Consider the following 144179-nt stretch of genomic DNA (forward strand, 5'->3'; position numbering starts at 1 on the left):
CACAATTATGAATGGTGTTCAAATGTGTGGGAAATTGCATTGAGCCATATAATGTAACCATAAATGGCTCTGGAGAACCTAACTGCTACTAGTATAACAGAACAGAACTTTGAAAAATCCAACAGAAAAGAGTTTCAATTTGGCCTCCATTTTTTAATTGCACAAACAAAGTTTTACTTTGACTTTCTTTAAACAAATCTTTTTGTAGGTAGACATAGCAAACATGAATGTTCGCTTTTTCAGTGTTACGCACGTATTCATGTACAAATCATCTCAGGTTCTGTATTTGTTTTTGTTTGTAAAGCAAATGAAAAAGTAATAAAAGGAGCAGGAGTAGAATGATTCTCCCAATAAATTATACGATAGAAGCAAAGAAAAACTGAGTTACCAGAACCTTTTTTTTAATGTACAGTAGAATACTTGGGAGTTCTGTTCAAGTTCTTAAAATGAATTCCAAGGCTGAATAATATTTTAATCTGAGTGTTTGACTTTCACATATGGTATGGTTAGTGGTGCCTGTAAAAACAAAAACAAGCAAAAATTCCCACTGACTCTTTGTTGTGGTCAATATGCAGTATGTATCCTTCCCTTGTATTTTTCTGTTCTGTGGGAAAAAAAGTGTTTTTTCCCCTCAGAAACCCACCCCTTCCTTGCATCGCTCTAACATCTGGACATTACACAAAGACTCTTTGTTTCTGGAAAGCTGTGGATGCACGGACTTCATTCACTCAGATTCTGTTCTGATCACTTTTCTCTCCCTCATCCTGGCATTCATCTGACCAGCTTCCAAAAGGCTTGCGCTGTGTTCACAGAAGCCGGTAGAAGAATGGGGTAGAAGGGAGAAAGCAAACTTCTAGCAGGTTCATTTATTTTCATTCTCTGGAGAGGAACTTCATGAGCTCCAAAACGTTCATACAGTCAGACGTAAAAGGAGAAGAAGAACCTGCAGGTGGTGTCAAAGGAATGGATGAGTGGCCAGTCACTGCTGGTTGAATTGATCAATAAAATCCAGATATTCCCCATCTAAGGAAAGAGATGGAGAATGGTGATATACAGTATTTGTCAGGGAAGGTACAGATATTTCAAAACAAATGTGGTTCTGTTTTTGCAAGATCAAGATTCTGTGTTTGTAAAGTTTCCATAACTCATGAGCTCATTTTCTGGAGATTCTTCATTAGAGTAGATGTCATCTAATGTCTGGCCTAATCGAATGTCATCTAATGTCAAAATTGAACCTTATAGCCAATCCATTGACTAACAAACTATTTGAGGTCTACCTTGCTGGATTAAACCTTTTGTTCTGAAGTTATCTGAAGCACTGACTTGCAGAGAAGCTGAAATAGCACTATGTAAGACTGTTGTGATCACGTGTCGTTCCCCCATAATCCCCCCTCCAAATGCATGCAACTCAGTTTCCATACTGTGTGAATCAGTCCTGATATAATTCAAGGTGGGCATTTCTCATTAGAATTGAAACTGGAGGTTGGGCACCTAATCTTAATCATTCCTAATCACATTCAGAAAGAGTGCAGCTTTGCATTGAGAGGAGACCCAGATTGCTAATAACACAATGAGCAAATAAAGAGTCCCCCAACTCAAGCTTGACTCCTGGTGATTTTATCAACATGACCATCTACATTTTTTTAGCATTAGCACAGAGGTAGTTTGCCATTGTCTCGTTCTGGGAAGATTTTTTCCATTCCAGTCTTGCTTACAGATTTAGGATTTGACTATTCCAGCAGCTTTGGGGGTTGATACGTCATAATGTTGCTCCCTCTCACACTGGAATTTATGGTTAATATAATTGATGTTCCTGATCTTTACATATGTTTATATGTTTTGCTTTTATTGTTGTGATTTGATTTACTTTATTTTAATCTGATTTACGATTGCAATGGCATATAAATCTAGTCAGATAAATCAAATCAAATCAAATCAAGTAGTGTCTTCAAGCAGCATAGAGATGCCCACTCATTTACCATTCCTCAAAGTTTCCTATTCTCCACCAAACATCCTTTTCTATCCATTAGAGGCCTGGCTGTTCCCCCAGGCGTTTAGGCTGGATGGTTAAGGGAACTCTGCTGCTTAATGTTATATTTTTACGAGTTGGCGTATGACACTGGATGTTTTTGTTAAATTCTTTTTTGTTTTTCACCACCCAGAGTCACTTTTGTGAGATGGACAGCCATAAAAATTGTATAAGGAAATAAATCCAGATATCAGGAAGTAATAACAAAAGCCAGCATGAACTGGACGAGTTCAAAGCACGTGGAACGGTAAGTGAAAAACAAATCCCAGAGGAAAGGGCAGAAAGCATTTGTGTAAGGCAGTGTCTGTAACTCTGTGTGCAATATGTCCTTTGGGCATAGGCATCGCATCTTTGATTCAGTGTAAGTAAGTTTAGGGGAAAAAAAGAGAGAGAGCGAGGCAAGGAAATGAACACAACATTTACCTGGGAGCATTCATTCATTTATTTCATGCATTTACTCTTGATTTGCAAGGGACATCAAATTTAGCATGTAAATGTGTACAATAACTGACCTCTCACAGCCCTCTTGGATGTAAAGTGAACATCTGAAATGCTTGTCTGATATCCTGTGGCTTTCTCCAGAATCTGTTTCATGAAATCTTGCACAGACCTTGTAGCAGAAAATCTTTTTTGAGGTTCACTTATCGGGCTATGTTATGGTTTATTTAACAGTGGTTTATTGAATAAACCCCAATGACCAGGTTTGCACAACTCACCAAGCTACAGCCAAACTAACTATATTTTGACTAAAATCACTTAAGATTAAGTGATTACAGTTACTGTATAAAATGCGTTCAGGATTCTTGATGTTGTACAAAAGATAAAATTTCCCTGGAATCAATCTGACTCTGGGGAATTTATGGGCATTGGCAAATTCTTTTCTTGCAATAATATGGAAGTGCGCTGCCAGATTGCTTCCTTCCAGATTTTTTAACCCAGTCTGGTTTAAAGCTCTGGTAGTCTCTCTTGGATTTCCATCCAAGTACTGATCCAGACCAAACCTGCTGCTCTTCCAAGCCCAGAGAAGGCTGTCCAGATGCTGTTCCCCACTGAGACCTACATCACCTAGGGTCTTAGAAAACCCATAGAAATGTCAAGGTTAGATGACACTTATGTATAAGTACCCACATCTTTGCTGCAAATTTCAGTGGGAACAAAATTCTGCCATACTGTAAAAGTAACTAGAAGTAGAAATTGATCTTGAGCTCACAGCATGATTGCAAATCCCCCCCTCTCTTCTCAACTGCTGTCAATCCTGATGCCTCCTTTCTCGGTTATCCCATTTATACAATTTTCCCCTTTCCCCTTTCCAAACCACCAATCGTCTCTTGTTCTTTCATATCAGTGCAACCACTGGGCCATTTGCCCCTCATGGCCTCCACACAGGGAGCAGATTTCTAGCTGACCCCCTCTCTGTTGCTTCACAGAGGCAACCAAATGGTTCCAAGGGCCATTTCCCCTCTGCCAGCTGGAGGAGAGATTTGGTATCCTCGTGCGGGGAAAAATGCACCTGGTTGACCAGGATGCAACCAACCATTAGGCATCAGCTAACTAGTGGCCCCTCAAGAGAAGGAGAGGGAGTGATCCAGAGGCTGACAGAAAAAGACATAGCAAGAGACAGCCACCATACTGTGCTACAGCTGGTCCAGCTTGGCAAGAAGTGAAATATCATTTTTGCTTTGCATTAATGCCCAGAGTTCTGTGCTGCTATTTTCTCCCACAGGGATGGAAGGGGGGTTGAATCACTGCTTTTTGCTCTGTGTGCTTTTCTTCCTGCCACATCACCTCATTCTCTGAGATCAGCTGGCATCTAAAAGTGACACTGAGAATTATGTCCCTGCCATATAAAAGGGGGAACGTACCAAAATCTGGGTGATTCTTTTATTTCCATTAATGTGTTTAATGAATAAAATGCATTTGATTTTAAATATTTTTAAAATCTAATTTAATTTTCATCTTGGACTTTTCTAATCTTGGCTCTTAGCACACCCCTTAAGGCTAATGCAGTTCTGTTCAGAGCTCCAAAATTAAGGCATCTTGCTTGTGAGTGGGAACTGAAAGTACATTAATTTAAGTCACCAGTCATGATTCTTCCTTCGTGTGGAGTTGCTCTACATCTTTCTGGTATGAGTTCCTTGCATGTGTTTCCTTAATCTGGTTTTGTTCTGTTTTTTGAATTCTTCTAAGCAGTAATGACATCTCATGAAATGATTCCTCTGTGTGGAATCAGATCGATGGCATTATCATTCAAGTGTATATTCTTAAAACAGCTGTGGCCAAAAGCGTTCTTATGTCTGGAAACACAGGGCCAGTCCACACCACACCCATTAGCAACATCCATGAGCCCTAAAATGCCCATTTATTTCCTATTTGCTCCTCATTAATTTTTGACATTCAAATTACGAATAGATCACAGAATTCATATCAGGCTACAAATTAGAACTGAGTACAAAATAAAAAGGCTGGAAGATCCAAGTCATTTGGACACCAATGTTTTATTTAACTAGCAAATTAGTCTGGAAGGGGAAAGAAAAGCAAAAAAAAAAAGATAAAATAAAAGACTTCACACTTTTTTTTTCCTCATTGCCAAACTTGTCCCCCCCCCCGCCCCCCAGGAGCACTTTCCAAAGGCATTAGCCAAAGTTTTATTCCTGCTCCAGTTGAACATATCCTAGAAATTAGACTCCCCCCCAAACAGCAGTGGAAATCAACCTCATTTGGGTACCTCAATAAGAAAGTTCAACCATGCTTAGGGTATAATACAGTCAAGAGTTACATCCATTTATGATCCAGGGCATTAAGTGATTTCTGCATCTCATTCGTATACAAAGCAGAATTTCGCAAAGGCAACATGACTCATTGACATCTTTTTCATACATGCAAAGCAGATGCTCTGCTGGAGGGGCACATTATTATGGCAAAACATTTGGGTTTCCCTCCTTTTATACATTGACGCGCCATTCCTTACAGCCAAAACAGATATTACACAGCAGCCTTACCCAATAACTTCCCAATGTTTTTAAATCAAAGATCAGATATAAAAAGCTGCCAGCTCAATCTGAAGAGAGATGGGAACGTGGCTTCTAAAAACCTTTCTTACATGATAGTTTTTGCCACTTCCAATCTCTTTCTTGCTTCCGGTTTGTCCATATTTTGCCGTTGACTGGGGAAGCAATTCGGAAGTGGCCATCTTAACCACATGCCTAGGTACGCCTTCTCCATATAAACAGATAAGCAAATCCCTCTGAATGACGTTTATGTTTTAAAAAGCAAGAGACCTAGTTCTGCCATTTATCAACCGGGTTAGCCCTTAGGTTCCATCACCTGCGGCAGCAAACAGAGAGTAATTCAAAGTAAATTGAATTGCATCACAACAAAGATGGGATCTTAAAACACCCAAAGGCATTAGAACATGTGTATCTCTCTTACTGCACGTCTAGGTCCTTGGGATTGTTGCGTGATGTCTGTTACAAGATGCAATGGTTTCCATCTTCCACATACAGCTCACATGCAGGAGAAGTTCAAAAGCATTGAAAGAGACAAGAATTCACATGCTTGAGTAAGGTAAATTTGGGGGCGTATTCCTTTGGCTCTCCTTTATGGCAGTGAACCCCAATTGTCCAAAGGCTCACCCTTTCCTTTGAAATGAGATTGCTGCGCAAGCCTCAATAGAAACTCAATCCCATCCGAGCAATCTGTTAGTTAGGTGGAAGGACCAGTCACTGATCAGGAAAACAATCATGTTTTAATGTTGAATCATTTTCAATGAGGAACGAAAACGGTGCCTCTGTACTTTATTTCAGGAGGAAACTGAAATTTTCTCCTGTCTCATTATTGTCTGTGTCAATGGCAAAGTGCATAAACGTTTGAAGATAAGGCCTTAAGCGAAAAAGAATGAAAATAAATAAAATACAGCTTTTTAATAAAAAGCTAAGTTTTACAAAGTGACAGTGTGCTGTGATGGAGTTAAAATATCTAGTGCTATGAAACCATCCACTGGGTTCTTCCATTTCTTAAGAAAAATTGGTCTTGACACTGCCTTTTGCTTTCTTCCTTTTAAAGAGCCTACAGGGCAGTAACTGAATGTCTTCCTTTTAACATACACAGATTGGCTACTAAAACAGATTTTTTTTCCCCTTGTTAAACCACAGAGCAGTATCTATTGAAAGCAAAAGGCATCAAATCCTCATTTCATTCTCTTCATTTTAATGTCTTTGAGTTGGGATCAACAGAATGCTGAGGGTATCTATTGACCTTGTTGCTTGACAAAATTTTCTTTCTTGTTTGGCAAAAAAATCCAGCTGGGAGTCAATAAAATCCATTACAGATAGTGTCACGGTTGCTTTATGACTACGACGCAGGCCCCAGCTCTTCCAATATTTAGAGATGCCATCTGCAGAGAGGAAATAAATAATAAGTTTAAGTTCCAAATTAAAGATGAAATGCTAATAGTTCGTGGTACTGAGGAGTTAAAATGGACAACTAATAATTCATGAACTTGGTAAACTTGAGAAAATATTAGCAAAATTCGTACACAGTATTCAAAGAGAAATCCCTGATATTCCCGGAATGCCGGGATTGCCGTGTGGATACTGAATCATAACAAGCTACTTTAAACCCACCAGTCCTCCCTCCTTCCCTTCCCTTCCCTTCCCTTCCCTTCCCTTCCCTTCCCTTCCCTTCCCTTCCCTTCCCTTCCCCTTGCCCTCCCCTTCCCCTTCCCTCCTTCCTTCCCCTTCCCTCCTCCCTCCCTCCCTCCCTCCCTCCCTCCCTCCCTCCCTCCCTCCCTCCCTCCCTTCCTTCCTTCCTTCCTTCCTTCCTTCCTTCCTTCCTTCCTTCCTTCCTTCCTTCCCTTCTTATTTTGGTCTGTGTGATCTCCATCTCATCTGTTCTTGATGTCTACAAAGTAGCATTGTTATAGTGTACCTCTGTGCACACATAATTAAGATGCAAAACAGAAATAATATAACATCAATATAGTGACAAAGCATTTAAAATGAGTACTCCTTGCAATCTATTGTGGTTCTATATTTATTAAAATTAATTTTTATTCTAATTATATAGGCCTAAGGAACAAAAGCCCTGCTCAGTAATCTTATAGAGAAGACAGTATTTGATTTCAGATCGTATGGTGATATCTATCCATGTACAATCCTACAGGATAAGTATTTGTATGCTGAAGAAATCTGCATTGTATCTGAAGATAGCTACGGTACACATACAGCATGAAGATGGAACTTTGAAACAGAGTGTTGGTCTAGGACTAAGCTATAGAATACATAATGGAAATATAGCTTGATCAACTGTTTTCCTACAAAACTGGACAAAAATTGGAATTTTAAATAAGAGAGATAAGGAAAGACACTCTTGTATCTGCTGTGTGTTTAGTTAAAACTAAAAAACAAAACACAAGTATTTCAACAAAAGATCAGATAATAATTGTAGGGTTAAATGGCCGTAAAAACCCTAACCCATCATTTCACAGAATGTTTTCGTGATCACCTAGGAAACAATATTGACTCTTCTTCAGTAAGGCCTTTCAGGAGTTGTAGAGTAAATTGCTGCTATAACTGCAGTGCTGTGGAGGTCTCAGCCACCAACCAGTCCCTCCCAGCATGCCATCAGCTGCATACAAAGCACACAGTCATGGATACCTGTGTCCACTCGTTTGTCTGTGGATCATATGACTCCATCGTGTTTAGGTATGTCTGGCCATCATATCCACCTACTGCATATAATTTATCACCAAGGATGCAGACCCCAACAGCATCACGAGGCATGCTCAATGGGGCCACCATTGTCCACGTATCAGTTTTGGGGTCATACCTGCACAGCAAAAGACAAGGCATAACTGATGAGAACCTATTTAGGAATCAAGGTGACTTTTTTAACATCATACACATTGCTGTTCAATGGGTCCGACAGATTTCGTGGGACCTATTTCTAAATTCAGCCTGTATAGCAGTCAAAGGTAAACATCATGACCTAGTTTATTCACTAAAATATTGTCAGCGTCTCCAGGGAATTCTTCTCATTCATTCAGATGCTTAATAATATGGCTATATTCTCATTAGGCCAAACTGAACTCTGAGAGATACTGTATGCTTTAAGTATGCAAATATCTTGCAGTGTGAAGTACAAACATACATTTCAAGCATTAATGTCATGGATGTGTAAGGCATAAATGTTAAGATATGTACGTGTGCATTGATTGATTGATTGATTGATTGATTGATTGGTTTCTTGGCCAGTACTGAACAATATGATCAGAATATCAGACAACAGTTACATTTTCAGTTTCCCATTAGTTAAAATATCTTTTTTTTTTTAGGATTTGAGTTGGATTTAATTTTCTTATGTGAAGCCAAGTAAAACATTTCTTATTTTTTTAACTATACTGTATCGGGACAGAATATTGAACAGTGTTATCAGTAACACTGTTATGAAACTGTCAATATATTTCAATTAGAAATGAATACTGATATGCTGATATTTTCTTACACCCTACAGCAATTATTTCACTCTGGATGAGGGCAAAGGATTTAAGCAATGGAAAGCTGAAAACGGTTTTCTCCTTACATTCAGCTCAGCGCTTGCAAATTGATTTCTTTTTGTATGCAGGAACTTTACGGTATCTCCTGTTTCACCTTGGGGCACATCAAGTTATTATGAAGATTAAGCATGCAGCCATTTTTTAGCAAAAGAAATAAAGCTATAAAATGAAGGCAGCTTTTCAGCCTGCATACTCATTTCTTTCTAAGTCTGTCTGGGGTAGTTTTAAGTATTCTATTACTCCCCTGCTACTCCTTTATAAAACAAAAACAAAGGAAAAGAAAACACAATATCTATTCATTATGGCTGTGTTTTGTTTCCTGTGCTATGATGGGCATTCATCCAGACTCTTGTGAGTGAAAAAGACAATTCTGCATCAAATACTGTAGTGAGGTTTATTGCCCTAAGGCCTGTAAAAATAAAATACACACTTGCTAGGTCTGATTGTAAAACGTCCATCATCCACAGACCCACAATTGTCTTGAAACCTGGATCTTTCCCTAGGTTTTAAGATAATTGTAAATGTTTTCAAAGGACCTGGGTAGAGTCATGGAAAAGCTAAGCAAGGAACTTCAAGGACTTATAGACTGGATTGGAAAGTAAAAAAAAAATCCCAGATGAAGTCAATGGCAAGCCACTTTGTCACCCCCGCCCAAGCACATACCCATGTAGTCACCAAGAATTCAGTTGAAGGGAGTCTGGAACATTACAGCATCTTTCCATTGAGAATACAGACAACAAAAGCAGAAGAAAGAACAGAGCGGAGGAAAGAGAAGGAGAGAAAGGACACAGCTTTTACCTTCTAATCTTTTACTCCAAAAAGAAATTCAGAATATATTTATACATCTCCATAAAATACAGCAACGAAACCAAGGGATACTTCTGATACTAAGACCATTTCAAGTCAGTGGCTTTGTTTGCCTCCAGGCCCATCAAAGGTAAACTCATAGAGGATGGATACCTTTCAACATAATCCAAGAGTCTGGAGCAGTGGTTTGATGCAGGAGCATCGTGGCCTCCGACGGCATAAAGAAAACCATCGCAGGTCGCCACTCCAACTCCTCCTCTTCTCTTGCACATTGGAGCACACATGTTCCACTTATTGGTGTGAGGATCATAATACTCCATAGAACTCAGACAAGAACTTCCATCTCGGCCACCAACTGAATACAATCTAAAATAAACAGGGTAGAAGTATTATTAAGCATGAAAGAAAACCCTTAGTCTATGCTGATTTGTATCCTAATTTGTATTCTGGCAAGGTCAACGTGCTCTGAAACAGACAGACCTGAAGATGCTTTGGACACTGAAGTGGCACTTAATCTACTGGTGGTTCACTCCATAGAAAGTATCTAGTGCCAGTTGTAAAAGAAATCATACTGTATAATTGTACCAATGATTTTGGAAAGGAGCTAAATAATCAACTGCCAAGGAATTCAAGAGTGTCATTGAACTGAAAAATCTTTATCCAGCAACTTTATAACTCCTGCTATACATAATGAGTGTTACAACTCCCCAAAGGCTCATATACTGTAAGTTACTTGCACTCCATCGCCCCATCGCACAGTATGACAACTTCCACGAAATCTCCATTTTTTCACTAGTTTCTAGGATTTCAATTCTTTCCTAAATAACAATTTGGAAACATTTCTATTTTGTGGTTCTGCTAAGTCACAAGAAGACCCCCATAACAGTTGGTCTCACTGACAAATACCAAAGCCAGTTGCCAAAAAGTAGGAAAAAATCACAGAGTTTTTAGTAGTGGGGGAGCTGAATGCCCCTGCTCACGATGTCTCCTTTTTCATTTCTCAGCATTCACAACAGACTTTTTAGCAGATACGGTATCATTCTGTTCCTAAGGGGTGATACATTGCTCTCTCTACTTACAGACACTTCTTTCTATTCATGATCTCTGCAATCCTATACCAGCTTTATGAAACAGACCTAAATTATTCTCTGAAAACTGAAGATGAGGTGAGGAAACTGAGAAGGAAAATGGTGTGCCTAAAATGAGCTTATGGCTTGAGTACTACATTGTAAAGGACAGAGAGAAAGAGGGGGAAAAAAGAATGGCCCCATCCTCACAAACTCACTACTTGCTTTCCCAGCACATTCCCACCCAGTCAGTTCTTGTGGCTATTTTAGTTATAAGGAGTTTGTGAATGTTTCCAAACTTGCAAACATCTCTTCATAGTTTATGTACAGTATCCTTGGATTCCTGCTTTTCAGTCAAATCCTAAAGGAAGATATCTTGAGCCATGGTCTCTAATGGGGCTTTCTGAAATCAAGATCTGGGAGGGCTGGCAAGATCAGATTAGCATCCAGGAAGGCTGGTGAGATATGTAAGGGAGAGAATTGTAACCACACCATCTGTTAACTTGCAAAAATACAATAAGTTCAGAAACAACAAACACACAGTTAAGGTTTCAGATCTGTAAGCCACTTAATCCTCCTTGACAAAATTGATTTCTCTAAGGGAAAAAAAAAAAATCTTGATTTAGTCTCTGGTGGATTCTTGACTCGTGTTTTGATAACACCAGGGCCTGAAAATACTTTAAAAAGGTGAAGCAACTTGTCCTGGATTTACACTGATAGGAGCAGAATTCTCAACACTATTACATAAGCCTTTGGAATGGACCTTTTAGTCTTCCTAAGCATTACTATGACAAACTCTCCACTCCTTACAGATGGCCATTAAATCTGGCCAATCTTGATGTTCTTCCAACAATGGTTAGTGAAGGGAGGCAAAAGACCGGCCTGCCCAAGATCTGATCAGCCCTGTGCAGAAGGTGGAATTGAACCAGCACTGCAGATCGTCTGGAGCTGTCCATGGTACCCCTCGCGGCACTAGGAATCGCGCTTGGCGCTGGGAATTAGCCTCCTCCCTCCTTATTACTCTGGCTGCTGTATGGAAACAAATCTGCATTCATAGCAGAAAAAATAGTTGGAAATCTCAAAAAAAGGTCACACAATATTATTCAGTCATGACAAATTAAGGACTCTTTGGGGAATAAATAAACTGTAATAGAATATTTCCATGCTATAGGGCAATTAACTTCATATTTAATTTTTTGATATTTAATTTAATTACTAGTTTTATATTGTTGTTTACAGTAGGAAATATTATGGTAAATAAATCAATCTGATATACACCAAACACAGGAAAAAAAAATCTAAATAATGTCTGTGGTACTTCCTATTTTACAAGATACGTGTGTTTAAGAAATTGGAATATTTCAACTTACGATGTATTTATATAAGGTTATTTATTATCTATTATAACTTCTTAATCTCTTAGAATTCTAAAATAATTGATATATTTCAACTACCTAGGAACATCATGTTCACCACTGTAGAGTTAGACTTAATGCAAGAATAGCCACACCACAACTACTATATGCCCAAAAGAGAGATAATGAAAAATGCATCTGTTTTAGATAATATAGCTGCTGAAGCATATCTTTCCATACACAGCTAACAAATTATATTACACTTGGTGGCCACAAATTATGCAAACCTGCATTCCAATGTACTGATAGAAGTAGACATATAAGCTGATTTATGTGGGATTTAACTGGGAGATACATGAACTATCGCCCTGAACCTTAAGATAAGGAAACAATAATATAATAGAGCTATACTTAGCTATTAGTTGTGATTCAGTTCTTTATAGGCATATGTCTAACTTGTCAGGTTGATGATAATCAGTAAGGGATGGAAATCATTACTGGAAATGTTGAATAGATTTGCTTTCACAACAATGGGCTCCTACAGATGTTCATTCAGAAATAAATATTCGTGTATCCAAAAAGTTTTATTTCATAATCAGAGGGAGAGAGGAATATCAGTGCAATGCATAAAATGATCATGAATGCAGAGAACCAAAAGATCAAATTCTTTTCCTTCTGTTGTGGAAAAATGTTCACTTCAAATGAGGGACCAAAGTGATTGGAGATAAATGCAACATAGTACCTTTTATTGGCACACACAAACTACAGTGATCACTGGGCTCCTCGCCAAAAAACTGCAAAAAAGCCCCAACAAAGCAGGGTTACCAGGTATATGCATTTGGTTTGGATATTGTAAATCATTGTATGACCTCTACACCAGAATGGCTTTGATAAAACATTGGGGGCGAGCATACGAGGTGCCCTGCACACCTTCATACTAACAGGATTCTCTCCTGCTAGATGCTATCACTCAGTTCTATAAACAATCGTGTTTATTGTGTCCATATATGTCCTCCTTTCACATCATCCTGTTCACCTGCTGAGGAAGGACAAAGGCCTGGTTTCTGTTTCCTGTCTCTATTCCAAGGTCACAGCTCTAACCCATGGGTGATTTTACTACAGTCCTGCCTTGATGAAGGCATAAGCCATCTCTGAGCAGGAATAAAATCCTGACTACAATAAATGAAGTATAAACAAATGAAACCTCCACATTTTAGAGGTTCCTTCAGCAAAATGATGGTCTTATTGCACAATGGATTGTTGTAATGACTGTAGAATGAACACACCAAAACACACTTGTTTTGATAGGTGTATTTTCGTCTGTCTTATTTCACAAGACATCATTAACTAGCTCAGGACACTCAGTTGCCCAAGGCTATGGATTTCAATAATATCCTCACCCTATTGATCATTAGAAAAAATACGTATCCACTATGTTCATTCTGAAAGTATTAATATTAATCTTCAGAAACTCTGAACATACAGCTTTCTGGAACCTGCAGCAGCCCTTGAAATGATTTTCATCTGATGTTACTTTTTTTTTTCTTTCCACCAATAGTGGAACAGATCTATAATGTCATGGGACAGATCCATTACATAATTCAGGATTTACACTCAGTTTTCAAAGAATCTGAGTTGAACAAACAATAGCTTTTACCTAGTTTAATATTTACCTGGTTTAATAGTTTTTAAACGTAAATACATTTTTTTATAACTCTTCCAGAACAGGAAGTGATTTGTGGTGCTCTGTATGTATTCTGTCTTCAATTAATTATTTCTAGAAAAGAATGAACCTACCCTGGAATGGCCAAACTGGCACATTTTGGGAGAAAAATGGAGCATTCCTTTACTCAGGAACACCTCATTTTACACACAATTAACCCTAGTGACACCATGACAAGATGAAAGGACACAATAGATCTATACATGTTTACTTACAATTTAATTCCATTGAACACAATGTATTGTTTTCCCAGGAAGCCACTATGACTACAACTTAGCTAATAAAAGTTTTTACACTGTTGAAGAAAAGGAATTTTAAAATATTATTCTATATTAAAACATTAAATATTACAAATATTTCCCATTCTGCAAAACAAACAACCCCCCCAAAAGCGGTATTTAAAAGAAACAAAAAAACAGACTTCCAATGATTCTATTTTCTGTTGTGTAAGAAGCTCTATGTATAATGATTAGCAAGTTTTAATTCTATCCAGTATGTTTTATTTAGAACTTTTCTTCTTTCTTTCTTTCTTTCTTTCTTTCTTTCTTTCTTTCTTTCTTTCTTTCTTTCTTTCTTTCTTTCTTTCCTTCCTTCCTTCCTTCCTTCCTTCCTTCCTTCCTTCCTTCCTTCCTAAACTTGTTACACACACTGGTGTGTGTGTGTGTGTGTGTGTGTGTGTGTTGAATAAATACTGATCACCAAGAAAGCTTTTCAGGAGCTACACTCCAGGAATGAGCAATTATGAGAAAAGGTGTTGAGAGATCAGGCTCACATATTGAATTATGAATGAAGTCCTGATGATTCAGTTAGAAATAAATGTCAACTCAAGTTTTAGCATATCATGTATTCAAACCTCACATATGAAGAAAAAGGCAAAAGTCTTCAGGAAACTAAATCCATCCCAAAACAACGAATGGGTGCCATGTGTATTTATAAATATACCCAACAGCTGATTTTCCTAAACCAAGTACAGTTAGAAAGCCGACGGTGATTTCTGCTTATGATTTTTGACCACATGGTAACCAAATGACAAAAAAGTCAGATGGGAGGAATTCACTTAAATCAATAAATAATGCCCCTGTTGTCAGGTGCAAAGTCTCCAGAAGGGATAATCCTTTGCACAGCATTAATATTTGATGTTTGGGAGAAAGAAAGCAGGCTTTGATTTTATACCTACAGCTACTGGGGCTGGAACAAACAGAGTGTTTCCATCACATCAACTTCCCCTTTTGGATTTTGACAGAAAAGACGCCTGGCCATGCACACACGTGCAGAGGTGGCCAGGGAAAACCCATGAAGCCGCCCCGTGGAGCAACATCCAGAGGATCAATGCTTCAGTGCTTCATTCAGGCTGATACACTTTGCAATGCACCTCTTCCACGTGAGTTGCCTATGAAACCACCTCAAGCCTCATCTGCTTCAGGTTCCAAGGTGGGGAAACTGATTCGGGAAGTCCTGAGTCTAAAAGCAAAAACAGGCATTTCAACGGTACAGGACTGGACCCTTTGCTTCACCTGCCTGCATAACACAGCCTATCATCTTTCACCCCTCCACTCAAAAACAAGACAGCAGTAGGGTCATGGTTGTCCCTATGGCCCAGCACTTAACTGGTGCTTCCTTCCCAATTCTCCCCTGCCCTATTGCTCCATCCAGCCTACCCAAATAGTCACAGAAATGCTCCTAGTCCCCTTCTGTTCTGATGGAGAAAGTCTGAAAAAGACCCTCTCTCATCCAAGCGGCAAAATAACCAAACTGCTGAGTTCAGAGCAGACAGAACACTCAAAATTATGCTGCTCAGGACAGCCAAGCTTTTTATCATGCTCAGAACCAAAGAGCGTGCTCAGCTTCAAAACTCTTGGAACACACACATTTTGTTTCCATGTTCCAAACTTATATCTATTTTTTGCCTGAAATAGAGCTAGAAGTATTCCAATCCTCTCCAGTCAAGGCCAGCTACCTTGGAGCAACAAGCATTGCTTTTGATACCTAACAAGCAGTTGACCCTGTTAGGCATCAGAAGCATAAAAGAATAAATATTCTACTTATTAGATCTCATGATTATATTGCCAAGTGAGTGAGAACAATTAAGGTTTGCTTGGAGGGTGATGCAGACACCCATATGTGCACACACAGAGGCAGAACCACCTTTAGAAAAAAATTAAAAAGTGCTCTCACAACTCTTTCCTTGAAATTGGGGATTTTGTCTGAGATTGGCCTCAGGCATCAAGGCTGCTTTGTGCTTGCCGTTGCCCAAACCTTCTTGCTTGCTTTTAATTTCATGACAGACTTAGTAAAAGCTGGAGATTCCTGCAATGAAATATGTAACATTACTAACAGAGAAAGAGAGAGAATAGAATAGAATAGAATAGAATAGAATAGAATAGAATAGAATAGAATAGAATAGAATAGAATAGAATAGAATAGAATAGAATAGAATAGAAAAGAAAAGAAAAGAAAAGAAAAGAAAAGAAAAGAAAAGAAAAGAATAGAATAGAATAGAATAGAATAGAATAGAAAAGAAAAGAAAAGAAAAGAAAAGAAAAGAAAAGAAAAGAATAGAATAGAATAGAATAGAATAGAATAGAATAGAATAGAATAGAATAGAATAGAATAGAATAGAATAGAATAGAATAGAATAGAATAGAAAAGAATAGAAAAGAATAGAATAGATCTCAGGGAATTAGAGAAACTATATCTTGCCTTTCTGATAAGTAGATGCATGGCTATTCAATCATGGGGAAATAGGAATATATAACATGTGAAAAGTAAAAGTAAAGTTTCTTTTGAATTGAACTAGACTGCTTAAGATTTTCATGGATGCCACCAAGCTGGGCAAAAGACCTTACATATACAAAAATACAAAAAAATGAGTTTATTGCTGAGGTTATTCATGTGAGTTTCTGACAATAAATATATGCATGTATGCACACATAAACAAGAATGTTAAAGTAGTATAAAAATTAACAGCTTGATTCTAGCATATATCACAATAAATCCATCTTCAGTGTGCTAAAGGCTCATTTTTATAGCTTACATTTTCTGTATAAATGAGGGTCAAACCTAGGTTACATTAAATATGTAGCATGCAGCTGAACCTTGAAGGAGATACTGTAGTTATAAGGGAAAATAACGTACAGACCAATGATAAGTAACCCTGAGAAAAATACAGATAGAAATGGCATGATTTTGTGGTTGGAAAAATTGGGAAGATTTTGAGTAGGAAAGAAGAGAATGAAAATATTGGTGAAAAAAAAGCTCCACATATTTGAATAGTTTGGAAGGGAGCAACGGACCATTCTGCAAAGAATAAATCCCAGTGGACCACCCCATACCATCTTCATACCTCAAGGTTGCAAGAGAGCCTCAGAATGGAACTGATCTTTCTTGGCAGACCTTCTTGGTCTTTGTGCTATCATTTAGCTTAGCCTGAAGAAAAATGAGTAGATTCAGTACCTTCCTCTAAACCATTTGCCTAGGTGTGTGGCCTTTGCTTGAATAAATCAGATTTCGCTGTAATTTTAACTTGATGATGCTCTCAGGTTGAGAACATGGATGACGAATTGGACGACTCATAAGGGATTCAGCAGCTTGCTGGTTGGTCAGCTAATTCAGGTTCCTGGGCTCTATACTTTCCCAAGACCTGAAATGGACGTATAACATTACAGCCATTATTGAAAAGGCACAGCAAAGGATGTTTTTCCTGCGGCAACTTAGGAAGTTTAAATTATCCCAGGAGCTCTTGGTGCAGTTTTACAGGGGAATCATTGAGTCTGTTATCTGCTCCTCTATAACTGTCTGGTTTGGTTCTGCAACCAAACAGGACAGACTCCGACTCCAACGGATAGTTAAGTCTGCAGAAAGGATCATTGCAATCCATCTGCCTTCTGTAGAAGAACTATATACTGTGAGGGTCAAAAGGAGGGCAGAGAGGATATCTGCAGACTCTTCTCATCCTGGGTACAATCTGTTCCAACTTCTTCCTTCAGGACGGCGCCATAGAGCTCCTTATGTTAAAACATCCAGACATCAGAATAGTTTTTTCCCTCATGCCATTGCTTTGCTGAATACCATGTGATCTTTTTTTTGCTCTTATCCAAACGCACCGTTGATTTTGCTGTTATCACCGAAGATAAATTCCTTGTGTATGTTTTATACTTGGCCATTAAAGTATTGGTACTGGTATTGGTAATGGGACAGACATTCTGAGATTGTGGTCCTGGTCACTGGTAAGTCCTCCATGTGGAATGAGTTTTAAATTGCAGCCACTAAATTCGTTCCATCTCTGTTTTTATGTCTGTCTGTCTGTCTGTCTGTCTGTCTGTCTATATCTATCTATCTATCTATCTATCTATCTATCTATCTATCTATCTATCTATCTATCTATCTATCTATCTATCTTCTTTAGTAGGACTTTGCACACTTCAAAAGTGATCCTGAAGAATTACCCTAGATTTTGCAATTCATTAAAACAGCCTGATGAAAGAATGTGGCTGTGGGTGAACTGGATCATTAAAGCAACACATCTTTAATGTGCAGCCACATTTTTTTTCAGACTCACATAGATGCCTCAAGAAATTAATAGCACAGAAGGGCTGTAGTTGTATTTGTGCAAAGTCCAAATTTTCCCAAAGGCGCACAGCCAGACCAAGGCTTTAATTTCAGTTAGGAGCACCATGGATGGAGAAGATGATTTTTGGAAAGAAGCAGCTGGAGTGAAGCTTTAAATAAAATAAAAATATATATTTTTTTAAAAAACACCCAAATTAAAAAAAAAAAGCAGACCCAGTTATTTACTGAATGAAACATGTAATCTGATCATAAATCAATCTGCTATGAGTAAGAAATTCCTTATGTATTTCTATGTCTGCCAGATCACTGATATATCCTTAAGAAAATAATCTAATATATAAGATTTTCAGCCTGTGTTTTTATTCAGAAATGAGTATAATTTACTGTTACCTACACAGAAACACTTCTACATGATTGTATAACTAGTGACTTACACATGTTGGGCCCCTGTTGAGAAGTTGCAATCAGTGTTCAAACACTGAAGGAAGTTCTCTATCACTCACTCACATACACACACCCTCATACACCCCCCCCCCTCATATATACACACATCATCCACAAAGCTATTTCTCCACATTCTGTGCCATCTGCCAAGGGCTAATGAGTTTCTGTATAATCATGGCCCTTTGCTATGTAGTTATCTTTGGAAACATCATAAAGAGACTTCTTTTTCAAAGTGACAAAAGGTTGGTTCCACAATCCTAAAATATCTGTAATAGAATATTAGTCTGCTATGCTGGAATAATGTTCCCAGAACTGCCATATAACAGCTTAGTTTGTGATATTAAATTCCATGCAACAGTTGGTGTGCACAGTAGTCTTAGTATTTAAATAGTGTTAAAGCCTGCTTCCAATGAACAACTTGTACCCATGTGAGCCAAATTGATGTTCCCAAGACCCAACTGAAAACTGGAAGATATGAGGATCTGCCTTGTGATTTCCCAAGACAATGTACAATGTGGAACTACAAGGCTGTACAACTCCCTGTATGCAGATAATATTAATTCTACCCAAGAAAAGAAAGAAAACTGACTATATCCGACATTGTTCTCTTTTAAGGCCACATAATTATCAATACAACTAGCAACAGATGTTATATTATAGTGCCATACTTCTCTGTGATCAGTTAGACAGAAACTTCAAATCTATGTTAATAAGATAGGCCAAAGGACAGTAATGCTAAGTTCAGGTGTGATGTTAAATTGGCTTAGCCCTTCACGCTAAACCATAAACCATGCTTTACAAGTTGCATTGGTTGGGTTCACACAACGTGATAAGCAAACACTGAACAAAGCACATATTAGCTCAATGAATGTCCAGAAACTTTCAAATGTTATTTAGTGGATGGGTGTAAACAGACTAGTTGGGAAAAGTATCATAAAAGAAAATATGCCTTATTGTACCCCAAAAAGCAAACTATGGGGGTGAAAACTTATGCCCACTAACGTAGAAACAATCTCCAGTTAACCTAAGTTCAACTTCAGAGGAAGCTTGCTTGGGATACTGCTGCTAAACTTGGTGTTTTTTTGGTTTTGTTTTACATTTCACAAAATTACCTGAGAATTTTGCTTGTGGCCTTTAATTTGTTTTGCAATGGCTACTATAGTGCTTCACAATTTTCATCCCTTCGGTTTATTACGAGTATTAAAAGTTTGCATTTTCTATTTGTCTGCATTACATTCTACTTCATTTTAGGGATAGAATATATAGGTATATTATAGCATATACAAGCCCTAATAGTAGGGCTTGACTATCATACGTCTGGATCAAATCTTCAGATTTATGCAGATATCCATAACTGACTGAGATTTTAAAACAGTAACAACAGCAGAAATGAAAGAGAAGGATTTCCATGAGAAAGGGGTCTACAACTTGTAAGGACAAAAGTATTATGAAGAAAAGCAGAAACTTGTCATGGAGGATCACCTGCCTTTCTAACTGATGTTTAAACTGCTTAAGGGGGAGTAAAAGCTACATTGCAAAGGGTGGAGTGTTACTGCAGACAGCCATTCCGGCATGCTTATGCCCAAATCTTTTTGTCTCTTCGAGCTGCTATTCTCAGTTCCCCCTACTCACTTGCCATTTAAAGCTGCCACCCCAACGGTGCTTCTGGCAATAGACATATTGGCCACAAAGGTCCACTGTTGACTTTGGGGGTCCCACCTCTCGACTGTATTCAAATAGCTCCAGCCATCATGACCTCCTACTGCATAAATGGGCCCTTCAAGAACAGTAACTCCTAAAAAGAAGAGGCAGAGAAAGAATGTAAGAACAGACCAGCAATGGAAGGAAAGGTTTCGAAAGGCTAATGAGAAGCTCAGAATATGCCACGTGGCAGCAAGGAATTCTGGGACAGTGGAGGGGGCCAGGTCACACTGGCACGGAGAGGGACAGCTAATCCCACAGACCGCTGTGAAGCTGTGAAGAACCCTATCTCTTCAGGCTAGGAGCAGGGGATCTTCCTCTTTGGAGGGTGTTTGTTTATGGATTTATTTAGTTGCCTTCTGGTTGCTCCAGGGGGCATGGCAGTGATGTAGTATGGCAGGGGACAGGTTAAATAGTTTGAACGGAGCCAGGATTAGTTTCATGTTTATTTACACTTTGTTGCTCCCACCCACCCACCCACCCACCCTTTTTTTTTTTATGGGTTGGTTTGCAGAGACTTAGTATGTGCAACATGTCCAATTTGCTTTTTTTTTTTTTTTCAGTGATCCTGAAAAATCAGTTTGAGCTAAATTTTGGCAGATGCTGGAGATGCTGCTGAGGCCACAAAACAGGGTTGGGGCAACCACATACTCCTGCATTGCCCACCCAGATTCATGAAAAATGTCTAAATTTTTGAGATATTCCTGGCTGCTCAAAATACTTTGTTTACTAGTTGTTTTTATTATTGGTTTGGTTTGGTAGGGACACTAAAGAATCCTATATGGGTGAAGCAGATCTCCTTATACTGCAAGTTCCCAAGACTGAGGTACTTGGCCCAGACTTTTTTGAGCTTGGCTAACATATATTGCCCCTCCACGTTCTCCAATCAGCCTATAATAGCCTTATCCAAGGGCAGAACAGCCTCATGATATCTTCCCTTAGCTAAAATGGTTGCTTTAGTGATCACTGTCCTTCCAGAAGCCATGGGATTTCGAGATGAAAAAATGCCACGGTCTGCAGGATTTAAAGATGCTACATGGTGAGTCTTCCCAGTCTTTCCCTCTGTGTTAAGGACCTGAAATATATGGGGACAAAGAAGAAGGCTGCACAATGGCCCAGAGTTTTAAGGAAAGGAGAAGTCAAACATTAAATCTCCCCCTTCTAACGTTTTGCTCTCAAGCCAGCACTGGGGCAGGGGGTGGAAGGGAGGGGAGAGGCAAATGCTTCTGTGCAGTCACCACCAGGGCATGAAGCTTGAGGGTTTTCTTCCATTGTGCATTTCCAACATCTGGGTATGAACATGGAAAACACATTCAACTCTCCTGGCTAATAACATTCGGAAGGTTTATCCTCCTTTCTCAGGCCACCAAAATCAAGCGCAATGGAGTAGTTGTAAAGCAGGATGGCTTCCCCCATGCCATTCCTCCGCCACAGTGGACCACCTGTCAGCTAAATGACAGCTTTTCACGCTCCAGTATTACTCACATGGGAACCATTAGACTTGCAGACAAAATGAATCCTGAAACTATATAGCTTATTTTCAGACTTCAGATCTCTTAATCATCTTAAGGAATTCTAGGCTTTCTACTGTTAATGGCACACATCGTTTTAAGTGCCTCTTATATCTTTCTTGTTGAGATAACTGAAGATGGATCCTTCTCCGGCAGAACAGAATAATAAGAGAGATAACTATTCCAAACATAACTAAAGCTAAAATATTGCTTTTCCTCCGATGAATATTTCACTTTCTTCCTTTTAAGCTCTGTTTAATTCAAGCGACATCTCTCTCTCTCTCTCTCTCTCTCTCACACACACACACACACACACACACACCCCTATCCATCCATCCATCCATTCACCCACCTACCTAACTACTCTTTGGCCATGAGTCCCAAACCAGCTTAAGCAGGGCCTTTAAATCTGGTTGATGTTCTGACAATGGAGCAGCCATTCTCTTATCTCTGAATAAGTTCTCTAGGTAATGTACCATTTAGGCAGCTTCTAGGATGAGATGGTACCAGAATTAACTGAACTTTCTTCTTGTGTTCAGGAAGAAAAGTTGCGTTTACCAAAGTAATTCTGGCAAGCTATGTATGCACACACTTGTATATGTCCAATACTAGTCTCAATAAACAGAAATTGGGAATTCATTTGATGCCTTTTACAGTCTGGATGTGCAGGGAATATAATATGAGATACCACAAAGGCCTTCTTTTGAGAGAAAATAATAAACAGGAGAATCACGTCTATTCCTTTAGTTGAGGAGTCTCATTATAGGAGAATCTCTGAAATCATACATCCCATCAGTTCTTTTGAATCCATTTTTTAAAGGGTTGTGTTTATATTACTAGCAGATACAAAGGAATGGTTGTTTTTAGCATTCTGTTTAACATAAAAGAAATGAATCTCAGGTAAAGATGAAAATGTGTTTTGATTGTCAATAGAAATGCATTACAACTATGTCTTGTTTTGATCTCTCTCGTTTTCTGTCTCTTACACAAACACACACACACACACACATATATATATATATATATATATAAAACATTCCCCTCTCACCCCTCTGGATGGTCTGTGTCTTCCTCAATCTCGGGTCCTCTACAAGAGGCCGGGCAGTTTGAGGGTTCTGTGCAGGATCTGACCTGTTCCTAGCCCTGCACTGGTCTGCACAGAGAGCTCTGGTGTTGTCCCTGGGATCTGCTGGAGCCCCTCTCCCAGCTTAGGAATCACAGCCCCAAGTTCTCCTACCACCACTGGGACCACTTTGGCCTTGACTTTCCACATCCTCTCTATTTCCTCCTTCAGGCTCTGCTACTTCTCCAACTTCTCATGCTCCTTCTTCCTGATGTTGCTGTCACTTGGCACTGCTACATCTATCACTACCGCTGTCTTCCGGTCCTTGTCTACTACCACGATGTCTGGTTGATTGATTGATATATACACACATTTTCTTACTGAACAGGAAAAGTTCATTAATGTTAGCTGAATGTTTCCAAGATTTGGGGAGAGCAGTTTTTTTAAATAAATATGGGACCTTAGGGCACTGAAAATAAATGGAAAAAGTATGAACTTTATTTGGAAAGTAATAAAACTGTGGAGGTTGTGTGTAAATATCATAAGCCTTTGCCTCTTTCAAATATACTAAACAACATCCTTGGGCCTGATCAATTGGACATTTAGCTTTATGGCTCTGTTTTTATATAAGATATAAAATCTACAAATAGAAGGGATACTTAGGGTGTGAGTCTATAATCTTTAACAAAGTATTCCAGGAATCCTAACATAGGACGGTCTCCCTCCCAAACACCTGCTTTTGGATGGAGAGATCCTGGTCTTTCATGCCACATTTTGGTCTTTCAAGCCACAATTTGGGCAGTTCTTGTCTCTTTGATACTAAAGCTATCACATTATTAGACATAAAAGAGAGGGAAGGCACTGCATATCTATAACCAACATAACTCAAAACTACTTCTGAAAACACTGCAATGGCAATCTAAATGTTTAGTTGATTCAGAGACCAAAGACAAATAAAAAACAGACAGTTGGAGGTTACTTAATTAGTACTTTCCTTCTGCCCAGAGTCCCCTGTTGTGGGGAGATGGGCGGGGACAAGTCAAACAAACAAACAAACCACAAACAAACAAATAAATAAATAAATAGAAAGGCCTTTAACAGTTTCTGGAAGGTTAAGAGTGAAACCAGGAGGTAGGTTCCTCTACCAAAAAAGCCTTCATAGAAATGCATCTCTAGATGGTGTGACATAAACAAGTAGCTTTAAGTGCAAGAAGGCATTGCTTCAGATATCCTGGATTCAGGAGGCTTTAGAGATTATGACCAGAACTGTCAGTTGGGACCCAGGGACGATTTGGAACACAGGGTAACCATTTAAATAATGGAGCCCCATATCATCTGGGCAATAAGAATGTTGCATTCTGGACTAATTAAAATTTCCAATGATTCTTCAAAGGCAGCCCATTGCAGAAGGCAATTCAGACTTATTATCATTAAGTTATCTGCCACCCGAGCTACATCTGGATTCTCCAGCAATGGATGTAATTGGCACATCAACCTCCATTATGAAAAGACACTCCTGGCCACAGTTAAGATTGGGAATTCAAGTTGGCTGTTGAGTTTAGAAGATCAACCAAGCACTTGTGTGTTTAAGAGACACAAAGCAGTCCAGTTTCATTCACTAATAGCACTAGACTCGGCTTTATTCTGTTGAAACTTCCCATTTCCCCAAAAAACAATTATATTTACAAATAATGATTGAAAACCTGCATAGCTTTTCTGGAACTGCCTATTAGGGCAGATAGAGCCTGATCTAATTGACATTAATGACACCAAACTCCACACCCAAATTACCTCCTATAATTGCTGCATATTGATGTTGAACATCATGAGGATGGAAACTTAGAACACAACAAGCAAGCATCCAATCATCCAGAAAGGACAGTATGTGCATGAATTGAGAAGAAGGGCAGGGGGAAGAGAGAACCTGACATGAGAGTAGATTCCACAGTGGACTCAGCCAGATCCTTGCACTAAATCAGAGAGAGTGAGAGACCAAATTAATGCCAGGTCAGAAACAAACAACTTGAGACTAACTAGTCTGCTAACAAAACAAGGGTTTGATGAAAACCATGCTTCCTACCCCACAGCAAGAGGCTTCAGGCCCACTGCAAGAATTTAAACCTTGATTGCAACATAAATAGGGCTTCTATTTGATACACAGCAGTCCCTGGAATTCTTTCATAATGGCTTCTTTAAGCTTTTCGATGATAAGCTTACAAGACTTTGTGCCTTTGCATGCTGTGCTTCCAGGCTAGCATCATCTAAAGGAGCCTGGCAGGCAGATTAGATGAAAGTCAACTTTGCCAAAGTTCAGTCTCTGTTCTAGAGGTTCTTATCAAGGTTCTAATGGTTTCATTTCAAAGCAACTACAAATCAGACATTCCACACGGCTACAAATTTCTTCAACAGAATCTAAGATCTTCAATGCAGAAAAATATCCATCGATTCCATTATGGAGTTGACATTCGCTTCTTTATGATTAAATTTGCCATAAAAATAATTCCTTTTATTTTAGCCTTAAGTTTAACATAACTTAAACCTCAATGATTTATCAAAATAAAGTTCCAAGTCTTTAAAAAAAATCTGAACAAAAAATGCTTGCATATAGCAGGATATACAGTATATATGAACAGCCAAAATTCTGGTGGGAGCGAAGTTGGGGATTCTAAAGTTTGAAGGCAACTCTTAGCAGCACATCAAACAAAAATCTACTACCTTTATTCTTTCCCCACTCAAAAAAAAAAGGGGGGGGAGTGTGGTACTGAAAGTTGCATGTAACCAGCAGTACTTCTGCTCACATTGTTGGAATTAACATTTTAAAGCCTGCACTGTGGAAATGCATGTGTCAGTCAATGTCAGCAGAGTCGTAGGCATTAACAAGAAAACTTATTAGGCTGCTAATATTAGTTGTTACAAAAGTTGCAGAAACATGTATGAGAATGTTTATGCTATACAATATTAAAAAATAACATTTCCTTTTGGTTGTGATTTAAACAAAAATGATAGGAAAATAGATTAGGAGCCTGCCCTACTAATTCTGCTGGCAAAGCAGACTTTTTTTAAAAAAAAACAACCTAGGTTTAAATCCCTAACTCACAATTAAACATTTTACTTCAACTATTAATAAACAGATACAGCAAGCCACCCCTATCATCTATCTATCTATCAAATCAAAAGTAAAATCTACTGGGTTAAGTGGGGCTCACTCCCTTATAAGTGAAGTTGGATTGAAGCCTCACTTAAAATAGTTTGTTCTCAAACAATTTGCATTAGTCTGAGCAGTTTTGCTGCCTGATGATGGTGATGAGGATGACGTTGATGACGATGATGATTGCATCCTTGCAGATAATAAACTGCACAGTGGTTATAAGTCCACATCCTGACCTTCTTTAAGTCATTCTAATATCCTAATATAAATGGATTCTCCTGAACGATGTCCTCAAATATGCACTCATATTCTTTTCCTGTCCTAAATCCAGAATAATCTCGCAGCTGCCCCAGGGTTATACTGACTCAATAACAACACATGGAAACAGCAGCCCGCACTACACTCAAACACAACCCCAAATATTGCTGTATTTCCTCCAGGGCACACTTCAGTGCCCTTCTCTCTGCAATGATGGATGGTAGACACTATCAGACGCCCTTCAAACACAGAAGATACTCTGGTCCCCTTGATGAAAGTGAAAACCTTAGAATATGTCTTCCTGAGGTCTAGATTTTGCAAGGAATTCAAACCTTAATATACAGACTGCCTGGCCATTCAGACCAATGGAATTTAGAATTTTTCCTAAAAGATAAGCACTCTGAAATCACCCATACAATAGCTAAATTCTGCGTCCAGGCATAAGCCTTCGCTATGTTCAGACCCAACAACCAAACCAGGTGATGTAATTAATTTGATCCGATTCTAATTGTATTTTACAGTTGTATTGGGTTGTTCTAACTTTTATGATCTGGCCTTAGACTGGAATAATAAATATTTATTGATTTGCTTCTTCATTCATTCTACCATACTGTCTAAAGACTGCCTTAACAAAATAGTTTTTAATGATTGTCATGAGAAGTTGGAAAATATTTTCCTGTCTCCAGATATAGTAGCGTGGAAAGTTGGAGAGATACCTTATTCCAAAGTTCAATTTGCTCTATCATGTATATTCTTATGCCTTAGCTAGTACAAAATAATCAGTGTCTTGGAATGACTAAGATATGCATTTCAGTGACTTTTTTTTTTTTTGGTTAAAGTTCACAATCTATAATAGTGGAGTCACCATAATGAACAAGGATTACACTCACATTTCTGTTGGAGAATACAGCACTGCTGAACTTTAAAGAAATTGCTGACGAAAATAGAAAAGATTAGACTTTGTACCACTGCCCTGTAATTTAATCGACTGCAAACATTGACAGACCTCTTGTTAAACTGCTGCAGACAATGCATAAAAGAATATAAAGAAATTAAATAAGTATGCTGCTAACGATAATTACGCTTTGATTTAAAATGCAATGGAAATTCTTCTGCCACAATTCATAGGTTATCTATTGCTGTTTCATTGAAGTAGACTTACAATGGGGAGAAATTTAAGAGGGAGAGAAAGGATTTTGTGCCATGGTTATCCTGGAATAGTGAAATCAGGTGGAAAATGCACCTCAAAGATGTTAATTAGTGCCCTACTACATATGTTATCCTAGATCAGGCAAAAGGCACATCTGGTCCAGCATCTGTGTCCCAGGATGGCAATCCTAACAGAGATAACCTCTTCCCAGTAGATGTTTTAAGTACGCTCCATTGGATTCAGAAGAAGCAGGAGCCCAACTTGATTTACCTATGTGAAACATCCTATTTTTCTCTGGCCCTAGTTTCCCTACCACTTATCACTTTAAGACGTAATGCAACTTGTTGATCAAATTATCTTTATTAAAGCTTTTTGGATCAATGTTGGGATTTGGTCTAGTGGACCATATCCTCTTTGGTTATACATGGATGATGCGGACCTGTCCTCCTGAAACTGTAACTCCTTGCAGGAAACAAAGGTGTCAGAGGTCTTGTGCTCCTGTCCAATGTGCAGAAGTTAAGGACCAATTTCCTCCCACCTATCCATGGCAAGTAAGTATCCAATCAACCTATGCTGATAGATAGATAGATGATAGATAGATAGATAGATAGATAGATAGATAGATAGATAGATAGATAGATAGATAGATACCAGAAGATAGCAGTGGTGATAGATGTATCAGTGCCGAGTGACAACAACATCAGGAAGAAGGAGTATGAGAAGCTGGAAAAGTACCAGGGCCTGAAGGAGGAACTAGAGAGGATGTGGAAAGTCAAGGCCAAAGTAGTCCCAGTGGTGGTAGGAAAACTCAGGGCTGTGACTCCTAAGCTGGGAGAGGGGCTCCAACAGATCCCAGGAACAACATCCAAGCTCTCTGTGCGGAAGAGTGCAGGGCCAGGAACAGCTCAGATCCTGCGCAGGACCCTCAGACTCCCAGGACTGAGGAAGACACCTAGCACCCGCAGGGGTGAGAGGGGAATTTTAATTATTTTTGTTCCTGCAGGCCCTGGGGCTTGCAGTGCTGGCTGAAAACCAGCAGAGAGGCTGGCAAAGCCCAATGTCCAGGACTTGGACCGAGGTTCTGCCCTGCACCTATTAGCAGTAACCGGGAAAGCCGCGGCTGTTTTCCTCACTTTCTGAAACAGGTGACTGAATGTCTTCTTTGCCACTCCTTTGCTCCATCCCTGCTGACTGCATTTACTGCTGCTGGGTGAAAAATATCGCATCACTGCAAGATTAAGAGCAGGTGATAGCCCTACTCTCCATGAATTTCTTAGTTCATTTTTTTAAAATATCTGAACTGCTAACCATCACCACACCTGTTGTTAGTGAATTCCATCGCTTAACTGCATGCTGGTTTAAGAAGTACTTCAATTTATCAGTCCTGAATTTTCTCATATTTAATTTCAATTTATGATTTCTAACTTTGTAAGGGCTGACTTTTTAGGTCCATCTTTTCCCCTATCTTGCTACTATTCACTCTAAACAAAGAAGCCCAAATGCTGAATATATACATTCAATACAATTCAAAATAAAATTCAATCTTTCCAGAAGGAAACTTGGCAAATCCAGGCAGTGTGCAAATTTACTTATTTACTTAGGTTGCCTTAAAGTTTTGTTTTTAAAACTTTCTCTAAAGCATTTTGCAAAACCCATCAGTTTCAACCCTTGCCTAAATGTCACTTAAATTCATATTTAAATGACTGCTGAGTAAACAGTGAAAAAGTATGTAACCTTAATGACTGCTGATAATATCAATGTGTCATATGTCCAATTAATATTATATCTTTCAAAATTACATTTATTAAAAAGTACTGCACGTTGAATTGCCTGTGTATAGTCCTCCTGACCTGCCACTATGATCTAGCATTGTGCAAAATCTTTCAGATTTGAACCAGATCAAATTCACAATGCCCCACTTCAAGTTCAAAGTAGTTGTTTTGAGTGCAAAACAGCTGCCACACATTCCAAATGGACTGTCTTGATTATGTCTGAAATGTTTTCAGCTTGAAACATCTCTCCTTGGCATCTAAAACACTGTGTTTCAAGCACAAAGTGATTCTGAAATTATTGAAACAGCATGTTCCAAGCTCAAGGTAGAGCATTTCAGATTTAAAACATTTTCTCTATCTCTCCAACCATGCAATCTCTCTGCTTAGAAGATCTCTAGCATCTATGCCCAGTAAATCAAAATGTAACCATCTGTTATTATTACCTTGAAGTTCTTCTTATTAGTGGAACATCAAGTTATCTACATTTCTCTCAGCCCATCAGCTCTTATATCTACTACATGACAAGGGTAAAGTGACATCCATAGAGAAGCAACGATTGCTATGTTCTATTGAAATAAAAATCTATTCTCATATAAGATTGTAATTTAGAAATGTTAGGAGGAATAATCCCTCTACTATCATCTTTTCAGTTCTTATGTTAGCTACTTCTAAGGAGAAGATACAAATGCAGCTATAATACAAAAGGTGTGAAAAACTGTGGCAGGAAGGCAATTGTTTAAGGGCTTTTAAACAGCACTTTCAGTTATAAAGGCAGCTGCAAAATTCATTTTTGGGGCAAGGAGTTATGAAGAAATACTGATCAACTTTTAATTAAAAACAAAGACATTTTCTTCTTCAATTTCTTTCTTCATTAGCTTATTTCATTATCAAGTAGGGTTATTTTGTTGTTGTTGATGATGTTTCTGGTTTGTGCCTTTGAGTCAGTCTTGACTCCTGGCAACTGCCTGGACATGTCCCTGCACTTTTCATGGCAAGATTTCAGAAATGGCTTGCCATTGCCTCCTTCCTAGGGCTGAGAGATAGTGGCTGGCTCAAGGTCACCCAGCTGGCTTTGTGCCTAAGGCAGGACTAGAGTTCATGGTGTAAAAGTATGTGGAAATAACCTTGGGAGACAGGAGGAGCAGCTGCAGCCTAGACAATGGTCCGATAAACAAAATTTGAGTCTGCAGGAGGAGGGGTGGTAAGAGTGACTCAGAAGGGACCCTCCCTATTTTGGGGGAGAGTAAAAGTGAGTGATGGAAGGGGTACTTTCAGACTTGCAAGATGTGGTTAATGTAACCTTACAATAAAGAAAACTACTATTTCTGGGTGTGCTTCTTGTCTGGACTATCTCTCAAGGCTAACACAGGGTCTCCCAGTTTCTAGTTTGGTGCCTTAACCACTACACCCAACTGGCTCTGTAACTTTGTTCACTTTTTATAATTTACATTTTGCAGTTACTGTTTCGCAAGATTAGAGCTGCAATAAAGAAATGCCAATAATAGACTCCCATTACAAAGCTGATTGTCCTAAGGCAGTGTTGTCCAAACCTGGCCACTTTAAGATGAGTGGACTTCAACTCCCAGAATTCCCCAGTCAGCATGGCTGGCTGGGGAATTCTGGGAGTTGAAGTCCACTCATCTTAAAGTGGCCAAGTTTGGACAACACTGTCCTAAGGTTTCCATGTATTGAAATGGCTGGTGCTTTAATAAGACCAGTGGCTCCACACACCACAGAAAGACATTTTTACTCTCCAAGATTAGCCTAAAAGTTAAAATAGCTACCCTCCAAAATATTCTTTCAAACACGGAAGGCCCACCTGAAGAATATTTATCTATAAGGTCACCAGTCTACCTTAAACAGTACTAGTCTTCAGAAAATAAAGCCAAAGCTGGTTTCAAGCATTTTCTGTTCTAAAAAGCTGTGGGGCTATTTGAAAGACTGAAATGATGATGTCTGTATACGAGTGCATTCAGTCACTAAGTTACAGCTACACATATGTTTCTTGGAAAAGAATTCCTATCTATTTGTCACTGGCTGAGAACAAAAGAAACATATTCTGAAGTTTACTTACAAATCGTGTGATATGTTATCATATTCTAAAGTCAAAATGAAGTACAGAGTTTCAATATCCCATTTTCCCCTGTTTATATATTCCTATTGCTATGAATAAAGTAAGGCTAAATAGATTTGAAATACAGGGGCTGATGCTGGTGTCAACGTCTTTTGGTCGATGGAGGCAGTTTAAGAATAGAGAATTATTTTCATTTTTGGCACCAGCTTGCCTCTAGCTGACTGGTGCACGTTTGCATAAAATGGCATGCTTGGAGGTGTGGTCAATAGATTTTCTATCCCATTTGATACAGATGCTGTTCAGAAAGGGAACTCTTACCTAAGCCATGTCTGTGAGTAGACATTGGAGGCAAGACCGTCCATGCCTTTGTCTTTGGGTTGTAACATTCAACAGTGTTTAATGTCTTTAAGCCATCCCGGCCCCCAATAACAAACAGCTTGTCATCAATAACAGCCACACCAAACTGTAGCCTCCTTCCATTCATTACTCCAGCCTGAATCCATATATTGGTCCTAAGATCATACTTCTCGATGGTTGTAGCACCTGCTGAGAAACATCAATAATTACTCACTTGATTTATAGGGGGAAAAAAATGCAATTAAGAAAAAGTTCCCCTTTTTAGAGGCAACCCCCCCATCCCATTATTTATGAGAAAACACGTTTAAAATTAATTTTTTCTTTTCGTTGGAGTAAAAACAAAAGCCCAATAATCTTGGCAAATTTACAGATCCTTGAATCCAGTTATTAAGACAGAGCACATCTGTGTAAATTTCACAGTTCCTATGCAGCACTTTCAGATTTTACATCCTTATTATTTGGACAGCTGATAATACAGTAATCCCAGGGGAAGAAATTAATTATTTTAAATTTCAGGTGAGAGAATTCACACCTAATAAAAGCCTTCTGTTACCACATATTGTGTTTTTTGGCCTGAATTTCTCCCACTGCTGGTTGGGTCCACATATTTTGAGGCTTAGATTTAAAGATTCCTCTTCATGCATCTTCTATCAGGTTGCACGTTTCTGTTTTCAGCAGCATTTCTGCAGCTATGCTTCAGCATCCACCTTTCCTCACATGCGTCATACCGTCGTGTGGGAAGGTCTTTTAGGCCATGAAGTCCAAGTTCTCTTCAGATTAAAGCATCCAGGACAGATGCTGGAACAAGCCACCACAGAAGGGTCTACCACCTATCTGAGTCATTGATTTCCCCCCTAGGGCTGCTCTTATTCTTAGGATAGAAGTTTATAAGAAGTGGCCTGAGCAAATCTACAACTTTAATCAACAGAATACAAAACAATGCATTTCTGTGTTTGTGGAAAGCCATTCTCAATGGGCAGAATTCAAAGTCAGAGGAAAGCACATTCGTTATCGTTTGCTAATTAAATGTTTTTAATCTATTTCTCTAAAATGGGATAAAAAGTTATGCTGCTTCTGTACAACAGTGTTTCAAAATAAAAGTTCTGTAGTAGAAATTAAATAGCTACTCTCTTAACTGAAAAACAAAACAAAAAACCACTAAACTTTGTTAAAACTAAAGTGTTTAATAATAATAAAAATGGTGGTGCAATTTGAATTCTATTTGAATCTCATTGTAACAGAACAATAATAATGTAGATGCCCGACCGGAGATATTAAATTCTCCTCTAACTTGCTGTTCAGCTACAAGAAATATGAACTAATTTCTGCATTCAATTATATTAAAAACTTTTTTCCCCATAGTTGTTAATTCAGAACTAGAACTGATACAAATGAATGAACTCTCTAATTCTTTGTATAGTTTTTATTCATAGTGTATTGCCAAGCATATTGCTTGAAAATATCATGGACTCTGCCAACTTACAGAAGTAGCTCTTTGGATTTACCAGTTTCAAAGCCCCTGTTCACTGTACCCCAAACCAAAAGTGATATCTTGTAGTTGTAACTTTGCTAATGCATTCTAAAAGTTTTAGAACTAATTTTGCATTATGGGCTGAACATTTGGCAGACATCTTTTAGAAACTGATTTATAACTATTTAGGGGTCATAGGTCTTGTTCCTTCCAACTCACTGTACTAGAAGAGAGAAAAGGAATTTTTTAAAGAGTAAACAATGCGGTCTCTGAAATGACAGTAGATCCTTTGGTACTCAAAGGCTATCTTTGTGCATTTCTGTACTTGCTTCTTAACTTACATTTAACAAGAGGTTTTTCTTTTATTGGACATTTGATTTCAACCAACAATCTGGCCTGTTCAACATTGTTTAGCTCTGTGTCTCACACATCTTCCTGGAAACTATTTTTAATATCAATCTACAACCATTACTCTAATTGAAAATTGTAGAAATTAGAGTTGCCATTCAAATTTTACATAAATATAAGTTCAAAGGGAACTGGAAATTTCTCTTTTATAAGCATTGAATAAAATCAAGGATTCCTAAAATAATTTTTTTGCAAAAGTAGATAGGATTAGAAAATATGTCTCTATAGAACTCTTTAATTAACTATGCACTTCTACGGTACAGATAAACAAACAGTTTATGTCATTTTACATTTTGTCCACTGAGCTTGTTCTTAATTTTTTGCACAGATTTCACCAAATTATAAATTGTTTTCCTAAGGTAGGACTCTACAGCTTATAGACTCCAAAATAAAGGCTATTTGACTGTCTGATATTTGACCGTAAAATAAACCACATGTCATGTTCATTTTCAATAAAAAAGTTAAATGAGGAACAATGGCTACAAGTTTGAACATCTCTGGGGGGAAAAAGGCAGAATAAATATTCTTATTCTTTCTGCTGCCTAGGTATTTTCTATCTCCTAATGAAATTCTCCTTGATATCTGTGTCAATAACCCTGTTCAATCACATTTGTTCCACTTCAATAGATTTATTTTTATTTCAACACATACGGTTGCAGGCCAAGGTCATCAGTTTATACCTACTTGAAGCAACATCACTAAATCTTGAGCAAAATGGTCAAGGACTATGTCAGCAGCAGCTTTAACAGGAGCAGAATCAGCCAAAAGAACTTCAGAGAAAAATTGCTTAGTGGGCATATCGCAGTAACAAGATAACCACAAAGATGTTTCAACATTAACACCTTTTTATAATTTTGGGCTCAGACTTAGTCATATTAAGTTAATCGTGTCTGGTTGAAGTCCCACTGATTTCAGTATATCTACCTGAAGTACAGTAAATCTGGCTCTATCTCATAGGTTCTTCTGTCTCTAAAGCAAAATATGGCAGGACTAATTTACTACTAAGCTAGTAAACTCAATTTCTAATAATGTATCTATTTCTGGTAAATACAAACTATGTACCTCTTGCATGTCAATATCATATGGCGTGGTATATAAAACTACAATAAATAAGCTGATCGGCATTTAAAAATTATAAATCCGTTATAATAATGCTTAATACATGATATATTTCTTTTAGTAATCTGTCAAAGTATTTTGTTATGAATATTGGTTTAAAATAAATCAGCTCTTTAACTACAGGAGGCATCCTAAACAATTCAGGTTCATTAGAGCTATGAGATTTGGGTCAATAGCATCCAGTTCTGCAGTTATTAATAACTATTCCCAAATAGAAACTAAGCTGGAAAATGCTGCTGGAGTTATGCCTTGAAATTCTGCAGCAAAATATCTCCTAGGAAACATATAGATATCAGTCATTTTGTTCCAAAAGTTTAAGAACGGGCTTGACATCACTATTAAATAAATTTATCTTGAGAAAAATAGAAAGCTTATTCAAGGCGTTATTTACAAAATGGAATAAAGTGCTACCTTCCAAATAATAAATTGGAATAGCTGAAAGTCTTAAATTAAAATGCCTTGGATACTATTCCTAAGTTAAAGGTTTTTCCCAGCTAACAAGCTCTCAGTAGTTGTCATGCTGAAGAGATTTTTACAGGCTATTATAGGCTATTCAGCATCCCCCCCTCTTCTTTTTCCTGTCTCTGAGATGATTCAGTTTCCAAGGCTCTTGCTGAGGCCCCCTTTGCTCAGTCTTTTTCATGAAACCCTGAATATTGATGACTATTAAGCCCAACTTAGATTGGGAAGGAGTATTTCTCAATGGGTTCCAAATGAAAAAGACACGAGCAAAGTTACTGAGGTGAAGACGTTCAACTGTGCTCGCTTGCTAATTCAGTCAGGTACCTGAGTGGACAACTAAATCTTCAGAGCAATGTCTGAGGCTCGTTTTTCTTTAAAACAGATGTTTTTTGGGTCCAGGACCCTATGGAAGATTCCAATCAGGGAATTCTCTTCTCCATCCTCCCGCTCTGTACAACTTTGGATGGATCTGGAAGCTTCTCCCTTCCGCGAAGAGGCTGATTAGTGGAAGGCTTGTCAGCAGCTGCTGAGAATGGCTGTAGGGCACTTTCGTTATCACTTAGATGGTAGGTAGGCTTAAGACGTTATCACTGTAAAAGCCCTATCTTTATTAAAATGGTAAATACTGTATACCCTGGTGGCCATTGCTTTTATTGCTGTGTGTAATTTTAATTGCTATTTAGCTTTTATTACTGTTATTTTTCTGCATGGTGGTTGGACTATCCCCCAGTGGAGAGTGTGTTAACAAATAAACAGTTTGTTGCATTTAAAAAGAAATGTTTAAAAACTCCTATTTGCACCATGCTGTCCTTTATCCAGAACACATGGATTGGTCCAGATCTTTTTTTTTCCCAGCAAGTTCTATCAAAGTTCAAAGCTTTGCTTTTCTCCCCCCTTGGGACAGATTGCATTATCTCCAAAAGTTTCTGGTGAAGTTTTCCATATTCTAACATTTAGTTCTTTGTCAGGATAATATGTATCTTTTTATTAATTTTATTAGATGATGATGATGATGATGATGATGATGATGATGATGATGATGATGAGCTTATTCAGAGGGTTCTTTAGAATTGTTTTAATTCTTTCATGCCTCTGAAGCAGATCTAGCGCACCATGCTGAATCTCTTTGGGTCTCTGTTTTTCAAACAGTAAGCACACCAGGATGTCATTCCAAGGAGTTAAAAAAAGAATACCAAATTTAAGAAGCCAAGTATTTTCTTAAGTTATATCACATTTTGCTCTCAGATAATCACTTTTGATCCATGAGGTGCAGACTGTCTTTAAAAATGTCACTATTTTTATCCACTAGCCTGGATCCCCTTTCCAAGAGTCTGTATAGCCTCAAGGACAATCTCTCTGTCTCTGTGTACATAAACCAAAAGAACAGAAGTGCATTATTAATGTTTATGTAACTGTTAATTTTATAGCAGTGTGAAAGCAGATTGTTGATTTCTTTCTGGATAGAAGGAGTTACTGGCCTCATATATAAAAACTAGGATGTTGCAAATACATTAGCAACTATTATTTGGCAGTTTTCCCAGATCATCAGCAGACTCAAAGACCATACGGGTTCACAAAAGTATTTATTCCAAAACTATGTAAAAAAGTGTTTAATTATCATAAGACACATAGTGCAAATATGAAGGAACAGGTCAACCCCCCCGCCCCAAATGAAAATCACATATTGTACATGCTTAAAGAAGAACCTTAGGAAAAATCAGTAAATTAACCTAAGACATTATAGTTCAATAAAAATCAAATGCTGTTCATTTTTATGTGTTCACTGGATACTAGTTTGTCACAGACAGGCTTACAAGAATACATTTTAAAAATGCAATTTTAATTATTGTACAGAAAATCTAGTATATGTAAACTACAGTGCAATCATAAATTCAGGGCCCGCTGGCTAGAAGAGCTAGAGGTTTGTGGAGTGCTCTCTCTAACCTTCAAAAGAGAGAGGACAGCTATGCCTCTGAAAACTGTTTAACAATCTATATGATTGTGAAGCTTGTGTGTTATATACTTTTATTTAAAGCTTCCATGTGATCGCTCTTCCTACAGGAATCCCAGAACAGCTCCAGGTTGGATTACTGTCCAAGAAGAGTTCCTCAAGAAGGCTTGGCTCACTTAGTTCGGACTCAGCTCTGGGTTCTTCTGCCTGTCTTCTGAGCAGCAATGGTCACTGGCTTCAAAATGGCAGGTGGGACTGGATAATCAAAGTCCTGCCCCTTTCTACTTGCATTCAATGTTTGCACCACACATAAAAAAGGAGTAGGGCTTTGAATGCCCAGGCACACCCATCTTTGGATGCTAGTGACTGTCACTGCAGATGTCACTGGTAAACACTTTACAGTTCTGTGGCTCAACAAGTGACCTGTGGTATATTTATTCAGCTTTGTTTTAGGGCTCCATCTGCCAGGAACAATTTTCAACAAGCGACCGGTCTAGATGAGACAACTTGACTGAATTAATAAGCGGAAGAATTTGGTCAAAGGGAGCACTTTGTTCAAATAACAACCAGGGAGACCTGAGATAAAGCAACAGGAGATAAGTAGCATTTCTTTTCCCTTCCATCAACCTACCCCAAGTGCCTAAAACACTAAAGCACCGCAAGATATAGACTATTATGCTCAACACATTGCAGTAAACTGCAGGCTTTTTGTTTGTTATTACTTAATGTAGTCTTAAATCAGAACTGATCAGAGTAATTTACAATAAAACTATTTAAAAAGGAATTTTATTTTTGCAAAATGAACCAAAACAAAACTGATTAAACATGCACATTGAAATAAACTGCAGAACCCTCTAAAACCAAAAAGCACCATTAATCAGTAAAGGTTTAGCGCAATAGTGTAATTTTTCTCAGACAATTAAAGGGCAGTAATGTCAACGCCACTTAATCTCCCTTCCTGGGAAGAGATTTCCCAAAACCAGTGCAGAGAAAGCTCTGTCTGAAGTTACCTCCAACCTCATCAAACAGACTCACCTAGAAGGAATCAATGATTAGGGAAGTAAAAATCAGCACTTGGGCTCAGAATCAAGTCAGGATGTAGGCACAGAATGACCACCTCATTTTACAGAACCCATAATTTATTGACCTGTTTGTTCTAAAACTATTTTGGCAAGTTATTGCAATTTAAATGTGAGGCATATAAGGCATGGGCCATGTTAGCCATGAACAACTTCCTTTGGGGGGAAAAAAGCCAAACTTGAATAAACACACTCTTAGACACTCCTGAACAGAACAATGTTGGAACCCAGACTACCCTTACACCTTCATTGCAACCCCCTATGCAGCAAGGTCCAATTTGAGAAGGTGGCTTTCTGATCAACAGTTCTTATTCATTTTAGCTGCCCGTACTGTCCTTGACCACGTTCATACAATGAACCAGGTTTTAAAGCTTCTTAACATCAGGGAAGAAAGAGAGAAGAACTTGCTGTCATTAATAGAGTCATAAAACCCAACCCTCAGCTTCCAGATGACCTCTCCCAACAACTTAATGTGCCTGCAGAGCCCTAAAGACCAAGGATGAACGATTGTTTTGTGATCAGGCAGGACCATACGTTTTGCTCAATTGTTCTTGGCAGCTTGAAGAGGGCAGGGAAGAAAAGATTCCTATCATCACCTTCTGGGAATACCTAGCCCCAAAGGAATAGAGCTGCTGGAACACAACATTTCTTTTTCCCACACTGTGTGGGCATCCCTGATGGACACTATGAGGCTCCCATTAATGGCAGGACAGTCTCAGAGCAGAAAAGCAGAGAATGTGACAGCCATCAGAAAATGCAAATGAAAAAAGGAAGGGTACAAGGGAACGCTTTGTTACAAAGGTTCAAGCAAGGGACGAGAGCATGCTCATTTTAAAGGAGGAGGGGGGTTAAATTTTGCACCTGCTATTTTCTATTTAGTAACTATTGTTTGTCTCTTACACTGACCATTCCTGAATTCCAATAAAGATTTAGTTCCTAACCAAGTTTGTCCAGGTCTCTGGGGACCTTCAGCCAAGTTTGTATCAGCCTGCAGATACCATGAATAAACAGATGCTGACACAGGTCTTCCACCAAGATGACCAAAGCTGTTTTTGACCCAAAACCTAGCTCAAAGACAGACTGGAAATGATCCAGATAATCCATTTCAACTAAAAAAATAAAATAAAAATGAGACTGTGATGCTATTGTTTGTTCAGGACTTTACTTTCTCCTGCTCCCAAGAAACTAGGAATCTGGACAAAATTACAAAGATAGTGGGATCCAGCAAGAACTGGCTATGTTGCCTTGTTAATCTGTAACACATGGATTGGTCACATAATTTAATAACATTCTCAAACTACTAAGACAGTTAGGAAATGCAACATTGATTATAACATCTTTATCATTAGTGTTGCATTTCCACCAGAATAAATTAGCTACCTTACAGAAAATCAGTAACTTGGTTCCTGTAGCCTAGGCTTGGGATTGGAATTCATTCTAGAGAAAATCTAATAAAATGAACAAATTCAAGATGTTTACTGGGGAATTATATCCATAAAGAGGCAACTAAGCCTCTCCAAAAAGAGGTTGGGGACACATCTGCATATCTCCCAACACCCTTAATAGGTGCTCCTGGGGACACTATGTCTAGTCATACCAAAAAAGTTTTAAAAAATGGATATATAGCTATTACATGAAAGACACGTAATCCTTTCCCACTGTCTGGAAAACAACTATTAACTAGTACCTTTATTGTTGTCCATTCCTCCAACAGCATACAAAGTCCCAACGGTGGATTTCCTCGGCTTTGTTCTTGGACTTTGCATAAGAGTTCGTCTTTCTGGCAAAAGATGGTATTTCATGGCTTCCAGAATCAGCTTCTGACATTCCAAGTCGTCTTTAAAAAGTGCATGGTTTTCTAGGTCAGCTAAAATCTGTAAATTATATGAGTTGTGATTTAGTAGTGATATCCTACTTCTTATGGCCTGGTCCTCAGTTCTGCTTGCACAACCTTCAGCAGTGAAGAAGGCTTGGGCTTGCCAATGACACTGAGGAGGCCTTTTCAGTAAATAAAAAGACAGAAATAAATCCACAAGAGTGGCAATCCAGGTTGACAGGTAAGAAGATGACCATGGTATTACTTGGAGCAGTAATCACTGAAATAGCTACATGCCTTTATAAAGTGGGAATGAATTAGCATAGCAAGCAAGAAACTAAACTCTTAGCCATCCTACTTCTCAAATAAGTGGCACATGACTATGGAATTGTGAGAATAAGAGACAGATTGACACTTCTGTGCATGGGGGCACATTCTTTTCAAGAGAAATTCTTAGTATTTGAATGTTAATCCCCCCCCCTTTATTTTTTTCTCAAGAAATTCCACTCAGTTTCAGCATTTGAACTATTGATATTTCCCTCTTCCCAATGAAAATATATTTGGGGGACTTCCCTAAATCAGAAATGGTAGTCTAAATCCTTTTCCCTGAACTCTTTCCCTGAGGGGGAAAAAAATCTTTTTATATGAAGTTCTCATACTTCACCCACCAAAACATCTTGATTGTAAAATACTGCAGTGCAAACACAGGATTAGAGATCCATGATAATCTTCTGAAGCAGAAGATGCTACATTGACTGGGACATGTATAGAGGTAGCCTGCTTAATATGTTCAATAATTGTGTCTCCAAACAGTGGCTGACATTCCAGTGGCCATAATCAACACCTGGCCTGGACAATGAAACAAAGAGGAAACTTTGAAGACTTGCAGAGAACCCAGTCTGGGATAAGAGAATTAGCATAATAGTAAAGATCACAAGTAGTCTGCAGTCACCAATGCTAATGGTAATGGCCATTTATTAAACTTGAAAATGTGTGATGGAAAGGGACTTACTTAAAGAGCAGGAATCAAAATGCTAATTGGTAAGATTTCTCTGTGATAATTGTATTGTGAAACATCTGCTCACTTTATATCACAGCAGAAGTAACTGTACAAAGAAGAAGAAACTGTGACAGCTGCAAACAGAAGACCCTGGCCACCTTCTAGAAGATGATGGAGAAAGCAACACAAGGGAAATGTTTTGGCAGGATGAGTTCCAGAGATAATGACAGCAATCATAAAAGGGAAAGGTAGAAGACTAGCTGGGAATGACATTTTTGTAGTATACTCCACTACAGGAATGCCTTCGTCCATAAGAGAAAAAAATGGTGCATGTGATGAGAATGAATAATAATAAATCCAATGGAAATAACTTTATCCTTGTGTGAATAGGAAGCAGAAAGTGAAACCAAGGAGACTTGGCAGTCATACTACGACAAGCAATAGTACTGTAGACACTTGAGCAAAGAAGAAAGGCATGGATAAAGAGATAAGTTACATAATAACCAACCTAAGAAATTGCAAAGTGCAAGTATTATAAATACAAGTACTATTTTGTAGCACAAGCGTCTTACAACTGAGAGTCTCCTTTAAGAACAATATTTTAACTTTTTTTTTTTTTAATTCTATGGCTTCTTCAGGAAGCTTAAGATGGTAGACCCAGCGCTAAACCAGTGAATTTAAATTCAAAAGAAACCTAAGAAATGGTAAAACCAAGAGGAGAACAACTAGATCCCCATTTTCAAGCGTAGCCTGAGCACTCCATCTGATGTCGCAAAGTCCTCAGATGACCCAAACAATTAAGGATTGCACCAAGATCAGAAATTCCATCTCTCAAATTCACATCCAGCTTGGATTACAATGGCATGAATAATGTTACTTGATATATCCCAGAGATTTATCTCAAAGCTAATGTCTAATGTCAGCTTAAACAACAATAATAGCAACAAAAAAGCTTAAATATATTCTTGGATAACAGTCAAAATATATAACAAGTTTTACTGTCTAACTGGGATGAATTTAGAAATTATGGCTGTTGCTGATGCTGTAAAAATCTCCCACATAGTAAATTAACCCATAACATTGGTTCAATAAGCCTGCGAAGCAAACATTAGGCTCCTGTCCCTGTGCATTTCATCTTCCCCGAGCGTTACACAGAATAACTAAAATTTAATTAGCTGCTGCCCTTGTGCTACCATAAACTTTGCTTCCTTGCCATGCATGCACAGGGGAATTATATAGGGTTTGTTCAGAAATAAATAATACATCTTACGTATCTGTGACAATTTCTCCATCAAGGGAAAGGCAATATTTTCCTCTCCTCCTCTCCATAATATCTAATCAACAGATGCATGTCCTGATATTACAATTTTATATTTTTCGCCAGCACAACCCGCACCTGGAAGCCAATTCATACGTTATGGAAACTCCCCATAAAATTTAGGGACGTTGGAAAGTTGTTGTAAAAGTAACAGAGAAGAGAAGCAGGAAGATAAGGCTGTCTCTGTTACTTCAACCCTAGTTTCAGTTTGTAGTTTTGTGGTTTCAGCCTCAGCAACCATTGTTTTATTAGTCTTATTGTTAATAGAAGATGCAGGCAGGAAAAGCTGCATCTAATTTACTAACAGTAGAGATGGAGGGGAAAAAATCACTGAGCTGAGATCCAGATATGAATTTGGGAGGTGGGGGGGATCATAAGCTTGACTGAAAGTTAAGGTCAACTTTATACAAATTCAAATTCAGAATAAAAACCTGAGTCCAAGAAAAGTTTCTTATACCCCTTCTATTTTCCCTGTTGGTTATACTAATAGCCTAAAGTGTTCAGTCTTCTGTCTTTCTGGCACTTGAAGGATTAATACCAGCTTGTGCTCCTGGTGGGCCATAGGCTGCCTGGTATAATAAAAGGGTAATTTATTTGCAAATTCCCAACCTGATCATGGAATTAACTCTAAGAATAACCTCTGACCAGTCTCTCTGTTCAGTCCAGCTCACCTCAAGCTGTGGAAATACACAGGTAGGTTAGGCTGAAAGAGAGGGACTGGCCCAAAGTCACCTACTGGACTTCTGCAATTGAGGGTGAACTTGAACCTGGCTCTCCCCAGTCCTAGTCCAATGCCATACTGATGATGATGAAGATGAAGATGACGATGAGGAGGAGGAGGAGGATTCTGAATCAACCTAATGTAAGGAAGGGAGAATTAATTAATCTAAGCAAGAGAGACTCCAATAATCTTTGAACCAGAAGATTCAATATACAGGTCACTTCACCAAACTTGTAACATGCACACATCCACCCTCAGGTAGAAAATTAACCATCCTTCATTGCTATCAGAAACAACTACAATCCCCCCAAATCTGCCACCACTCAAAAACTCCCAAAACATTTCATTGCCTACAGTCCTGATGATGATACATAGCTTTGAGGACAAGCAATACATAGAAGGAAGAATGACATTTTCATTAGAAGGCCATGATAACCAAATGTCATCATTACAGGAACAATCAAAATAGTTACAGGAAAAATAGTTCTCCCTCAGTCCAATCTTAATTTTCAACCTGAATTCCAACAGTCAAAGGATTTAGGTTGTATTCTTTCAGATATGAGATAACTTACAATGAGTTCACTTGAAGGCATTTTGCTCACCAAGTAGAGAACAGATTGTCCCACTGAAATATACACAAGCTCAGCAAGATTACCTAGTTGTTCAAAATGTTGTCTGGATAGAGGCAGCACTGTTACACAAACAGCATTTCTTAAAAAAACACCAGTTTGCCTTTTCCTATTAACAGAGAAAAGTGGGCTCTGTTCAGCAAAATGATGTAATGGACAGTATTTACTTTAAGCTTCATGCATTAAAAATGCCATTAAAACCCTTCCGATCTACCCAAGAACTCAGCTATTAATAATTGGTCAGTGGCAAATCACTTAAAAATATATGCACAACGCAAGCAGGGAATCAAGATTAGCTATAGCTCCTTGATGTGAATAAATAATCATTTGGGTTTCTTGCTGGATAATGTGTGAAACATTCCATGAAACTTAACCTACCAAAGACTGGAATTATCTAGAACACAAGGTCAAGTAAACAGAAGTATTTATGGGGCAAGGAGTCCAAGATCAGTCCCACAGAACTAACCAAGAATCACAACTAACCAAGTAAATCACAAAGAAATATGCAGATATTGAGACATCTCTGAGATGCATCCTCATTCCTCTGTGGCTTTATCAGTCTACAATCACTGGACTCTTTCCCATCTAAACAGCAGGATGCAGGTTTTGAAAGTAGAAAAAGTGATGTTTATTGTGGATCACCCAAAATGTCACCCAAGCTCATATTTTAAGAACCTATGATCATTTTATATACATAGATTGTCCCAACTGCAAAACTTTCCTTTTTTGTATTCAACTTATTGCTGTTCCAAAATTTAATAAAGGAATTCCATTATTTTTAAAACTGAAGAAGGATCCTTTCCAGTAAGTTCCACTGGGTCCCATCAAATGCCGCGCTGGATATAAAGTAGTTTCTTCAATTTAAACATCTACATTTCTTTGGAATGAAATCTTGATTACCAGTTTATGCATTCCCATCCCCAGACTGATATAGATCTTTGGTTTCTGCTAAAAAAACAACTTAACAAGCTTTATGCTTCTGAAAGAGAATTTTATTACATGGCGCAAGCGATGATATTAGAGAGAGGGTGAGAAATCTAATTAAGTTATTCGTTTCTAGACTCAACCGAGTTAAGCAATCTAACGTTGCACCATGTATCCACTATATAAATGGGAATGTATATACAGATTCCAGATTCAATAATTGACATTTAAAAAACAAAATGAAACTAGCATCGTTTCAGCAGCAGCAGAAGAGTTTTCTACAAGGCAAGTGTTTATTGAATAAAGAAAGAGTCCATAATTACAGAATAATTGCTCCTTCACTGACCATCAAACCCTTCTACTATTAGAGACGAAAGGCATTTTCTTTGCTTCAGTCTGGATATTATACCTTTCAAAGGTTTTTCAGATTATGTGAAGGATGTATCTCCATATCCTAAATCACCATATCTGCAGACCCTGAAACCAGAAGGTTGCGATGAGAGCAGATCCTTAGCTTAGGCCATTGAATCCTTCAGAAGTGTAGTTATTGAAATAATTATATAATTATTATTTTACTCATTGTAACTATGCCATTTGGCCTAAATATATATTCTTCTCTGGACGCTTCAAAGAAATATCAAATTATATTTATCTCTTTACACCAAACAAATTATTAAACCCATGAGAAATAACAAAGATGCCAATTCACTTTATTACGTATTCCAAATTTTAATAATTCACTCTGTAATCATTTTGCTAAGTCTTTAACCAAATTCACCCCCTTGCAGGCATAAATGAAATAATCCTGTCTTATTTAACTTCCCTCCCAGACAGAGGCACTTCTGGGAATATCAGACCATTGAAAAATATTAGTTAGGATCTCTGTGTATTCTACTGTTCAGTAACAGATGATTCTCCTGATTAAATATCCTATACTATTTTATTCATTGTGATAGGGTTTAGAAAGCCAGGTTACTAATTCAATAGTGGTATGTGATTTAATCTTTTGGAACAAATAATCAAAAATAAAGTGATGACCATATATAGTTATATTTTACCCATATTTTCATTTTAATATGAATAGTTTTTCAGGATAATTTTAATTTTTCTTACTTCTCTCTATCAAGGACTAGCTTCTTGATTAAAGAACTGGGATTATTAATAGTAGGTCTAACAGCCCTTAGTGCTAGTAATGGATAGCTTTGCTTTAATTTAAGGACATTAATGATGATCTATCCCTAACTTGGTCCTTGAGGTCTTCTAGTGGTGCACCCATCACCACTGTAACTGAGTCCATCCACCTTGCTGCTGGTTGTCCTCTTCTTCTCTTTCTTTCCACCTTTCCCAGCACCAGAGCATTCTCTACTAGGTCTTCCTTTAATGTGTCCAAAGTAGGATAATTTGATTCTGGTCATTTGTGCCTCAAGGGGGAACTCTGGGTTGATTTGATGATCAAATTGTTTTCTTGGCTGTCCATGGTATTCTCAGGAGTTTCTCCAACACCAAAGTCCAAAAGCATCAATAATGTTCCTATCCTGCTTCTTCAAAGTCCAACTTTTGCTTCCACAGAGTGTCACAGGGAATACCATTGCTTGCACAATTCTGATCTTTATAGGTATAGACAGAACACTGCATTTGAATATCTTTTCCATGGCTGCTCTACCAAGTGCTAGTCTATGGTGTATTTCTTGATTGCTTGTTCCTTTACTGTTGATGGTTGATCCTACAAGGCAGAAGGTCTCTACCACTTTGATATCCTCATTGCCAATTCTAAGGCTGGTTGTTCTACCTGTTGTCATTAGTTTGGTCTTTAATATTAGTCCCATCTTTTCATTAAGCTTCTTGACTTTTATTACTAGAGCTTGCAAATCCTTTGTATTTTCGGCTATCATAGTGGCATCAGCATAGCACAGGTTATTGAAATTTCTTCCTCCAGTTTTAAAACCAGTTACTTCAAAACTAAGCTCTGAAACTGAGAGAATCAAGCTGGATTCCTATGAAAAGCACCATGAGTTAGGTAAAATTGAGACTTATCCCAATATAAGCTATGAGCAAAAGCTTGTGAGAAAGTCCTGATTAAATTTCCCACTGAGTAACACTGACAAAATGCCAGTCATGTAACTGGAAAAAAAAAGTCTATAGCTGGAATCCAAAGTCATGGTATAATTCAGGTACACATTTTAGTAATACCCTTTGTAATACCCTCAGACTATTGCTGGTCAGGAAGCAAAGTGAAGATTACTGTAGGAAAGTAAGCATCCTGTAGGTCAAAGGCTGAGAATCAATCTTCAGAATGAAAGATGGACAGGATGCTTGTAAAAGATCACCGTCTTAAACAAAAATTAAGATTATGACAGTAAAAAAATCAGGACATCATATTTCTTTGGTGTTATGAAGTACCAAAAGGAAAACATTTTGTGTTGTAAGTATCTTCAGACTGTGTATATAATCCCTTTGTGATGGATTTTATCTGCTCCTTGAGGGAGGAGACAGAAAAGTAGCAATCCAGAATCTTGGGGAGAATGTCATTAAACTCAGTGATATACCATGCAATCTCATGAGTCATGATAGAAAGGCCTATGCTGTCCAACGCGATCTTTTGCCTAGCTGTTTCCAGATATCACAGCCCAGAGCCTGGGATGGTGGAGAGAACAAAACTTCCCATTAATGGGAAAGACTGTTTACATGCTAAGAAGCCTGATGATCTGAACAGACATGTTCTAACATGATGATACCAGCCATAAACATGGCAGCAGAGTCACCATTATGCTTTGACATACTGAGTTGCTGCTTAAACAGTCCATTAACTTCAGCATGCAACACCTGTGCTGTTATTTATCTTTTGGCAAATGCTGGGAGAAGGAAGCTGTTTTCTCCTGCAAGAAGAATGGAGTAGGATGTAAGCCTGAGGTTGGTGATCTGGAGGACTAAACTGCTGATGAATAAAAAAGTTGGCAGCGTCTGTTTATCAGTGGAAGCCGAAGGTGCTCTATGAAACTTCTACTGTGAAGGGAATTGAAGAACATTCTTTTTCTGAACCCTGTAAAGATTTTTCAACTGCCTCAGCATTGTGGGCATCAATGATGCCTGATCCAAGCAAACTGGGCAATGTGAAACAGATCTTACAACTCACTGGGGAAGGCTGCTTAATCTTCATATTGAAGTTTTGTTTCGTTTTTCTTCTAAGACTTCCTATAGAATACCTCTGCAAGGAGAGGAAATTGCGGTAGGCAGACAGAAGGCTGATGATATGGATTCAGATTGTAATTTGGAACCTTCCAAATCATGAGTTGAGGACCTGGGTTCACTATTCGAGGGTCTTTCAATGTAAACATCTGAATGATTGTATAAGATAATAATGGGATCGGTTACTGTTAGCAACAAGAACTGAGTCAATGTAGAAAGGATCAGCTCTACCAGTGGATATGGGACCAGAATCATGAAGTTGGCAGGATCTGAGAGTTCCTGCACTTCTCACAGATGATCACCCTGCCTCTATTTAAAAAAGAAGACAGAAAACAAAAACTTCAGAGAAGGAGAATTCATAACTTCATACTTTCTTTCCTCATCCTTTTGTTTCATCTGTGCAACTCTATTTCAAATGGCAGTTAAGCTTGGAAGAATTATTAACATTTTATTGGATTTTATTTTATTTGGTTTTTTTTTTAGGATCAGGGTATGGCATTAACTAAGATGGAAGGGATCAGCAATTGGTGTTATTGATCATTCTCTTAAAACCATCCTACCTAATCAGTTTTATGCCTGCCTAGTTAAAATTTGTGGAGTCCTTGGGGTTCTCTGAGCTTGGTTCAAAGCTCAGAGACCCCCAAGGACTCCACAATTCAACCCTGAGCTACATATATTCTCTTCTACTAGTAGTTAAAATAACTTCCAAAGCTACACTCAAGCAAGTGAATATAGGATTGTAGCCTACAAGAGCTATCTTATGTGTCTCTCCTATGGCTCCACAGCTTTCATGAAATGCCTCTTCCAGAAGGCTTCTCCAATCAACCATGGCAGTGGGTGGGTCTTTGTATATGTACCAGGAAGTTCAGCAAACATGGAAAGGTCCTTCCAAAGACCTTCACTGAAAGTTCTTGGATTTGGTTTGCACAGCACTAATCTCTAACTTTAAGGAAGTCCATTAAATTCCTTCCAGAATTGTGCTGCCATGTTGTTATTTCTTATCTGAAAATCCTGCTCTGTTTAAAAAAAGCCAGCTAAATTTGCTTTTAAGAAGTTGGGATTGAATTGTCCCAAGTGGGCACAGACGTGGCATATTTACAGTGAAACTGCTGCTTTTTGGTCTTGGTTTTTTTCGAAGATAGCACATTATTTTTAAAAAGGCTTTTAGAATTTTTTAATTCACAATAAAGCCAGTCTCATGAGAGACTCTATTCTAGACAAGTTTAAAGATCCATACAAGCCAATCTTTGCACAATGATTAGACATGCATTAGAAATGCAAATTACCTTTACTATCCTAATTGATCCAGTCTTACCTTAACCAATATTCTGATTTAGTTTGCTAGCTGTAAAATAAATCCAGTGTAATTATTCTTAAACCCTGCCTGAATCTATTTTAATTAAAACCTGGCACTTTTCCACTGAAAGCTTTAAGCGGTTTTATCTGGATAAGGTTTTAAAATGTAACACTTTACATATGTAATCTCACATAAAAGTAAATCTGTTAAACAATAATTTATCTAGCTTAGCTTTAGGGTTTTCATTTTCACTGATCTGTTTTGCATTCTGTTTTCTTGCTTGTAAACAAAATATATCAAGAAGAGCCACTCCAAAGCCACATAGCAGGACTCATCAGAAAAGAGAGAAATTAATTCAACTTTGCTCATCATAAACTGTTCTGGGGCGAGCGATGAAATGATTAGGGCTGAGCTGTAGAGAGCACCCCAACGCACATCTACCATGTGTGGAAATAGTCAAATTCTCCAGAAGGCTGTGTGCAAGTCTCAGTTGAACTAACTCACCAAATCACACATTTAAACTGGATCCTGGCTGATATTCACACTCCTACCTTTTATAGTCCCATACTTTTAATCTCCAAACTGTATTATTTTCTGGAATTTCTTTGCTATGTTTAACTTTTCAAACATTATACTGTTGTAATGCTTATTTCTCATGCTTCATTTTATTGTGAGACCCATTTTGAACGTCTACATCAAAAAATGGCATTTTGTAATGATGGATATGATCTGGTTGGCATATAATAAATAGGATTGTCTTACAGTCAGCATTTCTAAGCAATCTGATTTAACTCATGTTTTCTGACTACTAGGTGGAGGAATAGTTATTCCTAGTTATAGTTATATAAACAGCCAAAGTTGCTGTTTCCTCAGATTTTGTTAAATAGTTTTCAGTTCAAGCTGTGTTAATGCATGTTTTAGGAAAAGTCACCTACAAAATTGCTTGCATTAGTGAAGTTACATAGGCTACCCAAAGTCACAAGTTGTGAAAGAGGCAGTTTTATAAATTTCTTAAATAAATAAAATAAATGAATAAAGGCAAAGAAAGATACATACAAAATGTATTCATTGGCGAAGCAGAATATGCATATACCTGTAATAATTACAATGTCTTGGTATTTTATTGAATATATGGATGTAGTGAATAGATGGACTCATGTAAAAGAGGGAAGGGACAAAAACAGATTGTTCCGTATGTCTATAAATAAATAAATATGTATATTTCACCCTTTCTTTAAATCAATAATTTCCAAATTCTTCATGTACGAATCCCAGAATTTGGGAAGTGCTTTGTGTTTAAAATGCATGACTATATCAAAGCTTTCTAAGAGTTAACAAAAATAAATTTCTTTTTTGCTGGATTAGCTTGAAAGGAACTAGATGAAAACTGGTCAAGACATTACTTTCATCTTAGAGGTTGGTCTGACTAGGAAAATTTTTCTCCTGTCTGAATTGTGATGCAAAAAAAGCTGTTCATGTCCCACCCCAGTAGGTCCACATTAAGGTTGGGAAAGTTAAATAGATATGGCCAGTGGAATTCAATGTCATTAGTGTATTACCATATCTTTCTTTGTTTTCAATCTTTTGTAGCAGGTAGAATTTAAATTATTCTTTCCTTTTCTCCCTACAAACGAAACAATTGTTAACAGTTGCGATTTATAGATAGCATCTGTGATAAGTAATCAAATTAAGCTGAAACTATTTTCACACCATTAACAGTTCCCGAAAGATTATGATTTAATGAGCCCATCTCTTAAAATGTTCAATATTATTTAGTGTAACAGCCCCCCTGTTATCTCTTACCATATTATACAATCCTTGATTTAACTTAACTATAAAATAAGTTCTATTTTAGGAGATAGACTAAGTAATCATATTGGCCAAGGTCACTAAATGAGCTCAATGTGTAACTTGGAATTGGAAATGGAATTTCTCATTCTAACTCAACACCATACTTACAGTGAAACCAGTATGGCTAGCGGTGGCAGAAAATCAGGAGTCTGATAGCACCTTGTCCAATTAACACATTTTATTCAGAGGCATAAGCTTTTGTAAGCCTTATTAAAAGAGATAACCTGTCATCAGCATCTGATGAAGGGAGCTTCAGCTCACAAAAGCTTATACCTTTGAATAAAATTTGTTAGCCAGAAAAGGTGTCACCCGATTCCTGATTTTTGGTGAGAAGCTATTTCCATTCCAAGCCTGATAAAATTCATAGTCAAACAGTTATACCGATAAATATGGTGTCTTAATCACAGATATCCTGGTGGAATAGGAACCCAACTCAACACAACTGTAAGTGGAACATGCTGGTATGAAGAATGTTGATCTCTTGCAGAAGAGGGATATTTGCTGATCAAAGAATACATAGCTGTTGGTTTGCTAGTTGGCATGTAAATATTAATTTAGTTCTAAGTGCATGAGTATTTGCCTGTCAAACATACCAGATTCACTTACTTCTCTATTCATCCATCTGGGAAAAGAAATAGAATTGAGTTGTATTTTCTGGTTTTATGTAAAGCAGGAATTAAGGCTTTAAAAAGCTCGTATCAGCAAAACAATGTGAGGTTTCTTGATTTGTTCAATAATTAAGATTATTTCAAACCTTTGTTACTGGTTTTGGTGAAAAAAAGCCAGGCACCTGCTAAACTGGAACTAAATTATGGTTTATTTATGTAAGAACAGAAGTGAAGGGAAAGAACTCAGTGTCAGTGCTGAAATAGAATTCAGAGCAAGTAAGTGGAAATGAAATGCTATCCTTGGTTGTTTTTCTTATAAGGCTACCAAATCTGGCCTACAGAAATATTGAAAACCACCAGAAGGCAGTGCTGATAAATAGGAGGGTTTTCTGTATGGCTTTGCTGCCCTTCAGTGTTCAACTGGATTTTTGCAGCACAGATCCGGCAGTCTTACTTGTTCTACGATGAAGTCCTCATTTATTCTATCTATATGACCAAGCCAACCCAACGTACCTATTCAATATGGTTAGTCACTGTCATATTCTATCCATATTCGTTCTGCATGCATTCATTCTTCATCCTAGCTCTCCTTGTTCTACCAGACATTAAGTATCATATTCCTACTGCATTCAACTCACTTTTATAGTTCTCTTGAACTATTCAACAATCATTTCCATAACGAAGTGGGGACAAGCTCATTCTTGCTTCTTTCAACAAATATTCATTTCTTACATCAGATCACAGACAGTACCATGCAAACTTTCTCCACCCATTTTACAATTCTTAGTTAGTGAATTCTTACCAATGTGTACACATACACTCACAGACAAACCATTTACATGTTTATAGTAATAAAAACAACAATTAAAGCATCCACATTAAAGCAAAATAATAATTAAAATGTCCATGGTAATAGCATAGTAATAAAGTAACAATATAATAAACACAACAAAATAACAATGATAATATTGATGGGGTATTCATTAACCACAACAATGGAAATGAATAGAAAACATGAATGAGGAGATCTTAGATCTGAATTTGAGTAGACTCCAGTACATTTATTACATTTACTTATTTAAGAACATCTATATTGCCCTTCAAACCAGATGCTGATCTTCAATCAGGAAGTAAAGAGAAGGAGCAGATTAGCTCAAAGCCCACTTTTAATTTTAATCCAAATAAACTTTTGAAATGAACTTCTATTCTGGATTTTTAGGATAATATTGGCAATATAAAAGGACACAGACTAGCAATGAAGATAATCGCGCAGAACGCATAGGGATATGTAAAAGAATGCCAAAGCTTTAATGTTGCTAACAAAAGAAAGCTCTTAGTAATTTAAAAACAAGATTGTTGACAACAGAAACTTCCTTACCAAAACACACTTCTTGGTGTTTTCATCAACCTGGAAGACCTGATTAAATTCAGGGTGATTAACCCCATTATTTAGGGACAAGGAAGCCCTGCCTTAAAGTCCTAACAATAATAATTGAAGTGCCAGCTCTTAAAAAACTAAACAAAACTTTAGCACTAAGCACCCTGGTAGATTAACGTATATTGTGATCATCCCATGAAATGAATTCTCAGCTGGGTTAAATGTACAGATATGGAACAGAGGAACCTACCATCTGCTTTGGGCTGTGGTGTCCTTGAATGCTCTTTATCTCCCCAATGAATAGAGAGAGAACTGGACTCTTCCTGAGAAACCACTCCCTTCCCAAAGTAACCACAGACTTTTCCATGGCAAACATTTTGAACTGAGCCAAAATTTAGTCTTACTTAAAGTCTTTGGAATATATCTGGCTTAAATTTGTTATCTGAGACTCGTGATTTTCCGGGGGAGTACTCTTAGCAAGATGAAGTCCAGATTCAATGATAGGTGAGCTTCAATTCTCTGATTCACAGATACTTGAGTGAATACACCTCTATCAATGTCTCTTTTGCAAAATGCCTCCCCACCCACATTTCTACGCTTTCGATCCCTAGTGTTTGATGCAGGGAATCCATCAACCAGGACTGAAGCTGGGAGGTTCCAAGGGAAAGTGACGATGTGCAAGTCTTTTTCCCTCTGATGTGCTTGTGGGTGATTGCTCCGTGAACTATAATGGTTCAGAAAAGAAAAGTAGCCTAGACTTTTTCAAGATTTTTTTTTCTGAATATGACAATCACAAACACATTACATTTTTAATTATTTTCCTTTTAATTTGGGAGTGAGCTTTTCGAATGCTTATTTTAGTTTCCTTATATGCATATTGATGATATGCTACTATGGTAATCAATGAGCTTATTTATTTCTTTGGTAAGTTTAGCATTATTTTTAGGCTATTTTTTATCTTATTGCTTGTAATTGAAATGATATTTTGAATTAAAAATCTATGAAGAAGGTGCATAGAAAGACAAAATTTAAAATTTAAAATTTTGTTCCTCTTCTGTATCATGCCAATCCAGTCTTTTGCGGGGGGGGGGGGTCCAGAAGTTTTTCATTGTTAGTCCTCCAAATCAAAACCAGTTCATGATGTTCTAGGTATTGTCCAGCCCCAAAACAGTATTAAAGCACCACAAAATGTTTCTTGTTCAGAGATGTAACTTCCAGAAAGTTGTAGGCCTGTCTCCAGAATAGCTGGATTGTGTGCTAGGAAAGGCCCAAAACACTCTGAAGTTCTCCAAAACATTTTTTTCCTTAAGTTCTACAGAACTTCTTCTTCCTGAATTTTGCACATACCTAATAAAATGCATATTTAATCACTGAGAAAGATATCCACTTTGAAATCCACGCACACACACACGTAATCAGAGCTAATTAAACATTTACCTGCGGTGGAAGAAGTGGTAGACGGATGTAGGCAAGCAACATACTCAAGTCATTACATCTCCTTTGCAAGTCATATTTCACCCACTTCATTAGGGCATGGAAAATGGTTTCTTCATCAGGAACATTCACATCATCACTGGCAAGAAGTTTATGCAGTTCCTCTGCTGGTAACAGTAGAAATTCTTGGTTTCTAATAACCTCCATTATGTTCTCCTATGAAGAAAAACAGTATTTTAGGCTGTGTTTTTCAGTGTAAAAAGCAATCTATCAGTCAAATGACCAAATCTAGAACAAATATCTATTATTCTAAATGGAAGCCTGGAAAATCCATCCATTCTCAACAGAGGTAAGAATGCCGTATGTCCTCTTCAGGTGTTTGCTTGATTGCATGAGAGTTTGAATCTAGGTAGAGGGCATAATACGCTCTCTCACCTGGGGTCTCTCATCTTTTTTTCTAGGAAAGCTAAAAAGGTGACGTTCCTGTGTCCAACCGCAGGCATTACAGTTCTCAGCCTCATCTGGAACTCAGTTTTATAATGGTTCCAGATCAGACAGGACAAGTTCACACTCACGTACACTCTTCTTGAGACATCCCAACTGAATGTACGGGGAATAAAGATGAGGCCCTCTTCTCCACCTACTTGGAAATCTATTTGCATCAGCTGACAACTAACTGTAAAGGGCAATTGTTGATTTCCAAAGTCATGCAACCCACACTTCTTCTAAGACCTTTTGCAAAGACAGACCATGAAAGGCAGCAGTGGCATTAGGACCACACACTCCAAATCAAAAATGTTTATATGTTTATGTGAAATGCAGGGATTTATTATGGTAGACAGAGAATGCTGGAATTAAACCTTCTTTAAAATTAGACTACAGCTGAGACAGGATTAGTCCAGCTATTGCAATGATGAAACATTTGACTTTTTCTTCAGCCAAGATTCTAAGGAAATTGATACAATAAAAATGCAGTTTTGTTTTTCTTTTCTTTTGGGGGGGGGGGGATTCTATTAAAAAAATACTATGAAATGTTGCTTTGTTTAAACTCAAAGTTTAAACTTTGAGAGTTTAAGACTGGATACCAGAGATTTTGGACTAAAACCTAGTTACCAATAGGTGAAATCTCCTTCAAGTTGAGATCTATCCTGGAACTTCAGACATATATCTATATTCTAAAACCCCATCTTCCCATTTGCTAAAGGGGAAAAAAAATCTTCTGAAGTATTTCTTGGCTACTTAAGGCTATTTCTCACCCTAGCCTGAATTAGAAATAGTTTAAGCATAATATAATAGTTCTCACTGCTATTATACTATTGCTGTACCACCAATAAAATAAATAAGTTTGGTTAAAACAAAATGGCAACTATGAATAAAGTATTATCAAGCCTGAACAGATTGCTAAGGACATTTAAACTGAAAATGTAAACACAGTCTGTGTCTGAAGGTTATTTATATCAGGAGGTTTGCTGAGGTTGAACAAAAATGAATTTTTTTTTGAAAACATGAATCTGTGAAAAGTATAATCTCTTTATCCCAAAGTTTCATAAGTCTTTGGATTCTGGTGGATGGAAATGTGAGAAATTGCTAAGTTCTAAACTCCTTAAGGGAACATTATAACCAAAGTCGCCAGATGCCTGTCACATTAAGTTGTTTTACCCTGATAGGACACTTGTAAACTGCTCATTGAATGCTGCAAATTTGCTAAAGGTTCTCCAATCCCCACAGATAAATTTCAGATTAAATTGCAATTGAAAAGCATTTTTCATGTGGCACATTTTATGGATTAAACTGACAGATTTGCCTATTTTATTGGTGTTTTGTCAATTGCACCCACTGAAGGAATCTACACCGTGCCCTGTTTTGTCAGAAGTATCAAACGTTCTCATACTCAACAAGCTTTGCCTTACAATTATTCCTCACTTGCCTGTTTTTTATCTGAGTAAAGGAAACATGGCTGGTTTTAATACAGCTCCCTTGCTTCGTAGACTTGGCAACAATCTCTAGATAACCACCTTAGGAATCCTCTTTTTTAACAAACTGAGACTTAAATATTTAATAGGTTTCAGGTGTGGCTTCCCACTTTGTAATGGCATTAAATCTGAGATGTGTTTGCGACTTATCTGATTGCTCTTCTGTTGCACTGCAGAGACAATCAGAAGCTTTGTTTCCTGTGCTGTCCAAATGCTTATGTTGGTTATGTCTGAACTAAGTTTGCAAAGCAAACTAGAAAATAATTCCATGGTATGAATCTGATTTGCTTTCCCTACTTGTGGAAAAAGCAACATCCTCTTTTACTTCACAAACAGAAAGGAAATGAAGATGTTGCAATGGAAAAAAACACTTTGTCTCCTACCTCCTGCATATCTGTCGTGGAGATGGAGAAATTGGTGCCCATGTCTTAGTACAACAAAAGAAAATGGACAAGATTTGCAGCGTGGAAGGGAAGCCCTTGAACAGCATATCATCTGACAGGAAAAAACAGTGGTGGAAGGAGTTGGGAGACCAAGAATGAAACTCAGGAAACAAGAGGGGAGAGACTAAGAATACTACTTTGGCTATTTCCACTTTTGTTTCAGCTCATGCCGCCTTCGGTTTGCACCTTCTGGACGGTTATAGAGAAAAGAGCTCTCTTTTGGACCGAAAAAAGTATTCTGTGCAGAACCGAACTTGGTGGAGCGACTTGTTTCAATCAGCTTCCATAGGGAACTGAGGTTCATTAAGCATTATAAAGAAAGCTTCTGATCTTCTGTCCAACAACACAGAATAAAAGAAGTGGGGGCAATGAAAACTTAAAGTTCAGCACAAATCATTGTCCCAGTAAGGGACCATGGTTTCCACCATGTCTGGAATGGTCTCTCCAACAGGTATCACCAACTTTGTATCTAAAAGTGTTAAGTAAGCCTACTGGTCTATTAGAAGCAGGACAGGAAGAGTATTGATGCTTTTTGAACTTTGGTTTTGGAGAAGACTCCTGAGAATACCACAGACAGCCAAGAAAACAAACGGATGGACCCTTGAACAAATCCACCCAGAGTTCTCACTCAAACCACAAATGGCCAGGCTCAAATCATCCTACTTTGGACACATTATGCCAAGACCTGACTCTCTGGAGAAGGCTCTAATGCTGGGGAAATTAGAAGGAAAAAGAAGATGACCAGCAGACTCAGATACAGTGCTGATGAATGCGCCATTGGAAGAGTCGAAGGACCAGGCTAAGGACAGATCATCATGGACAAAATCTGTCTATTTAGTTGGTGGCATACAATCAATGAATCACTACTCTATTACGGTATAGTCCTTCCCCTGTCTATCTGTAAGTTTTATTTTATTGATTTATTTTTATGCTGTCTATTCACATCCAAAAAGGACTACTTGCAAAAAAAACCAGTTCAATATATACTTTTTTTCTCTTTTCTTTTCTTTCTTGAGCAGCAGTCCAATCTGGGTATAGTATCTCTGTGCTATTCTATAAAGCTACATCAAAGTCAACAAGCGGAGAAAATTATTTTATGTAATTTTGTACCAGTCTTAAGGGGAGATTAGCTTCTATCCAGCTTGAAAATGCACATTAAACGACTGTATTATTTAAAATGCCAATTAAAGAGACTAAGGCTGCCTCAGCATTTAGGGGCTTGATAAGGTCATTTGATCAAAAAAAAAAAAAACCTGTTGTGCATAAATTACAGGGTGTGCCTTTTATTATGCAATTTTAACACTGAGTTATGTAAAGTAATTTTGATTACTCTCTGTCAGGATGCTGTTAAGCACATATACTGTAATACAAATAGACAGAATAATGCCTCTTTGAAGGGCAGTTAAATGAGATATCTGTGGTTTATTTGTTTGCTTGTTTTAAATAGCCAACCTGGTAGAAATGACCAAGACATAATTAAAGAAGATGATCTAGGGTCAAGATATCTGGACTAAAAAAGATCTGGGTAACCACTAGATGACAGATGGCTGTGCCTCTTTGCTGCCATGTCGTGGTCATCTGGAATGTTGCATGCAACTTTGGTAACATGAGTTGAGTGGACAAGCACTGACATTATCCATCTCGTTCTTGCCAGAAAGGTGGTCTATCAAAAACCACAGTCTGGAGTTTGAGAAAGTATACTAGCCATAATTTAGCAGGGCAAAATGAGCTTCCTCTTTATTAAGTTTTCTATCACTGAATGTTTGGCTCCGAAGAATTTGGATTTTGTAAACTATCAGCAAATGGCCAAGAGTTTCTCTGATCTAGCCAATGTAATATTGAAACAGGCTTAAATATATTCAAAAATACACTAATGTGGCATAGTCATGAAGGCATCGGGACAGTTGTTAACAAGAGAGCGTAATACGGGATGCAAATTTTATTTTAAAAAATAAAATAAAATAATTCTTTTCTTACAATTGCAAAAGATGGCACAATTTATTTCGTTAAACTTCAGGCTCATTTATATTTTTCTTGCTTAGACTAGCTTTACTTTGACCTTGCTGGCTTTACATCCACCACTTTAACTTGTGTGTTATAATTTCAAGTACTAGGGGGAAAGAGCATTTATTTCTCAGCTTCAGTATGGTCCTCAACTCAAGTTGTACAATAATTTCTCAGCACTAGAATTGGAACAATCAATGTATCTTCAAATTATCTCTTTACATAGTTCCTGTTATGGCCCCAGTATGGTTCCTCATGGAAACCTATTATTATTATTATTATTATTATTATTATTATTATTATTATTATTATTATAATTAAAGTTTAGAAACAGATATGAATACATATTTTCAACTGTTTGTTAAGGATCATTCCCCCCTCTCCCCTCCTCCCATGGACTTTGAAGCTGCATTATTATGGTTTATCTCAGGAAGCTTTGCTAATTACAGGCTTCCTTCAGTCCAAGTCAACATGAAGCCAGTGGGTCCTGGACATGGAAAGGCAATTAGACATTCCAACTCCCTAGAGATGGCGTTAGGTCAGCTGGGTCCCTAGATCAAATTACATTGCCTAACTTTAGAGAGCCTTATCATTAACTTGATTCAATGTGCCACTAATGCTGTTCTGTAAGGGAAATTTAAGAAAATCCTGTACACAGCCCAGTTTTACCCAAATGGAATTGGAGTCATCAAATCACAGCTCTCTTTCTTCTATACTGTCCTTTTTATAAGGGCATTTATCATGCCCCATTTAGTCAAGTTCCCTTGCCACCTGATATACTTTATCTCACTATTGACGGTGTCATCAGAATAATACAGCCTCTTTAAAAGTTTATTCCTAGTTATTTTACGAAGTTTGGAACTCAAGTGCCAGCCATTTGCATCAGGACATAATTTTCCCATCATTGTGGCTAATTGCAGACACCTGTGTCTTGATGCAGCTCAAACCTAATCAGTTTATTCTCAAATCTCAACTTGCAGACTAAACTATTCTTAACATTCCCATTTGAATAAAATTAGGGTTGATTCGTATAGGCCTATAAGCTGTTCTCCCAGTGTATAATAACAACACTGTTTAGGGGCTCATGCAACGCACTAGTAATTTTGACATTTTAGTTAGACATCAATTAGGAGGACTAAAGAAAGATTGGAGATCCTGTTCTCCAAGTCCTATAGCAAATTTGTATAGGAATGAAGTTAGAATTCAAGGATGGCACAGCTGTACCTGAACACCCTTCTGCCCACACAACAGTCCTGCCATGGGAAGGGAGAAAATAGTTCTTCCACTTCCCACATCAATTTGACACTGGAAACTGGGTGATCCTCTCTAAAAGTTGTGGGAAACGTGGGGAGATGAGGGAGCAGGGAAAGTACCTCCCTTGTTCTACCATTAGAACCTCCTTTGGTCGATCAGTTCCAGGAAAACTGTTCACAGCCCAGAGACAAGGAACTGAACCCATGGATATAAGAAAGTAATATTAAATATTTCCCCATCCAATATTTAATATGGTATGTTTCTGTTTTGCTCAAAAGGGAACAGAATATGACTTTTGTACTTTAGATTTAAAATCCTTATTTTCACTGAAGGTTGCTAAGCACATTAGTAGATATTATATGGTTCCATAATGGAGACATAAAAATAAAACCAGAGGGAGAAGAAATTATTTTTGTTATTATCTGTAAAAAGGAAAACATTGGATATTTTGTAACAAAGTATTATTCTGCTGCAGGGGATATGATTAAGGCCATACTGTCTAAATAAGGTTTGAAACATTTACTACCAACAGTTAGACCTTATTTTCAGAGTTAATCTTGGTCAAGAAACTGGAATCTTGACGTGTTCCAGAGTTTTATCTGGACAACATGGCTTGCTGATTCAATATTAGGCTATCATCTATCCATCCATCCACCCACATCGACACACTCACACCTCTTTCTCTCTTAGCTATTGGTACCCAAGATCCTAGCTGACAAACTTCTATAGGCTAACACTGCCTTCTTCATCCTGGATACACTCTAGACTTCAACACTGAGAACATACAGTATGTGGTCATTCTAGGAGTTGGCAACACAACCTTAAGGCCATCTGGGTGGATTAAGGCTGAGCTATTGTATTTAAAATTTATAGAAAGCTTTCTGCAAAGTGGGCATATGTGTTTAATATGTATTAAAACATGTGCAATTTAATTATTTTGCATTCTGCGATATTTAGGAATGGGGCATCAGAAAATTCTATATAGCTATCACTATATATTACATGATTTATAAAATACATATGCACAAGGATAAGACAATGTGCCAGTTCTGCTTTTCCAATGCACCACGCAGCACAGAGACATTTTCATACTTCATAATTCATTCCAACTAACCTTGGATTCTCAGGAAGTTTTCTATCTAGGCATCCATTAGGAGAATACCTGCTTAGGCATGATGCTCTGAACAAATGCATAATGTGTTCTTTGCGCAGCATGTATAGGCACACACACCATATCTGCATGCTGGGATGTGATTTACTGACACTTATGAGCTGTAGTTCAGTGCACAACCAGTGACATGCTTTATTACCCTCAGCATACTGAAATTTGAAAAGAGAATTAATGAAAAAGAAAACAAGTTTTTAACTTTATTGGTTCTTTTACTGTAAAAAAGATTTCAGGATCTCCACACCCGTGGTCTTTGCAATTTTAGTAGAGTGATTCCATTCATCTAGAATGTTTATGAAGATTCTCAGTCATCCAGGTGGAATTGTCTGGAGGTTGAGTCATGGCAACTGGACTTCTTTTCTTTTTGGTAGAGACGCTTCACTACTTGTCTGAAGACTGAAGAAGCTGCTTGGACAAGTAGCGAAACGTCTCTACCAAAAGGAAAAGAAGTCCAATTGCCATGACTCAACCTCCAGACAGTTCATCAAAATCTTCATTTGGATTTAATAATGCACAGTCATGTATATTATGCAAGGAATTATCCTGCATTTTTTATACCAGTTCTCACAAATGTGATGGAAGTGAATGTGCTTTAGAAATGCTTTTGAAGTAGATGAGAAAGTCAGATAAATGATCATGGGGGAGTAATGTGTCCAGTAACGCACACAATTATTGAGAGGACAGCATGGATGTCCTGTCTGTTTCACCATCCTGGAACTCAACCCACTGAGTGTTTCCTGAAATCAGATTACTGTCACACTAAAATGGAGATGTGTCCTTCAGTTACTGATGGACAATATCTTCTTTCTCTGCCCATAAAGACAATTGGTTCCTGGCTCTAATCATGCATTTGCCAATGCATCCAGGTCTCAGTAGGAATTTACTTCCAATTCTAAATAATTTGTGAATAGGAATGAGCAGGAAGTTATTCACATCAAAGAGCTAGATGTGGCAGGATTATTTTGACTCCAGGGACCTTATTTTACTCTTGGTTTAAAGTTTCATAGTATGTCATGGCTTGCTTTCAAAAGTCCTTATCAGCCACCAGCTCTACAATTCCCACCCAAGGTGCAGCTAGTTGTGACCTCAACCAGGAGCCTCTCCACCCTGCCCTCAAGCTCCCTGGTCTATGAAGAGGGGGCAGCAGAAGGGTAAGACAACATAGAGGAGTAACTTTGCTAGGAATAGCCAGATCTGGAAGAGTTAATCTAAGGAGAGAAGGCAAACCAGATCACCATCAGAAGCTGCTACTGTTTAAGGAGATGCTTGAGCTTGGTCGGGCTACTGGAAGAACATTATTTGTCAATGTCTTGTGATAGTTCCTGCCATGAATGTCTCTTACTGATGGATTTTTTTTTTCTCAAATTTATTTTGATTTGGGTTCAAATTGTCTTGATTTGTGTTCAGATTCCTCTTGCTAATGGCCTCAGTGTGAAGTTTCCTGGCAAGAAACTCTTTAGATGTGATACCTCAAACTAGTTTTATGGTCTAGAAATAAGTCTGACATGTCACTGAAAAAAAAAGTGAAGTGCAGCTGTTTGTGAGGTGTAGACACAGAAGTGGCATAGAAATGCTTCAGAATTCCAGGCCAGCCATTCCCACTGCTTTACAAGCCATCGCTGTTATTCTGGGGGGGGGGGGGGGGGTGCATTTATGTTCTTCTGCCACAGCCTCCAGTTCATGTTTCCAGGGTTTTACACTGAATCTCCTGCAATCAGAAGCAGAAATTAGCTGTGAGAAAAAGAATTCAAAATCAAACCTAGAGGATGGGTTCTTTAGTCCATAGAGAGTTGTGGGAACTTAGAAAGGAATGGACAGAAAGGCACTCATTGATTAAACAGGAAGGATGTGCATGAAACAGAAAATAAAGACAACCCTACTTGTGTTTGCTTCCGATGGTTTAAAGCCAAACTGGCTCAAATATTCTCTGTTCTTACAGAACAAAGCTCACAGCATTTCAAGGGTTCCAGGCACAAATAACACAAAGAGAACAAACTCTTTGCTTTCTTTTGTGGTCCCAGAACCTCAAAAACAGGTGGGATAGTAATCTAGATAGAGGACTGCTATGTCTTACCCAACCTACAGAAAAACTGACCAAAAGATGATTTTAAAGAATACAAATGATTCTTTGAAAACATTTTAAAATTTAATTTATTATTTAATTTTGTGTTCAATCCCCTTTATCTCCTTTGCAGAAGAAGGTGGCTTAACCCCAGATATCTAGGCTAGGTCACAGGCCAGGAATTTCAGTGTGTTGACCTTGGCATATCAAATGGAACAGCATTCTTTTCCCTAGAAAGCCAATACTGAGACTTTAGAAAGGTTTACTTTTTCCTTTTGTATCTGAATGGATTAAAATTATTATGTAGACATTTAGTGATTTATTTTTCACAATCTATACTATCAGTAGTCCATGCATTTGTTCTCTTCCCATAAGATAATAAAGGTATTTTTCCATAAAAGTGAATACGGGCCATTCTTGTGAAAGAATAAACATGTTCTGCTATAGAATGGAAGTGGCTGAATGGAATTTGTTTCCACAAAGTAGTTTTAATTGAATTTTATGTCATTTGATGCGGTTGCATCTGATTTCCATCTTAAATGTAAAATCACTCAGTTCAGGCAGAAGACTGACTGCTGCCCATGTGGTAATTTAGCCTTATTTTACAGCTTTTTTTTTTTTTTAGGAAATAAGGATGCAAACCCTTGGGGTTAAATTAGGCATTAGATACTAGACTAATTTACCATGGACTATTTACTTAACTACTTTTTGGATAGGATCTGAAGCATTTCACTATCAGGAGTTGTCTTCCTTACATGCCTTCTAATTGACTGGTTGCCCCCGTGTGGGTCCCTTAAATGTTTACCTTAGCTCTTCCCCCCACTGAGTCTTGATGAAGTGGTGCCCCTAATGTGCTACAGGAGGAGTGCTCTAATAGGGAACGCTTGCTATAGAACAGTTCCACCCGGTGACAAGCATACGAGTTGTACCCATTTGTTTCAAAGAAGTAACGCCAGATAGCAAAAATCATTGTATGAAGTACAGCTATTTATGGCAAAAACATGAGTGGAGAAAAAGGACCATCCAAGAATTATTTTAAAATTGGGGGAAAAAAATCTTTGTTAGTGCATTTAGCACAGGGGGAAATATCTTTCCGTTGCTCTGTAAAAATTTCACTACCGTATAGATGTTGACCTCGTTTCTTGTTTTCTTAATTGATACAAATTGGTGTTTGTAGATAGATAGATAGATAGATAGATAGATAGATAGATAGATAGATAGATAGATAGATAGATAGATATCATAAAAAATAGTTACAGTTCTTGGTATGGAGATAAGAGGCTAGAAAGTCTTGAGTTGTCAAAACCATGGAGGGCAGTGGAAGACAATATTTATAGGCCATCTGGTGATAATTATGGAACATGGAAGATTGTGACTTGAAATATAAGAAGAGTAAATGATAAAGAGCATGAATTGAATGTATTGTGTCTGTGAAACTAAGAGAAAGAAGGATGTACTAGATCTAAAGGATGCTTGGATGTGAGGTTTAATTATGGATTTAAAATATTTTTTCAAGGATGTGGTTTGCTTAAGGAAGGGTTGTGTGTGTTATTTAATGTGTGCGGAGACTGCATCCCTGCCTGAAGATTGGGGTCCTGTTGTTACTGTTCTCCTCTACAAAAGGAAAGTAGCAAGGGGGAAGGTAAAATCTTCAGGAGGGGTTAGGTTGTTAACTAGGCTGCACAGCATTTTGACTGAAAGTGAAAAAATGAAAGAAAAAAAAATTGGGAAATGCAGTGCAACTTTATGCCAGGCAGATCAAATTCTCATCAGGTGACTGAGAAATGTATGTTTTTGTATAGTTGTTGATATAGAGCAATGTTTCTCAACCTCAGCAACTTTAAGGCATGTGGACAATTGAAGTCCATGACTCTTAAAGCTGATGAAGTTGAGAAATACTGATCTAGAGAAAGCGTGTGATAAAGTGAACCGTCTTAAACTATGGAACATTTTGTGTGAACATGGTGTTGAAGGTGTGCTGCTGAATGCAAGAACACTGTATGATACAAGTAAAGCTCTGCAAAAATAATTGGAATGGTAGGACATAAGAGTGTATAATGTCCCCTTTGTTGTTTAATGTATTTTTGAACAAAAATTTAGGATATGCTGAGTCGCTGGCTGAGAACCTGAATGATTTTCAGCAGATGATGCCAGAAAATGGATCTGAAAATTAATGCATCAAAGATGAAGGTATTTGCTACTAGCACAAAGATATTTCTGTTTGAAAGGGAAAACTGAATACACAATTGAAAGCGAAACATAAACACTGAAAAGCTGGAGCAAATAGATGAATGTGTGTGCCTTGCTAGAACATTTATAAAGTTGGAAAAATGAATAGAGAATTTTTAAGATGTTCAAATGCTGCAGAAAGGTTGTGGCTGGTATGTGGTCAGTTGCAAGCAATAAATGTGTGTTCAATGAAAGAAAAGTGGCTGTACAGAGAAGCTTGTGCCCACTTCACTATAAAGATGGGAGAAATGGGCATGTTAGGGGAAACACACTAGAATGCCATCCAAACAGGTTGCTTTAAAAGTGAGCTGTGAAATGACAAGGGATATAGTCAGGAGTGAATATTGAAGCAGGTAGAGGTGGTTTAGTCATAGAGGGAGAGGACGGAAGATTGAGTTGCAAAATAAATATATGAAAGAAGAGTGAACAGATAGAGAGGGAAGGGAAGGGAAGGGAAGGGAAGGGAAGGGAAGGGAAGGGAAGGGAAGGGAAGGGAAGGGAAGGGAAGGGAAGGGAAGGGAAGGGAAGGGAAGGGAAGGGAAGGGAAGGGAAGGGAAGGGAAGGTCATGGTTGTATGAAATTGATGAGATCCTGAAAAACAGAGAGGTGAGAAGTTTAAAGGACAAAAAGCAATCTACAGTCCGTATCAGTGGTTAGACACTGTGCAAGAAAAGAAAAAGAAATTGCAATAATAAGCATAGTACAGAAAAGTACAGGGAATGTCATTTACTTCATTTACTTCATTATTTTATCTCTTCTTTTCTCCTGCTTTTAATCTGTTTTACTTACCACTTCTTAATCTTTCTGCACTTCGCATAATGTTAAGACCGCCAAATGGGGATGGTGTAGCCGCTGTGCACGTAGGAGACCAGTTACGTTCCTTGTAACGATAAACGCCTGTTCTCGACTTGTTGGCAGTCCAGAGCCACCTCCAAAGTAGACGTTAAACAAGGAAACCGCTCCAGCATGATTCCCGGCATAAGGAACCGGCCAAACACCAAACAGCTCGCCTTGAGTCTTTCCATCTCTTTCACTGCATTTATTAAGCCCTCTTTTTCTTTGTTCTATTCTGGATGTCCCCCATTTTTTTTTTTTTTTTTGGTTTGTTTAGCCATTATCAAACCTTCCTTCCTGCCTGCCTGCTTATTTATTTAACTCCTTAAGCAAACTTATACAGTATACAGGCATACCGGGGAGACATTGCAGGTTTGGTTCTAGACCGCCGCAATAAAGTGAATTTCGCAACAAAGCGAGTCACACAATTTTTTTGATTTCCAGTTCATATAGAAATTATGTTTGCACTATACTGTACTGTAGTCTGTTAAGTGTGCAATAGCATTATGTCTGAAAAAAACGATGTACATACCTTAATTAAAAAATACTTTGTTGTTAAAAAATACTAATCGTCGTATGATAGACTTGCTTGATGCAGGCTTGCCACAAACCTTCAATTGGTAAAAAAAAAAAAAAAACCCTCAATATCTGAGAAGTGCAATAAAGCAAAGCCCAGTAGAACAAGGTATGCCCAGAGATGCCCATCGACTGCTTCGCAATAGCCCTTCCTTGCCCGCGAATTGAGATCGTTAGAAGCACAAAAGTGGAGATCCTGTGGCTGTGCCGATCAGTCAGTCTGCAGGTGGAATCCACTTTATCAAAAGCTAAAGCTGCTACAAATTAATTTATTTTCAAGCAGGAAAATCCAGTTATTTTAAAGGTGCCATAAAGTGGATAGAACAACGTTTTGTATCATTTGGCAAATTTTTGAACCGGAATTATTTGCTTTATTTTTGCTCTCTGCCTGCACCCCTCCAACCTTCTATACAATTGCTTCCTCAAGTGTATGGTTTTCATTCTTTTACCTTACTGTTGTTTCTTATTGTTTGTTTCAATTTTGGCTTACTTAGAAATTAGGGATGATTTTGTTTTGTTCTAAATAATGCATTTTTCTTTTCTCTCTTCTTTTAAGGCTTACCATGGATGTTTTAATGTTTCTGTCTAAGGTAAGCCATGAAAAGGTGGTTGGACTGTAGCAGGATAGAACTGGAATCACTGAGAATAAATCAGTGATTTAAGACATTTCCATCCCCAGTTGCCTATCTGGCTGCACTCCTGTTATGCGGCGCTTAGCTTTCTCGTCCGTGAGATCAGAAGTACCTGTTTGCTTTGCAGAAAACTCAAATGATCACACATTAACAAATCTGAAAGCTGTATGACTTTACTTCTGCTGTGGTGTCTATTTCCTTCTCTCTTCTTCTTTCTCTCTATAATGGTCCATTAGATTTCTCCTTCCCATTCTTTCCTTTTGCTTCTTAAAAGAAATGTGGTCTAGGTTACCTTTCAAGTTAAATGTGGACTTTTATTGGATGGAAAATCTGGTCACTAGGCAAACTCTGATGTGTTCCAGGTACGTGTCAGTAGTATTAACAATTCTTATGTTCATACTTTGAACGGTTGCATTCATTTTTGAACCCAGATACTGTTATTTTAATGAGTACAACGAAAGACACAGCTTAGATTTGCTTCTGCCCTTTCTCTCTTGGCATTCTTGGGGTTTTCACATGAAACTGCTGTAGATTTGTTTGTTTAGTCAACATTCTGGAAGTTGTTGTTTTTTTTCCTCCTGAATAGCTTGTTAGCACTTCCAAATAATGAAAAGATGCACACGCGTTCATATTTACTGATGTCTTTTATTAAGGATTTTCCACACAATTGAAACATATCTCAGCAGTATGTATCCTATTGCAGAATATCCCTTTCTATCCTGATTAAGTCACCCATAGCAGTTCGTCAAGTGTAACTGCAATACTTCTAAAAATGTTTTTTTTTTAATTTTAATGTTTTAAAATTAATTTTAATTAATTTTACTTCTTGGGGATACTCAAGCCAAATGGAAGTTGACTTATCTTTTTAAAAAAGAAAAAAGAAAAAAAAGAAAAACAGTATCTAGATTTGTGTTTTAGCATCAGAAACAGAAGTGGAAAGGTTTACATATTCACAAAACATGCCAAGGAAGAAGAGAAAAGGGAATCATGTTCTTCATAGCTAACTGATGTTTTCATTGCTGTTTTCAAAAATCTGAATGAAGAAACCAACCAGGATTGGTGTTTTTACAGTTTTACTGTTATCGTTTCCTTTGAAATTGGATATCTTACAGATGAGCCAATGCTTGATCCTTCTGGAATTCTTGAACGCTTTAGAAGCATAATGGGACTCTCCATGTATTTCTTCCTTCTCTTTCTCAAGAGGATATAACTATCAATACATTTGTAGAGGTGGGCACAGAATCCTCCCTCCCCACAAAATCTATTTTCATATTTAGGACATGTCAATTTATATTGATGTTCTAATATAAATTGACTCACGCAAGAGCAGGTGATGTATGTGTGCAGTTAGCTGGGTGAATCTGTCAGGACATCCTCTTGCCAAATCAGAAGTTCCCTTGGCAGATTACTCCAGTTGTGTGTTTGCAAGCATATTATACAGTATCAAAAGAGTGTTTTCACTGCAACAGAGTTTGAATGAAACAGCCAGGTGCTTATCTATTCTGCATGCAGACTAAAAAGGAGGATGGGGAATGTGACCTTAGGAAAATGAAAGGCAGACTAAAGAGTTTCAATTATGCTAGTCACATTTTCAAGGCTTTTGGTGCATTTAGAATGCGAGCAGCAAATGGAAACGGAACACCCAAAGTTCTCCTGATGTCTTCAGGTAGGTCTCAAAAGATTGCAGAGCCACTGCTGGTCAATGCAGACAAAGTTAAATGGACAAGGACCTGAAAGGTGTCCATAGGTAACAAGAATGAACATTCATACCCCTCACCCTTGTGCCTTTGTAGGTAAGCAAAATAAAAATTTTACAGCTACTATACTAGTGTGCAAAGTGAAGAAAATAAGTAAGAAATTGCAAGCAGGATACAAGAGAACATAAAATGACATCCAAAGAAAACTAGTTTACACCAGCACCATTCATGATGCCTTTCTCTCTCCTTGCAAACCATTCTTGCTTCCATCACATCCATTCAAAAATTACTTTTCCGAACTTCCCACCTTTCTCTTGCCAATGTCATCCGAGAACAATGTTTCAGTTTTGCCTTTCCTCTTGACTCATTCACTTTTCCCTTATGTATTTGGTTTGTGAGTCATTCTTCTTTCATTCTCTCTTTATGATAAACCACCTTAATGTATTTCTTTAATATGGATCACTCACTTTTGTATTCAGTCCACATTCATTCATTCGCTCGCTCGCTCGCTCGCTCGCTCACTCATTCATTCATTCATTCATTCATTCATTCATTCATTCCCCATTCATTCTTGATTTCACTTCTTGCTGTACCATGCGCTCTTCATAAGTGCCCTATTCCCCTTGCATTCCACCTGCTTTACTTCTTCCTGACCTACCCAACTCTCATGTCCATATAAAAAATTGGCAGAAGCACATTTTCGCACACAGCCATTTTTCACTTTTCAGTGAACATTCATTCTTCAAAATGGATCACATACTGCTCACTAACTTTCTACCAGCAAAAGTTCCCATCCGTTCATCCATCTTTAGAAAACATTTTATATATTCATATTCAACACGTATTCATCCACTTGTTCTAATTTTTCTCCATTAAGCATGGCTTGCAATTTTTCATTTTTCCTGTCAAACACAGCATATTTTGCTTCAAATTCACATCTCTTCTGGAGGTTATATTCCATCTTTCCCCCCTTTCTTCCCCCCTCCATTCTGCATGTAAAAAAAGTAGCCCCCATGAAATCCCAATCTAATATGGCATTAAAGACAATCAACTTACTAAAATCATTGTATATTAAACTTTGTGGCCAATATCTAAAGTTATAGGTATGATTTTCCCCCCTTTCCTTCTTTCATACAGTATGTTGACAGTCACATTTTGGCTCATGTTCTCTAGGGTCAGGACCAAACAAAGATTTTAAACAAATGTAAACAAATTAAACAGTACAAGTTTTCATTTAATATTTTCTAGACTGTATCTCATTAATCTTCCTGAAATTAAAAATTTCCATAAAATGCTGCATAATACTTGAGTAAGCCTTATAGTTTCTAGCAGCATGTATGAAAATAGAAGGTGATATCTGTCAACAGAAAAGATTGTTTTAACAGCCAACCAAGAATGCTTTGTGCTAATAGAAACCTGGCTGAGCAAAATCACAGCAGCTGCATTTAAGACACAATTTATGACTAAAGGAATAATTTCGGTCTAGACCAGAAGAGCCAGTTTCCCCTCTAATCAGGTAACCCCCGTCAGCCAAATATTGTAATATTAGATTCAACCATATAGATTAAACTGAGTCCAACAAGTGTTAGGTATGTTTTAGCTGAGCAATCATCCTTTTCTTTTCTCTCACTCTCTCTTTTCATTTACTTTTTCAGGAATGACTTTTGATTCATTGTGATTAAATATTACACAAGTATATAAGATACTCTGTTTCTTATACACAATCCAGAAACCCTATTAAGATATGAAGAAGCTTCATTCCAAGTCTGAAATGGAAAGTCAGGATTACAAAGTGGCCATTCCTACAAATCTCCTCTTCCACACTTCCTTTCAGACTGGTTTTACTTTGTTTTAGGCTGGACAAGCATTAAAAGGAAATTGAGAAGCCCTGTATACAAATCGTTGTCCACGTTCTGTCCAATGTATCTAGATGGTGAGCATTCCTACAATAGCCCAAATGGAAATGGAAAATATCTAGTCTTTGTCCCCGTATCAATGTACATAAATCTACTGTTATTTTTATGTAGCAGTGCTGCTGGAGTCACAAGAATAGACATTATTTCTCCACTGAGCTGCATTACAGGGGAGTTGTTAGTCCAGCTTTTCAGTTGTGACTAACTCATATTACAGTACCATAGCTAGTAGCACCCTTTAATGAACCAAAGCAAGTTATCATTCTCAAGTGAAGGTACTTCTGATTAAGAGACCTAGCTGGACTATCAAGATATGGCCTTGGCAGCTTCAAATTCAAATTTCATCATTACAGCAAAATGTCAGCAATCTTGACAGCTTCCAATGTCATCCTGATCAACTGTCCCAATACCTTCCCCCAAAAATGGAATGAATGAGTGAATGAGTGAACGAATGAATCTTTATTGCAGTTATTATCCATAAAAAAAAAAGGAAAGGAAAGGAAAGGAAAGGAAAGGAAAGGAAAGGAAAGGAAAGGAAAGGAAAGGAAAGGAAAGGAAAGGAAAGGAAAGGAAAGGAAAGGAAAGGAAAGGAAAGGAAAGGAAAAGGCATTTAAACAGCACAGATTGTCGGTACAAATTGACAATTTATACATCTGTATGCGCTTTGCACAATTTGAACAATCATCTTCTAGTGGACCTTGTACGCTTAGCCACATTTAAAGACATTACATAAGTTGAATCTGATAATAAATAAGTTTAGTAACCTGCAATAAAACAGTATGTGCATTATTCTTTCCAAGCTTTTATTCACCTCTTCTCCCACGCTGTCATGTGAGGGGCATCAAAGAGGCTACAATCTCTCCCCTGCAATACGTTGGCAAGGTTATCCTATTTAACTACCTTCCTAGTTTTATCTTTTAACTTGGCTGCCCAAAAAACTTTCCCAACGCACATGACTTAGTTCTACTTACCAGTCAAAATCATAGACTTTTTGTCTAATCACTGTTCTGGCTTGTTTATATCTTATTTGTGTTAGAAGAGTTACAAGAACACAATTCAAGGAGCAACTTCCTCTCCAGTGAGCACTTCCATTTTTCCAACAATACTAATGTGTTAATTTAATTTCAACCATAATTAATTGTGCCATCCATCTCCAACCAAACCAGTGCATTATCAATAAAAGTCTGGATAATTTTTCTGGACTACAGACAGCTAATCTTCTAATTTCTTGGGTTCTATATAGTACAAGACTTAGCTAAGTATAGCTGGGATATGCTGGGATAAATTGGGCACCCCTACCTGGATAAAAACATAAAATGGATGTTTTAGGGCCCTGGGCCTCTAAGCTCCATAATTTAAGTGAGCTGTCCAGTTGCCTGTAGCTTGGAAGATAGATATTTAAAACAGGAACCCTGTTCAGCTTTATGGCCACCTAGGTACCAGTTAAGAAATCTGGGGCACTTAAAAAACATTATTATTGTAATTTTGGTATGATTTATTTCTAATGCCAGTTCTTTGTCATAGGTAGAAAAAGCATACAAAACATGAAGACGTTTTGAGAAAACAAAGCAGCTATATCTGTATGAAGCAAACTATCTATTTCTCAGCTGTGCCGGATGATGGCTCAAACCACAAAATTATGGAACAAGAGAATTGATGTTAAAATTAAACAGTAATGGCACCAAAATGCAACTTTCTCTCATACCTCAGAATTTATTTGGTTCATCTAATATACATGTTTATGTGGAAACCTTAATATAATTTGTGTACTTCTGTGAGAAGGCAGAGAAATCTCCTACGGGATGCCAGATTGAACTCCTTCTGAAGTTTGCAAAGGCAATACCCAATGCCTTGAATCATTTGGTAATTGGTTTTTCTACCAGATGTTGTAATATTTATGCCTGATCTATGTAACAGCTGGCCCTGAAGCTACCTGTTCCATCTGCCAAATTATCTTCATTCTCAAACCAATCTGTTAACTTCTCATGCAAATGTCTGGCATAGATTTGTTACACATATTCATTCAAATAAGAAGTCTTCAATGGACAGTGAGTTAGTCGTTTTACAATGCTTCCATAATTACATTATCCTAAAATACATGCTTAATAGTTTCTGCAACATAGAATCATAAGGGAAGTTTTGAAGTATTATCAAAACATATGGATACAATCCAGTTTAATCCTTTTATCCATAATATTATCAACACTAACAGCCCTTTGTACCTTCTGCATCTGCTTTCAAGAGTCATAGGAATGAAGATGCAAAAAAAGGAGACCAGTTGCATTATTAAAATGCTGTTTGTATTATACCCTATATACCTTTTGTTTTTACGCCCTGATGATACAGAACATCAGGACTTCCTTAGCATGATACAGCTGTGAGCCCCCTTTGTAAATTCTGTGCATTCTATATAACTTTTGATTTCATGCTGTGATGATAAGGCATATCAGGACTTCCTTACCATGGTGTAACTGTGAGCCACCTTCATAAGTTCTGTGCAACCTTGAGCATCTGCAAATGCCCTGATTCCCAAACAGTTGGATGGATGTAAAAGCTTCATGAGGAAATGACAACACACTTCAACTACTTGAGGGAGTTGAAGAAGACAGGCAGCTGCCAGAAGGTTTTCAATTGTATCTTCCTTAAGTTCCAAACAACCTGTATGAGACATTAAGAAACATAATCAGTTTTCTACCCATATTTGTGCATAATGTAGATCCAGATGTTAAGATCACAAAACGTGTAAGCCGTTGTGACAGCAGATGAAACTAAAATTTATGCAATTAGTACATCATTATGTTTTTCCCTTGGAACCCTAAGGGGAAAAAAATAACACTGTTTTCTCTTTTCTCTGTACTCTTCACTAAGTTCTCCTTTATCAAATATCAGCAGCTAGTTCACTGCAGTTCAGGAAAATCTGGCATACAATATTACCCCATGGTATTTGCATCGTACTATTAAACAAATTAAATATTTAATGTTTGGAGAGATACTTTTCTCTGAGACCTGCATTCCAATTTTTTTTTCACTGATGGGGGGAAACTAAGGGAAAACTGGGACCAATAGTACCTGTGTTTTAATGTTCAGGTTTTAGAAATTTTAATTAACAGATTGAAAAGTATATACTTCATAAATCACTGTACAATCTTCGACTTTACAATCTAGCAATAGTCTTGCTGAAATTTACCAAGGAATCAAATTAAGGTTTTGGTTTTGGTTTACATTAAATGCATTTCACTTCATTAATTTCATTGAGAAAAATTGACTTGCAGATTTAAGTCTAGATAAGTGAAAAAAAAATTAACTATATACAAATTGATCAGTTTACACCATCACCAGGACACTAATCCTGTTTCAGACAAACCACCACGAGAGCAAAATATGAGTGTATATTCTAGCTCTTTGTAATAGATGAAATTTAATTTTTAATTTTACATCTATGTCATTTCAAAATAATAGGCTTCATGTAATCCTACTATATACTCTACCTGCAAAACTAATAACTGCTCTAGTCTAAACCCTAGACTTTACACTTTGGGGGTGGGGGCGGCAATCGGTTGGTGAAGAGCCTGGAAGAGAGTTGGGCCTATCCTTTTATTTCCATTCATCTAGGTATGTGGGGTACTTCAGCTAAAGTCAGTAATGGATAAAACCCCAGCTACGCACGCTCACTCATGCTAAGTCTGGTTGTGCTCAGAAAGCCTGACTGTGTAAGTGCCGACAACAGAGGTGAGCATGAAAAAAAAAATTTTTTTTGTCTAGTTTTCCATTCACTTGAATTTCATTATTGCCCACTTGTTCTTTTGAATGTTTGTTTCCATTTCCCTTTTTTTTTTTTTCCATTCAGCTTTCAGTCTCATAAAAATTATGACTTGGCCGTTTTAGTCTAAGCCTAAAAAGGAAAGACGCTCCGACGTCAGGCTAGACTCTGGAGGACTAAATGGGCACTCCGTGCAGTACAGAATTGGGCCATACAGAACAGCTTTGCTATTTCCATCTTCCATCTTGCTTTCCAACTTCCAGCGTTCTGGTCACGTCCTCAGTCCTCTGCTAACTTGGTTCTACTCACTTAGCTCCCAAACCCAGATTTGGACAGCCAGTTCTGTCACCTGCTAAGACTAAGGTTTGGACCTGCTGCATTTCAGAGGAATCAACCTCAATGGACTAGAGCAAATAGAATGGAAATGTAATCAGTGCTAGACTAGTCCCACTGAATTCATTGGGATTTACATCATCCTCGACTTAAAACCCCTGATTCACAATATCTACTCTACTTGTAAGTATTATTACTTTGGACCCAACTCAAAATCAATAAGTAAAAATGAGATGTTAAATCCCAAGGCTTCCAGTTTTGAAGCAGGAATTGATTAAAGTGGGAACGAGAAAAATGCATTAAGTAAGGTGAGGAGATTTATTGGACATAATATGAAAATAAAGGCTATTGAGTACTTGCAGATGTTAATAAATTTGCCTCAATTTTTGTCAATTTCTAAGTAAACATTTAAATTTAATCTGGCCACCAAAGCATAAATTAAGTTAATAATCAGAGTGATAAATATTTCAGATGTTTGCCTCTTTATTTAAAAGTAATTGAGTAGGATAATTTTAGGATGAATTGTCCACAGGGAGAAAAAATAAAGCTGAGAGATATTTTAAGCTGTGGTGATATTCTAGGCCTCAAAGGCCAATTGCTGACTGAAATTACACTTGACGTTGATGCTGCAGCATTCATCACATTAATTTTTATATTTTGGTTTAGATTGACATCCATCCTCGGGGAAGAATGAAGTAGAAGAGATTCCATTTATGAGTTTCTGAGGAAAAAAAAAAAAACTCATCGCATATCAGGGAAAAGTAAAGGTAGCATACTATCAGTTCATAAAAATGAATAAAGTTTGGGCTGTCACGGTAATGCCAAATCCAATATTAATTATTAAGTGTGGAGGAGCCTAATGTAACGTTGGGATCCCTTTCTAAGATGGTACCATCTTGACAAGTATCTGTTCTTGTTTTATTTAAAATGTAGGGCACCACTGGGACGGGGTGCCTGAAGTGTTGGCTGCAGCCAGGGAGATCTGGGGTGAAGTCTGTCCTCAGCCACGGAAGCTCCCTGGGTGACTTTGGGCCTGTCCCTCTCTCTCACCCTAACTTACTTCATAGGGCTGGGATGTGGGCAGAAGTAGAAAGAGGAAGTCCTAGGTATACCATCTTTAACTCCTCAGGGAAAGGTGGGGTTAATTCCAACAAATAAATAATGATTTCCCATTATATGCAGGATAATGAATTCCAACACATCTCTTGGATACCAAACTAGGGAAGATGAATGGACAAACTGTAGAACAGGAGCCATCCATCTCAGAGTCCCTGTGTCCTTCAACACTTTCACTTTTACATTGGCCTTCAGAGATCTTCTTTATCCCTTAAGCATGGGGGAGAAGGCAGTTCCTTGCTCTGCTCAGGTGTATATATTAAGATGAATATCTATACATGCTAAAAAATTACAGGTAACATATGGCAACATATTCCATTGCACAATGTTAAAGAAATTTCCTTTTGTTCTAAGACAGCTCCAAGAAGCACATGAATATTAAATAAATCAGTGGCAAGACTGCCACAAAGATGAGATTAAAAATGTATATTGAGCTTCCCTCGCCTGTATCCAATATATTTTTATTCCTGTCCATTCTCTGAGCATTAGAGCCCTGTCAGCCAGGCACGCATGTCCATCTAGTCCACTGCTTCTCCAATTCCTCCCCAAGCATGCTACAAAGTTCCATAGATTGGTCACGATCAGAGCAAAGATACTCAGTGTGTGGCTTATTTACTTATTTTACCATAATCATCTAGTAGAAGCCATGATAAAGTCACACATGTCACAATGTCACTGTGCAAATACCACTAATTATGACCCCAATTTTCCCCTTGGTCAACTACGGAGGTCATGTTTGTGCCTGATGTTTCTAGCCTCAAAGGTGTCCATAAATCTCTAGATCTACTACAGAGCCCTAAGCTTAATCTCTTATCATCCAAATAACATCAGGCTCTAACCAAAGATATCTAAGAGATAATTAAGATTATATTTTGTAACTTTTTTTTACTTGGATTATTTTGCAGTGTTATTACTACCGGCCAATATATTATGAAACTAAACAACCAGTCAACCCAGCATATTGTTTGCATCAGGTTATCTTCTCGATTTCATTTGCATATTTCACCTTTTGTAATAGAATATCTCCCCATTCATCAGTTTACAAAGCACCTCCAGCGATTTTGTTCTAGAATAGGCTCTAAAGTTACTAGAAGGTCTGGAAGCAAGAAAAATAGCTTGTCAGAAGACATCTGAATAGGAAAATTGGCAGTGAAGAATGAACAGCTTCATCCATCTGCCAATCCTATATAACCTCGCCTACCTATATAATCTCAGGGAGCCCATATTTTGTTTACGAATATAGGATTTTCACCTCCCCTTCATAACAACATAGTCTGATCTTCTCAAAGTCCCTTTCTCTGGACATAAGTTAGGGATGGCTGGCAGTAACTAAGCCACTGTAAACTGATTTATCAGCCCATCCTGAGCCAGCAATTTGTGTCACTCCCTCTGCCTATATTTCTGACACGGGTGAGCATAGGATATCTGTCTTCAGTTGAAATAGCAACAGCAATTAACAGGTCCTGGGAGTACCATGTAGCCTTTCCTTCCCTACAACCGTGGTTCTGAACAATAACAAACAGTAACTGAAGCACGAGATGTGAATTTTTAGAGAAGGGTTCTCATGCACAGCTCCCAGTGAAATAGATAGAGGACACACGTGTGTGCAAATGAATGAAAGCATAGGAGGAGGGGAGTCTAAATGCAAACACCACATTAAAATGGTCTGAAATAATAATTTTGACTGAGAAAGGATGAGACAGATATGAAATGGAACCACCTGTGATTTAGTCTACCTTGCTAAAACCTACAGATTTCTACTCAGGTAAAATCTCAAAAAAGTTGCCTGCAAGTATCTTTCTGCTTGAAATGGTAATCTTTCTTTAACACACAGTATTTGCATGTTAAAGAAAGCAGAGAAACTGCAGGAAATTGCTAATATCATTGTACTGAAAATGTGGATGGAAAAGATTTACCAGAAATGACTTCTGTGCAAACTTTTTCCTTTTACTATTCTCAGGCACATTCTAGGTTTTTCAGTGTCAACAGAAGAGGAACGTGATCACATCCATGAACTCTACCCAGGTTTTGCATATAGTCTATCCTATGCATATATACATTGCATTTGCCCATTTCAGTCCTGCACACACCCTTATTATCATGTTAAAAAATGCAGAGGCTCTGTGTATAGTTTGATATCTGATTCTGCTCCTTTGCCTTGACTGAGTTGATACAATGCACGTCATAGGAACTAACATTAATAGTAAATAAATCTAGGAACTCCCTTGAGCATTCCCAGTAACAGAACTGGCATGCTTTTGGATAAATACAAGTGGGTGCTTTTCCATTTGTAAGCTGTAGAACTCGCAATGTCAAATAACTGATATGCTGAGGTTATAGCCCCAAGGCGACTGTTCTGATTTAAAACCAAACAAATGACAACCATGTTGAATGTCAGCATTAAGTGTCGGTCCTTATGCCAACAAAAAACTCTTGTAAACCCTGGGTCTATTTTGAGACCCATTCCTGCCATATTGTAATGTGAATGAGTGCAGTTGTACAAGTGTAGCACAACACTTCTCAGCTCTTCTCAGATGACTTAAGGAAACTTTCTCTTTGTATCAGCTGCTCTTTCAAGTTAAGCTATGGAAGCTTGAAGTAGATCAAGGCTTAAACTAATGGCTTGGCAATTATGAGTTCTGTACCCACATGTGAAAACTATCCATTTTCATCCTAGCAAGGTTAAAACATTCTGCTGCTTCTGTCCTATTACTCATTATATGTTGCATAATAGTGCACAGCAGTTTTGCAGAGGATAATAGCTTTACATGATGTTTTCATTACTACACTGTGGTTTGAAATAATTGATTTAGAAGTGAAAATTGCCGTAGACACATAATACAGAAGCAGTAAGGTGATCCTTGAAAGAATTATTGTTTTGTTTTAATGACTGCATAGATGGGTAGAATATACATGAGCTTAAAGACCTGAACAAATATGATTAGATCCAAAGGCAGGGTTTTAAAAAAAATAACCAAAATCAAAATCAAGAAGAAACTTAAAAGGGATATTGTGTTTGTAACATTTCCTTAGCTCCTGAACGGAGAATAATCTCTGCTCCAGAAAAAGTCTAGAAACATCCTGGGTTTTAGCTGATATGGAAAAATAAAATAAAATCAGAACACCTCATGACTGATTCTACACCTTTCAAAAAACAAAGACAATGTCGCAACCGTTTTGGCATCCCTACAGAAATTGGTATTATGTGAAACTTTCTCATTTCAACAACTAAGCATTCTCTGCTGAAAAGATGACTCTTGTTTATTAGATTTCTTCCCTGCCTAGTATTCACTTTAGTGCTCTTTCGGAGCCAGAGTAAGATTTTAAATTTCTTGTAATTTTAGTTACCCTGTTTCTGATGCTGGCTCAGGTCCTGCTCTTGCTAAATATTGTTAGTGTTGTGCTTTTCTGTTCAGTTATTTTGTTAAAGTTGGATGACAATATTTGCTTTCTTTATTGCACTGTTGTGATGGTGTAGCTGACTTTGGACGACGCCAAAAGGATTAAAAAAACAAAGATAAATGCTGTGATCAGAGAGGGTCTTGGCATAATTTGTTAGTCATTTCAGCGGCATTGAACAGGTGAAATATTTGCAGAATGCCTTTGAGAGCTCCCAAGCGGGGCTACAGGCTCTCTTGGGTGCAGCCTTGAACGTTTCAAATCAGGTATTAAAACAAACAAAATGAAACAAAATATCAAGCCCTCAAGGCCTTTTATCGTAATTCTGGTGGTTTGCACTATTTATTTTGAGATTTAACAGCATAGAATATTTACATTTCACATTTTTATCCAAGCTTCCAGACAAGGCATTTCTCCCTCTGTGTTTGTACGTGTGAGAGCACTGTTGCGTTCATCAAATTGTACTGGACCCCAAGCATCATCGTTTTCCACCTATTTTTCCATTGCTACCTCTTTTTTCTTACCAAAACAAGTTATGACACACAAGCTCTTCTGATGCCATTGTCAAAATAACGTCCTTATTGATGCAATAAGACAAAAGTGACGAGGATTTTGAAAAACAGCGTATACATTTGACGTGATATAGTAATTGTGCCATTTACTGTCCAAAATAAATTTTAATTTTCTTTTTGAGAACAGCATCATGAACGTGTGCTTTTTTGATAAATAACTTTAAAAAACTGGGTGGGGGGAATCATAACTCTAAAAAAACTAGGAAAATATTATTGCCTTTAAATGCTTGGATAAGACAGTTACTCAAACTTTGTGTCTACTGACAGTAACACATTTTAAGATGGTCTAGGACATAGTTATAATTTTGGAGGACAATTCATGCTATTATAATTTTCAGTTATGATATTTCTATTAAGCAGAAAATTCACATATTTTGCTTATTCCTTGACCATCCCTAAGATTCTTACAGAAGCTGCTTGTTAATGTTGCAATGAGTAATCACTAATAAATGTCAAAACAGTTTAAGACTGAAAATTGACCAAGAACCAGATACAAATAACCTCTCAATTATTTTAAACTGTCACTGTCGGTTCTGGTTTCAATTATAGTCTTTATTTCTTCTGTCTTCAGAGATCTTTTGCAAAATCTAGCAACATATATTGTTCCTTCTGGGCCAGATATGAACAGCTGCTACAGCTGTTGGGATGAAACAGGTTTTGATGCTTGAGCAATCTCTTTACATTTAATATTATATTTAATGATACAGTAAAACTGTCTTAAAACAATTGGCAGCTTATTATTTTGATTCAAAGTGGTCTTCAAAGAAATTTTATTTAAAAGTCATTTTAAAAATGTGAATTGCTTTGAATACAGGGGAATCAATTTTGCCGATCCAGTTCAATGCATAACAATTCCTACATTTTAATATTTGTACCAGGGCAAATTCAGATAATTTCAGCCAGAAATAAAGTATTTTGCTAGCATTTTTCACAAATGCCTATATAAGAGTTCACAGGGAATGCAACAGCTAGTTTCATTTGCCCTCATATAGCAGAATATCCTGGACATAAGGACATTTGATGGATTGAAAGCATCTCTCAGTCCAAAATGTTTTGGCATCATACTATAGGGAATTTGTTTTTATTTGTTTGTTTTTGTGTGCAGATCCCCTTCAATACCTCATTACTCCACCCTCTGCCTTTTTGAGCAGGCTTGCATCTAAAGTTTGCTATGCATCACCCTTCCACAACATGGTTTTCCAAGCATTCCTCAGCCGTACTGAAGCACTGAATAACCCTGTAATGCTGTGGAATCTGATACATTTAGCGAAACCTTCCTACAGATTGAGACCCCTAATAAAATGACTGCAAACACTCAAATATCATGCCTATGGAAAGCTTTCAAAAGGTTTCTCACAATGCTTGGGCATATTTATGAACTACCCTTTATGAACAGTTAATGCAGCTACATTTGCAAGACAAAGCAACGTTTCTGTGCATGCGCGCATGGAGAAGCTATGTGGCCTTGGAAGACACAGGTGCTGTGCTCAGAAAGAAGTGCTCTTTGTGTGCGCACAACCACCTTTTGGGTTGCTTTGCAAAAGCCTAATAAATACAAGACATAAGGTCATGCCACAGAACTCTCCAAAAAGGGATTAGTTACTGTTCATAACTACCCATCTTTAGTCACTTCATGTTGTGTGCAAAGCCAACATGAAGTGGGAATGAATGAATTCCTTTCATTTTTTTTTCCAAAATAAAACAAAGCAAAGCTGTGCAATGCCCACTTTCTCCACCTTTGTCGATCTATGATTGCAACATTAAGTGGAGATTTCTCACTTCTCAATAAATGCGGGTATATATGTATGTTTGCCCAGAAGCGCAAGACGAAGACCAAAAACAACTTTAATGAATTGAATGAATTGGGTTATTAAGGTACTCTATTTATAAAATCAAATCCTAGCTGCATATAGCAACCATTCTCTTTCACACATAAGTCATCCTGATTAAACATGCTACACACACACACACACACACACACACACACACAGTTTCCCAGGAAGCAGCAAAAACAATACAAATCGGGATGTTTATGGGATAAGAGGAAGAGATTGCTGCATCAGGAAGGGAAGGGAAACCAAAGAAAAGTGGATGGAAATAAGAAGAAGAGCGAATGGGTCAGAAGAGGGGAGAGAAGAAAGATTGTATCAAAGCGTTCCAAAGTGTAGCATAAAGTCTGATAGTTATGCAATTCTCAAAGCAGCAAACAAACAAACAAATATAATCTGTGCCAGACAACATTTGATATTTGTCATCAATGTTAGTTATGAGATTATTCATGTCTAGTGTACCAGCGTGTGAGTGTGCCTTCGAGTCAATTTTTGACTCCTGGAGACTGTCTGGACTAGCCCTTCAGTCTTCTTGGCAAGGTTTTTCAGAATTAATTTGCCATTGCCGTCTTCTCCTTCTCCTTCTCCTTCTCCTTCTCCTTCTCCTTCTCCTTCTCCTTCTCCTTCTCCTTCTCCTTCTCCTTCTCCTTCCTAGGGCTGGGAGAGAGGGACTGGCCCAAGGTCACCTAGTTGGCTTCATGCCTAAGGCGGGACTGGAACTCACGGCCTCCTGGTTTCTAGCGTGGTGCCTCAACCAGTGCACCAAACTGGCTGTCTAGTGTACCATTAATCTTATTATACTAATGAATCATCTCAAACCTGGATTTGTGTTTGAATTACTATAACTGCAGGGGTGTGTGTGTGTGTGTGTGTGTGTGTGTGTAATAGGTAAAAACAATTTATTCAGAAAATACTAATTCCTGCATATACACTGCTTGTGGTATGACTCTGCATTTCTTGAAGGACTTCAGATGGCTAATTCACAAGTGTAATCTTGTTTCAATATTCAGATAATATATGGTCAAACTGGGAAAGATTTACTTCCTACTGCATATTGAATACCCTTTCCTATACAAACAGAGAGAGAGAACGTCTTGGTCTAATGATATGGAAGGTTATAAAATTAATACTCTGGCCTAAACAAGCATAAATTGCAGCAATATGTTACTTGTATATTTGCATAATGCATACCATTTGAATTAAACAAGTCCTAATGAAACAGTAATTTCAATTATGCTGTAATGAAACCATGTATTGAGTTCATATAACAACATTACATCCAGTATTCCCATTCTAGTTTTCATGTTTCTTAATATTCAATTAACAGTTTTAACAAAAGGGGAACAACTCATGCACACACACACACACACACACACACAATTTCAGCCTGAATCAATCCTCTGCAGGATGAAACCCTCTTCCTTGAAGTTTTTGGACCGAATGCACCACACTGGTCCAGAATATGTTGGTAGAAAGATTTTTTGCTTGTTTATTCGCTTTTACTTTCTAGTCTGCGGCTGAATTACTGGCGCTCTCTCTCTCTCTCTCTTCTTTCATTTTTTCCCAGATTTAACATGCTGCAGCTTAAGATACGCTTTACAGACTGGCTTAAGGCATTCTTCTGAGAATACTGCATTGCCAGAGAAATGTTATTCCTTATCAAGAAATATTTACAATTTTACAGTTTCATATTTTATTCTTCTTCTTAGTACCTAGCCTGTAAGTATTGTATAATTTGCTTCACTTAATAGAGTTTTAAATCAAAATCTCAGCATTTCAATACTGTGTTTGCTATTCTACCCATAAGGATGGAAGTTTATAAAGCTAGGTTTACCTGTATGTTTCACTTTGCTAGATTCATTTTTGATTTGCTGGTTCATTTGGGGGTGCCTGTGTTGCACAACACGTATGCACTCAAACACACCTTCAACATTTTAAACTAATTTGCTTTGTGGAAGTGTTAGATTTTCCATTGGATGCATTATCCATTACATAATATCTACATTGCATCCAATGTAATTATGGATTGGTATGGTACAGATATGGTTTTACTGTAATATGGAACCTATACATTGTATGCAATGCAAATATTTATCCATAGATCCTGGTGGCCTATATTTTGAGCGTACTCTAGAAGTACATTGATCCACTTGTGTGTCTTTGGGGTAAGGAAAAGTAACGGACAGGCACAATCTACTATGTGGCCCCCAGAATGTTTAGTTCAATACAGATAAGAAAGAAACTGGCTAAATCTTTCTGACCTAAATTCCAGGCCAATTTCCAAATCAACACATGTTGGCTCTCATGTTTGAAAGGCGAAATCTTCCATGGGGAGAGAAAGTAAGTATTATGGATATGACGGGCGTGCTGAGGATTCATTAGTTGTTGGAGACAGAATTCAACATTTTGAGGTTCATCTGTGGTCTCATTTGGAGAGAGCAAAATAAATCCAGATAGACTCAGCTTATGTCTCCGTAAATCAGCAATGGCTCAAAGAAACCGTGCTGCCAATTTTTGACCAGAAAAATGACGGTGGATGGGAGTTCATCTTTGGAGAGGCTCTACCCATGACACAGAAGAAGTCAGAAATGAGGGGGAAAGATGAACAGACATTCAGCATGTCTTTTGTTTCCTTTAATGGAGTTTGATCTTCACACAAGCAATTTCAACATTAACAATGGTTTGTCACATTTCTTGAAGTTCAAATTCAAATATAAATACTGCATTTTCACCTGGCTGAATATCTTCTATTAAAGCTAAATCAAAGCAATTGGAAGTAGTAACCACACCAAGTTAAATGGAGCTGATATGCCCAAATAATTATACACTGAACTGCAGTCACATCTGGAAATATCAGTTTCAACATTTTATTTGTTGTTCCTTCAGTTTTAACACATCTATTTTAATCAATATGTTAGATGCTTTGAGAATAGAAAGGAGAAAAGCTGAAGGACAGATATATAATATTTCTGACCACTGACTCTCTTGGGAGAGATGGCTGTATGAATGATCAGTATGAGTTTTTGGCCTTAAAAATTTATCAGTACGACACTGATTAACCCATTTTCTCAAGGATCAATACTAGTGTGTACAGAAGTAACAGTCTGAGTTTCCAAGTTATCCTGTGTAATGTTTTCTTATGTTATTTAGTGTCCTAGGAAAGAAGAATAGAATTTTAAATTTATGGTTACTGACCAGAATTGAGTCCTAGGAAAGAATAAACATTCCTCTGGCTTCAGCATCACAACAATAACACAAGAAACAAATCTGAGTAGATTTAAGTCCAACAGCATTTTAAAAACCATGGAGGAGACAGGGAGCTGTCTTTATCGATCAACAGGATGAAGTAATGCAGAGTATGGTAAAATAAAGTCAGGATGATGACCACAGTAGTGCAATCAAAGCTCTGCCTGCTTTTTATGCGTGTCACATATATGATGCACATTAAAAGAGGCAGATCTTCAACGGCACCACGAGGGCCATCACCCTGCCTTTTTGATCATACCCTAAGGGCCCCCCGAAGTAACACATTCCCATTTGGAATCTGATCCTTAGCCACCAAGCTATATTAGTTATAACTATGAACTTCTTCAATTCTTTTCCAGTTTCATTCCCCATTCTTCCTACAAACACAAATTTAAGATAAACTAAACACAGAATCATCCAACTTTAGAGACAGGGGAAAAAAATACTGGTACATATCCCCCCCCCCGCCCCCCATCAGCAATGAAAGGTAATGCTACTTTCTCCATTTTAACACTAATATAGGTACCTTCAGTTTGGAGGCAACAGTGTGAAACAACTATTGATACCAGATAAACAACTTTGGGACAATATATATGGATAATTCCTCCATCAAACCTTAACATTATCGTGCCTTACTACAGCTAGCATGAAATAGCTGTATACAGTAAGTAAAAAGTCATCTACTGTCTGGGCAAAGCGAGCATGAAACCCACAATCCTTAGAAGAACAGGGATGTGATTTTGTTTGAATTTCACAAGTACAGCATGTCACTTTTTCCAGTCCCTATGACCTATGAATTCAGATTATACAAACTGCTGGGGTATTCATATTCTACCACTGTTAAAGAAAGATGAACAAAAGAATCAGGGTTTATTCCTGAAAATATAATTCAAGGCATTATGGTACCTGTATATGCAAACTGAACAAGATCCCAAAGTGCGCCAGGGTCAATGCCTTCCATTTTGATTTCTTCTTGCTTGGCTTCACAAACATCATTTGTAAACATGGCAGCAAAGTAATCTGAAACTGAGCTGAGAACAAGCCTGGGGTGGAGAGAGAAAGAAAGAGAGAGGGAGAGAGAGAGAGAAGGAGCACATCTCTCCGTTAATGTATTACGTTTCAGTACAATTCAGCAGTCTAGTTCCGAAAATGCTCAACCAGCAACAACTGCTGGAAACTTTACACACTTTAAAAAGTCATGAATACATAGCCCAGTCTGGCCTGACAAAAATGACAACCCCATAAACATTTGTTTGGAAATAAGTTCTGCTGCATCCCGTTCTCTTCCAAGTAAAAGTACAGAGCAGTCTGACTTGGCTGGCATTTCATAAAAATCAATAAAAGAACTCACAAAAAATGTGCGTTGAAGCATCAAGTAAGTAGCAAAATAGTTATTTTGATTAAGGTTGTTTTTGGGAAAAAAAAGTCATGCATTTATATACCTTGTAGGAAGAGAATTCTCTTCTCTTCTTCCTCCTTTAGTACTGTGGCATCATCCTGGTCTACCTCTTCCTCCCACTGCTATTCTTAAATTCCAAGTCCATATATGAGCCTCTCTCTTCCATGTCTAATTGTGCATAAGAAGATGGACCTGAGTTGGAGAGGATCAGCAGATGGGACTTTCTGTAGTCTCTAAGATTTCTTTTTCTCTATCTTGGCTTCCTTACTATTCATGTGCTAATCTAGTACGCTTGTATTTTGCATGGAGCTAGAGCAGTCATATTTGGGCTGGAAAAGTTCTCCATGATGGCGTTGAAGGCAAAACAGCAATTTTCTCCTCCATCATTTCATCCTTTCAGTTTCACTGAACTGAGCCTTTCTGAGTAATACTGAGTTTGGGGGTGGGGTGGGGGCTCTTCCCAGCAAGAAACAGAACCACTGATAGCTATTTAAAGCTATTTCTGTGTCTTCTAGCTTCCTCATTTTGGACATAATGTATCAGAGTCCCCAGATGCTTAACTGCATTTCGGGGGGGGGGTTGTCATTCCCTAATGTAGCAAAGGACAGCCTCAGCTAATTTCTCTTGACATGCCTGGGTGATCAGGTAATTGGACTCTGCCTTTTCCTTGGAGGAAATTTCTTCCAAGGGGCTTAGGGCAGTAATGACTTATTCAAGTTCTCAACTACCTGGTAGTAAAGGAAAACTCCCAGTACATACCCTGTAAAGAAATACTTCATTTTATCTATTCTGAATATGCCATAATTCATTCTAAGAAATAATGAAAAAAAAATTGCTCTCCATATATAATTTTATAGATTTCTATCATGCACTCCTGCCCTTTTCTAGGATAAAATAAAGCTCGAAACGTTGCAATCCAGCACTGGTATATTGCTGCGGAGACCAGAAATATAGATTCTATTCCTAGTATGATTATATCAAAGATTTATATAAACTTTGGCAGTATTGGCAGTCTTATATTTCATTCCTTGACTTATAATCCCCATCATGGAATTTGCCTTTTTTAAAATACACACACACACACACACACACACACACACCAGCTCTCTACTGGGTTGAGTCATCAAAAATTGGAAACAGGAAAGATAATCTTCTGGAGAAGCAATGGTGGACTGAAGATGGCTCCACAAGAATGGAGCTGAGGACAGCAACGGAACGAGGAGCCAGTGAATGAATCGGCTTCTTGGAATTCCTCTCTGGAGTAAGGAGAGGACTGGGATTGCCCATACAGTGTCTCCTGATGAGGAGACCACAAGACAGCAGTTTCTGGTGGGTTGTACAGCTCTGGGAACTGAGGGAATAGCCATCTCTGCCTCAGTCGCAGTGCGGAGCTTTCAGAAAGACACTGGGTTCGCATACTTCCTTTCTTAAGCACTTTTGGAAATTGCTTGTTAACAGCTTTTTGGATATTAAGAACCTTCAGAAAGGCAAGATTCATTACACTGTCTGAGTTTCCTTCTATCCTTGATGAAAGAAGTTTTATGTAAGTTTAAGGACTTTAAAAATTCTTATTTTGGAATAACTAGCAAAAGGGTGATTTGAATGCTGATTTTGGAAAGTTATGAATGGACTAAGGGGTCAGAGGGATTTAAAATAAGATTTTGAAATTAAAAATCTTTCCTGTGGGTTGTTTGAAATATTATATAGATATAGATATAGATATAGATATAGATATAGATATAGATATAGATATAGATATAGATATAGATATAGATATAGATATAGATATAGATATAGATATAGATATAGATAGATAGATATAGATATATAAAGATTTTGAAATTAAGTGTAAGAAACCTTCCTATGGGAAAATGTTGTTGATTAGGATGGGAAAAAAAACTTGGTAAGAGAGGACATAGAAGGTTGGACACTAGAGTGAAACAGAAAGAACTAAAGATTATAATTAAAGGATAAGAGACCCATTAATACAGAATGGAGCAAATTAATCTGACTTTGGAAGAATTCAAGGATATTTGGGAACAATACACTCAGAAATTACTCTTAAGATTGTCTGCTATTATAAAAACAGATTTAGAAGAGGTTATAGAAGAGCAATGGATTTTACTGGACAAAACAGAGACTGAGGCTGATTTGAATGTGGATCTGAAAGTGGATTTTAAAATGTCAGGCTACAACAGTGATATGGAAAAAGATGTTACACTGGATTTACAAATGAAACCAGCTGATGCCTTAACAACTAAAAGGGACATACAAATAATAACTCAGAATAGTGACTTGGACACTTTATTATATCAGATTTACAAAAGAGACCTGCTAAACTTCTCAGAAGAGATAAAGAGAAAATGGAAAGAGATCATATTTTGGGACACTATTTAAAGGGATTAAAGATCAAGATTCTTAAAAGTAACTAAAGGAATACAAAGTTGGTTTATTTGGCCAATGTTAAAATATATATGTTGTTGTTTCTGGTAGCTCTAAATGGACTTTTCTGGACTAGAACCAAATGACGGGGCTTTAAAATTTGTTTATAGATGAAATATGGCAAGAAGAGAGTTTTTGTTGAAGTATCAGAGAAGATGATAAACTACTGAAAGAACTTATTTGTTCAATTTGTTGTAATTTGTACTTGTCTTGATGAAGGGGAAGTAATTTCTTTATATTTCTTTTCTTTTTCAGTATTATTTTTTCTTTTTCTTTTCCTCTGTGATTTTTTTCTTCTTACATTTTATATTTTTCTTGGTTTCTATTCATTTTTTATTTTTTTATTCGTAGATTTCAGTACGATTATAATTAAAAAAAGAAAAAGGAAAGGTAGAACTGTAGCAGTGTGATATTTCTCATATTATAGTTCCATGGTGGGGGAAAAAAGTATTCATCCCTTTTGGATTTTCTGGTTTTGTTTTGTTTTGTTTCTCCATATCTCCATATCTACTGAACATTATAAGAATTGCACATGGGCCTGCTGATATATAAGGGAATCTGAGTGAACAAATGACACCAAGTTTGGTTCATGCTCCATATATTTCATAAATAAAGTATGCCAGTGTGGAAAACAAATTGCCTGTTTAGATTCAGTATCTGATTGCATCACTTTAGTTCCAAGACCAGCAATGAATCACTTCCTGTAATTGCTTATCAGCTTTTCACATCACTACAGAGCACTTTGGAACCACGCTTTCATGGCAAACTGCTTAAACTCAGTAAATTTTCAGATTTTCTAAGATGAACTGCCTGTTTCAGGTCTGACCATAACATGTGTTTGGGTTTTAGGGCTGAACTTTGACTTGCCATTCCAAATACTTCACACATTCTCTTCATCCATTATCTTGTGGAATTGCTACAAATTTGACGTTATTGTCTCACTGCATAACCATCTTGCTTAGTGACAGACAGATGGCTTGATATTGTGTTAAAGGGTCCTGGGGAGGCAAAACATCCACAAACCATAATATTATGCTCTCCTACTTGACAACTGATATGATATTCATCTTGTGGAATGCAGTGTTTGGTTTCTGCCACATACGATGTCCATGTAGTCCAAAACTTCCACTTTTGACTTATCCATCCACACAGCATTCTTCCAGAAGATGGCAAATTCATCCGGCAAACATGAAATAAGCATCAATGTGCTTCTGGTAGAGTCACAAACAAGGGTGATTTGAGCCAGCCCTACCCTAAGGAAATCTCACAGACTTTGGTCCCATTATCAGAGGGAAGTTCTCATGATCCAATAAGAATTTTTCCCTATCTGAAATACATCTCTGAAGACCTAAATAATAATACAGAAATAGTATTTATGCCTAGGTTCTGGAAAAGTTGATCAACACACTTCTAAAGCTCTGGAGCTTCAGTGATCCACAGAGACAGTCTTACAATGGAGACGATTTAGAACAGTAATGAGCCTTTCCAAGCATGGCTGGCTTGTTGAAATCACTGCAAAAGTGCAGAACAAAATTGTCCCAGAAGTTAAAAGCCCTCTCTCGTCTTAACTAAAGTTGGTATTCATGATTCTACCATCATAAAAGCACTTGGTGGTGATGGTGGAGGAGGGGGACATTCATGGGAGACTAGCAAGGCAAAAGAACATTCATTATCTCTTGAATTGAGCTGATTGAACTATGGGGGATTTTTTTTTCTTCCCACACTGGCACACTGCACATTAGATAATCTTGCTTATGAAATAAAGAAGACAAGAACCAAGTGCTGGTTTTCACTCAGACTCTCCTTATGAATCAGTTGGAGCTCTGATAAAATATGTTGCCGACAATACGCAGAAAATCAAAAAATCTAAAAGGGAGATGAATACTTTTGCAGAGAATAGTAGTTAGATCCTACAGCCAGACAACTGGCAGAGCCATTTCTAGAACTGTTTACACAATTGAAAGGAACAGGGCAGGACCCAAAGCCAAGACATGGAATTGTGGGTCTCAGTTGTAGGGTGGTAAATTTCTTTAAAAATCAAAAGGAGGTGGTCTCCTCTTCAAAGGAGGCATTCAAGCAGAGGATAGACAGGCATTTTTGCATATGATTTTTATTAAAACTTAAAAAAGAAGATAAAAACTAATATAAACAAATATAAAGTAAGGAAGAAAAAATGAAAAAGAAAGCAAGAAAAGAGAAAGCAAAAAGTGCAAGAAAAGAAAACTAGTTGAAGAAAAATAGAAAAGGGGAAAAAAAGATACAAAGAAGCGGCTTCCAATCTTCTTCACAACAATTAAATTTTAACTTCTCTCTCTAAAGTAACGTGATTACTCTCTTCTTTCTATAATCTACCCTGTCTGTTGAAGATGTTTTCATTTGGATTTCTATTTAGAGTAGAAACTTGATGACCTCAATGGTCCCCCCCCTTCTTTCTATGTTGTGAGTCTAATGTGGCAAAAACATGAGTGAGAAAATTGTCCTATTTTCTACCAGTTCTCAGGTAGGAGAACGGGCTTTCAGCGTTTTCAAAGGAGACGACAATTTCAGTGAAATGCTCATGAGAAGTGCATCTTTATTTAATTACAAGGTGGGCAAGGGTATCAGTGATTATTATTCCCTTTCATCACATAATTATCTCTTTAGTGGTGTGCAGTCTCCTGCTTTCCACTCTTTCATTAAATCCTGAATGGAAGCATTATCTCGTTGGATTTTTCAGTTGCAAAGTGTGGGCAGCCACAGAGGCTTGGGAATAATGGAAAGACTTGCACAAACAACAATAACACAACTAGCCCCGTCACCTTTGAAAATAAGGTAAGTTCAAAAACACCTCAAGAGAAATTCAACTAAATTGTCAAGTATCCTGAAAATAAGGTAGGAATTTTTTATTTTTATTTTGTATTTTGGCAAGGTAAGAAAACTTCTGAGAAAGTGTTGGGGTAAAGCTTTGCTTGTTTGTTTGCCAAGATTTATATCCCACATACTCCTCCAATTCCAGGTGGTTTGAACATGAGATGAAATAACAATAAAACCACAAAATCCGTTCATAAAACTAATAAGCAATAAACACACCTGTTATAAGTTATAAGACTCAAAACTGGCACTGAGGACCTGGCACCGCAGTAGGGAGAGAAAAGATACAGCCAAGTAACTCTCTAATTAAACTTAGTAAGGAGGCATGCCATCCAATGAGCTTTTCCACTGAAATACTGACTTTTGCCTGTTCTGGGTAGACTTTTCACTGGATGGATAGCGTTCTTGGAGAAATGCACAATTTAAATTCCTTGGTGGTAAATCTCTGTTGAATAGATCGGGTTGCCCTGTAGGGTTTGGTTATAGATGATGGACTGTTGGCATTTTCACACAGAAGCACAGTAGTTAAGTACAAAGTGGTTTTGTATCTAAGAGCGAGTCTCATATGTCCATTGACTATTTTCATGAACATGGGTTTACAAGAGTTTCCTGGATATAGGCAGGATATTGATCTGTTTGTAAGATAGGTTTCCTGCGTTTCAGCCACAACAGCACCCAAGGTGGGTCACATATGATAAAATCACATAATAAAATCACATTGTCCTCATTAATAAAGCAACACTAATATCAAAAGAGAAACGAAGAAGAATTATGAGTAATATATGCTTTCCAAACAGAAGAAAATGAAACTCTTTGAAGAGACAGATTACAATGATAGAAACGTCTGGTCAAAAACATGTCCATATGCATAAACCTGAAGGTCAGGAAAGCTCCTTGAAGTCAGTTTCCACCACCTTGGTACTACTACTCCATATTTTCCCCAGCTCTGCCTTGTAAAAAAAAAAAAAAAAGACACAGCTGTCACTGGCAAAAATCAAAAGGTAGCTGGAGTTTTTTCCTCTGCAGAATATACTCAGCCATACAGGATGTTCCTGACTAGTGGACAGGAAGAAAACTCTAAAATTCCCCTTCATTACGCTCAATAATGGAATCAGTTCCAATGGAAAAAGTGTCCACGTTTTTCTTTGCATTCTGATCATGCATCTTCTCATGTGAAAGCCCTAAAGGCCGTTAAATGCCTGAACTTTTTGAAATATGTATTGTACGAATTGATCTCTTTTTTAACAAGTAGCAAAGCTGCAATCGTCAAACAGAATTACTTCTTTGTGTGTGCATTGTTCTCCCTTTTTCTCTAGCATTTAACCAGATGCAATAATAACCAAACAGTGCCTCATAATTAATCTCATTCAGGAAGCCTTCCTGAATTCACAATGTGCTATTCACTTCTGAACTTCCAAGGGCTGCAGGTGGTGCTAAATTTTGGCTGAGCGGCATAGTGACCTATTCAGCAGAAAGGTCAGTTGTCTTCTAGATGTCATTTTCTTCTCTCCAATTCCTGCTACACTTCAAGAATAAACTAATGAGCCTTGTTTCTTCCACGGATTGTTGCATAATATATGTAGTCCAAAGATAATCTATCAACGCAGAAATTAATTGGATATAAATATAATTGGTTTAACTTTTCCAGAACGTATTTAATCAAACCTTCTGCTTCCACATATGCTGCTTGACTGGTTCCCAAACTGAAGCGGGTTCTGCCAAAATCGGAACAATGTGAAAATCACAAGTACAACTCCTTCCTGCGCTCAGAGTATTTAACATCTCAGTTGGCCAAAATATTTTTGAGTTTTCTTGTAAGAGAACTCACAAATGATGTTATGAAAACTTTTTTCACGGCATCCCAACTCTGCAACTATAATCCTTATTGGAAAACGTGGATCGCCTAACATTTTAGTCCTTCAAGGGGGGCACCACAATCTTCTGCTCACTGTTTATAGTAGGAAAGGTGTCACTCCAGGGTTCTAGACCAGATTCTTACGTTAAGCGGTATGCATTTCAATTGCCATTAAAAAGATAAAAAGTTGGACTCACAATCCATTGACATAACTCAGTTGTCCATACTATGAGGAAGGTAATTATGCAGTCAGAGAAACTCTCATTTCGGTGCTCCCCTATACAGACTGCTTCCCCTGTACAACAGAACATTTCTTTACTCCCTGCAGAGTAATGTTGGAATGAAGTGGGACGGTGTGACGATTGTACTCTCGGTGCCATGGTTCGCTGGAAATGCAGTAATCTCTGAAAATTGTAAATTGTAGCACAAATAATATGCAACACTGCAAGTCTACTGGAACATGGGAAATGCCACCATGTACGTGATAACCATCTGAAATGCTCATCTCTTTTGTGCAAAATGTGTTCAAAAAGGGGAAAGTGGCCATCTGATAACATAAGATGGGAATGTATTGACTTTCACAATAATAAAAGGGTTTTATTTCAAATATCTCTTGCTGAAATCAGTGAAGATCTCATCTGCTGTGAGGCACTGGTAGGTGAATAGGAAGATCCATGTGTGAAAATCCAGGCTAACTGTTCATATCGTTTTGAGATCAGTTTGTCATGCACTGTATTTGATTCATTCCTCCCTAGATCTGGATCTAGATCTACTGTAATGTAGATCCGGAAGATTAAATGTGCAGTTGATAACAGGTGTCGATACTGACCCTGATTTCTTACATTCTGCAAAGTATCAAAAAACTGATTCAAGTATCAGTAAATGTATATATTGTAACATGAAAAAATACATATGTCTTCTTGCTTTTCTACATAAGTTTATAGTCTAAGAATTTCTAAATCTAGATGATACTTAAGAAATGTTGATGCTGTAGATGGTTTTCATCTTCTAAACTTGCTGTAGCAGATCAAGAGTAGAGAACAGGTGGCAAGAATTGATTTTTTCCCCCAAAAAGCCTGGTTATTATATGTGGGGGAAGAACAAAGGCAGAAGTTCAGAGGCCGCATGAGGAGACCCTGCAGAGCCCTCGCCATGTCACCCATGACAGACAATAAATGTCTTTTTAATTTGCACATTTCACTGCCTAAGCTTTTCACTTCCATGTGATGCAGAAATGTGGGTGTGTGTTATGCACTGTGTGTGTCAACAATTCTAAATAGAAAAGTTGCTTTCAAAATGCCTGGAAATCTGAAAAAGTCTACCAGTATGTTTGCATCTTGAACTATAAAGGTAAACTGTGATTCAGCTTTATTTCAGAGGCAAGCTTGTTAAACATATCCTTTATTGCTCCAGAAAGATCTAATTGCTACTGAACTGAAATAGCTATTAAACCAAATTCAGTCAAGATGGATATGATAACCAATCTTCCCATTAAAAACCAGCATTGCACTAAAAGAACAGAATTTGCATTTTCCATATAAAAACTTATTCTGCAAAATAAGTACCTTATTACAAAATACATATGATACAGCTTAAACGCTAGATTTTTTAAAATCTTCTACACAGAGATGGGATCAAATAGCTGTAGAGAAAAAGTTTAAGCCTCCTCTCATCACGTGTAAAGGTCACAATCATGATGGCCCCAAACCCGCTCAGTGTTCAAAAGAAAAACTACAAAAAACTACATCCAATCTACTAAGCAATTTAAATCTTTCTTTCTTCCTCTCTCTCTCTTCCTTGGCTATTATCTTAGCCAGAATTATGTCCTCTACCAAACAAACTAACTTCTTGTTGGGGTTATACTGGACCATTAATAAACATTTAATCTTAGTTGGTCCAATTGTGAGACTCTTGGTTTACAATAACCCAAGTATTTAAATAAAACATCATGGTAGGAACTAAAACCATCATATAAACAATCAAACCGTCACTCTTCATAACCCCTGCAGCATAAGGAGTTTCCAGAAGGCCTAACTTCTAAGGGAGCTGTTCTATACAAGAAGCAGCACTTATAAGCATCTACTCCCCCCCACCCCAAATATCTCATGGAAAACACCAAGAGTTTACCTTGGCATGAACACACCAGGTGGGCCAATTCCAGCTGAAGGATTGATTACATTGACTTTAAACAGATAAGGGTTGATAAAGCAATTTCTCTACCTTTCTCTTTAATCAACAAGAACAACCCCACCATTCTGTAACATCTCGAAGACTAGAAAGATTTTTTGTTGTTGTTGTTTAATGCATCTGGTGAATAAAGTAATAAAAGATTCTATCAGGTATCTCTGATTTTGAAAATACTGTATATACAGAAGCCATTTAGCTATTTAAGGAAACAGTGTACTGAATACTTTTGAACAAACTGTATAATTTTGCATTTTTCGACGTGAAAAATTCTGTACTTCAGTAACGATAATACCATATTTTCTTTATTTCCTAGCATATTTTTTAAAATATTTGCACAAATAAATGATATAAATCTGAATAATAATGTCTATTTATTATTCATTTTGATTTATATGGCCATCCTTCTCACCACAGTGACTCTGAGTGGTGAACAAAGTTTAAACGTAAAACCACAAGACAACACTTTAAAACATAAAATGCTAAATATATAACTGTTGATAAATGTTGAGGACATAAACCTTTCCTTCTAGAGGAAAAGGGGACTACATCGCCAATCTAATAAATAAATAAATAAGTAAGTAAGTAAGTAAGTAAGTTTGCATCATTATATACTCCTTTTATCAAGAAGAAACTGTTTCTGGAGACTAGAATGAACACACATACATACATATATATGTATATAATGGCATACTTTCAAGAATGAGGTGCAATCGTAGTTGGTATTTTGGTTTGTTTTTAACTCCTATCTAATAAATGGTTCTTACAAGTGTCCAACTGCTTTACTTTATTACATACCTATGTGCAGGTATCTTACGGTTCCCAGCAATCAAAATAACATCACAGAGTTGTTGTTGCTTCAGGTAGCTTTCCATTTTTCTGAAGGTCTGCTCAGCATGGTGTACGGCTTGGTAGAACTCTTCAGAACTGCTGGGGTCCATATCGCATTGAGGAGTCAAAGGATGGTTGGCCGCAGAGAGCCTATGAATCCAGGAAGGAAGGAAGGAAGGAAGGAAGGAAGGAAGGAAGGAAGGAAGGAAGGAAGGAAGGAAGGAAGGAAGGAAGGAAGGAAGGAAGGAAGGAAGGAAGGAAGGAAGGAAGGAAGGAAGGAAGGAAGGAAGGAAGGAAAAGATAAATAGCTTTCCAGAAGTAATGACTTAATCAAAAGCTTTCAAAGCTGATAAGAAAATAATTCAGTCTGCCTCTCCTGCCCTCATTACTTAGAATCATAATAGACGGAAATCTCTTGGCTATCTAAATTAGGCACAAATCAGTATGACACTACTGAGAAATGTATCTTCATTATCACACAGAAAAAGAAAAAGAAAACCACAAAATTCAAGCATAGCTAACTTATTTGTTTGATTTCCTACATCACCGGTACCCTGGTTGTTATTCAGTTATATTTTGTTCATAATTAACAAAAGCAATTGCCCTAATTTTACAAAGAAAACTGCATACATGGCTAGCTCTGAAGGTTTAATGGTTCACGACTACATCTCTTTCCTACCCAAACAGGTAACAAAACACCAGCAGACTTTTTTTCTAATAGTCTGCCCTTGCACGTTTCAGTCAAAATTTAATATTCTGAAAACATTATTTCTACAAGTTTGTTTACTTATCGGTCTAAAATTTCTTGTCTATTTTCTGTTTGCAAGCCACGCTTCTCCTCTGCCTCCCTGGTATCTGCTTTCTTCTCAGCAACTGGGTCTGAGATGATGTCCCTCTTTGTTCTTCCGTAAGTACAGTACTTGTTCCTTGCAAAGTGATGCTTCTCAAATGAAAGCTAGCCACGCCCACTTCTGCTTATCCCAATACCCATCTAAGTAACTATTTATGGGGTTGCTCTACGCAAGGGCCAACCTGATCGACCACAGGAGGAACTTGCCAGTGAAATGGGAACAGCCAAAGGAAGGTCCTCAAGATCCACAGGATTACAGACAACCAATTGTGGATCAACTGTTTCTCATCCTCACCTCAAATACATCATTATGCAGATGTATTTTAAGGCAGCTATCTTTTCTACTTTAAACGAGTGAAGTAGACACCCTATAACCTTCTACAAGTGGGAAATAAAAGGTGATTATAAAAAAAGTGTGTTTATTTTCTCTTCTGAACAGCTGGGCTTGTTGCCAAATATTTTTTGACTCAGAGCTGAAGAAAACATATGGCTGAGCATGCTTGTTTCAGAGAAAGTAACAGGCTTTCCTGGAAACTAGGTGGATTCTCTTTGGAGGGTGGTAGAGGCAGTAATTCAATTACAATTTGATTTTATTGGATAGAAGAGGGTGAAATAATGTTTATCTCCAAGTATGATTTAATCTGAACAGGATTAAAATTAGAAAATCAAGCAGCCCTGTGAAGACTTTTTTTTTTTACTGTGACTTTCCTTTTTAAAAAATGTAGTTTGACCTCTTCTGGAGATGAGGCCGCTCTCCTAGAAAGCCGTTGACAGCTATTTTTATTTCTTCTGAGCTCTTTTTACACTTTGATCATGCTGTGGGTCAGTACATACCAAAACTGTACTGACAGTTAGTGAGAATATGATAAAACATTGATTTTATTCACTTTTTCATGACCCTTTTATGTATTACCCAGGAAATTACGTCCAATTTTTGCCCCATTTTGGCTACAGTGGGACAATTTATTTATTTTCTGAAATACTGCTAGTCACGATATGTTTCTCTTCATTTATACTTACTGTGAAAAAAAAAAGAAACAGTGAAATTAAAAGTCTCACCTGTACACAATACTCAAAAAACAAAAACAAGCATAAGAACAAAAACAGAAATGCTGCTTGGTGAATTGCCAAGTAGGATTATTAGAGGCAAGGTGAAGTCAACAATCCTTTAAATATTTAATCAGTTATTGTGCAAATAGTCTCAATTCCACAGTGTCTTGTCTGGCTGCAAAGAATGTTTTTGGAAGCGACAAACTCAGACGGTGAGACCCCAGCGAGATCTTATGACAGGATGAATTATGGTTCCATATGAAGCATACAGTCTTTTGATGACCGTGGCATATAAAATCATATCCTAAATGCCAACTACATTTTCCTGGATCTTGCTGTGGACTCTTTATATGTTGCAACATGGCCCACCGATACTAATTAAACAATGATAAAGAAACTTCTTTGGCTAATATAAATCCTTTCTAGATTTAGAAGGAATGCATTGGTGTTTTCCTTTTTCAGCAAGTCTTTACTTATGGACAGCTATCCAATTGATTTTTTTTCTGATTTTAATATATTTCTAGCAGATTTTACTAGAGCTTTGACTCCATACACTGACAAGCTGTGCTTCTCATGTAAAATTATTTAAATTTCTATTATCGAATTCGTGAAGGTTTTCTTTTCCCTCCTTAAGGTTGATGATTTATCTTTTACCCCAAATGCATCCTGTGTTTGAAATACTAAACCTAACAACTATCTACTGCATCATGTCTATGTTTGATTTTTAAAAAAAGAAGTTTACACCAGATAGCATAAAATACATAATTCTGTTTAATACTATGAATTTGAGAATGGACATTTGTTGAAATGTTATGTGTGCTATGAATTCAATGTGTACCCTTGAGAAATCATCTTTCTCTTATTCATAGAAAAAAGAGGGAACATATTTACTTGGTTCGCAAAATGTATAGGCCACTCTAGTCTTGAAAAATTCTGGGAGGCGTGCGACATAAGCAATAAAAGGGCATAGTAAGAATCCCAAAAGAAACTAATGAAATCATTCTTCCACACTATTCCATAAAGGCATTCCCAGTCATCCTGGGCAGAATTGAAAAATATATTATTTTATAACAGTAATCATTATCTTATTATTACTATAAGGAAAGCAACACAAAGGTTACCTAGTAGTAGCATCAAAGATACTCACAGTAGCAGCACAGGAAATAAACCAGCACAAATGGTTTAAGGTCTGCATAATTCAGATACTTCTCCCTTGACTTCTGCACTCATTTGAATGGACATTTCAGTGTTATTAAGGTATGCAATAGTGTACATGCGTAACTTGATCTCTAACATCAAAATAAATCAAGAAAGCTCTTTTTTATTATGAGGCATTCTAGGTGGAGAGGTGTGCTAGCCTGTGATAAAAAAAAATCAGGAGTCTGGTAGCATTTTTTCCAACTAAAAATTTTTATACGTAGGCTTTTCAAAAGCGTTTGCAGGTCATAAAAGCTTCTGACTAACGGCTACCAGACTCCTCCTGATTTTTTCTTTAGGAGGGTTATGCATGAATATTAGAGAATCCTGTTGAGGTGTAAAATTCAATGCATAAGGAGTAACTTCAATTATACAGGTATTACCCTCAAGAGTTCATGCGCTCACACATGCTTTCATGTGAGCTGAATTGGTAATTTGGATTTGGAGCATGTGGGTCAAATACATCAAGGGTATCCAGGTTCATCAGTCTTTCATGCTTTCTGTAGAGATTACAACCAAGATGGTTACATAGAAAGAAAAGGAAGAGAACAGGGAAACCAAATTCTGAAGGCCTAAAAGAGTTATAATGCCAGCAACAAGTATAAGAAGGACATTTAATGGTTCTTGGAGAACACACAGTGTCTCTGAAAGAAGGAGAAGGGAAGAAATACAGCCAAAGGACATTAATGGGAAGAAGAAAAGAGGCATTAAAGAGAAAAGGAGAAGCCATCAACAACAATGTCCAAGAGCCAGCTGGTGCTGGGCAGAAGCTAAATTTGATTACAACCTAAAAATGGGCTTTATTTGTACCTTAATTCAATTGTTGAAGTTTGACAAGGACCATCGATCAAATGCTCTTATTTTAATCAAGATGCTATTCTTTCTGTTATTCATTTAAGTATTCATAGCTTGTAGTATGTTTATGTTTAGAATATTTTTATGTTTATGGTAAATTATTATATGCTATATGAATGTGCATTTTGATGAGCATCTGGGGAGGGGAAAACAGCTTACTGGGAATCTGAGAATCTGTCTTTCTTAAAACCAGGAACAGACGCTTACTGAGAAAAGCACACCCTCAATAAGAGTGCTTCCCTTTTCTCTTTAGGGGAACTGCTGATTCTCCAATTGCTCTAAAGCTTCCCATTAAACACTGCTGTTTTTCCTGTTTCCATGAAATTTATACCGGAAATCAGGAGTTGGAGGTGGAAAAAAAAAACTCCAAAGAGACCTCGGTCTACTGGTTGATGTTCGAGGGCAAAGTAATCGGCCATCAGCTGTCTTGTCCCAGGACAACTCACTAGCAGCACAGATCACCCAGTGAACATCTATGATGGAAAGCAAACCATCGCACTGGCCCTGTTCCAAAGCTTCATCACTGCACCACATTCTACCTAGAAATTCCTTGTAAATAGTTGGTATTTCTATCTTTAAAAAAAAGAAAATCTCCAGGAAAAGGTTCCCATTTTTCTAATTCAAGCTATGTGATTTTCTGAGTGAAAAAGTAAAAGTGCACAGGATTTTTCTAACAAACCAATGTTTTTCAAACAACATTAGCCAAATACGAACACAATAATCTCTATTCTAATAACATGCGTATCTTATGGGCAGATAATGAGGTCTGATTATGTAGCTATCTTTTAATCTCATCTATGACGCTGAAAGTTGCCGGCCAGAAATGGTCGACGCTTCAGCGGTTCGAGTCCAGCCTTCGCGCTAAACAGGGTGAGCTCCTGTTTCCTCCCCAGTTCCTGTCAACCCAACAGGTCGAAAACTCACGTGAGTAGATAAATGGGGACTCTCACTCCGGTGGGAGGAAAAATGCTGGTGGCGCTTTGCAAAAGGAGTCGGGAGCAGTTGCCGGTAAGCGCGAAACCGCGCTCGCCCGAAAAGGGCGCGAAGCAACGGAAACCCCGCCTCCTGCGCTCGCCAGCTGGGCTCTGCTCTAGGAAGGAGGCTCTGGCAAACCACTTCCGAAACACCTTGCCTTGAAAACTGCAAGGACTCGTCCAAGCAGTCACTGTAGGGTCAGTAATGACTGAGCGCAGACAAAAAAAAAATATATCTTTATGAAGTCTTTATGTTTTTTTCTTGTTGAACTAAGGCATATAACAAATTAAAATACAAAGATGTTTTACAAAGAAATAGTACAATTGCAACTGCCCTAAGGATTCCTTCAGGTTCTTCCTTCTAAGTAGATCCAAAAGTTTAACTCTACACACACACACACACACACACACACACACACTGTTGATTTCAAGAGGAAAAGGTAAATTCCTTCACTTAAATGAAAACAGGGCATGTTCCTTTACATACCCTGGAAACAACCAAACCAACGGGCTCCGTAGCCTCGCTTTGTTTACTATGAAAGTCGCAGCGTCTCCAAGGTTGCTCCCAGCCCTCACACCTGCTTGGAACAACATTTGATGAGTTTCTCATTAGAGATAGAGCTGAGCGAGGAAAGTCCAACCTGCCTTGAGGCCACATCTTCAGCTCACAAAACAGATCAATCCACCTTGTGTTGCCCTGAGGCACGGCTTGGGCCGACTTATCTAAATTCTGGGGTCTGCTCTGGAGGAAAAAAAAAAAAAAGACACTCGCGGGGGGAAATATAAATAAATGGCTGCAACAATTGTATACGTGTGAGCGTGTTTCATCAAAAAGAGCTGAAATGAGAAGGAAGTAAGAAGTAAAGAAGTGTATCCAATTTAAAATAAGTCAGCGCAGAGGCTTCTGATCTGTAAAATCTGTTCCTTCAAATTTTGTTTGCATGTTCTGAGATATAATGTAAAGGAATTTCAGAGAAAATGGATCTGTAAGTAATGTGATCTATGACAAATTTCAAGCAGAATGTTGAGGGGGAAGAGGAATAAGAATAATGATGTCCCTTCATGAATGAAATAGAGTTCAGTGTCAGATGTGGAGGACAAGGGGAAAAAAATAGGAGGTTAATTCAATCATCTTGCCCATGAAAGGAAATACAGTCCTTCTGTCAGTCATGGAGCTAAGAAAATCATAAAGCATCTTTTGACTACTTCCACAGAGGGGAGAGGGAACACAATAAGTTAAATGTTGACTCCACAAGTTGTTTTGATTAGAGCAGTCAATGGTCAGGTTTATCTGTTGATCCCTAGAAGGCAGCAAAGAAGTACTGAAAACTCTCCTCCTTGGCTGCCATTTGGATTTTTTTGCTTCCTAGATCCGGAATCTCCTAAGTCACTGGTAACTGGGAAGATACCTCTGATCTGAAGACAGGCGTGGCAGTCTCTGAATCCAGTAATCCTCCTCTCTTTCACTTTGCTCCTCTCCTCATCAATGTGTTTGAAAACCTTGTACTTTTTTTCAGAAAGCATCTTACTCCTTTTAGTGGGTGGCCCCTTCTTTAGGACTTTAAATCAGGACCAAAGCGAGGTACAACTGCAGACACGTACTTTCAGGGCAAAAGGGACAGTTGATGAAACAAGCGCCATGATGTCATGATGCAAAGCCCATGACTTACGTAGTACCATTTCAAGTCAGGACACAAATGCAAAAGGATGGGATTTGTGTTGTGACACACATTTCATTGGTTTTTAATCATTGTGATTTGTACCCGAAGCCTATGGATGATATCTACGGCTCATAATTATGGCCTTTCGCATAATTTCAAGAAGTGGTCTGGACTTTACTTACTTACATAGCTTCAAGAATGAATACTCAAATTCACTCTACTGAAGGGAAGCTGCCGATATTATTTTACAGCTGAAGCAGAAACTATTAAGGAGAATCTGGAGCGCCAGTCTTTAGCAAATCCTGAGAGTATTCTTTTCTCTGGCTTACGCTAGCTCAGCATGAACAAGTGTTGCATTGACACAAATGCTTTAAAAAGTCTCCATTCTTCTGTTCCTACCTTAGACATTTTACAGATGACTGGCCCCAAGGTGACCGTGAGAAGAGCATCAGGATAGACCACTATTTCTCGCTACAATAAATGAGCCAACTATCAGCTTCCAAAAATGATCCTGAGGCCCCCAGTTTTACTGGTGGGATACTGGAGCCTTAGGCTCTTGCTTTTATCAGCTTCCAGTGTGGAGATGAGTCAACCCTGGCTCTCAGTAGGACAACTGAAACAAGTCCGTACATCTGTAAATCGGTGGTAGAATTTTGGGCCTGAGGGCCATGCTTGTTCTTTGAGTAACAGGCCAGAAACCATTAAAAAGAAAAAAAAGTGATGGAGTCAAGATTCATACTTCACTACAGTTCAATTAATTAAATGTGGCTGACAACATTACTCCCAGCCAATATAATAATTTATTTCTAAAATACAATTCATTACCTACTGTTGAAAGAGTGTAGCGGGCAGCAAACCTTGGGAACCATATGCCTTCCTAGGCAGGTAGATTGTATAATTCTAGATTTTGCATTTATTTTCCTAAACTGACCGAAAGAAGGCAGCTTACAAAGGATTTTTTCATCCCGTGCTCATCCTGCCCCCTACCTACCATTCACAATTTTGCCAGTTGATTTTCTTGCACAATCAACTTCTCTTGCTGGAACAGAAAGAAACGGATACCCAACGCGATCAACTACAAGCTATGAATCTGAACTCAGACTGCCTCTTTTGCCTTGTCCATTGTTGCATCTCCTTAGGCAGTTGGATTCACTCTCATTCCAGTAAAATATTCTAAGAAGTATCCCACAGAGCTACCAGATCTGGGCTGCAAAAGTCCAGACGACCACTGCTTGGCAGCAGTGAGACATCAGATTCGCTAACTCTTTGCTATCATCTAGCATGATCCATATTCCTGCAGCTCAGATTTGGCGGCTCTGTAGCTCCACACAAAATGCAAGCGTGTTGGGTTCACACATGACGGTTAGAAAGCCTGGAGAGAGGAAGAGAAAGGCCTTCTGTGTTGATGCCCCTCTAACTTTTCAACCACAATCAACCATGGAAAGACAACTGCTCATGATTTAGTTAGCATAATATCAGCAGCTTTCTTTGGGATAATCTTGGGAAAAGTGCAATCAGCAGTCCTTTACTCTCTCCAGTTTAGTACCTGAGGCAGAAGGCTGGCTTTTGATAGGTTGAAGAGGATCCTATAAAATTACTAGGACATAATGGTACCTTGTTAAAACTGTTTCAGACATTATTTAATTAGGCAGTCTCACCAACAATTATCTCTTAGCTTCAGCCCTGTCTAAAATGGAAATAATGACTTCTCTCATGGCTGCTGCAAGGCCGGGTGAGATAAATGTTCTAAATAATACCACTAAACACCTTTTTAAATTACATATTAATTATAATCTAATAAGGTCAGTGTTTTGTTTTTCATGGTTGCTGAATCCTTTCGTTACTGAATAGGTTATTCCAAATGTTGGAGATTTACTGCCTTCTGTTACAATATCTTTACAAGTGGAGGAATTCTCATACCCATATTTTTGCAGGAAAGGATGTCTCTCCTGGATTCTTTTGTGGTTTCAAATAGAAACCACATACTCTTTTCATATAGAGTATGAAAAGAGACTTGTCCAGTAGAAGCCATAATGCACATCCTGTCCTTGTGCAAAGACTTAGGGCTTCATTGTGACTTCCACCAGGCACCTATGGTTGTCTTGACTGAGCCACTGGAGAAACATACTCCACAGAGTTCCAACACCTTAATATGTTTTACACCAAGGATCTAGCAAAGGAATGGATTTAGGAGTGGGAGACAAAAAAGGGTGAAAAATGATAGCAAAATGGCAATATGTTCTGTTATATGAAGCAGCGTCAGACATCACATCAGACACACACAAACGTGAAGAATGACTATATCATTCTCATTATATAAATCTAAACTTATGTAAATGTTAAGTGATTGTGAAAAGATGTTAACTCTCAATGTGTTCATTCACTCCAATTGTTTGATTGTTATCCACAATATTAACAATTGTAATACTTTGTGAAAATTTCAAATAGTTTCTTTACAGAAGATAGATTCAGTGGGCGAATTAAACTTTTATTTGAGATTTTAAATTTTTCATAAGGTTTAAAGTTATAAAATGTTAATTTAGAAAAGAAGGTTCTGAAACATTCAGCTGAAAAGAGAGCATCGATCTTCCAGATGAAACATGCACATTTATTCATGAGTCTGATTTATTGGACACTTCTCATTCTCTTCTTCTTTTTTTAAATTTTTTTAAAGAAGTAATTTATGACTTCATAGTTGCAGAAACTTTGTTAAAAATCTTCTGGCAGAAAATGAAGCATGGGATTTCATCAAAATATTCCTTTATAGCCATTAAGATGATAAAATATCACTAATCAATGTTTACCCAGATAGGGAATTCAACGAAGTTGATAGTTCTTATATTTTTTCCATCATAGGTTTCCATCCCATAATATGAAGTTTCCCAGGTAAGTGCCAGCTCCTTCTAAATATCTCTGTACACCTTTCTGCTAAGAATTGCATTACATTTACACATTTGTGCTTTGATATAAAACATACCTTACTCATTTTTATGCAACTACAGGTTTGTTCTTTTTATATATACCGAACAGCTGGAGTTTCCCCCCATGCTTAGCATACTGCAGAATGAGCAATAAAGTTTCTGTTTTCTGTGACTTACTTCTGATTTATAGTTTGTATTGCAAAGCAAAGAACATAATGGCATTTTTACTATCAATGATATTAAAAAAGGAGATATAAGGTATGGTTAGGAAGCCACCTCTTTGGGTTGGTGCAATTCAATTGTTTTGGTTTGGCATATCTTAAAAGAAGCAAAAGGGATATTTATGGTAGCCTGACCCTACCAAAGGGGGGCCATCATTGGGAACTGTGCTTTAGAAAATTGGAAGAAGAGCCCACTTTATTCTTTGCTTCTCATTTCAGTTGGGCGATGGGTAGTGTTATCCCTTTGACATAGGCCAGGTCAACAAACAGACACCACAAGAACTATTGTAGAGTTACTTTGTTGAGTCACAGAGCCTTGAAATCCTGACAGGGTTTCTCTCTTCCTCCCTCTTACATTAAAGAGAGTCAGGGTGGAGCAATCTTGAGTTCCTTCCTCAACTACTATCCTAGTAGTCATCTACTACTAGGATAGTAGTTTCTTTCTCAACTACTTCCTATCTTTCCAGGCTAAACTGATTTTTTGCAATAGCTACTGCATTCCTTCTTCAGTCAACTCTGCTCCAAGTAGAGTCTTCTCATAATATAATGGGAAGATAGAAGCCCCCCCCCACACACACACAATTAGGATAATTGTGATAGTGGAAATTGTGGCACTGGGGATTTATACATCAAGTAATGAGCGGAAGGCAAGTAGCTTGCTATCCATTCCAGTATCGATCAAGAGGATTTCTGTGGTCTTACGACAGAAGTATTATATTTGTGTCCTGAATCTGAATCTGAACCACTGGTGAGTACTTGAATGGGAGATGGGAGACTACCAGGACATAACAGAGCTACAGGCCATGCTGGGAAGTTGAAGATCTCAGTGCCTAACTTGTGGAATGTTTAAGTTAATGTCCATGAAACTCACCCAAAGTCAAGCAAGCATTACAATGATATCACATGCTCTCAATTTAAGTACTTATATATTTTTTTTAATTACATGAAGAATGAATGCAGAATTTAGCCTTAAAATAAATCCACATCCTTGTTGTAATTGTCACTTTTCCATCAGGACGCTCAACCTACCAAGGAAAATCTCTATCCCTTCACAGCATTGCAAGGGATAAAATTCCTAAAAATTCAAATTTCGTTGCAGCTTTTGAAATATGTGCAACTGGAGCTACTACTGTATGACTTGAACACTTCTCTAAATTCCCTTCCTAATTTCCTTGCAATATTCTGGCAGTTAACACATATATCTGAAACATACATTTCTTTTCTTAGGAGAACATACTGTAGCTGCTTTTGTAACTTCTTGTATATGCTATTCTTGTAGGCTTTTTTTTTTTTTTTAATTACAAAAAGGGAATAGGAATATCACAACTTTAAAATGCACTTCATCGAAAAGGTCAAACAGTAATGGTGGTGCTTTGTAGATAAGAAGACATTTAGTGCCAGATACAAACTCCTTTTCAAACTCCATTTTATATTGAAATTCTTATAACACCCTTTCAAATATAAGCACACTGTAGTGTGATTCCCAATGGCATTAAATCCTATTAAGCATGGATCAACAGAAAAAGTGTAACAAGGTTAAATTGTGTTCATAGAAGAGCCATAATATGTTCATTCGGAAATAATTATGTACTTGGTAATCAGGTCACCAGCTACAGTTTATTTACCCATCTAAGGCTAAATCACGTTTAAATCCTCAACAGCTTTCAGAGATAATTGTAAAGCTGCAAGCATCATGCACCTTGTGCTACTGTGCAGAAAGACAAATACAAATTAAATAAAACATTGTTTCCACAAAATTCACACGTGTCAAATAACCTATATTTTATTTTTATTTATTTATATGAATCCAATTCATATGGCCGCCCATCTATCTCAGAAACTCTTGGTGGCGAGCAAACAAAAACAGAGAGTTACGTTAAAACAAAAACCAGCTAAAATTGCACCAAGGGTCGGTAAGAACACAAACAGTTCAGCGCATGCACTCACACACTCGTGCTAGAGCTCCCACCTACCATCCCACCGCCAATGCCTGGGGGAAGAGCCAGGGCTTCATGGCCATGTGAAAGGCCACTAGAGTAGGGTCTGTCTGTAATCCAGATGCAAAATCATCTGGATTAAATCCAGGAAAGCTGGAATTTTCATTAAGTGTTAGCATTGTGCACTGCCAGAACCCTTTATAGCCTGCATATATATTACTTAAGAAGCAATTTTTATAAAGAAGCGTTTTCAGTCTGCTAGTTTCTCTTCCAAGAACAGCTGACTATTCTTTCAGAATCTGGCCAAAGTCCCTGGTATTTATCTTAGTTATCGAAATACTCTCCTTCCTGCTCTATTGTCATTGTTCCTTTGTTTTCGTTTTCGTTTTGTTTTCATTTTGCTTGAGAGCAAAACCTATTTAGCAGTCTTTTATTGGATAAAGTTTATTATTTCCTGATTCTTAGTTCAGCTGTCCTACATTGGTCAATCTCTCCATCTTTTTCCAAGCCATTTCTTTATAACTCATAAAATATAGACACAGGCTTTGTGGCAATCAGATTTTCCTTTTACTTATTTATGGATTTTGGATTTTATTTAACCCTATAACTATTGTTCAAACCATTATGAAGGGCTTAGTTTAGGCTTTGGGCTATATTTATGTTCAAGGATTATTCAGTTTATTTATACCCCACCCCTCCATCAAATTACTCAAGGGTACTCATAACGACTTTAGTTTTGTTATTTATCAAATGTATATGGCCACCCATCTCACAAGAAGCGACTCTGGGCAGCATACAGCAAAAAAGTATAAAATGATCAACATGTCAAACAGAGTCATATTAAAAAAGAAAAAGAAGAGAAAAGCACACTCAAGAGATTCAATCAGCGATGGAGCCATCTCAAGATCTCACTGGTCCCCTGAGACCCCCAGGCCTGATGACCTGGCCAGGTCTTGAGGGACTTCCAGAAGATAAGGAGGGATGGACTGACCGCACTTCAGGGGGAGATGGAGAGACAGCACCCATGTTTGTGATGATCTTATCACTCTGTTCCTGTGCATGAATCCTGGCTACGTAAGCCATTTCCTCGCCTCTTGGCTACTGTCAGATGAGAACCCTGCCATTGTGCAGCAGCCTGTAGAACATGTCAGACTCTGAGAGACTCTACGTCTGGCCCACGCAGACCGCTACTTACATCTATGCAGCCTGTAGTTAATCCTGTGCCAACTTCAAGATATCGATGGAGTCTTAGGCTTTGCAGCCCTATGTACCCAATATCCAGAATGGCATTATGCATGCATGACACACACACACTCCACTGGTAGTAATTTTAATTTTAATTTTAAGTAGTGTAATCTGAAACAGCTGTTTTTATCCCTCAGACTTTTAACCCTAAATTAAACCCTCTATTTTCTAATTAGATGACTCTTAATATTTGTTAGTTACCCCCTCCTTTAAATTTAGGGCTAATTTCAGCTATTTTATGGATCAGAATTATACATGTTCAGTTGTTTTTAGCAGTTTTGTACTTTTTTTTTTTTTTGGTAGAATGTTACATTGCTCACTTTTGGTGCTTATGCTTCTGGCACATACTGCGCTGGACTTCCCCTATAACTGGTTTAGTTTATTCCTTCCTTCCTTCCTTCCTTCCTTCCTTCCTTCCTTCCTTCCTTCCTTCCTTCCTTCCTTCCTTCCTTCCTTCCTTCCTTGCTGCGGGGAGGGAGGAAGGGTACGTACATATGTATATATGTATGTATGTATCCTGGTCTTGGACTGCGAAAATAAAATATTGTATTTGATACAGCATAGTCATCTGCCCAAATTAAAAGATAAGTGGCCAAACCAGTTATAGGATATTACCCCAACATCACCAGAGGATACAGGGGAACTGAATATGATGCCAGACAGACCCAATGCTAAAGGACCATGGGTGAGGCTGAATTTGGTTCTGGTCTGGTCTGGACTTGAACCCATGGAAACACAGTTATTATAGGGTAGCAAATCAAAGAGCAGAGATACAAAATCCTAGGATGTATGGTAAGGTGCTTTGAGCAGGATGATCTTTTCAGAAGTTTGCTTTAGCTCCGAAGGAACTCTGCTTCCACAGAAGAGCTCCCTCTGGGCTGCAAACATCCAGATGGCCGCTTGATGCAGCAAAGAGAAACAGAAAACTTACAGCCTTTGCCACCTTCCAGTTTCTCTGCCTGGATGGAGACAGGGAGCTTCCAGCATGTAAGGCTCTGAGCATCGTCCAATACTGAAATAGCTTCCACTGAAGCCAGCCCTGCGTGCTTTATCTCCTGGAACCCTTGATCCCTTTCCTGGTTGTCTGCTTCTCCCTCACCTTCTGTAAGGAATGTTTGCTTATATTGAACTCGGACTGCTTTCTGACTTCAGTCTTAAGGACCTCTGTGCCTGTCTCCAGCCTTGGGCTGTTAACCATTTGCTAAACCTTTGGAGACCGGGCCATAATTACACTAAAGATACTTATGCAATCCCCCTTCTGCAACATCGTATATTATTTGCATGTTCTGCTTCTAAGACCACAACAATCCCCATTTTCCTTCTTCAGGAAAGGGCTGAGGCAAGAGAACTGACTAGGCACCCTAGTCCAACCATTCCCTCTTCTCTCTCTTTTTCTTTAGTAATTCAGTATAACAATAGTGTTGTTGTTTTTTTAATACAATGTACAACTAGTGTAGCTCCTCTCAAATGAGGTCCATGGTTTTACTAATCTCAGCGGCCGCTCAACTAGCTTTTTCTAAGTTTGGAACTGCAAAGAGAGAGGGAGAAATTATCCTTCTTTTTAACAACTTTACTTCAGGATTTATGCTGGTTCTGCACTGACTCATCACTCAAAACTATTCATAAACGACCAGCAAATCCAGACGCAAATCTGCCTTTCCCCCATCCCACTCCAAACTGGCAGAGGCTATAGCTTCCTTCTGTACTCATCCAAGATGAATTTCCATACATTTTTATATTTGTAAGGCCCCCTATTCCACTTCAGAGTAAACCTCAATTACTTAGAGAGCTCTCAGAATGAATGTTTGAGTGTTTGCTTCTTACTGATAAAAAGCTGAATTCTATTCTAAATTTAAGATTAAAAATGTATGGGGAGAATAACGTTTATGGCATGAGTCACATTCACTTCATTGGAATGGAAAGCTTGGAGTCTGAAATGAAAGCTGTCATGCCAGGATGCATCATCTTCATGCTGGCATCGCAAATATGAAGACCCAACAGTACTTTTCTTTTTCACTGGACTGAAAACTTAGTCATGTACTCCTATTTATTATACTTTAGAGGATATCCTGAGGGTGTCTGCCCATCCCACCAGATTGGATAGGGTGGGCATGCTTCAGGTCCCTTCCCTGAAATCTTGCCATTTCAGTGGGACGTAGGAAGCGTGCCTTGTTTGGTGACCTCCCTCTGGCAGTCTGGCAGACCCCAACCCTTTTAGCCTTCTGGAAGGCCATAAAGACCTGGCTCTTCAGCCAGGTGCCCAGGTGGAGTGATGGGAACCTGTGGACAGTTGTTGGGGCATCCTAAAAGGATGACTGAGGTGCTGGCTTTTTGCTTCGGTTTTATGGTTTTCACAGGTTTATGGCTTTGTAGTTTTATTGTGAGCCAGCCAGAGTAGTGCTCTAAGATGGGTGGCCATGCAAACCTTTTAAATAAATAAATAAGACCTCCCCCCCCCCCCATGTGGAAAAACAGAATCTCTGTCCCACTTGCACCTAATCCTAGCCTGGGAATGATTAATTTTCAGCCTTCCCCTGTAATGTTGCCTTCCTCTTCTCCCCAAACATAGGTTTAGCAGGCTTAAGCCATTCTTATTGCATTAGTACTAGGGCTTCCCTCTTTATTCTGACACCTTCCAAGGGATATAAAATCTGTATGGCTTTGTCAACCATTTCCTTGGCAGGAAGGAACGGAGGTGTCAGAGGCAGGTGGGTGATGAACAAGGCTTTTGGGGAGGCTGAGTGGATGGAAAGACTTCAGCTCAGCAATGATGGAAGTCTCAGAAATGAGGAATGAAAAGTGATATCAGTGGGGTAAGGCTGAGGATCAAGATAAGAAAAACAATCTATCATCTAGAACAGTGTTGTCCAAACTTGGCCCCTTTAAGATGAGTGGACTTCAACTCCCAGAATTCCCCAGCCAGCCATGCTGGCTGGGGAATTCTGGGAGTTGAAGTCCACTCATCTTAAAGGGGCCAAGTTTGGACAACACTGATCTAGAACCTGCACAGGCAATGCATAAGGAAGCGTGCTTCCAATGCAAAATTTCACTCTCCTGCATTTTCTAAAACTGAAATGATGAAAAACTAGGCTTGAGTTATTCTAAAAATTGTTAATAAAAATATGGAAATCATCAGTGGCATACCACAGGGGAAAATCTCTCTTTCTCATGAAATAGTGTTGACAGTGGGAATTTCTTATTTATAAAATGACACCTGTGTAGTGGCTGATTTAGTAATTCAGCAGGTAATTAGGCAGGTGGTATAAAAGAAACCTACCTTTATTTTTAACTTTTATTTCCTTATTCACTCTAGAAGTCAGAGGAGACATTTACATTCTTATTTTTAAGCATCTTTTCTTGGAAATAATTTAAAGGAAAAGATTATTATGACTGAGATATTATTATAAATAATGTTACAGAAATAGTACAATCACACTGGTTTAAAGAAATGGACAGAAGGAATTGACATAGGGGAAACTGACATGGGGAAACAGTGATGATATACAGTGAAAGTACATCATCAAAGGAAAGATAAAAATCAAGAGCCAACATTGGCTCAGATATGAAAAACAGAATTCTATGTAAAATGACCGTTCATGTTGATTTACAGCCATTCTGGGCAATAAATGGAAATTTTGGGCCTGTGTACCAGTATTTTATTTTCCTATTCTATAATAAAATCCAATTTTCCTTGGTTTGATTATGGTTTCCAGATTGTTAAATTGTTATGTATTTCATTAACTGATTCCCCAGCATGTTGGGTATATCTCGCTAATATCATCAAGCTGTAGGCTGGGGAAGATATAGCTTTAAATGCATATTGATTTATTTACAATAGCAAACCTATATTTTTTTTTCAAAGAATTTCTGTTAGCATATCTGATTTTTCGAAGTCTGGCTCTTTCAACACCATGAGGTCAAATTACAGTATAAAAACGACCATATGTTTGGGGCATCTTTCAAATTACAACCACTACCTTTCTTCCAAACCATCCATTAATCCACTCCACAAACTTTCTTCCAAGCCATCCATTAATCAAATAAACCTAAGCAACTGAATTGAATGATTATTATTTCATTTCCCTGACTGAATATCGTAAATAGTCCTGAGCATGGATCTACTCTGCCCGTTATTATGAACATTCACACTAGAATTTCGCAACAAACACGGGTACCTTCTGTGAGCTCTCATTGGACTCAGTTTATCTCCAGAGATGCAGAACTACTCACACATTATAACTAACAGCACTAAGCGGAGACTTATACCTTCAGATGTAATTTCAAATTATCTATTTTATCCGAACAGCTCTGGGTGACAGAACAACTTTTCTTCCCCCACACAACTGAGATTGAAAAGAGAAGCTTGAAAAGAGGGCTGATTAACAGTAACTCAGGTCTGCAGCTGAATGCAGTGTTGGTGAAGAGCTCTTACAATTCTAGTTCAAGAGTCTAACTCATGTTAAAAGCCTCTGAGCCACAATCTCAAGCCAGATCTTTTGCCCCAAGGACCATCCACAGCTGTGCAAAACACATTTCCGTGGCACTTCATCCCTGGGCACTTCATATAAGTCACAGCAAGCATTGTTCTAGTTCACCTGACCTGTACATTTTCCTTCCCCTTTTCTTTCTCCACCAGAAAAATGGGGAAAGAACTCCCACCCTCCCTGACGCTAAGAATTTTCTTCCATCCATCCATCCATCCATCCATCCATCCATCCATCCATCCATCCATCCATCCATCTTCTATGGCACCCAACCCACAAAATGACTTTGAACCGTTTAAATAGCTCTTTTCTTTACACATTGGACGGAGTTCGCAGAGTGCTGTCTGGTATAAGGAGAAAAACCACCTTTCCTCCATGCAGCTGACACTTTAGAAAAGAGCTGTTTATACAAAGGGATGCCAGATGAAGTGAGGCATGGAATCAGCCCCCAGGTCAAATCCTTTAGACATGCTCTGAAGCTGGCTGCCATATAAATTAGAAGACACTTCTGGACAATCCAGGGGAATCAGGCATATGGGCAAAGTGACTGGGTCTCTACTGTCCAAATCTCAATTCCTTGTTCTGAAAGGTAGTTTGAAAACATTACTTTTAACTAGAAATTTTCCTTTTCTTTCAGATGTTCCACATTCCTATTGTTTATGTAGCATAGATACTGTGAAATGAACTGTGTTCATTGAAAAACACCATGAATGCTTATTTCAAGTAGATTAAACATTATGTTCCTTCCACAGCTGAAAACATTACGAAATTTGAAAATAGTTTCTGTCAGGCTAATTCTCATCTAATGACATTCCTGTCTTAGGCTGGATATATGGCTATACTGAAATATTTATCATAATGTATCTTATTTATAATATAAATAAGGATTAGAAATCCATACAAAAGAATAATTGTGCTTGCTTTTATTTACAAATGCTATTTTAGATTCACTAACAAGAAAAAATGGTACATAAAGAAACATTAATTATATTTTATTCAAGCACTGAATTAAAGCAAGGAAGGATTTAGAAGTCTCTTCAGTATTTAAAACAGCTTTTTAAACTCTTAAACTTAATCAGTATTACCTGAATTCCCTTCTTCCAATGCCTATACAACTATACGACTATTTAAAACTGTGGATTCATTGATCATCTGGTATGAAACTAAGAAGAACAGGACCACTCATAATTGTTGTGGGTGACGTAGAGTACTGTAAGAACTGCATCCCCCCCCCCCCCACACACAAATAGACAACATATTTAAACATAAGCAATTAAATGAAACAAAATGGGGGAAAGATACAGCATAAAAGCAAAGCCTAATGACAAATGCAGTTCCAGATTAAATACAATGATGTTAACTGTAGGTTGATGTGGTTGACCAGCATCAAATTATCCTACTTCAGATATATTATGCAAAGACTTAGATCTCTGGAGAAGGCTCTGATGCAAGGAAAGGTGGAAGGAAAGAGAAGAAAAAGAGGACTAGCAGCAAGGTGGTTGGACTCAGCTAAAACATATCCTTGGAAGAGCTGAAGGACAGGTTGTGGACGGATGGTGATGGAGAAAATCTATCTATGGGATCGCTAAGAGCTGACTATGACTTGATGGCACATAATCAATCAAGCAACTGTAAGTTACTGATTGGTTAAGGAAACTCTTCAATCACCTCTCTCACCCCACCAGATTTTAATTAAAAACAGGTAAACATGAAGCAGGTATGTTTATTTACAGGATGGCCTCTGGCTCCATAAATTTTGTACTGGGGTGTGTGCTGGGCACTAGATTGCCTTCCAGTAAGTGGGTATTTTGTGACTTGTCATGGCATTAAGAGTTTCTACCACATGTCCTCAAAACTGAAAATGTATCCCCAGATGTTCCTTACTTCTAAGTCAGAAAAAGGAATATGTAGATTCTAGGGAAGCAGGGAAGGAAAAATATCTAATTCCTTTTCTTCTTCCATTGCAATGCTAGACGAGAAAAGTAACAGTTTTATTCAATTGTTTGTAACTGGAAATGAAGATTGCTATGACTGAAGCTTAGTTTGTAACTGGATAGAGATTCAGGTGTGGCAAAAAAAAAAAAAATCACCTTATTCAGTAAATATTATTTACTGAAGGTTTATAGTAGTTGTGACAATTTTTTAGTTGAGAGAAGCTCCAAGTGACTCCTAGTATATAATGCAACTGCATTGCAGGAGAAGATGGATTCAATTTTCTTCCCCTTGCATTCATGCCTTTTCTGATAGATCCTCCCCCTTCCCCCCAAAAAACCCACAACCCTCTTTGCTCTATCAAAAGGCCAAAGAAGTTGGATCTTCTGGAAACATCCCCATGGAAAGAGATAAGCAGTTATACCAAGTGGGAACAGAAAACTCCTGAAAAAGAATCAGTACCAGTCCTAAAACATGAGATAATGAGATCCTCTGAATCTCACTTCTTGCAGCCCAATGCCATTCCACCTCAAACAGATCTGGTTGGCTTTCAAAGGAACACAAACATCCACATTTATTCAGCCAGAAAGCTGCAAGTGCCTCTGTTATGTCGTGTTCAGGACTTTAAAAGTCTACCACATCTTTAACAGCCATGATCTTGGAAACATTCTCTAGAAAAGAAAGATAAATGAAATGAGTCATCCTGAGGACTTTCCTTTGGTCTCAAGCATCTTAAGTGACCACAGGGATGACTGAAGCAAACGTACAAAACCCACTTCTGCATGTTTACTTGAAAGAACCAAGTTTCCTGGTAAAGCTTTCTTCTATCCAGGTATTTTTTTCAGAAGGTGAAACAGACTTACAGATCTCTGCCAGTAATGCCAAGGTATCTTACACTTTGTTGGCCATCCTAACTCATTGATCTCACCAAGAAACATAAAAACACTATCATATATTTAATTGAAAAACTTTTTTTTTGTTATAAAATGCAACTGAACAAACTCATCCTAAAGAAGGTTTTATTTCACATCTTCCCTTCCTTTCATTCTACAGAATCATGAGCACTCTGATGCTCCCACAATATGAAAAATAAATGAACAACTGTAAAACTTTTCAATAAAAAAAGTCAAACTGTATGAAATCAGCCTCTCAGCTCCACTGCCTTGAAATTGATTCATGTATCATTACATGCACGAAGAACTGCTCGTACAAAGAAGTCTCCTCCCATGTATAGCTTCACAAAGGAGCTGAGATTTTCCATAGACTCACATGAAGTTGTTTCACTCTATTCAGCGAAGTAAGCCATTTTTCTAAACTAAAACACTGATTGAACTGGGACAGCTATCCTATTAGACAGGATCATTTATACATTTCTTAAAAATCCCTTTTGCTACTTTTCATAGTCCTTTTCCAGGAGGCAAGGAAAGAGTTCATCTCTGATCCATGACCCTTCTCAAGCCTATTCTGCATAGAGAAGAGGAACATCATCTTGAGAGTTAATCCACAAGGCAAGTTACAAGACTTAGATTAAATTGACAACCATCTATGTGCACAGCACATTACAGGGAATAGATTTTAGCCATAAGTTTGGAATGGCACACCGGAAGGCTGGGTTATAATAATGAAAATAAGTAACGTACAAATTAACTATACATTACTGCATACATCGAAATTCAACACCCTAGTTTTCATTAAAATAAAGCACAGTGAAGTTGAAGCAAACATTTCCATAACTTTGTCCCATTGTTGTGCTACACTGCTTACCTTTTGGTTTCTCACTCTCTATGTATACTAATTTCTATTTAAAGCTTTTAGCATCTGAAATATTCATTAAGTTTCTTCCGAATGATTCAGTATTACATATACTTTTGCACTCAGGGGACAAGTAGTGCATAAGAAAGACAAACGAGGAGACATGGATTTTTCTTGAATTAATGTGGAATAGTGCCATAAAAGTTAGAAATTTTGAGCAGTTCTCAGTGAAGTGAGCAGAATTTAACTTCAGGGACACAAAATTCTCATCTGAATCTTTTGAAGAACAGTTGCTACTATATGACCTAGAGTCCAGGAAAAGTAGCTACATTTCTATTTATTAGATTAGAAACTTCACTAGATAATTTGAAAAATAGGTTTCAATACACTCCAAAGCCTAATATTGGATCTGTAGTAATTAAGAAAGAAATAAGCAAATTAAATGGCATTTGAACCCCATGGATCTAGACATAGTGGTGAAACAAATTCAATGCATCTGAAACGTCATAATTCTAAGTAAAATACCTTAATGCTGGATGTCAATGATCATTTAAGTATCTGAATAAACAACACTGTCAACTCACTCAAGGCTTGATTATCTGTATATGACAGGTGTTAGAAACATTTCAGCTAAAAAGTACATACGTCAGCAAATCCTAATGTCATGGGCTAAAATTCCCTTATTTCTAACAGCCTAAAGTATTATTCCCATTATGCTTGGTCGGCTTCCCTTTTTAAATTAGACCTAGTCCAGAATCTTTAAGTCTCCTGGCTTTTAATAGGCAAGAATATATGCCAATTGTCACTGGGGAAAAAAAAAAACAGATTTAAATATGCTTAACTTTGACCGAATCAACTTGTTGGAATCTGACAATTAGAAATGCCTTCTAACTCTAATTTGAAATTCAGCCACCTCAGAAGTAGAATAAATGGGAAAAGGTTAGAATAAGTAGCAGAAAAAGAAACAGAGTTTCAATTCTGTTACTATTATCAAGAAAAAGGAAGATCCTGTATCTTATTGAAGTAATGTTTCATACCAAAAAGAAATGCAAATGGAACATTTTACCAGTCGACATGGAAATTGCAAGGTTTTTAGGCAAATACGTGTGAAACTCTGCACCAGCATATTGATTCAGAAGCCATTAATGAAGCTTTACTCCAACGTTTGGGAATAACAAAAGATCCCCAAATAATTTGTAGAAAGGTGTACTGGATTGGTTCCAAATAGGGACGTCCAAATCTGTTAATTTGGTTTCCCTTTTCTTTTCTTTTTTCTTTTGTTTTAAATGACCTTCACTTTGTTTTAGCTCATTTCCACATCCATTCATGTAAACCAATCCATCAATAAAATAAAGTCGATACAAAATTCATTGGGACAATTCTTCTAAGATAAACTACTTTTGTATGCACTTTCCCTAATCTGTACTTTTTTCAGCCACCCTGGACTCAAAGGATATTTTCCATTTTGTACAAATATTCTCAGTTACAAACACTGATGTATGGATCTCCACGTACAACAGCAGTCCAGTTTATATATAAGTCTGTAAGGCACGAACTGAATGAATTTATATATAAATTATCCTCCATCCCCAGTTCTAAGGGACAACATAGCGAACATTGACTAAAGAAGTTTAGTTTCAAAGCTGTAAACGACTGGCTGAATAATAATATTATTGGCTTCTTTGCAAAAAGCATAGGAGACAAGATCTTAGTAACTTTCTGGAAAATTAGCACATGAACACAAACAAATAAATTAAGGAAGGTCACTAGTTTAATACAACACATCTCCAAACTGTGTCTATGGCAAGAGCATAGCATTAAAAATAGGTGCCTAAATAAGGAAAGCCAGATGTGATCTCAGGATGTTGGCATCTCCAGTTGCACAACTCTTTGATTTGATTTGATCTGAACTCAATCTTTACCCCTCTGCACAAAAGCCCTATTCAGTTCAAGGCTCACTCCCAAGAAACTGGGTCCAGAAAAAAAATCTTACATGGGTACTCATACGCACACTTCCTTACACGACTAAACCAGAACTGTCAAGGATTTATTTTAGACAGGGCGCATCCATTTGTGATGAGAAAAGTTAAGCAATGGAGTCCTTTCTCTCAAGAAGCCCTTAACAGTGGTTCCCTTGCAGCCTTGAATGAATGAATGAATGAATGAATGAATGAATGAATGAATAAATAAATAAATAAATAAAACACCCAAAGAAAAATCTGTTTACTATCAAACTCCCAAAGGGAAGAGGATTCAGGGTATTCCTGAATACCAGACCTATTCTGGTATAACCCGAGCAAAGTTTCGTTTTGAAATGTTGCAGGTTCCAGTGAGAATTATTTAAGCATGACTTAACTGTCCCTTGAAGCCATGTAAATACAGCTTCGGCTACACATGCCTGCCTCTATCAGTTGGTAGCCAACTCGCTACGAAATAACCTATAAAGTTCATGTAAATCTGCGTAAAGGCGATGGACTCCGATAACGTCGCCGCCATTAGTCTAGCTCTCACTCCAGGGCCATGCCTGCAAAACCCAACCACACCGCTGTATTCTTGGTATGAGTAAACTAGTGGGTTTCCAACAAGATTTGCAGGCGATCGTGCGATTATTCTCCAGCGAGGAACCGACTCTGAAGTTCGGTCGCTAGAAGACGGACGGCACGACCCGGCCACGGGGAAGGGTTTTTAGGCTCTCTCTAATCCACTAGGCGAGGCGAGGACCTGTTTCCTTGCTCAGGTTACTCAAAAGTCAAGATGCGGGGAAGGACCGGGGGGGGGGCTTCTCTCCCGACGCCAGAGGGAGCGACCCACGGAACCGACGACGCGAGTCCCAGCCCTGCCGGGGCCCCCTTTCCTAAAAGGCGGCCTGCCAAGTCGCACCAGCCCAGTTGCCCGGCGAGCGCGAGGTCCCGGGCAAGCCGGGTCCCCAACTCTCCGAGCTCCGCGGGCTTCCTCGGCGCGCCTGGGCAGGGCGTGGGGCTGCGCGGTCCCGGGGCGGTGCTGCGCGGGCGGGCAGCCTACCTGTGCGCGGCGCCTTCACCTGTTGCCCGGCCGCCACCATCCGCGAAGGGCAGCGGCTCCCCCTTGACTTCGCGCAGCACCAGCGCCTTCTCCTCCGGGCGAGGGAACTCGGCGAAGTCCCCCGCGCCGCCGCCGCCGCCGCCGCCGCCGGGCCCGGGCCCTTCGTCCAGGGACTCGACGTAGAAGATGGTCCGAGGGGCCGGCGGGGGGCCTTGCGGCTCGGCCAGCCCATGGAGCCGGGTGGCGGGCAGCGACGTCCCGTTGAGGGGCAAGGCAGAGACGGCGCAGGGCTGCGGGCAGGCGGCGGCGGAGGACGGCGACGGCGAGGCGGAGGCGGCTTTCTTCCAGAAGGCGCCGCCGCCGCCGCCGCCGCCGCCTCGCTCCTGGCTCTTCAGCAGGCGACTCTGGCTCGGGCCCCAGTGCTCGAAGCTGCCGTCCGGCTGCAAACAGCCGCCCGCGGGCGCCGCCGGGTGACTGAACAGTTTCCAGCGGAGGCGCAAGATGTGCTTCACGTCAAAGTCCTTCCTGCCCGAGTTCGACATCCTGCGCGGCGGCCGGGGCGCGGAGGCGGCGGGGGCGCGTGGCGAGGCTGGCGCTGCCTCCCCGGCTTGCTCGGGTCGCGCGCGAGGGCTGAGCGGCGGGCGCTCCTCCGGCAGCAGAGCGGAGGCGAGCCCGGAGGGGACGAGGCGGGCGGCGGGAAGGGCCTCCCAGCGCCGGAGAGTGCGCGGCGCTGGAGGCGCAGGAAGCGGCCGGGCTGCCGCCGAGCGACTGAAGGGGGCGGCGCGGGGAAGCGCACTCTACGCTAAGTGAGGGGGAGAAGCCGAGGCAGCCCTCTCCTCCTCGCCCCCCCCCCCGCCTCAGCAACGGGCGGCGGCGGCGGCACGGACGGCACCTCTCCCAGGCGCGCGGAGGTTCCGTGGAGAGCACCCCGAATTCCGCGCTCCGGTCCAGAGGCGGAGCAGCGGCACTGCGCGGAAAGTTGCCGAGCTTTTAAGCTCTCGGTTAGTATCTGCGGGAGACGGGAGAGCGGGCGGGCGGAGGGCTTTTCTGGGCGGGGGGGGGGGTGCTGGAGCTCCCTGGCGCCCCCAACCCGGCCGCGTTCTCTGGCGTTCGTCCTGCCTGGCGCTGCCGGCTGCCTTCCTTCACAGCGCTGTCCAGCACCGACGCGGGTCCCTACGAGGATCCCTGGAAGAGACGCCGCAGCCAGGGCGCTGCTTTCCGGGAGGGCTCAACCTCATTAGGACCCCCGTGCCCCCGTTTCCCGCGAGCTTTCCCCCGGCCCCCGGCTGCAAGCGAAGTCCCTGAAAGTCGGCCTGGAGGGACCCACCCGCTGAGGTGCAGGTGCAGAGCACGGAAGCCCAGCTCCCCAAGCCTGCTGATCCTGACCTGGGCTTGAAACTCGGGCGACCCTGAGCTTAATTCTCACCCTCATCCCTCCCTCACCACAGCAACTGCTCTTTAAACTCCCACCAGGAGCCTTGATCTGGATGAGTCCAGCATTTTAGGCTGCCTTGAGAGCACCTAAGCTGAGTTACCAGGATCCTCCAAGATGGGGTCTGTAAACTCTTTCTTATCAAAGCCATTTCCCAGAGTGGCTCACACTGTCAGCCTGGAAGCCGTTTTGGCCACCCAAACTGAGTCCATGAGATAATGAAGCTTCCATCCTAGGTCTCTCATTGGGACTCCATATAACATTTTGTCCAGGAGGATCATGCTTTCCATCATCCCATTTTTATCCAAAGTTGATTAATTGTGAATCAAAAATGAAACAAAGTTCCACAGTAATTGTCACATAACTCCTTCTGATGTAAACTGTAGAGCTTTTATCCCATCTCATGCAGAGATGAGGTTGTGACAGGGCTACTGACTGAAACCTTCTGTCTTTGTGCTTTACCTACCACATGAATATTTGTCAGGTCACCCCAGAAACTGGAACAAAATATTACTTCAGGAATAGTTGATCTTCTTTGAAAACCTGAGAATCTGCCTATAATTGCCTTTAATTTATGCAGTAGCCCTGGGTGGCACTTTCTAGCAGTGTTTTGCATAGAGCTAATCCCAAAACTAAGGAGGGTTGGATGAGTAGAACCTCCACAGACCCCAGAATGATAGGTTAGATGGAGAAGTTGAGGCAACATCTCAGGAAAAGGGGATGGTAAACCACTTCCACATTGCTACCAAGAAAACTACAGTATATGGGTATGTCAGTGTTAATGTCTGCAAGAACTGGGTTCAACTTCAAAAAAAGCTTTATTTAATAATTTCTCAGGAGACCCTACCTTGCCATCTAACAGAAGAACGTGCTCGGGCTCAGGGTGGAATTTTCATGGGGTTTGGGGGATTCATCAGTGTTGCCACCTGGTGACCATCCAGGAACCAATAGGTTCTTTAGGATTTAGACGGACCAAAGTCATAGACCAAAATGTCATACAGACTAGGATGAGATTCCAAAAAGAGTTTGAATTGAATAAATCTTGGGAGTTACAGAAAAAGGAAGATAGACCAATCCATGTCCCTGCAGCTTGCTGGAGCCTCAGGAATGGCAGCAGATGGCAGCAGATGGCATCCTTGGAGCCAGCATCTGTCCAGCACCCTCCTAGGACTTTAGGTCTACACCAGCGTTCAAAATCTCTATGGGACTTTGCACCTTTTTGCACTGAGAAGAGTAGTATAAATATCCCAAGGATAATTTTAGTGAAGGCAAGGTGTTTAGCAGACAGCACCTGAGATGTTCAATACCTTGGGAACCCAGAAAAACAACACTTTGCTAAGAATAGGTTTATGAGAACAGTGTTGTAGAATACAGCTACTACCGCCCCTCCCCTTGGCAGGTGCTAAATTAGGGAGCCAATGTTGATCTTAATCGTTACAAAGGCAACTACAGATAGGAGGCTTCCAAGCAAGAATGATCAGCAACACAGTGATGCAACCCACAAAGCTTGCTGAGTACCTTCTAAGTGCAGGTGCGGAGAAACATGCAATGTAAAGCTTGCTAAGTTACCTTGCCTCAGCTAGCTAAATAACCGTTTATGCACAGCTATTTCTTATCTGTGCAAAGGGGGAAAAAAAAGTCATCTGTACCACTTTTTCCTTGCCAGTCTTCCACGGTGCCGGTGCATTGTTTTTAACTCAATGGGCTCCTCAAAACCTTCTGCCGTGCTTCAGTCTCTTTTTGTCAGTCTGGAGTTCTGCCACTCAGCAGCAAATGGTGCTGCAGCACCAGCAGAAGTGTAAAGGGACTCCCCACCCCCCCACCCCGAAAGCACTTTTTTTTAGGTAACACTCAGTTCACCACTGCACAACAGAAAGGCAAAAACCCTGAAGTGTAAGCAGCTGTAACGATCATGTTCAAACAACTTGGATCTGGGTATAGGTGACCAGAACCATTCAGCATCCTTATGTTTCTAACTGGGAAAATATGAGGCGCATTACACGGGAAATGCAGAGCAAGCTTTGCACGGTCCTTTCACTATGCAGACCATACTGGACATGATGTTCCACTCCAGTATAGTCAGTGGCCTAGGGACATTTATCTACCTGGTGGGGAGAGGAGTGCAAAGATGGCATTGTACAATTGGACTGTAATTACAGATGGGATGGTCTGATGCTAGGAGAGAATTGGTGAAGCCGCGTTACACAGTATTGGCTTCTAGCTCATAAATCATCATCTAAAATGCATGAATGACTGTAGGTAATAAAAGGATAAACAGAGAGGTAGCAAACCACTTTTCTTACTGAAATTGGGTATTTGGAGGTAGGGAACATGTCTCCCCTTTTGGATGAATGAAGGAATGAGTGAATATTTTGATGCAGTAAGTATAAAGAAGTTTTATTCCTCTTCTAAAGTGAAATCCAAAGAACATCATTATAGCAATTGGCATTATAGCAATTGGCAGAAAGTGAAAAATAGCTTTCCTAACTCAGGTTGGAATATTTTTGACACATTTGTAAAAGAAAAAAAAACTTACCATATACAAAAATTAAATTCAAAGTACAGATGTTGACCCCTGGATAATAGTTCCAGTTCTTTTTGACTTAACAGCAAGCTAAATTAACCCATGAGGAGTCCTTGGGGTTCTCTGAGCTTGGTTGTTTTCTTGCAAACGTTTTGTTACCCGGCTAGGTAACATCTTCGGTGCTAGGATGGGATGGGGTTTGCACTGTGCATCCTAGCACTGAAGATGTTACCTAGCCGGGTAACAAAACGTTTGCAAGAAAACAACCAAGCTCAGAGAACCCCAAGGACTCCACAGTTCAACCCTGAGCTACACATGTTCACTTCTATCGGTACTAAATTAACCCAGTTATAAGCTTTGGTTAAGGTTGGTTTGTTTCTCTCTTGCTTGTTTCTAGAAAGGCTTCATGTATTTTAGCATAACAAGAATCCAGGCCATTGCCATTTCACAGGAGAAAAAGCACCATTTCCACATTTTAAATATTAATTTATGAAAACAGCTAGATCAATAATCCTCCATGCTCTCATTTTTCAGGGGCAATGCATGACCAGAGGTACTTAGAAATAAATAATATACTTCAGTCAGTTTTATCCAAGATTACAATCAGCTGTTCAGGACAAGTACACCAGCCCCATTAACATGAATGGCAGCTAGAAAAAGTAGTTGCAGTCTGTTTCATTTTAATGCGAGGAGTGAGGAAAGCTGTAGATTTAGACTGGAAAATTAAAAAGTCTCTGAAAAATTCAGTGCAAAAATATTTCTGTACCATTGCTAAGAAAAACAACATACATGTGTTTGCATTCTCACCAAGAATCAACTTCAACATTGCCACCAAGGTTAACCTAAAGAATTTTACCTTTAGTGGAAGATTTAAGCTGTGAGTAATATCATAGGACACTAGCTAAAAGTAAGGAAAGAAAAAAATGCATTCAACTCAGGCAAGAGAATAAATATTTTGCAAGAAAAGTTAAAATTCTAGGCTGAACGAAATAGGACGTTTTGCTGCCAGTTATCATTTATAAATTGGGAAAAGTACAATAAACTCTCTTCACGTGACAATGACAGTATAACAAAATAGTACGTTAGAATGCCTCTGCACTTTTATATTTTAAACCTTACCCAGCCGTCCTGCTTTACCTCAATTCCCATCCCTCTCCCTCCAAATATTAGTGCTCTGTAGCCTCCAGCTGCATGCTAAGACACATCAAAGATATGCTTCACTGTGCACTCCTATATAGGTCTACATTCAGAAGAAGTAACCATGAATTCAGAAGGCATTACTACTGGAGAAAAGGTGATTGATCCGATTGCAGTATTAAGTACATGCTCTCAGTCCTAATAGTTGCAGGTCTACAGCTTGGCTTTTCCCACTGACGCTTCTAAGAATGAGTAGTAGCCACAGATACACAGAGCAGTGCAGTGCTATTCCTTTTGGATGTAATGGTACTTAATATGAATCAGCTATAGAACTGCAATCTTACGAGAGCTACAGTATTTCTGTTGGTGAGCTGGAGTCATTTCGGTGGACGTCTGCAAAAATAAAAATGCAAAAATAAGGACGAGCCACTGAACCTGCAATGCCATAAGATTGTGCTCTTTTCAAAATGTAAAGAGACAGAGGGCATCCTACATTTGTGCTTAAGCCCCTGGGACAGTGATCATAATCTGGAACAATAATAAATAATTGTTTACATTTGTGACTCTGTTTCTGAAAAAACAAATCAAAGTAACCAGTTTCAAAACAAACTTTTTTTTTTAATTCTTGGACTTTCAGATTTCAGTCTTTTTTTTAAAAAAAATATATTCCAAGGGAATGAATTCATGCTAATAATCTGTTTGTCTAGCTCTTTATTTTGAGCTCAGTCAGTTATGAAGTTTCTGGAATTATTCTTTATCTAATTACATGCTTCATCCACCATTATTTTGCTTAGAGGGTTAAGATTGGGGTAACTTTAGCATGGGTTCATTTAAAATCAGAATATACAGTATTTGTCCTTCACATCCAAAACAGAGAGTCCATAATCCTATTTAAAACATTTACATATGTCATTGGAAACACCAAATATTTGTAATAAATATTGGATTTGTAATTGTCTTATTTCTCTGGATGATGAAGTGGGAGAGATATTATTTAAAATCTACTGGCTGTTCAGAAAAGTTTTAATGATGATGAAGAGGAGTTTAGGGGACAATGTCTTAAAAATACTACAGTAGTTCTTGGCTAGAGAAATTAACCCAGAGCTACTCCGTGTGTTAGAGCCTTTTGCAAACTTCCCCTTGCTAGCCTACTAGCCATTCCCTGTCTTATGCCTCAAAAGATTACTTGCACTCAGTGCTAAAAGTGCTCACAACAATTTGAAACATGAAATAATATCAAATATTATGCTTTTAAGGTATCGAGCAGGATGTCTCAAGGATCATTTCTTGTACTCTTCAATGTTTGCATTGAGTATCTGAATGAAGAGGGGGAGAGGATGCATAGCAGATTTATAGATTGCATGAAATTGGATAGCATAGCTAATATGCTAGAAAATATAAATAAAACTAATCTTGATTGCTTAGAGAACTAGAGTGAAAATAAGAAGATGAAAAACACAAACCCAAAGTTATTTGCTTAAGAAACAGAAATCCGAATCACATATATATAGGATGGGGGGGAAACTGGTTTAATAACAGTTCTTGCGGGAAAGAGTACAGAATAGTAGTTGATAGCAAACTGCATATGTGATGTGTCTGTAGAAAATAAAACCATAGACTGCATCAACAGGAGGGGAGCTCCCACATGACAGGAGAAACACTAACACTTTAACGTCAGCCTTTGTAATGGTTTTTTTTCTCTCCCTAAGTATTAATATAATATCTTCTCCACTCCACACAGTTGGGCATTTAATCTGGCTAATCTTGATGTTCTTCCAACAATGGTTAGTGAAGGGAGGCGAAAGACCGGCCTGCCCAAGATCTGATCAGCCCTGTGCAGAAGGTGGAATTGAACCAGCACTGCAGATCGTCTGGAGCTGTCCATGGTACCCCTCGCGGCACTAGGAATCGCGCTTGGCGCTGGGAATTAGCCTCCTCCCTCCTTATTACTCTGGCTGCTCTATGAAAGAGATTGTGCATTTCTTATTAGCAGATAAATTTGCAGAAAAGTCTAACCCGAACCCTGACCTTAATGTCTCTAAGGAAACTTTTCATATAAATTAAATTTGATACATTATTTTCTGTGCCATAAGGCAATTAGCTATAGATTTTGTTGTTGTTGTTGTTGTTTAGTCGTTAAGTCGTGTCCGACTCTTCGTGACCCCATGAACCATATTGCGCCAGGCCTTCCTGTCCTTCACTGCCTCCCGGAGTTTGCTCAGTTTCATGCTCATTGCTTCTGTGATGCTATCTAACCATCTCATCCTCTGCCGTCCTCTTCTCCTTTTGCCTTCAATCTTTCCCAGCATCAGGGTCTTTTCCAAAGAGTCCTCTCTTCGCATTAGGTGACCAAAGTATCTGAGCTTGAGCTTCATTATCGATCCTTCCAATGAGCAATCAGGGTTGATTTCCTTTAAGATTGACTGGTTTGACCTCCTAGCAGTCCAGGGGATTCTTAAGAGTCTTCTCCAGCACCACAGTTCAAAGGCATCAATTCTTCGGCGCTCGGCCTTCTTTATGGTCCAGCTCTCACAGCCATACATTACTACTGGAAAAACCATAGCTTTGACTATGCGGATCTTTGTCGGCAAGGTGACGTCTCTGCTTTTTAATATGCTATCTAGGCTTGTCATAGCTTTCCTCCCAAGGAGCAAGCGTCTTTTAATTTCATGGCTGCAGTCTCCGTCTGCGGTGATCTTGGAGCCCAAATAAATGAAGTCTGTTACTGCTTCCATTTCTACCCCTTCTATTTGCCAGGAATTGATGGGTCCAGATGCCATGATTGTCCATGGGGTTTTCTTGGCAAGGATACTGGAGGGGGTTGCCATTTCCTTCTCCAGTGGACCACATTTTGTCAGAACTCTCTGTCATGACCTGTCCGTCTTGGGTGGCCCTGCACGGTATAGCTCATGGCTTCACTGAGTTACGCAAGCCCCTTCGCCACGACAAGGCAGTGATCCATGAAGGGGAGCTATAGATTTTACCTTTCAATATTTTAGTTTTATTCATTTAGCATGTTTTATTGTTTGTTGTAATGTATGAGATTTTGCTCTATGACTACCATCTAAATTTTCCACTCTACTTTGCATTGGACAGGGCCCAGTTTAAGTATTAGCTGCAGTTCTGGGCACCACTTTGTAAGAAGGATTCAGACAAACAGGTCCAGAGAAAGCCAGTGAGTAATTACGGGTCTGGAAACTAAATCCTATGAAGAGATACGAAAGGCACTGGGGATATTTAGCCTTGGGAGGATTGAGGGGGGATATCAGAACATTTTTCATTTTAAAAATTACTTATATTTGTATTAATTTGTATTAATATTCAAATTTTACCAACTACACATCATTTTTCAAATATAGGAAAAGAGGTCATATAGAAGGAGAGGAAGTTTTTTTTTCTCTGTTGTTTCAGATGGCAGGACATTGATAAATGAATTTGAGTTACAGGAAAGAAGATTCTGATTGATTTTTTTTTAAAAAAAGCTGCCAATGGTTAGTCAATTATGGGGGGGGTATAAATCCAATCAATCAATCAATCAATCAATCAAGAAGCAAGCCATTCATCAGTAGAACCAATTGCCCAAGGAAATGATGGGCCCTTGTTCATTTATAATAGGTTGTACTTGATGACCTACATGGCATTTCCAGCACTACAGCTTTATGAATACCACATCTGAGATAAATTATGTGAATGAATATTGCCAGCAATTATCTACCAGTGAGTCTAAACAAAACAAAGTGCTATAATGAATATGCAGAACCATCTTCTCCAAGTAGCTTCTTATGAGGTCCACGTTTTCATGGTGTTTTTTAAAATTTCTTTTTGTTTGTTTCAAATTTATTTATATTTGTACTAATATTCACATCATCAGTATAATTCAACACTATCAAAACTATAAATTATTATTATTAGATTTTTATCCTGCCTTTTTTATATATATAACTCAAGGTAGACAACATATGTAATACTTCTTCTTCCTGTTTTCCCCACAACAACCCTGTGAGGTGGTTGGGCTGAGAGAGATTGACTGCCCCAAAGTCACCCAGCTGGCTTTCATGCCTGGCAGGACTAGAACTCACCATCTCCTGGTTTCTAGGCCAGCACCTTCACCACCACACCAAGCTCGCCCTCTCGTGCTTTATGAAGACAGTGAGGGTGGACAAGCACTGTCTGTCTAAGAGTGCAGGTGCGACTTACAAGAATTACAAGCATTTGGGAGTGATAGAAATCATGACAAGGTTTCTATCTGCTTAGGATTTAGGATAATGCTTGCATGGACACTGCACATTTTTCTTCCAGAGCTTATTTTTGCTGTTGTGAAATCTAGGCTTTCTCATTGATCCAAATGAACAACTTGTTCTTTCTGAAAGCTCTTTTTCTTTCTTTATTAATTCCTACTTTTCAGTGTAAAAAATAAAGCACATAATCTCCAGTGGGAAAATATTAACTCCTTTAAATATTATATTACAATGTTTTTTATCACTCCATCCACAGCAGCCTGCCTGGGTGACAATTGGCAACAATTTTCTCCCTGCGCTTAGATATGATTCTATCCTTCTTTGATACTTAATGCCAGTGGATAAGATTGAACTAATGGATCATTCAACAGAGTAATCTTTATCTCCCACTGCCTTTCTTCATCTGGCTTACATCAAAACATTTAAAAGTAACTAAAGTCATGGAAAACAGGGTCTACAGGTTGTAAAGTTGCAGAAGATATGAAGCTGGCACATTGCTGGACAATCCAGGCAAATCTGATGTTCTTACAAAACAGGGAGAAAAGGAAAAACCTGGAAAGAGGTCAAAGCATGACTTTTAAAAAGTAATGAAAAATATGAAGATCTGCAAAGATCAGTACTTCGACATATGTAATGCTTGAACATGTATTAAATGTGTAATAGAAAGCAATAACCAGAGGCATAAGTCTTCTCTTTTTCTGGGATCCCTTGGGAACATCTGAGGAGCTTCCCGGGCTGCTATTAGGCTCATAATATGTGTCATGCTGCTTATCTTTAGGGGTGCTAATCTACTGGCATACCGAATGATTATGACTCTGTTTTGAACTGTGGTAATTACACAATTGCAGTGTCATGTATGACTCCCAGGCACAGCAGCAAGTTTCTCAAAAGAAACAGGAGAACTATTTTCTCAGTGTTGTGCTATATGCCAAAGGATGCCATTTCTGAACAGTGATATAAACAGTGCACCTCTGCCAACTATTGCACACATTGTCCAAGGATTTTTTTTTATTTTTATTATTTCTTGCATCATTTGCTTGCTTCTCACTTGAACCTTCTCTGGCCTATTGCACTATGTGTCTCTTCAACTCCATGACAGAGTCTGGGGTTCAATTTCTAAAATAGTTTTCAATGTTTCAGTGTCTTGTCTCAGTCCACATTCCTTAATGTCTAATTATATGCTCTGTTTCAGGTATGGAGGAATTTATTTTTATTTGGTTTTAATCCTGCAGCCTTTGTAGTTGCTAAGACCAGACAGACTCTGGTCTAGAAAGTTAGTGACAATTTGAGAGGACTTTTCTCAGAATAAATATGCTCAGGACTCTTAGAACAGATTTCAACATAATTTAAAGGATCAAGCAGAAAGAAAATGACAGTTTAAAGGCACTTGTTCCAAATGTTAAGCCATTTTTAGCCAATCAAGCAAACCTGTTCCTATAGGTGTTGATTCCTACTCTAAGCAATTCTGCAATTCTGGCAATATAAACAGTAATATGGAGAAGATGCTGCTATGCCAGCAGAAGAACTCTAAATGGAACTAAAGAATGGTTATTCAAAAATACGCCAAAACCAGCCTAGGGTAGCTTATGTTCCACAATTTGCTCAGATGCAAATGTTCACATGACTCCTTCATTTTCCCCCCAAGTAAACTATATAAATGGAATTATGCTTGAACAGACACTGTCAATTCAACTATTTCAGCCCTTAAAAGAAATGTGCAAAACAGTTTGAAAGAAAAATTGCATAGAGAGTCTTCAAAAGTAGGGCTACCTTATTCAAATGACTATAGGAATGTAGCAAAGGGAAACAAAAAATGATTATCTGAATGTCTGCGGCTCAGATTCGGTAGTTGTTCTGAAGAGAGAAAATAATTTGAATTACAAAGTTAAGTAAAGGACATAAGTGGACCAAGTGATTCAAAGGTATATGAGCTGTCTGGATTATTTCAGATATAATGGCTGTTGACCATTATTTTGGGAAGGTGTTTGAAAGGGACGCTTGTCCATTGAATCTAAAGTCCTCTAAACTAAGGTCTGATAAATGGAGGGTTGTTGGTTTTTTTTCTTTTTTTGGTAGTACTGTTCATAGTGTATCCATTCATTCTTTTTCAAAGTCTTCAGACTATCTCCATCATTGAATTTTCACAAAACATTCAGTTCTTGTCTTCTAACAGCCTTCTCAACAGTCTAGTTAAGTCAGGTGATTCTGATGTCAACCCACATTTCATCTGGGAATTTGATTCCAAGTAGGGTAGGTAAACTTACCCCCTTTGCTCAATTGAGAGAGCCGTACCAAACAATTGCGTTCATTCTATATCAATTATTAACCAAATTCAAGTGCGTCCCATGCAGATAAGTATCCTTTCTGAATGTGCTTCATATCTTCAGTGGATTTAAATAAACCCATATCTTTAACCTTCATATCTTTAACTGAAACTGTAAATCTTTTTAATCTTACTAAATTTATAATCTGATTTTGTATTTAATACCTTAGGTTGGAAAATTCAGAATAGAACAGAAATAAATCATACACCTTTTATAAGTGATTAAACAAAATGAAGCTGAGAAATGTCACTGTTTCCCAAGGGTCAGTGTTAGAAAGTTAGTGCACCTAAGTATGAATACATTATTGCTCCTGGAAAACTTGGAGAAACGATGATGAAACTGTCTATGAATATATAACGTAATGTGTAGCTGTGTGCAAAAGTTTAGGCAAATGGAGTGTTTCAGTGAATCCAGAAAGGTACAAAGCCTGAAGCCGTCTCTGCATGGTACAAATTTTAGACACATCTTTCTGAAGATTCTGCAGTGTGAATACATACCTACTATTTATGTTGTTCGAAATACCAAAAAAACATATTTTTATTTCTGATGATGAAAAAATAAGGAACTTCCTGTATATGAAGAAGACAGGCACGAATAGATTAGTCTTTCATGTGTCCTCATAGCATGAGCTCCATTCAGGCATTAGAAAGAAATGTAGAAGGCACCGTAGACAAACCAGAGACATGTCCTTCCACAAAACTGCACTGGTGACCTCAGTGAAGCTTTTGCAAGGGGAAATCTTGATATACATGCACTGGCTTCGCCTGAGCTAGAAAACTGAGATTTGATTGATTAATTGATTGATTGATTGACTGATTGCAGGGTTTAGCATTGTGGAGAATCCATTTCATGTACAGCTCTAAAATTTCTGTGTTTATGCAGGAAAACAAACATCTGTTACCTTGTTCTTGGTAGGGAGCATCCAAAAAGATGATGTGCAACATTTTGCAGAAATAATTCTTTATCCACATTTTGTTTCTTAAAGTTTCTAATCCAACTGTTCCTCCCTGTCCTTCATCCTTCTGCTTACCAAGGTCCTTTAGAGAAGAGCTTCTGCAGAACAAACTGGGAAGGATCTATAACCATACGTGTGCAAAAATATGCATTACAAACAACGAATAGCATTTCTTTTTTGGTACAAAGCTAAAATATTATTCCCCAATTCTTACTTCATATTTTTTTTATTTCCTGCCACCTCTTTTGGTTGAGAGCAAGTGAGATCACTTGATGAACATAATAACGGATAAAATTTTGGCAGCAGCCCTCATCTGTAATTGTGAGATTATTAATATTGTTCAGAATAATGCCATCACTGGGGGACATGATAATCAGCTGCTGTAAAGTTTGAGGGGGTAGTATTTTCTTAATTGTTTATTTAATATATTTTTAAAATTTGAGGACTAGTTTTCTTTCCAGACAATTTCAGGTTAGGGAAGGATATTGAATAATGAGTATAAGAATGTAGCAGTTTCGGCATTAGGGCTACAGGATCACACCATGCAATGACACAATTACCTGTTGGACGTTGCTTAATTACTGCCATAAAGGATACACTAACCTAGAACATAAAATGAATATTATACAATATTCCAGGAACTGATCAAGAATGACTTTTGAGTACAAAGCCAACATAAATATGCTAAAAATTCAATAAAGAAGGTAACTGATCAATGATAAATTCATTAGAAAACGAATCTCAGCTAATTATATATTATCTTTATAACACAGCAGTAGTTTAGTATCAAAATAATAAAATATGACAACAGTGGCAGATCTTCTTTTGAAATCACCATAAGCTCACTGGTCCTTAAGTTGTAGAATGATAAATAATGCTTTTAGATGACTTTATAATTTATCTAAAAGAAAGATATGAGAGCATCCATTAGAGTGCAGTTTTGTCCAATAAGTTATTCCCATCATTGCACTGGAGTGACAAAGAAAACACCTTCAGCAGAATTACATTAGGCAAAGTTGAAACAGAATCAGAATTTTTATTATGATCAATGATCAGAATTCCATAAATAGTCAACAAAACATACACTAACAACAAACAAATATAAAACACATATGACTTTCCTGTCAGTGCAATCAAATCATGGTGAGTTATACAACAAGAAAACAGAATTTTTCAAAATCAGACCGACAGCAAATCTCCAAGGTCTTACGAACTTTCAGCTACCTGACAGATATAGAGATACAGATATGGATATATCCCTGAAACTTTTACATATTAAAATTTGGTTTCTTTTGCTGACAAATTTGAATTATAGAGCATTCCAGAACAATCTTATCATGATATTTAAGGTGTGCCGAGTTGTTCTGGAGTTGGGAGGAGAAGGAGAAGGAGAAGGAGAAGGAGAAGGAGAAGGAGAAGGAGAAGGAGAAGGAGAAGGAGAAGGAGAAGGAGAAGGAGAAGGAGAAGGAGAAGGAGAAGGAGAAGGACCTTTTAAGGTGTGATTCAGGATGCATTAACAGAAATATAAAGGCAAAAGGAGACTCCATTAATAGCTCTTTTCCAAAGTAATCAAAATCTAGATGTACTTGAAAGTACACAAAAAGATTCATCAGTCATTGTATCTTTATTTTATTTTCTTTCTTGCTATTTACTCTAGCGCCATATGTTAGTTAGAGGAACAGGAATTCATCACTATGAAAATAGCAATTAAATCAATAGTGATGTGTCCCCCCATCCTGCTCTTAACAGATCACTCAACCATAAATAGGATTAAGTACATACAAGCAGATATCTTGGACACAATATATATATGTATGTATGTATGTATGTATGTATGTATGTATGTATGCATATATATATTTTAATATGGTCATATGATTCAGCCAAACTACATAAAGGCGCACAGGTGTAAGTGATGGCAGTGATGATCTGCAAATGAAATTTTCATCCACAAGTTGAAGTTACCTTGCTTGGAACTAGTTGAGCATAAATATTTTTGGTAGCCAGTGATCTAAGATTCCTGCTGTTCTCTTTTCAATTTCCTTTTGAAGACTGTAGTATATACCAGATAATTATGCATAATTTACTCCCGCTTTTGTCTCATGCCATAGCTTCAGAGTGCCTGTTCGCCAGCTGTTACAGAAGGTGAGCCTGTCTCTTTCTCCCAGGACTTCTTAGAACAACAAAGCTCCAGTCCCTCAAACAACTGGATTCTTCCATCAGATCTTCAGGCAGCAGCTGGATCTACCATGGGCAAAACACCTTTCCTCAGGAGTAGGTGACCCCAGGCCATTACATGTTGTGGACCTCAGTTTTTGCTGGCTGGGGCTGAGCAGACTCCAATAGATAGATAATAGAGACAGACAGACAGACAGACAGACAGACAGGAGAGAGAGAGAGAGAGAGAGAGAGAGAGAAACTTTAAAGTAAGAGCTATTTTTCTGCATTCTTTTACGAACTAAGGATAAAAGTCCAGCCTTCTCATTAGGTTTTGTGGTAAGTCACAAGTTGTGAAGATTTATCAAACCAAATACAGCACACCAGCAATCTATATAAGGGTTTACAAGGTGTGTGACAACTCCCTTGTTGAACAGTCTCAGGCATTCGGCCAAAGAAAAATGATTTTTCCATTGATTTTAGAATAGAACATGAAAGAACATCACATATTTCACTGAACATTATGGACTTTTCTTCATATATGGACTGACTTCAGGGACTTTATCATGAGGTTCCCAAAGACGTGATGAATAAGAAGAGCTGAATCTGTTGAAAAGGAAAGTGAGTTGCTGGCGCCTTCTGTCCCCAGAAGGGATCTGCCATTAGCCAGAACCTGCTGCTATTGCTAAACATTCTCTCAGACAGGAAGCAAACAGCTGGTGCCTTAGTCACAGATTGCAAGAGAGCCTCGCTCAGACAGCACGCTGTTTTTGCCATACAATGGCAAGCACTTCATCCAGTACCTTTTGTAGCACAGTTATTGGGATTTCACATCTAAGAGGGGCAGAAAGAAGTTACCATTTACAAGGTCTCCTGCTTTCTACCTGCCCGGCATGGCCCGCTGTCTTCTCTTTCCTCCTGCCTGCTTTGCATCTCTCCCCAGGTGTTGGAACATTTATGTTAATTGGAATTTCAAAGTCTAACTTGACTGTAGCTAAAATGAACTCTGGCAGGTGGCATGCTTTTTCACGGGCAATTCCTTGACTCCAATTAAGCCAGGAGAATAACTTTTTTTTTGTAATATCCATTAAAAAGATGCCTGGGTGTCAGACCCAGGTTACATCTGGTTGGCCATTATGCAACGCAGAAACTGGAGGGCTGTTGTTTATCTTCTTCTGTTATTACCCAAGATAATATAAGCAAGTAATAGTATCAACATTACAGTCTTCAGAATGTAGGGTTCTACACATGCTAGGGGTGCCATCTCTGGCCTGACCAAGATCCTGTCACCCACTAGATACCAGGAAAGAGTTAAAGTTTTGTTTCTCTTTTCTGCCAACTAAGGTCATCCAGATGGCCATGGCTCAGATATGATGGCCCTAAACATAAACTTCATAGACATTCTTTGCAAATAAAAATGGTGAGTGGAGGCAGCACAAGGTTTTGTAGATATGTCCACAAGCTCAGGCAAAGGCAAAGTAAGATCACTGTTGATATGGCTTAACTAGGGAAGATGGGAGCCATCCTGCCAATTCCTCTTCTGATAAATGGTGTTTTGTGACTGGCAATACGATTTTATGAATGGACATTCATTTTTTTCCCCTTTCTGTGCCATGAAATATTTTCATAAAATCGGATGTGCCTACTGACCCTAAACCTTTGGAAATATTAAATTAATTTATGAGGAATACATGTCTAGCTCCCTGTTGATGTCATCTTACTTAATATTTAAAACAAAATATCCAACAAGAAAATATTCATAGTCTCCTGAATTTAGCTTCCACTTTTCCTTCCATTCTACAACATCATTTCTCTTGTTGTATTGTCTTCGTAGCACCATCAGTGTACATAAAGCAGCCACATATGAGTTAGAGTTAATGGTGTTTTTATGCAATTTCCTTATGGCTGGTAGAAATGAAAAAACTTGAGCAGATGTATTTATTTATTTATTTACCAAACCTTATTAATAAATATACTGAGTCCAACCATTTCCCTTTCTAGCTTATATTGTCTTCTTGACCAATATCACTGGGATCAAGTCCGCAAAACCATTTTTACCCATTTATTTAATTTAGTTGACCTTAGCAGGGAATGAAGATGACACTTCCTATATGCGACATCTGTGTTTTTCACTAAACTCTGAACTTTCCCCTAAGCCAGTGTTGTCCAAACCTGGCCACTTTAAGATGAGTGGACTTCAACTCCCAGAATTCCCCAGCCAGCCATGCTGGCTGGGGAATTCTGGGAGTTGAAGTCCACTCATCTTAAAGTGGCCAGGTTTGGACAATACTGCCCTAACCATTTGTCTTTCCAAAACTGCCTGCTAAATATTTTATTACATGTCTAACAAGAGGTAAATTATAAGAGAATTCACGCTTTTTATCTTATTTAAAAATCTACCTCTTTAGGTGGTTATGAATTCTGCGACATCACAAATACTGTAAAAAATTCATTGGTCTTCTTTTGGAGATGTTTATCCCCTGGAAATACTCATTAAAATCATTGAGGAACAAATAACTTTGCTTTATATTTTATATAATTTTATTGTAGTAGGAGCAATAATATTTCCAGAATAACTGTCTGATTTTAATACATGCACAGTCCATTTCTATGTGTATGATTAATTCCCACTAGATTATATGAGCACAAAGGGTATATTAAGAATATATCATGGCAGTCCTTAAATGGCTTAGCTTAACTAATTTAGAAGTCTAATAAACTAGTGTCCCAAATGTAATTAAATTCCATATTTTCCTGTGCATGGCTGTGAAAATGAGTATACAAATGCATGTTCCCTATGTGGGAAAATTTTAGTCACTCAGTTAATAACTGCATATGAACAACTGATACAGTATCAGTTAATCATTGTTTTTCAAGTTGTTTTTGAAAGAAAATGGAAAGTTCATTAATTCTTTTAAATTAATTTAGTTAATTATTTTCTTAATTCCATCCATTTGTCCAAATTATAAAGCAAAACATTCAGATCCGTATTTTGTTGGCAACATCAGGTTTTGCAATCTTTGCAATCGCAGATTGACACCTTTCAAAGTGAGTATTTTAAAATGCCCATTAATCCAGTGATACATAATAGTGACTTTGACCATACCTTGTTTCCAAATACTAACTTCCATTCTGAAATTAGATTGATTTACCAGTAAAAAGAAATGGATGCTGGAGTATGTCAGAAATCTGGTTTTTTGTATAGCCCTGTGCAGTTCTGTAGCATTCCTTCTGGAGTATGTAAAGAAAAGTAATCATTTTTGTCCTGATTTACACAAGTCTGAATTAGGAATTAATTAGAAAAAGAGGAGTGATGGAAATGACCATGAAAGCTGTTTTTAGGGGTTGTCCCGCTTAGCTGCAGGGACCACATGTTTTCTACAGTACTTGCGTAGCTCTCACAGAGAAGTGTATCGGTTACTTTTATTTGTTTTATTTATTTTAATCCATCCATAAGGCCACCCATCTTTTTGCATTCTTAGCTAAGTTGCCATGACGCAATGGGGGACTTTGTTTTTCAGCCAGCTTCTTCCAGATCCTGATGCTGATTTTGGCTGAGAGAGAAGGACTGGCTCAAAGCCACCCAGCCAGCCTCCATGCCTAAAGGAGGACTAAAACTCTTGATCTCTCCCAACCTTCATCACTACACGAAACTTGCTCCCACTCTGGCCTGTGAAAGTAAAGTTCACTATTTCCCCACATCATTCCCAGAAGCATTTGAAGGTGGAGTTCAACTATTAGCTTAGAAGAACATTAAGGATGGCCAAAACACATTGCAGAAACTGACATTTTTAGAGCTATAATATATCCAGTTGGCCACTGGCTAATACAGAACTATATTATTGTAGTTTTTATCAGGCTGTCTGGAAGCTGCCCAAAATGGATAGGGATTCATTTCAAGCATGATTCTTACCAAGTTTTCTTTAGCAAAATGTTTTGTGAAGACTGGGGTAAGATTACCAGAATTGCATCAACTGAACTCCTCCCCATTTAGAACCATTTAATCTCTGAGTATATTAAGAGAGAAACTTTTTATTTTCTTTCTCACAGCCTTCCCCTGATCTGGCAGAGGTTGGTTTCTTCACTAATAATGGAGATGCTTGCAGCTGGCTGTTCACACAAATAGTCTCCTGAATCTTTATCATTTTGGGAGCCAACCACTACAGCTTTATCTGCCATATGACAACTTCACTGCACTTCCAGTACAGCGGCAGCATTATCAGAAGTACCTTGAATATTCTGCCTCTTTGTCCACATCATTATCTTTGCAGGTTTGACTTCCACCGCTGCTGAGGTAAGTATGGTGGGAGGGAAAAATTCATATGACTCATCTCAAAATAACTTCTTGTTGGCCTTTGGCCCATAGTACACAGATGGATCTGTGATGTAGTGGTGGCTAGACAGCTGTGCTCTGAGCAGACAGACGCTGCCTGGTGCACAAAAATCCATGGCGTAAAAGGATCACTGTTTCAGGTTCCTCCATAAAAACTGTCCATGGGTTTTTTTCAGCCCAGACACAGCATGCTTACTTTTGAGGCATCTTAGGCGCTATTTCTACCTATGACTGAAGTCTTCATATCTCAAGAACGTATGGGAGCTATTCATGTGGGCAGAGCTAACACAATAGTCCCAGTAAGCCTGTTTTACATGACCTATTGTCACAATTCACTTGTTGTCCTGCTATTCAGCTATCAGCCAAAAAGCGATAGTAGTGTGTCCCCAAGTCAGCTGTGGCACTCCCACAGGTCTTTCCATGCCCAGGAAACTTTGCAGAGAAAAGAAAAAGATGATGGAGGAGAGGTGTGATTTCCAAACAAGTCATTCACTTGGTATTGAACAGAGTTAACTATAAATATCTAGAGATAAATAAAAATCCGTAGGTTTTTTTTTTTTTTTGCTTAAAATGCTTGTGAGTATTTAGTGTAGAGACCCAACGCATCTCTCTCTTTAAAAGCATAAGAAGAAAAGGAGGAGCCTATTTGGTTGATATATAAAAAAGAAATAATGATGTAAGAGTCCCAATCAGAATAAAAATGGCCTTTTTCTTTATGCACAAAGGCCATTTATCCCAGCTGAGATTTCCTCTAAGAGGATTCTGCTGCAGGTGTTCACTTTTTTAAAATGGGTGCCACCTGCTAAGTTAAATAGTGTGCAATTGCATCTCTTCCTCCCCATATCCGACTAAATGTATCATTTACATGTATTCAGAACCATGCAAAAGATAGTGTGATTACAAGCAGCCCCCTGCTTAACACTGGGGTATGCAGCATTAGAGAGCTTTTGAGTAACATTTACTCTGTCAGTGGTTGCACCCTCACCCATGAATGGGGAAAATGCATATTTAATTGACTAGTGCCCTGCTGTTCATCTTATGTACCTGAGTTTATGGCCCCTTTTGGATATAAAATCTCACACTAAAGATCCCTCTTGTGCTTTCAGAAAGCACAACCTGTGAGTCTAATTTTTGTTGACTCAGGTTTAATAACAGTAAGCAGCCTTCTCCACTTTTTTCTTTATAGCATCAGTTACAGATTCTTATAGGCAGTAAAAATGGAAAAGCACAGAGAACACGTAAGGGGGAAGAGAACATTCTCCAGAGCATAAGTCACTGGCGCTCCCCTAATTTTAGAAGCTACATCTGTAGGCTTCCTTTTAACCGGTTCATCATCTGGCCTTCCTAGAGCCAAAAGTTATAAATAGACCCATCAACGGAGGAACAATGATTTTACAGATAAGCATTTCCAGTTTCCACTTCAGAAAGAGTGTCAGCATTGTTTTAATTTTCAGCTTGATCCAGAACAGCCTTTCCAACTGCTCTTGGATATACTACTGCTAAAGCAGAGTGTCTGTCAAAGAAATGAGCAGTAGGTTTGGAATTTATTATTCTGTACTCTGTTGGCATTAGACACATACTTACTGGTTTGTTCGTTTTAAAGAAAGTCACCCTTTCACTGAAGGGATGGTCGGCTGCACGCCTTGTCCTCCATCCGCTAACCTGCACCGAATCCCTCGGTTACATTCTCAGAATGATAGACACATACGATAAGTGATGAAAACAAGGACATTCCTATTTGGGTACAGCAAAGGTTGGCAGCATTTATCTAAAAAATTAAACCTCATAAATAAATCTGTAGGGAAACAATTTGGGTTGTTTCCTTCCCAATTCTTAGACTCATCTTAAAATAAATAATCAATCCACCAACCAACCAACCAACCAACCAACCACATATTATTCTGCTTCCAAAGAAATGCAATGAATGGCAGTGGCCAAAACAGCAGACACTGACTAGCAATTTCATAAGAGTATTTGGAGGGATTTGTCAGGTAAAGTACTAAAAAGGCAAGTGAATAAGCTTCAGTGGACACAGCAGGACTGTATTCCCAAAACCTTTTCCAAAGCCAAGAACCTGGTTTCATCTCTGGGGACACTAATGATACTGATAGAATGACAGCAGCAAGAGATGGTTTGGAGTTCCTGCTTCACCGACTTTTCCACCTGCAGGAAGTTGAAAGGGTGAAAAGGAGACGCTCTGAGTCTTTGCTTCTCCCCAAGGACTTTTGGGTGTTATTATCTTTTGACTTCATTTTTCTGTAGAATTGAAAATCTAACACTGTACTGAGGAAGGACTGGAGTAGCATTTCCTAGCACTTCCTCGTGAGATGGGCAGTGTCCACATTTGAAATATAGATAAATATACATGTGATGTAGCTTTCCTAGAAAAACAGGGTGGGTGGGGAATCTGGTCTACCTCCCTTTCTCTCTGCCATAATATGTGTTATAGGAACTAGGGAAGCAAGCATCATCTTTTCAACCTTTTCTCTCTGTTTTGGCAATTTCTACCAATGTTTTGCATTGTTACCAGTAGTTACCAGTAAAGTGATCTTATCCTGATTTTTTAAAAAGCTGCTTCCTTCCTCCCACATCTAGTTGTATGCAGTCTAAAGTGAAAAGATGAAGTGTTGCTTTCTTTTTCTGAAGGAAAAGATGAGGAGAGTGAAGATTAGGCTTTAAAAGAGGGAAAACAAGGTTTACTTGCTTATTTTTATGGGAAAGGTCAGGGATAAGGTGAAATCTCTTCCTCCATGCTGTGGGAGCAAAGAAGTGACATTTGCCCCTACTCCCCATTTCATTTTCCACTACAACGTATCAGGAGATAAATATGCACGTGCGACCGAGGCTAATTCTCTGCATCCTTTCTTTTCATCAGAGCAGAAACAGTCAAAGAATCTCTGTTCACACAACTTTTAATTAAAATGTTCCATTACTGACCTGTCCCACGCTTTAAGGAATATTTACTGAAGTTCTCAGAAGAAGCTGAATTAATCTTTACAGTCATTGTCTGTGAGGTCACACACGCAACAGGAGAACCGCTGATGAAGATTTATAAGCAGAGGATGGGTGTAGATCGCAATCTTCATTTCATACTCCAGAAAAGTTGTGGGAAAGAGCATTAGGCACACTTTGCAGGCAAGCAATGGAGGTCGCTTCATCAAGCATTTATAAGTGCTTCAGGATTATGGAGTGGTGCTATGGAAAGTAACGACTGTATATGCAAGATAGCTATTTCTCAAAATTTAGTACCTTGCACTTTCATCATTAGCTTTGCTAAACACAGTTACCATATTAAAGACAATCTATTCCCCAAACATTCAGAAATGCTATTCATCCACAGTGAAACGGCTTTTGATGTTCGTTCATCCTTTTTTTTTTTTTTTAGTATACTCATGTTATTTTCCTTGTCCCCCAACTTTTATGGATACTTTTATCTTATGCTGAGATTGTTAGACACCTAAAGCTGGTTGGCCTAAATGCAGTAAGCAAATAAATAAATAAATTATCCCTTGATGACTTAGGGAGACTATTTTAGCCTAAGTTATCTCATAAGACTGTTGTTGCGATAAAAATGGAGGAACAGTATTACCTATTCCATGTTGATCCCTAAGAAGAAAGATATCATTTAAATCTAACAGATCAATAAGTATAATTGGATTGAAGCCTAAATAAGTAGGAATTCCTTGAATTCCTTCTCTGCAGGAGTTCAAGAAAACTATACAAAATCATTTAATGGGCTCATCTTATTTCAAATAGCGAATCATCTAAAACTTGTGTAGACAAGTTACTGATTGCTCCAAAGAAATGGCAGGAGACTAAACTTTTTTTTTTTTTTGATCTGAAGATTGTCTGCTGTTTCTCCTTCAATCTATTTTGGGGATAGAAAAACTATTTCCTAAGTATATTAATGGCAGGTGTTTCAATCTCTCCCTTTCATTAGGTTTGATTGATTGCTAATCATATATACATTTCCTCTTGAGTAAACTAATGACTTTATATGCCCATCACTCAAATAAAAAGAGATTGTTTTAGTCCTAGAAATTGTGCTTGTTATTAAAATACAGTGTTAGTTGCTATATAAGGACACGTTTGCATCCCTTCTGACTAACACGTTATTCTAGCTTCCATTGTTCTCGCTGAAAACA

The 144179-nt window shown here is 38.3% G+C and overlaps 1 protein-coding gene across 3 annotated transcripts; it reads right to left on the minus strand.

Moving 5' to 3' along the window:
• Nucleotides 1-6161: 6161 nt before the first annotated feature.
• KLHL1 (kelch like family member 1) lies at nucleotides 6162-121476 on the minus strand. Of its 3 annotated transcripts, none has more exons than XM_088139585.1 (11): nucleotides 120935-121476; nucleotides 96802-96984; nucleotides 86180-86316; nucleotides 73480-73676; nucleotides 54237-54449; nucleotides 39759-39945; nucleotides 31543-31767; nucleotides 20180-20342; nucleotides 9543-9755; nucleotides 7684-7855; nucleotides 6162-6422 (listed from the first exon to the last, which is right to left on the minus strand). In XM_088139585.1, exons 1-11 carry the CDS (start codon nucleotides 121474-121476, stop codon nucleotides 6363-6365), a joined length of 2292 nt encoding a protein of 763 aa, XP_087995711.1. In that variant the 3' UTR covers nucleotides 6162-6362. The 3 variants fall into 3 exon arrangements, with proteins under 3 accessions (XP_087995711.1, XP_087995710.1, XP_087995712.1); XM_088139584.1 differs by having other exon boundaries at nucleotides 31543-31770; XM_088139586.1 differs by lacking the exon at nucleotides 96802-96984.
• Nucleotides 121477-144179: the final 22703 nt, after the last annotated feature.

Source organism: Python bivittatus, unplaced genomic scaffold (genome assembly GCF_059951505.1).
Source record: "Python bivittatus isolate LINGU-HERP-01145 unplaced genomic scaffold, Pbiv_v1 ctg000210_np1212, whole genome shotgun sequence".
In the NCBI taxonomy this organism is placed as follows: Eukaryota; Metazoa; Chordata; class Lepidosauria; order Squamata; family Pythonidae; genus Python; species Python bivittatus.

Excerpts from the sequence above, each read along its gene's own strand:
- KLHL1 (XM_088139584.1), bottom strand. The coding sequence starts at position 121,476 with ATGTCGAACTCGGGCAGGAAGGACTTTGACGTGAAGCACATCTTGCGC. Across the intron at positions 86,317-96,801 it reads CGTAAGATACCTGCACATAG|GCTTGTTCTCAGCTCAGTTT; the intron begins GTATGTAATAAA and ends TCTCCACCCCAG. Across the intron at positions 6,423-7,683 it reads AGACAAACGAGTGGACACAG|ATGGCATCTCTAAATATTGG; the intron begins GTATCCATGACT and ends TCCTCTCTGCAG.